The sequence below is a fragment of the Brassica napus genome, chromosome A9, assembly GCF_020379485.1.
Source record: "Brassica napus cultivar Da-Ae chromosome A9, Da-Ae, whole genome shotgun sequence".
NCBI classification, from domain to species: domain Eukaryota; kingdom Viridiplantae; phylum Streptophyta; class Magnoliopsida; order Brassicales; family Brassicaceae; genus Brassica; species Brassica napus.
In genome coordinates this window covers 10,885,780-11,000,015 of record NC_063442.1, presented here as the reverse complement: position 1 = coordinate 11,000,015, position 114,236 = coordinate 10,885,780, and the positions used below count along the sequence as shown (strand labels likewise).

General features: G+C 35.9%; 16 protein-coding genes, 2 long non-coding RNA genes and 4 other non-coding genes across 28 annotated transcripts; 8 read left to right on the top strand and 14 right to left on the bottom strand.

Annotated features, from left to right (window-relative positions):
• Window positions 1–1,409: 1,409 nt before the first annotated feature.
• LOC106418469 (serine/threonine-protein phosphatase PP2A-1 catalytic subunit) lies at window positions 1,410–3,646 on the bottom strand. Its single transcript, XM_013859190.3, has 6 exons — window positions 3,218–3,646; window positions 2,710–2,824; window positions 2,373–2,481; window positions 2,223–2,300; window positions 1,876–2,067; window positions 1,410–1,788 (listed from the first exon to the last, which is right to left on the bottom strand). The coding sequence occupies exons 1-6, from the start codon at window positions 3,468–3,470 to the stop codon at window positions 1,615–1,617; spliced, it is 921 nt and encodes a 306-aa protein (XP_013714644.1). The 5' UTR covers window positions 3,471–3,646; the 3' UTR covers window positions 1,410–1,614.
• Window positions 3,647–5,483: 1,837 nt separating this feature from the next.
• On the bottom strand, window positions 5,484–5,555 carry TRNAP-AGG. Its single transcript has one exon. It is a non-coding gene; the product is annotated as a tRNA-Pro (tRNA).
• Window positions 5,556–10,381: 4,826 nt separating this feature from the next.
• On the bottom strand, window positions 10,382–12,836 carry LOC106416781. Of its 3 annotated transcripts, XR_007316265.1 has the most exons (6): window positions 12,466–12,830; window positions 12,061–12,187; window positions 11,878–11,934; window positions 10,986–11,583; window positions 10,804–10,889; window positions 10,382–10,699 (listed from the first exon to the last, which is right to left on the bottom strand). It is a non-coding gene; the product is annotated as an uncharacterized LOC106416781 (long non-coding RNA). The 3 variants fall into 3 exon arrangements; XR_007316264.1 differs by having other exon boundaries at window positions 10,382–10,889; window positions 12,466–12,836; XR_007316266.1 differs by having other exon boundaries at window positions 10,382–10,889; window positions 10,986–11,331; window positions 12,466–12,828.
• Window positions 12,837–15,936: 3,100 nt separating this feature from the next.
• LOC106416790 (kunitz trypsin inhibitor 4-like) lies at window positions 15,937–16,783 on the bottom strand. The gene has a single exon (XM_013857689.3). It carries the CDS (start codon window positions 16,766–16,768, stop codon window positions 16,112–16,114), a length of 657 nt encoding a protein of 218 aa, XP_013713143.3. The 5' UTR covers window positions 16,769–16,783; the 3' UTR covers window positions 15,937–16,111.
• A 3,871-nt stretch (window positions 16,784–20,654) lies between these two features.
• On the top strand, window positions 20,655–26,969 carry LOC106418475 (paired amphipathic helix protein Sin3-like 5). Of its 2 annotated transcripts, none has more exons than XM_013859197.3 (20): window positions 20,655–20,972; window positions 21,252–21,333; window positions 21,484–21,642; window positions 21,736–21,901; window positions 21,977–22,075; window positions 22,153–22,311; window positions 22,523–22,604; window positions 22,829–23,004; window positions 23,098–23,252; window positions 23,327–23,454; window positions 23,522–23,776; window positions 23,911–24,353; window positions 24,715–25,233; window positions 25,308–25,402; window positions 25,487–25,625; window positions 25,709–25,861; window positions 25,938–26,098; window positions 26,172–26,283; window positions 26,385–26,582; window positions 26,679–26,969. In XM_013859197.3, the coding sequence occupies exons 2-19, from the start codon at window positions 21,266–21,268 to the stop codon at window positions 26,562–26,564; spliced, it is 3,249 nt and encodes a 1,082-aa protein (XP_013714651.2). In that variant the 5' UTR covers window positions 20,655–20,972; window positions 21,252–21,265; the 3' UTR covers window positions 26,565–26,582; window positions 26,679–26,969. The 2 variants fall into 2 exon arrangements, with proteins under 2 accessions (XP_013714651.2, XP_013714650.2); XM_013859196.3 differs by having other exon boundaries at window positions 20,658–20,972; window positions 22,523–22,619.
• A 57-nt stretch (window positions 26,970–27,026) lies between these two features.
• On the bottom strand, window positions 27,027–28,055 carry LOC106417716 (60S ribosomal protein L3-2). The gene is made up of 2 exons (XM_013858491.3): window positions 28,028–28,055; window positions 27,027–27,968 (listed from the first exon to the last, which is right to left on the bottom strand). Exons 1-2 carry the CDS (start codon window positions 28,053–28,055, stop codon window positions 27,169–27,171), a joined length of 828 nt encoding a protein of 275 aa, XP_013713945.2. The 3' UTR covers window positions 27,027–27,168.
• A 4,115-nt stretch (window positions 28,056–32,170) lies between these two features.
• On the bottom strand, window positions 32,171–33,457 carry LOC106417752 (two-component response regulator ARR3). Its single transcript, XM_013858508.3, has 5 exons — window positions 33,209–33,457; window positions 33,056–33,132; window positions 32,891–32,968; window positions 32,749–32,819; window positions 32,171–32,680 (listed from the first exon to the last, which is right to left on the bottom strand). Exons 1-5 carry the CDS (start codon window positions 33,381–33,383, stop codon window positions 32,401–32,403), a joined length of 681 nt encoding a protein of 226 aa, XP_013713962.1. The 5' UTR covers window positions 33,384–33,457; the 3' UTR covers window positions 32,171–32,400.
• A 1,200-nt stretch (window positions 33,458–34,657) lies between these two features.
• On the bottom strand, window positions 34,658–36,279 carry LOC106416396 (deoxymugineic acid synthase 1-D-like). Its single transcript, XM_013857272.3, has 4 exons — window positions 35,873–36,279; window positions 35,443–35,686; window positions 35,162–35,341; window positions 34,658–35,067 (listed from the first exon to the last, which is right to left on the bottom strand). The coding sequence occupies exons 1-4, from the start codon at window positions 36,190–36,192 to the stop codon at window positions 34,840–34,842; spliced, it is 972 nt and encodes a 323-aa protein (XP_013712726.1). The 5' UTR covers window positions 36,193–36,279; the 3' UTR covers window positions 34,658–34,839.
• Window positions 36,280–37,431: 1,152 nt separating this feature from the next.
• LOC106416425 (metalloendoproteinase 5-MMP-like) lies at window positions 37,432–38,956 on the top strand. Its single transcript, XM_013857300.3, has one exon. The coding sequence runs from the start codon at window positions 37,575–37,577 to the stop codon at window positions 38,757–38,759; it is 1,185 nt and encodes a 394-aa protein (XP_013712754.2). The 5' UTR covers window positions 37,432–37,574; the 3' UTR covers window positions 38,760–38,956.
• Window positions 38,957–39,538: 582 nt separating this feature from the next.
• On the bottom strand, window positions 39,539–41,454 carry LOC106417194 (F-box protein At1g49990-like). Its single transcript, XM_048739881.1, has one exon. The coding sequence runs from the start codon at window positions 41,230–41,232 to the stop codon at window positions 39,898–39,900; it is 1,335 nt and encodes a 444-aa protein (XP_048595838.1). The 5' UTR covers window positions 41,233–41,454; the 3' UTR covers window positions 39,539–39,897.
• A 4,388-nt stretch (window positions 41,455–45,842) lies between these two features.
• On the top strand, window positions 45,843–48,586 carry LOC106416637 (chaperone protein dnaJ 39-like). The gene is made up of 10 exons (XM_013857558.3): window positions 45,843–46,383; window positions 46,450–46,573; window positions 46,752–46,834; window positions 46,919–47,030; window positions 47,101–47,205; window positions 47,277–47,327; window positions 47,484–47,573; window positions 47,664–47,772; window positions 47,859–48,061; window positions 48,141–48,586. Exons 1-10 carry the CDS (start codon window positions 46,247–46,249, stop codon window positions 48,378–48,380), a joined length of 1,254 nt encoding a protein of 417 aa, XP_013713012.2. The 5' UTR covers window positions 45,843–46,246; the 3' UTR covers window positions 48,381–48,586.
• LOC106417196 (disease resistance protein RML1A-like) lies at window positions 48,311–51,625 on the bottom strand. The gene is made up of 3 exons (XM_013858038.3): window positions 50,726–51,625; window positions 50,208–50,504; window positions 48,311–49,564 (listed from the first exon to the last, which is right to left on the bottom strand). The coding sequence occupies exons 1-3, from the start codon at window positions 51,464–51,466 to the stop codon at window positions 48,425–48,427; spliced, it is 2,178 nt and encodes a 725-aa protein (XP_013713492.2). The 5' UTR covers window positions 51,467–51,625; the 3' UTR covers window positions 48,311–48,424.
• A 2,553-nt stretch (window positions 51,626–54,178) lies between these two features.
• Window positions 54,179–61,274, bottom strand: LOC106416638 (disease resistance protein RML1A). Of its 2 annotated transcripts, none has more exons than XM_048739880.1 (2): window positions 60,358–61,274; window positions 54,179–54,386 (listed from the first exon to the last, which is right to left on the bottom strand). In XM_048739880.1, the coding sequence occupies exons 1-2, from the start codon at window positions 60,816–60,818 to the stop codon at window positions 54,281–54,283; spliced, it is 567 nt and encodes a 188-aa protein (XP_048595837.1). In that variant the 5' UTR covers window positions 60,819–61,274; the 3' UTR covers window positions 54,179–54,280. The 2 variants fall into 2 exon arrangements, with proteins under 2 accessions (XP_048595837.1, XP_013713013.1); XM_013857559.3 differs by lacking the exon at window positions 54,179–54,386 and adding an exon at window positions 59,250–59,607 and having other exon boundaries at window positions 60,358–60,818.
• A 1,281-nt stretch (window positions 61,275–62,555) lies between these two features.
• On the top strand, window positions 62,556–66,325 carry LOC125577857. Of its 2 annotated transcripts, none has more exons than XR_007316263.1 (3): window positions 62,556–62,797; window positions 62,919–63,032; window positions 63,621–66,325. It is a non-coding gene; the product is annotated as an uncharacterized LOC125577857 (long non-coding RNA). The 2 variants fall into 2 exon arrangements; XR_007316262.1 differs by having other exon boundaries at window positions 62,564–62,797; window positions 62,916–63,032; window positions 63,621–64,393.
• On the top strand, window positions 62,565–62,780 carry LOC125578858. The gene has a single exon (XR_007316940.1). It is a non-coding gene; the product is annotated as a small nucleolar RNA U3 (small nucleolar RNA).
• LOC125578862 lies at window positions 64,435–64,651 on the top strand. The gene has a single exon (XR_007316944.1). It is a non-coding gene; the product is annotated as a small nucleolar RNA U3 (small nucleolar RNA).
• Window positions 66,101–66,317, top strand: LOC125578857. The gene has a single exon (XR_007316939.1). It is a non-coding gene; the product is annotated as a small nucleolar RNA U3 (small nucleolar RNA).
• Window positions 66,326–67,275: 950 nt separating the features above from the next.
• LOC106418706 (28 kDa ribonucleoprotein, chloroplastic) lies at window positions 67,276–73,150 on the bottom strand. 2 transcript variants are annotated; one of them, XM_048739878.1, is made up of 3 exons: window positions 72,603–73,150; window positions 72,164–72,494; window positions 67,276–67,374 (listed from the first exon to the last, which is right to left on the bottom strand). In XM_048739878.1, exons 1-2 carry the CDS (start codon window positions 73,035–73,037, stop codon window positions 72,165–72,167), a joined length of 765 nt encoding a protein of 254 aa, XP_048595835.1. In that variant the 5' UTR covers window positions 73,038–73,150; the 3' UTR covers window positions 67,276–67,374; window position 72,164. The 2 variants fall into 2 exon arrangements, with proteins under 2 accessions (XP_048595835.1, XP_013714914.1); XM_013859460.3 differs by lacking the exon at window positions 67,276–67,374 and having other exon boundaries at window positions 71,886–72,494.
• A 691-nt stretch (window positions 73,151–73,841) lies between these two features.
• LOC106417595 lies at window positions 73,842–75,087 on the bottom strand. Its single transcript, XM_013858376.3, has 3 exons — window positions 74,620–75,087; window positions 74,368–74,498; window positions 73,842–74,219 (listed from the first exon to the last, which is right to left on the bottom strand). The coding sequence occupies exons 1-3, from the start codon at window positions 74,909–74,911 to the stop codon at window positions 74,115–74,117; spliced, it is 528 nt and encodes a 175-aa protein (XP_013713830.2). The 5' UTR covers window positions 74,912–75,087; the 3' UTR covers window positions 73,842–74,114.
• A 5,215-nt stretch (window positions 75,088–80,302) lies between these two features.
• Window positions 80,303–81,904, top strand: LOC106417197. The gene has a single exon (XM_013858040.2). It carries the CDS (start codon window positions 80,303–80,305, stop codon window positions 81,902–81,904), a length of 1,602 nt encoding a protein of 533 aa, XP_013713494.2.
• A 522-nt stretch (window positions 81,905–82,426) lies between these two features.
• On the bottom strand, window positions 82,427–82,849 carry LOC106417198 (uncharacterized protein At4g04775-like). The gene is made up of 2 exons (XM_013858041.2): window positions 82,721–82,849; window positions 82,427–82,651 (listed from the first exon to the last, which is right to left on the bottom strand). Exons 1-2 carry the CDS (start codon window positions 82,847–82,849, stop codon window positions 82,427–82,429), a joined length of 354 nt encoding a protein of 117 aa, XP_013713495.2.
• A 20,164-nt stretch (window positions 82,850–103,013) lies between these two features.
• Window positions 103,014–107,747, bottom strand: LOC106418057 (WAT1-related protein At1g60050-like). The gene is made up of 7 exons (XM_013858738.3): window positions 105,558–107,747; window positions 105,410–105,472; window positions 105,107–105,223; window positions 104,740–104,998; window positions 104,372–104,530; window positions 104,142–104,293; window positions 103,014–103,807 (listed from the first exon to the last, which is right to left on the bottom strand). The coding sequence occupies exons 1-7, from the start codon at window positions 105,758–105,760 to the stop codon at window positions 103,639–103,641; spliced, it is 1,122 nt and encodes a 373-aa protein (XP_013714192.2). The 5' UTR covers window positions 105,761–107,747; the 3' UTR covers window positions 103,014–103,638.
• Between the last annotated feature and the right edge of the window lie 6,489 nt (window positions 107,748–114,236).

The window sequence follows — 114,236 nt, the reverse complement described above, 5'->3', positions numbered from 1 at the left end:
TAAAAAATACTCAAAAGACCTAAATTTTTACCCAAAATCTGACCTAAATAAAATTGTATCTGAATACCCAAAAAAATATTTTTAAAATTTGAATTTTTACTCGAAATCCAAAACTATAACCGGAAATTCAAACAAAAAACTCAAAAAATATATGTATACCAAAAACATATCCAAAATACACAAATATGTCTAACATACACAAACATTTTGGGTACTTTGGCTCCCAAACGGGTTTCAGGTAGGTCTCAGACGCGAACAGAGAACCACATTTCTAAAAATATGTATTTTTCTCTGGACACAATGTGAACCAGTATTTTCGAGTTAATTTTGGTTTGATTTTTTGGGGTTCATGTAAAATACCCATGCGTAAGAGAGAATTACGTAAGATTTATACATAATTCTAAATAAAATAATTCATGAATTATATATATATTTTTTAAAATAATTCTTTTATATAATTTGACTTTATAACATAATAATGTAAAACAATCACAAAATACTAATTAACATAAAAATTTGATATAACAAAAGAACCCGTGCTTTCAAGCGCGGGTCAAGATCTAGTTATTCTATTATAATAAACCCTCTGTTTCATTTTAATTCTTGTTTTAAATTTTAAATTTTTATTTCAATGTAGATGATATTTTCAAAATTTTATGCAAAACTTTGATGTTATTTGATGTTTTTGACCATTTATGTTATATAGTATGACTTTTTTATTGGTTGGATATGCTTTAATTAATATAATTTATGGAAAATAGAAAAATGTATAAGAATTCACATATTTTTAATAAGTGTGCAAAAATTTGAAATATCAACTAATTTAAAACAGATGGAGTATATATTACATTTTAGTTCTTTTTGTTGACCTCTTACAATTAAGACATCTCCAATCTATAAACATTATTTTGGTGTCAAAACCATATTACTTTGCTGTATTTTCAGCATTAAAACATATTCTTTTCCGACTACCACTCCAAATTATATTTTATATTACAAATTTTGTTATTATTTAATAGAGTATATTTAGAATTTATAAACATTGGAGATTTCCTTGGGAGTTTTTCATTTCTCGAGCTCGTAAAAGCAAATTTTAATCTTCTATCATGATTAGCGTCAGAATCCAAGTGAAAAAGTTGGGAACTATAGTAAAGGTAGACTGTTGGAGCCTCACAAATTCTTTGGTAACCTATGTTTGTGTTTCTAAAATCGAAATCCAAGTCTACCGGTCCAAGGGAGTTTAAGATTACAACCTGGTTGGCTGGCTCAATCCTCATCTACCAAAAATGCGTAATACAGCTACAAAGCTCAAACACTTCTTAGTTCATGGAGGGCTTTATGATCAAGTCTTTGGAACTATGACTCAACTCAACGACCTATGAATAATTATTGATCCAAAATGTCAACGATAATGGAAACGATCACTCATGTGCGATTCACTTGCAATTATGCAAAGTACATTTCGGCGTTTATCAAACATATCCCAACATCTGGGGCTAGAACATCCATCGCCAAACAAAATGAAACAAAGAGACACATCTACTACAATGATACAGCAACAAACAAACTTTGGAACTTAAAAAATAAAAATGAAAAATTGAAGTGGAAAGAAAATCACAAAAAATAATCAGGAGTCTTGCGAGTGGTATCAGGTTCGACCTGTCTCGGTGCTGGATCGAACTGAAGGAAGTTCTGCTCCATCTTCTCTCCAATCTCAAGTATTGCTGCCATGTTTCCACATCTGTAACAGTAGTTTGGTGCACTAAACACTGTAACCACGTTCTTCTCCTATCAATACACACACAAAGATTCAGTATATCTGCAAGTATAGATGTCAACCGATGTTAATGCACATAATACATAAACAGACAGTACCTGACACCAATTAAAGCCTTCCATTACAAGTTGATGCGCTCTTGATATCAAACTCAGTCCATTATTATGATTAAATTGAGTCGCAATGTCCTGTCCAAATGTGTAACCAGCACCACGGGGAGATATTCCCCAACCACAACGGTCGTCTGGATCAGACCAGAGTAAATCGCACATTGGTCCTTCGTGTGGAACCTACAGTCCAAGAGTGTATCACATATCAGATGATAAAAACCACTTCCTACTCTTTTCAGACGCCAAAACTATGTCTTAACGAAAAGAGGAGACGTTTTACTTATGGCCAGACCAAAACAAATGCCTTTTCAAAGAAAAATAGTAATCATAATTACCTCCTGTATGCGATCCAAGCTTCGGATATTGTCAAGGGTATCCAGAGAAGGTGAAAGCCCTCCATGTAAACAGAAAACCTGTAATTGAATACAGTTGTTAAAGATGAAATGCGGAAAGGACACATTGTAACTTATAAGAATAGCTCAAACCTGACTCTCAATAAGTGCTGTAAGAGGTAGGTAATCAAAGAGGTCCGTAAAATGCTTCCACACGTTTGCATTGCCGTATTTCCTCAAGCACTCGTCATAAAAACCATATCTGAGTACACAAAAGTAAAAAACAAAAAACAGACATGAATTGACGCCGGAAAATGAAATAAAAATGTTTGGTTCCTGTCCTGTTCTTTTCGATTCATTTTGTTCACTTTGCATCGTGTTCATAGCAATCTCAAGGGACCCTATCGCCTAGGGTCGGCTCACGCCTTTTAAAACTAAGCTCGGAAGGAAATAAAATACTAGTTTTTTATGTAGGAAATAAAATACTTACACTTGTGTAATTTGACGACTCTCATGATTACCGCGCAGGATCGTGAGTCTGTCTCTGTAACGCACCTTCAGTGCCACCAATAGGGAGACTGTTTCAACTGAGTAGTAGCCACGATCTGCAGAAACATAGCCGAGACGAATGATAAAACCAAAGACATTCAAACTTGAACCAGACAAAAGATTTGAAATTTAAGGAAAGTGTCTTCACGAAAATTAAACACCACAATGCTTAAAGCCTAATGATGGTTGTATAACAAAAGCTAATGATCACAACATCAACCTTAAACCAACAGATAACCAACCACATCAGACAGTGAAACAAAAGACACTGGTTAGCTTTTATGGGCAAATCACATGCCATGGACAAAGGGTCTTGTAATAAAAGTGGAACATCAATCAAAAGCTGTTTATTCCAGTAAATGTTAAGTCTCCTCAATTAGAAGCATAACACAAAACATAGATCTATGACGACTCATCAATCAATTGTCATGAATCAAGAACATACATACCTACGTAATCACCCATGAAGAGGTAATTAGTATCAGGCGGGTTACCACCGATACGGAAGAGCTCGATTAGGTCATAGAACTGGCCGTGTATATCGCCGCATACGGTAACCGGACACTTAACCGGTTGAACATTCCATTCCTCAACGAGAATGGCCTTGGCTTGATCGCATAGGATCTTCACGTCCCCTTCAGCCAACGGCTTACACTCCATCAGCTGCTCGATCTGACGGTCCAGATCCCCGTTTGACGCCATCTCCTCCCAAATCTTACGATTAGCTTCCGACGCTTGCGATTCGAACACGGCGGCGACGGCGGAGGAAGAGGATAAAAGTCGCCGATGGTTTTACGGGTTGATCATCACGCGCCGTCTCTCTCTCTGCGCAAATGAAGATATTTATTTGGCTTTAGTATTATTTTCAGACAAACTGTTTTTTTTTCTTTTTTGTACTTGTTAAAAAAAAGTATGTGACGTGGGATGGAACCGGGTCAAAAGGAACTGACACGTGGCGAATCCTTTCTCTTCTTTGGTTTTGAATCTTCTGATGAGAAAAGAAGTTCATTTGTTGGGTTTTGTAACAAGTACGATCTGCTCTAGATTTAGTGGCGCTTGGCTTTAGCCGTTACCAGTTGATTGACAGGTTTGGTCTGGTTATCGATTGAACCTAAATCCATAATACCAGTATGATTTCTAATCCTTAACCTGTTAACCAATTCTGATTATGAAATTTGGATTACTTGATGAGCAATGCGATTCTTGGTTTTGTTTGGCATCAGGGTAATACATGAAGTGTGGAATCTGATCTTCCTGCGTCGATAGTCTCCGAGTTGTTATGGTAATACTCTGTTTTATATCTCGTTTATTACAAATAAGTTTAGTTTTTCATTGTGTGGTTACACAAAGTCGATATGAATGTGGTTACAAAACTTCGAACTAAACACTGATACATCAGCTTAGAGTTAATGAATTTCAAGATAAACCAATGAGTCTTCTTCACAAGCTCAACTTTAAGTGTTGTCTCTTTCAGCTATGTTGCCATTTGTGGACCTGTGGTTGTGGTGCAAGAAAACAAATCAGTGGAGGATTACGCTAAGTGAAGTATCTAGACCACACACTCGTCTCTCCAGGGATACCCTCTCCATAAATTACTGAAAGAGAACTAATTTGAAATCCATAGAGAATTCAATTAAAGTAGTCTTTCGTTGTCCTTGAGCTTTTTGTTTGGTAAAATAAAAAATATTCAAAGATATAATAAACAACTTATTTGATTAATCTCAAACGTAAGACCAATAAATAAAATAATTTCCCAAACTCAATAGTACATACATGCCGTGGTTAAGAGAAGATAACAAAATTTTATCATGAATGTTAATTTATTTATTTAATCTATTTTTAAAGACATCATTGATGCCTATATCTCTCACAATGAAGAACATTCATTTTGTGATGCCTAGTAAGAAGGGCACAGGAGGATGTTGAGGAATGGCAGAGAAGGAGGGTGGAGGAAAAAACCGAGGCTGAGAGAAATGCGGATAAGAGACCCATGAATTCTACCCGAGCTCCACGGTGGGTTCATCCTCCTAAAGACTGGCTGAAATATAATACCGACGGTGCTTGGCATAAAGAGAGAGATAATAGCGGTTTAGGTTGGATTTGCAGAGATGAGAAGGGTAGTATGATATGGGCGGGGGCGAGAGCTGTGACAAAGGCGGCATCACCGATTCTTGCGGAAGCAGAAGCACTTAAGTGGAGCGCATAGACAATGGCGAGTTTTGGTTATAAAAATGTCATCTTTGAATCAGATTCTCTAGCTCTGGTTAAGATGATAAACGGGAGTGAAGCAGTATGGCCAGTCTTAAAGCCGATCATTGAGGTGATCCGCTTCTCTTTGTCACAGATTCAGAGCTGCAAAGTGCAGTACTATCCAAGAGGTGGGAATAAGGCAGCTGATAGAATAGCAAAGGAGTCTTTTACATTTGTGTAGTATTCCTAAGTTATATTCTGTAGTGCCATTGTGGCTAAGGTTTAAGGTTTGGAATGATAACAATGTGTATCAGAACTATGTTGGAGAATGAGAAGTATTTGATGAGCCAAAAAAAAAAATAGAACATTCATTTTGTATGCAGTTAAGGGATGATGTATCCAACAAAAGCAAGGATAGTTTACAGGAATATATATCAGGACTGGGTAAATTCTACCTTGGGCCACACAAGAATAATAGACGAAAACTGGCCCATTAAAAATTTAACATATAACTTAAAATAATATGGGGCGTTCCGAGAATTGAACTCGGGACCTCTCGCACCCTAAGCGAGAATCATACCACTAGACCAAACGCCCTATATTGATACAAATGTGAATATGTACGTATATATATATATTACGATACGAAAATAACACTAAAACTTGACTAGTCATCAATGAATTTCAAAGAAACCAAAAACAGTCGTCAAGGTTTTTCAATTTCAGATTTCAACCAAATGTCAGTTTACTCATCCCATGTGAGAACATTAAAAAAGTGCAAGAGAAACATATAAATTAGGCTAACATTGACCTTTGCATTTAAAATGTATGTTAACATTGTTGCTCACTGAATCCTTGCCTAAACAATTCAAAAACTCATTCAGTAAGACTGTATTGATTGATAGAGCATTAGCATTAGCATTATACTCTACATTATCCAATCAACAATTGTTAAAAAAATATTTACAGCAGCATTTACTAAATGCTAATGTTCTCCAAATGCTCTCTAGCCAATGCTCTCATATGAAGCTTTTAGAAGGGAATTTGCATTTATAATTTATAAAATTAAGGAAATATATAATTTATTTATTTATTTTATTTAATAATAGCATAAAATTATTTTTATATCCAGAAAATAAAATATTGATTTCTAAAATTAATTTACAATAAAAAATAGAATTTCACATTTAAAATATAATTTAATTTATATAATTTAATATATTTTAAATGTGAAAAATATTTTTAAAAATAGATATTTTAATTATAACATTTATTTTAAAATAATATTTTCGATATAAACATAAATTTTAAATTATTAACTAAAATAAATAAATTATATATCTTTTTACTTTTATATGTTAATATATTTATATATATATATATATTATAAATATCTTCATTGAAAATAAATATATTATATACTAATTTTTATAATAATTTTAAATAGCATACTCATACTGCTTTCTGGACAGTTGATAAATTTTGAAAAGTCTTCGATTCAATTTGGACACAAGATTGAGGAATCGGTCAGGCAGGTACTAAGAGATATTTTGGGAATTCAGAATTTGGGGGGAATGGGATCTTATCTAGGATTACCGGAAAATCTTGGGGGCGCCAAGATTCAAGTTTTTGGCTTTGTGCAGGATCGTCTAAACAGCAGGGTCAACGGTTGGACTTTTAAGTTTTTCACGAAAGGAGGAAAGGAAGTGATTATTAAATCAGTGATTACGGCATTGCCGAATCATACGATGTCGTGTTACCGTTTACCTAAGGCAATCACAAAAAAATTGACGAGTGCGGTAGCACAATTCTGGTGGAGTCCTGGGGGCAGTTCAAGAGGTATGCATTGGAAATCATGGGATACAGTATGCGTCAGTAAGGAAGACGGGGGTTTGGGTTTTAAGGATATAACTGACTTCAATACCGCAATGCTTGGTAAGCAGTTATGGAGGCTGATAGAAAAGCCAAACACTTTATTCTCTCGAGTTTTCAAGGGGAGGTATTTTCGGCATGCCTCACCTCTTGAACCGATCCGTTCATACTCTCCGTCATATGGCTGGAGGAGTATTGTATCTGCTAGATCTCTGGTAAGCAAAGGACTAATCAAACGGGTGGGAACATGATCTTCTATATCTGTATGGAACGATCCTTGGCTCCCAACCACTCGCCCGAGACCAGCCAATAAAAATCAACATCATTTGTATCCTGATCTCACAGTGGCTTCACTTATTGATCCCACTTCGCGACAATGGAATTCGCAGGTCCTACGGGATTTGGTAGACCCTCAGGATGTGAAAATTATAGAAAGTATACCACTGAGCAGAAATCAGATGATCGATAGAGAAGGATGGCATTTCACACACAATAGAACATTTACAGTCAAATCAGGATACCAGGTGGAGCGAATTTACCCGGACAGAGAACGACCACCATTATTGATGGGACCAACAGTTGACGTCCTGAAGGCTTTTTGTTGGAAAATCAGGTGTCCACCAAAAATAAAACATTTTCTTTGGCAATTGGTTTCAGGGTGTGTGGCAGTTAAGAAGAATCTGAAGGCGCGAGGATTGCAAGGTGAGATATGTTGTGCAAGATGTGGAGCGGAGGAGGAGTCGATTAATCACGTATTTTTTGAATGTCCCCCAACATGTCAGGTTTGGGCTCTTTCAAAGATTCCAACAAATCCAGCCGTCTTTCCAACGAATTCTCTTTTTACGAATATGGATCATCTTTTTTGGCGGGTTGTCCCGCAGATGGAGGATCATCAGTTCACTTGGATACTATGGTATATTTGAAAAGGAAGAAATAATAAGGTTTTTAGTAATTTGGATATGGATCCTAAGGATACTCTTAAGTTGGCAGAAACGGAATCGACACTCTGGGCAGAGGCATAACTTTTGAATGAACAGAAAACGGGAACACAGGTACATGTTACGTCTCTTCCGTCAATTCCCGGACGATGGTGTTTTACAGATGGATCGTGGAAAGAAGGTGATATTTTCTCTGGTCAGGGTTGATTTAGTACTTTAGAAGGCTTTGAGGGACTGATGGGAGCAAGGAACGTCCGGGCTACTCTAACCCCTTTGCATGCAGAGATGGAGGCGCTACTATGGGCTATGGAATGTATGCGTAATTTACGATAATTTCAGGTTACATTTGCAACGGATTGTTCTCAATTGGTGAAGATGGTTTCGGAACCAGAGAAATGGCCAGCTTTTGCAAGTTATATGGAAGATATTCAGAATCTGAAAGAGAGCTTCATACGATCAGAGATCATTCATGTGCTAAGAATGAAAAATACAAAGGCGGATAGCCTAGCACGCAGTGTCAGGATTCAGCCGTCTTTCGTCGTTCACATGGATCAACATCTCCCAACTTGGTTTACAGGATCAATATGAATCTGTAATGTTGTCGACAAAAAAAAAAGTTACTGCTAATGCTAATGCTTTACCAATAAAGGCCTAATACTATTAAGTCCATAGTTGTACCAATTCTAAGTCCTAATCTACCAAAAAATCATTATAAAATATCTAATATGCATAACATAATAATGATTTTCAAATTATTAAGATGTAACTTCCGTCAATAATACCAATTTATTAGTTACTAGGGTCTTTGCCCGGGCTACGCCCGGATAAATTTCTTCTTATAATTATTAATTAATTTTAGCTTGTTTATTTTTTATAAAAGCATGTATATATATTATTTCAAAATTGACTACCAAAAATATAAGTAATAATACGCAAATTAATTTATTATGTTGTCCAATGAATTTGAAATGAATAAACTCAGAGATTGATTGGTAATGGTGGTAAATGTTTTAGACATTCACTTTTTCTATAAATTTGTTTTTTTTTTTAAACAATCATAATTTAGCTTTTAAAATTAAAGATACAGTATAATTTTTTTTAAAATAATATATTAGTTTTCAAAATCAACTTTTCTAAAGATTTAATTCAGTGCTTTGAAAATAAATATATAACAAAACAATTAAAGCCGAAAAAAACAATTCACATATTATTTTCTAAAGTAAAACCAAAAACAAAATCCACAGAACAACCTCTCACTCTTTGTTGTTTATTTATTATTAAAATTAACAAAAAGTGATGAATAGTCAATATTTTTAAGTTTCAGCTAAAACCTTGGGAAATTGTCAAAAATACAATTTTCAAAGTACTACTTTTCATGTTTACACTAACCAATTTTACCCTCATATTTAATGAAAGATAAAAGACATTTATAACCTTTTGATTAACTTTGACAAAAAAAAAATATGATTAACTAATCTAAACTTAAAACATCAACTCTGAACCCTAAATCATCAACTCTAAACCTTAAACCATGAAACATCAACTCTAAACTCTAAACCCCGAAACATCAACTCTAAACCCTAAATCCTAAACCTTCAAATTTAAACCCTAAAACATCAACTCTAAACCCTAAAAGTAAACCCTAAACTCAAAATCTAAACTTAAAACATCAACTTTAAACCCTAAATCATCAACTTTAAACCCTAAACCATGAAACATCAACTATAAAACCTAAATCCCGAAACGTCAACTCTAAATCCTAAACTCTAAACCTTCAGATCTAAACCCTAAATCATCAACTCTAAACCCTAAATTTAAACCCTAAACCCTATATTTTACTGAAATTTGAACCCTAAACCCTAAACCCCTAAACCTTCAAATCTAAACCCTAGGGTTTAGGATTTAGGGTTTTGAGTTTAAGGTTTTGAGTTGAAGGTTTAGGGTTTAGAGTTGATGTTTTAGGGTTTAGGGTTAATTTTTTAGGGTTTAGAGTTTACTTTTTAGGGTAAAGTGTTGATAGTTTAAGGTTTAGTGTTGATGGTTTAGGGTTTAGAGTTGAAGTTTAAGGTTTAGGGTCTAGAGTTGATGTTTCGGGGTATAGGGTTTCAAGTTGATGTTTCAGGATTTATGGTTCATATTTAAAGAAAAAAGGATTGAGGATTGATGGTTTTGGGTTTAGCGTTTGTATTTTCAAAAAAAAAAAAGTTTATGATTAATGGTTTAGGGTTTAGAGTTGAGTTTTGAGTAATTAACCCCTTCAGACAAAAATATTTATATTGGGATATTTAGATAATGGTTAATTTTTTTAAAAAATAGTTTTTGTTGAATTTAAGTGATTGAAAATTAGTTTAAAGTTCTCAAACACTTATTTGTGTTTAATCTAAATATTTATTTATCTGATTATGATTTTTTTCTCGATGCCACACACCAGATTTTATATTATATATTATAAATACATAGTTTGATTGTTAATTTGTATTTTAATAAATTTCAAATTAATCTTTTCGTGACTTCTTAAAAAATATTCTCAACAAAATATTTTGCATAAGATATTGTGAACTTTTCTTATATATTACTTTAAAAACTTCTGTAATACTCATTTATTTCTGAAGCTTTTTGAAATTAAATTTTCACGGTTTTCTTATTAGCTATAAAACAATACTCACAACACAGTTAATTTCAATCTATATTTTTATATGATCTACTATACTAAAATTAAAAATTGCTACCAAGCATGGACAATGGCCAAACAGCCGTAAGAACACCATTTTAAACAACAATTCTTCATGCAGCAACATTAGCTCCTCCAGCTAAGAAGCTTAACTGTTAAAACTTCCCCTTCTTCCGAACATATAACACTTTTGATGTGCTGAGCACCAAAATTTTTGTGGATCACTATCTTTCATAGAAGAAGTTTGAAGCATATCTCCACTGTTCTTGTAAAATAATTTCCCGTCTTTCAGAAAAACCTCAGAAGCTTGCCTTTCCATATACACAAAGCATAATCATGTCAACAAAAAGAAATAGATACTAACCAGACCAAGGTACTTAATTAATGTTGAAGTTTCAACCGAGACACTTCTTCACAAGTTTTACTTCTTTCTCCTTGCCAATATCAAACCTGTAACATTTCAATCAAACACATCTAAGTTTATTTTTGATTGGCACAAACCTTTTGACATAAATGGGGGAAAAGGAGCCTGTGAGAAGTAATTACCAGTAGAAGGTCTCTACTCTGGAAGTGGAGCAACTTATAGTAAAAATGAAGGTTATGTCCATACCGATGTCAAAGGTCACAAACCTTTACCAACCTCATCTGCTCTTGTCCAAGCTCGAGATCCCACCTGGAATTCACGGTTTCATGTTTCTTGATATCAAAGAATGATATATAACTTATCTTTACCTCACCAAAGTCTAAGAGTTTCTGCCTGTGATTGAAACAAAGGGGATTTATCATACAACATAAGATCACGACAACACAATAACACCAGAAGTTTTGAGATCAAAACACTAACAGGTAACACCTTTGCTCCACGAGCACTGCACAGCCTGCGAGCTTTCACCTGGTACCAAATCTTTTGTAAAATTTATGTAACTTAAGAGCAGCTTCGTTTGGGGTTCCTCAGATCAAGAACTGAAATTTATCTAAAAATCCCAACAATGTGTAACTCAGAGCGAGATCATTCTCTCCGGTTGCATCCATTTGAAGGGAATGGATTTCTCAACAACCATTTTACCACAAAATCCCAAGATCGTGGGCTCTAGAGTTTTGTTGTTGAAACTGACAGATCTCTTAACCAGGAGTCTAGATCAGCCTCCATGTCATATTCAACATATCCCACAATACAATAGTGAGATTCTGACTTGAAGTGAAACATCAAGAATTTGTAATGTCTGACTCATACATGTTTGTATATATATACATAAACCCAAAAAAAACATGAAAATAAACTACAAACAGAGAAAGAAGCGCATTTCACACACAACGTCTGAACAATAGATTCAGCCAAAGAACAAAGATTGAAAAAAAAAAAATCAGAGCTTCTCAAATCTATAAAAACAGAGCAACTCACTGAGAAGATTTAGTCTTAGTCAAGATGAATAAGTACCTTGAATATACCACCAGAAATGTATTTACAACTGCATTTTCCCTTTTGTTGAGCAAGCTGCGAAAACAGAGAGAGAGAGAGAGTGATGAAAGATGGCAAAAAAGAGACTGGATAACACTATATATAATCAGAGAAAAGTTGAAAAACTTGAGTCAATGAAATAATTAATTTAGTTTTAGGGACCTCTATGTACGTAGCTCTGGTTTCCATGTGGGTAAATGGAATCTGTCAGACCCTTGTGGCTGCAGATGCATCTTTCCAATACAAATCTGGACAATTCTCTAAATAACATGCCACATCCATCACATAACTGAAAGGAAAAAATATTTTGAATGGACAATGAAATCATTAGGGTAGTAGTAGAAGCTAAGTTGCTGGAATTAATAAAAAAAAAAGAAGGAATCTGATGAAGTGCAGAGATGAATATATGAAAGGCATATGTGTTGGTTCATGCCAAACTCAAAATCAGCATCACCACACACAGCCAAATAAAATTAACATCACCATGCATCCGACACGAAACAAAATATGAACACTTTATGTTACAAATCACTCTTAGGGCCAACTTCTTTGAGGGATTAACCATACCTGCTAAGAAACGATTTCCGAAGACTGATCCAGAAGGAGTTTTCTCGACATTCTCGTACTTTGCTGAGATCGACTAAAGCAAGCCGCATTCAGTGGATCTTAATTTTTTTTTTTTATCAATCAGTGGATCTTAATTTCCGGCGGAGATTGATAAGGTTTTTTCATCGCTAGATATAGAGAGAGCAGAGAAAGAGGAGTCGAAGAGGATTCATGGGCGAAGTTAATGCAAAAAAATAGATAAACTGTTAAGAATGAGAAATCGGAAAGGTCATCAAAAAGAAAAACAATATCGTCTGTTGGTTAGACTGAAGAACGCTGACATGGCACAATACAATAGTGTGATTGGTCTGAATATTTTTGCATACGTGACACTCTCCCTATTAAGCTTATTTAACTTTTAGTATAGTATATATAGATACTAAATTTATCATTAATACTAGTTTTACTTAGTTGTCCTATTGAAGGAACTCCAATTGATTTTCTAATCTACTTGAAGTTTAATATGATTCAACCAATGCAATCTATTTGTTACTAGTTAAAGTCTTAACCGACCCAAAAACCATGCTAAAACACCCAATGTGTATAATCAAATACAATTAAATGAGATTTCCAATTCAATCCCAAGATTTTCAAATGCAAAACCCAATTTAGAGCATAAACTATTACGTTGAAGAACGTAATTAGGGTCATATGTACCAATTTCCCTAGACATATTTGTCACAATTGAACCAAGTTACCTTGACTAGTGGTTAAAAAGATTACAGCTAGAACTTTCGCCTTGGGTTCGAGTAGTATTGGCGACCTAGGAAGGCATTTCGCGTATTCGGATGCCACCCAAGGCCTCGTAAGATTAGTTTTTGGGCTTAAAATATTTTTGGGATCCCACGTATCAGAAAAATCAAAAGAAAAAAATATTTTTCACGCTGAAAACATCAAAAAGTTCTAGATGTAGATTAATGTTTTCTAATTCGGAAGATTTTATAATAAATTAAAGTATATTAGAAACAAATAAAGAGAATAAATTATAGGAGTGGACGCGGAACAAATATTCAATATTTTAAGGATATACGTGATCCGCTCTGCTATCACAAACAATTAGTTTACCAGTTCGATATGCTCTGCAACTTTACAAATATTTGATGTTCCGGATATCTAGAATAACTGGTGTTTCAATCAGACCGTAAGAATTAATTAAAAAATTATTGTAAAATAATAATATTTCATTACAAACTTTTTAAAAGTTATTTACTTGTAAATTTTAAAAAGAAAAAATCAATTTAGTGAACAAAAATAGTTTAAAACTTATATAGAGATATATACATAAATTTTATATACATTTATATATGCATATGTCGGATCGGATATTTGTTTTTTAAAATATTAGTATTTGTGATTTATTCTATTTTTATGAGTACTGAATTGTAGTATACTAGTATTTATTTTTTGTAGTATTTATTTTGATTTGTAAAGTTACATATATCAAAAAATTAGATAGAATTGAAATGAATAACATATCAAATCAAATTTTCAGATATTTTACCCACCCCTACAAGTTTAATTATTACTAGATTTCCACCCGCACAACCGTGCGGGTATATATTTTCACATTTATATATATATATACATATTTATTTTACATAATTATTATATATTTTTAATGTTATTCACATATTTAAATGTTAGTATAGTTATGCCAAATATAATAATTTTATAGTTTTCATGCTGTAAATTAAAATCATCACATATATATGTTACTTATTATATATTTGTCCTATTGAATTTGCGTTTGATTACTAAACTAAAATTTTTAATGCATGAAACAACATATATGAAAACAATTTTGTATTTAATTTATTATAATCATGATCCGTAATTCAAATCGCTAGATTTTTTTAGTAATTTATTAATGTTTATTAATTTTATATAATAAATTACTGTATATTAAAAAGTTTAAGATAAGTTAATTTTTTATACATGAATTATATAGTTTACTAATATTAACCCGTTCTACCAACATATTATATTTTTAGCATAAATATTTTACATTTATGAAAATAAAATATGTTAACTTATCAATTTAAAATAATTTTATCATATTTTGTTCAATATAACATTTTTATTTTAAAATGATAGATATTATTATAAAATTGATAAAATAGGATATAGTTTTATTCTCTTAGTAACATTTCATTACTAATTACAAAATTAGTTGAAAATATTTATATTCAATTTATGAATCTTATTATAATATTTTTCAAGAGATTTGTTAGAATTTTATATTTTTTTAAAAAAAATTAAAAGATATAAAAGATATTATGATTAAAGTAGTTAAAAACATTATATATATTAGCATTAGTGATATACATTTAATAGAAAATTTAAATGATGGTCCAAATAAAAATATCACTCATCAAAAAATCATGATTTTTACTTTATTAGAAAAAAATTTGAAAAATTAAAATAGAAATAAATATTTATTTCTAACAAAATCTTTAAAAATTATTAGTAAATATATTTTTGAAATTAATTAATTTAATTTTATTTAAATTTTCGTTTATAAACCAAAACTATATTCAATTTTAATTTCTAATTATATTTTATGGTAATTTAAATTAAAACTAACTAATTTTTGAAAGTAAATTTAAAAAGATTCTAAGAAGATTTTAAAAAGATTTTGTTAGAACATTTTAAATATATTCATTTGTATTTCAAATAAAAAGATAAAGATATTAAAAGATATAATAATGAACTTATGTAAAATATGATATTTTCTAGGAATAGTCCAAATTAAGAAATCACACATGAAAAGAAGTCATGACTTCTGTTTTAATATATTAGATTTTTGTTAGCATATTGACCTGCTAAATGTTCAAAAACACTTGTTATAAAGTCTTGAAGACGACCCCACGTGCCAAATATCGATATACATTTGTTACGTAATTACTACACAAGAGGGTAAACTGCCACTTAGAACAATGCCGTTTGAGATTGTTGGTCGCTTCTTTTGTTCGTCTGTAATTCTACACGTACATTATACATATGTCTTCTTCTTTTTGTCAGCGATTATACATATGTCTTACTTACCAAAAATCCAACATTCACCGGAACTACTTGCCAGAGGATTATCTTTGTGTTGCCACTTCTTTTTGTTTCTCTCTCGTTCTCTCCCTCTCTCTCTCTCTATATATATATATGAATATATACATATATATATATATATCATTAATTGACTGAACTTTGTAAAACATGAGTTCGTAGTATTTTTTTTGACATTTTGTTATAGTTTAACTTTCAGATGTTTTCAGCAATTGTACTCGATCACATATGTGTATATGTATGAACCAATTATCTGTAGAAGTATTGTGGTGCAGTGGTGTTAGATAATGCATTTTCTACATCTGGCCATTCTAAAAGAGAAAATGTTTCTATTTAATTTCCAAGTTATGTGAATCTTAAACTGGTGAGAGAGAATTAAAAGAAACAAAGGAAAGATGTTTTATTACATATATGATTGATTGATGAACAAAGAAAACAATGAACACAGATAGAGTTTTATTATTAAACGTAGGTTATAACTCTTCTCCTCTTAACTTTGTAGTCTTTAATTTCTTTCAGGGAATATATAGACATAGTCTTGGACGACTGTTCAAGTAGCTTTCACGAACACAACAGGGAATGGTTTGGAGCTTAAAACCAAACGCCTAACGCCATTTTTGTCCTTAACGATCCCGACATTGATGCAATCTTTACCCTTAGGACAATACACAATCTTGTAGCCTTTAAGAGAATCTCCAGTTTTCTTGATCTGGAAGGAAGTCATGGACCGATCTTCTTTAGTTTTTGGCTTAGGACCAGCCGCTATGAACCACGTCTTACGGTCCTTGTCGGAAGGGGCGACCCACCAGTAGTTTGACTGGGAACAGGTCGTAGCTTTAGCATCCATCATGATGTTGAGGTTCTCTGATTCGGGAACGAACCCAACTCTTGACATCCAGCTTGAGAATTTTACGGGAATGCCCATCTTAACCTCTAAAGTTTCATGACCGACATAGAGAGGACATTGTTTGTCACCACGGGGGACTAGAGTCAGGCCGCCACCTGCAGCGCCGAAGATGCGAGGGATAACGTAGTAACTACCGCTGAAGATGAAATGACCTTTGGAATCGAGAACTGGTCCGCCAGCGTTTGCAGTCGCGGCCAGAACAGCAGTTAAGGTAAGGAAGTAAAACATAGGATTCATGGTTTTGGGTTTATGTAGTTGGTTTGATTTGAATGTTACTGTATGAAGAAAATGTGAGTTCATGTGATCGGTATTTATAGAGGGAACATGCACACACCAGCTTTGTAGACGCTTAAGTACATTGAGATTTGAGTTGTATGCTCCACTTTCCTTCCACGCGTTTTATAACGTGTGTTATTTTTTTTGTATGAGGAGATATAATTTTGGACCGTTGGATAACGAATAAGATTATGTATGTTCACCATCCATAGCTCTCATTTTATAAGTTTATTTATTTATTTAAACGTTACAAAGGAAAAAAAAACTCCCCTTATCGGTTCAATTTGGATTGGTTCGAAATTGAGCTCCCTGTCAAAAGTTTGGTTAACCGTCGGTACTTTCCACACATGTATTCGATTCTTGTGATATCATGAACGCAAACTCTTTTAGAAGATAGCGATAACAACAATGTTAGTTTAAAGAGGAAAGATACCAAAGCATGTGTTCATAGTGTATACGTCATTTTAGCCTCGTGTTTTCGTAACTTTCTCCTCGTCTGATTAATTCTGTGAGCAAATTGTTCAAGTGTGAAGTTGTAAAAGCTTTAACCTCCACCTAAATACATAGCTTTATGATATAAAATTTCTTTATTACTCTCAGTAACAGATTATGCCTCTTTCTTATCATCCAAGTTACAGATAATCTTTGTTCGACCTATCTAAAGAATTGAATCGGTTAGGATTGAATAATATTAGTCATGTTTTCGTACTCTTTTCATTTTTTTTAACGCTCATTTATTACGATCTTACAATTATGATATAGAAAATATTACATAGACGATTCGACAACCGACAATACTACCTGCCTTATGAAGACCTACGCCTAACTGTATCACCTGAGCCGTCCTATGAAGATCCACGCCTGGCCAGATTTACGTGCACCATGTTGAAGATTCCTTGCAAGCTTTTCCTCTGTAGTCTGCATAATTGTTTAATAAACCGCTCTCTCCGGGACTTGAAACCTAGATTTCCTGTAATCTGAAATAAATTGCATAGTCTGGGATTCGAACCCCAGACCTGGGTGTAGAAGCCTTTAAACCTTAACCAATAGGCTACGGTGCTTCCACTTACTCTTTTCATTTTGTAAGAGAAAACTGACCAAATATATATTTTGAAGGTTTTATGGAAATAATATTTTATATTCATCAGTTGACTATTGCATGCTTTTATATAAGAGAACTAGGTAATTACCCGCGCCTTGCGCGGGATGTGATGATTAGTTTTGTTATTTTAAATAAAAACACATTAAATATGTTTAATTTGGATATTGGTTCGGTTTTAAATGATTTTTTGGTTTATTCTGTTAGAATGTTTGATTTTTTAGTTTTTCGGTAAAAACCAAAAATTATTATTATTTATTTATTTTTATGTTATAAATTTTAGATAATCGTCATGTCGAACCAATGGTTTTATATTATAGTTTGTAAACGGATAATAGTTCAAGAAAAAGAAAAAAAAATTATTAAGACTAATCATTTCACTACAATTTGGTCGGTAGTGAAAGAAGCAATAAGAAAAAAATATTTCAACTTCCAAAAAAAAAATAGATACTTCAGTAGTGGTAAATACTTATAAAGTGCGGTGCACATGTATGTGTATGTAAAAGTATATAAAAATAAATGACAAATATATAAATATATTGTTAATTAATATTAAATGACATTTTTGTTCTAAATAATACATGAAAGATAAAATTAAAATTAATTAAAAATTAAAAAGGCCTTGACATTAGTGAATTTTTTTCATATAAAAAATCAACTGTATCCGTAAATAGAGCTGGGCACATGTCGAATATCCGAGTATTTGGAGGCATTCATGTCTATTCAATCTTTAGCCACTTGGATAGTCGGTGACTATGATATCCGAAATGATTTAGAATTTTAAAGAATATCCGATTTGATCCGTAAATAAAAAATTTAAAATAATTGAAAAGTTTAATAATAATGTTTTATTACAAAAATAAAATATTATTTGCTTTTTAAATTTTAATACCTAATAAAATAAATTTAATTCATAAAAATATTGTAAAACTTATATAAATTATAATATATATAACATGTATATATATATAATTATGTACATATATGTGTATATATATGCATATAACAGATCGAATTTGATAATCACTCCTAAAAATATTGGTATTTGTGATTTGTTTTTTTTTAATTGTATTTTAGTAATTGATGTGCTTCGTAGAGTTACGGATATCCATATTTTTTGGTTCAATTCAAAACGGATAACGAATTGAATCAAAACTTATAAATATTTTGCCCAACTTTATCGGTAAACAATAAAAATAATATATATATATATAGTTTAGCTTTTGATTCGTTATTTGTTTTGATTCGAACCGAAAAATCCAAAGTTTTATAGGAACCATGCATATGAGTTTTATATTAAAAAAATACAAAGTATATAGTGTAAACACATTTATGAATATAGTGTGAACGCGTTAGCATATTTATTATCAAATCATTGTGAGGCTGCCACGTGTCTATTATAGTGTGAATGCATTTATTACAATGTTTCTCCTTTAATATATAAGGGATACTAGTTTCTACGGCGTTAATGGAATTTTTTTTAGATGTGGAGCCTTTCGGAATCAGTCACTATAAAAAGTTTACCCACAACAGTATTTTGGTTTTATTTCTCTTTCATTACTCTTTTCTCCCAAACAATTAGGAGTTTCACCTCTATCATCTTCAAGCTTCGATGACCGTCTCGTCCTCCCATCGGAGGCACCCTTGTGCTCCTTCACTTCTGATCTTCTTCGTTTGTCTCTGTCTCTTCTTATGGCATAAGGAGAGGTTCAGTTACATTAAGATCTGAAAACCTTGTTAGATCTTTCGGCTTCTTGGTGGTTTGAAGATGCGTGAGGACAACTACCTTCTTCTTCCGGGCTCGCCTCCGATCTCTTTGGTTCTCCGGTTATTTTTTGTGTTCGTGGCTGTCCTCTCCCAAGTGTGACATCGTAGGTAACCAAAGTAACCATATTACCCGATTCGGTTCAGGTATTTTGTATCCAAACTACCTAAATATACCAAAAAATAACCAAAAATACTCATTAGATATGGTTTTGTTTGAGTATTTCTATCCAAACTATCATATTTTATCAGAAAATACACAAAAAGTATTGAAAATAACTAATATATTTAATTTATAATTTTAATTTAAATTATTAAAATAATTATACATATAATTATAAATAATATTTGTAATGATATATTTCAGATATCTTCGGATACTCATTAGGTTCTCGGTTCGGATCGGGATGGGTACCGGTTCTTCGGATACATCAATTTAAGACCCATTCGGTTATTTACCCCGGGTCCGATCGGATTCGAAATCCTGATTTTCGGATCAGTTTCGGGTTGGTTCTTCGGTTCCGGATATTTTACCCAAACCCTAGCGGTTACTAATAAACTACTTCAGCACATAAGACATAACATAAAGCCAAGAAAACTAATCTCACACAACAAACATATGGAATGCCCTCAAGTTAAAGGTTTTCACAAAGCGAAGGATCAACCCTGTTTCTGGCTTGGAACACACATCAATTCCTTTGCAAATGGTTAAGAAGGAACCTCCACCATCTGATGGCTGTAACACGAATCCGTCTGCTGTACTCAAAGCTCAAGCTGTGAGAAGTTCGTCAAGCAACATTCACACAGCGTCTGTAACAAACAAATACAAAAACAGGTACGACAACGAATATATCTTGCTACCAACATAAACTTGGTACCACCCTCTTTTCGGTTATACCACCACCCTCAACTCACACAAACTCATCTCTTTTAAAACAACTAACAATCCGCGGAAAGCGCGGACACCCTGTATATAAAAAAACTCTATAATAAAAAGAGAAATTATCAAAATCCCATTCAAAACCATCTGTCTGGTTCCAAAGGTTATACGTAGATAAAAAAAAACTTTAAATACACATACACATACCACCACATACACACATACATCAAGTCATTAACATTCACAGGCGCTTCTCTTCCCTCTCTTGCTCGAGCTTTTTAGCCTTTGGTTTCTACGGGTAACCTCTTTCTCTTCCCCCGAAAACTATTTCTATCTTCTCAGAGACAAAGAGGGGAAAGAGATACAGAGATCCAAAGCAAAAGCAACCTTGTCCGTTTGCTTCCTCTTTCGTGTGAAAGATTCGTTATCCCTTTTCTCTTTCGGCAAACTCAGGGCGGCGATCCACTCTCCTCCGTCGCTTCTATGTAAGTCTTAAGGAACCTAGAAGTTGTCTCTGTCCCCTTTGAATAATGTGATCCGGTCTCCACACGGTTTCAAATATCCAAAAATCTCCTTCCCTTACTTTTCTTCTTCTTCTTCTTCTGTTTCTCGTCTTTGATTCTTGTTTGATAGATCTGGTCTCTGTCTGTTACAGTGAAGAGGGTTAGAGAATAATTTGAATTTGGTTTGCTTCTCCGACTTCGATTGGTTTCAGGGCACACAGTGAAGCGTGTTAAATCTTTGTTTTTTTTCTTTTGTGTTAGAAATCAAAAAAGAAATGAAGAGGGTTAGAGAAGAGGTCTACGTTGAACGAGGAGGACATGCTGTTTCGTCTCGAGGTGAAACGTAAGTTCTTTGTCCTGGTCTGAATCCTAATTTGCCTGATTTGTCTTTTTTTAATTCAAATTCTGCCTTTTTCCGTACAAAATTAATTTTGATTTTTCTTTATGTTAAATGCGGAAAAGAAACTAACTTTATTATGTTTGTGTGATGCAGAAATGGTAAGGCTCTAACGATTGGTGGAGGAGGAAACATGGGAGGGCTGACAACAGGTGATGCCTTGAGCTACCTCAAAGCTGTGAAAGATATGTTTCAAGACAAGAAAGACAAGTATGACACTTTCCTTGAAGTCATGAAGGACTTTAAAGCTCAGAGGTAATAAATATACCCTTCTTTGCTCTTCCATTTTTTTGGTCTGTCTTGTTTTGCTTAGTTTAGTTTCTTGGGTGTCTCGTGTTGGTTTGTTAGAGTTGACACAAGTGGTGTCATAGCGAGAGTAAGAGTGTTGTTCAAGGGCTATGATGACTTGCTTTTGGGGTTTAATACCTTCTTGCCCAAAGGGTACAAGATAACCCTTCCTGAGAAGAAGGCAGTTGATTTTGGAGAAGCTATTGAGTTTGTTAACAAGATCAAGGTATGTATATAATGTTGTAGAATTATATACCAATTTAGTTATAGATTTAAACCAGTTAAACGTTTATTTCTGCAGGCGCGGTTTGGAAGTGATGACCGTGCATATAAAAAGTTTCTAGACATCTTGAACATGTATAGAAAGGAAAGCAAGTCTATCTCTGATGTATATCAAGAGGTGTGTGTTTACAGTTGATGTGCATTTACTATTGATTTCCTCTACTTTTTTTTTTCTGATTGTTATCTGTTGTACAGGTTACTCTGTTGTTCCAGGACCATGAAGATCTGCTTGTGGAGTTCGCCCATTTCTTACCTGATAATTCAGGACCAGGTTCTGCTCATTACCCTCTGTCCGGAAGTAACGCAGTACCAGGTGCTCCAGTTCCTGCAATGCATCCAAGGAATTTTGAGAAGGTTTCTCGAAATTAAAATATTTTAATAATGATTTTAATTGTTTGTGGTAGAAAGCTTGCTTTGTGGCCATGCATGCTTAGGTTGGAAATTATTAACATTCTTTCCCTAGTTGTGGTTAGAGTGATCAATTAAGAGGATGAGCTAACTTATGTTAACCTTGATGGTTCAGAGTTTGAGTGTGATGTTTATACGGACTCTTTATCTGCCGCAGAGAATAAAAATACGGAATGAGTATACTGAACACTCTGATCAACGAGAAGATGGTGACGAGAACCTTGTGGCTTGCTCTGCTGGTAATTCTCTGGGAAGTGAGTATTTTGAATCACCTGTGTAGCATTTTTATTTATTAAGGCCTGGCTCAGCGCCTCTTGAGAGCAAAATTATAAATATATGTCTTCCACTTTTCAGTTATTTTTATATAAAAGGAAAAGTTATATATATCTGTGAGACATATCGTCATATTTTATGCTCTGGTCATGGTCAATCTTGTCTCTTATCAATCAAGGTCAATGGACAGGATACCTGAAGGTAGAGGACAAAGAGGGTATTCAAGATTATGAAAATGGCAGTAAAGACAATGGAAGTCACAAAATTCTACTATCTTCCAGCAACCATGTGGCCAAGGGTATTAATGAACTGGATCTTTCTGAGTGTGCTCAATGTTCTCCAAGTTATCGTCTCCTTCCAGATGATGTGAGCGCCTCTTAAACCTTTAAATAGTTTTGATCTATGAGACTTCATTTTAGTGTTCTTATGATCATTTGTTTTGGCTTTCTCCTTGTGTAGTATCTTATTCAGATCCCAAGCTACAGAAATACACTAGGTGAAAAGGTACTTAACGATCACTGGGTATCTGTCACATCGGGGAGTGAGGACTACTCATTCAAACACATGCGTAAAAACCAGTATGAAGAAAGCTTGTTTCGATGCGAGGATGACAGGTATGACATAAACTATATTTAGTAATCTTTCTAATTTCACCAAGTTGTCTGAAAATGTCTTGATCTTGTCTCAGGTTTGAGTTGGACATGTTATTAGAGTCTGTGAATGCAGCCATTACGCGTGTGGAAGCTCTTTTGGAGAAGATCAACAACAACACAATCTCTATAGAGACACCAATTTGTATCAAAGAACACTTATCAGGCAAGTAGTTGTTATGTTTATTATGTTCTGACTGGGGCTAATGCATTTATATATGATGATTTAACAGAGCTGAACCTAAGATGCATTGAGCGGTTGTACGGAGATTATGGGCTTGACGTCATGGATTTTCTGAAGAAGAATTCTCATATAGCCTTACCGGTGATACTAACTCGCTTGAAGCAGAAGCAAGAAGAATGGGCTAGGTGTCGCTCTGATTTCAGGAAAGTATGGGCTGAAGTATATGCTAAGAACCATCACAAGTCACTAGATCATCGAAGCTTCTATTTCAAGCAGCAGGACTCCAAGAATCTGAGCACAAAAGGTGTGTTTTCTTATAGTTTTATCACTCTAAATATAAGTTCATTTTGTTTATATAATACATACTTAAATTAGGTTGAAGAAGACAAAGAGAATGTCTTTGTATCACTTTTAATGTCTGCTGTGTCCTAAATGCAGGTTTAGTGGCGGAAATAAAAGATATCAGTGACAGAAAGCATATAGAAGATCCGCTTCATGCCATTGCTGTGGGAACTAAGCCCTCTTTCACCCCTGATGTGGAGTTCAGTTACACTGATACACAAGTTCATGCTGACCTTTATCAACTAATCAAGTATTATTGTGAAGAGATATGTGCTACGGAACAGTCGGATAAAGTAATGAAGCTGTGGGTAACCTTTTTGGAGCCCATGTTTGGCGTTCCTTCTAGGTCTCAAACTGATGAGACAGTGATAGATGTTGCAAAGTCCAAAGACAACCAAGAGCAGCGTGAGGCAGTGAAAGACAACACCCGTGACGGCTCTCCTGTCTCAAACCTTAAACCACTAACACCTCCAAAAACACCCAATAAAGAAAATCCAACAATAGGAAGCTCCTTTGCTGGTGCAGCTACGAATACTGAGGTAACTTGGTTGTCTCTTCTTTCTTTATCCTTTTTCTTCAACCAAAGCTGTATAGACATTTTCCACTAAATATAGTCTTAAGGCTTCGAATGTTTCAATCCTTAGTTAATAGTAACAAAAATTTCTACATATACCTATATATTTATATGTTTTTGTTACTACCGCACCGCAATTATTCTGGATGTTGCCATTCGGACCCTAAGTTCAGGAAAATTAATGATTGCTTTGCTTAAGTACCAATTATATGCATTAGCAAGACTTTAAAGAGTGACTAATCCAAAGCTTATTACATTAGGAGGCTTGAGAAAGATACTCTTATGTGTATATATATTCTTCTAACTTGTGTTTGTGGGTTCTACAGGATAGCCAGCCTAAGCTGGTGTCACCAAAGGATTTGGTAATAGAGGATTTAGAGAATCGTAGTAAGGTTAGTGTTGTATCAATGGGAGAGCCCCATAAGGTTGAGCGAGAAGAGGGTGAATTATCTCCCACCGAAAGTTTTGAGCATGACAACTCGGAGGTTTGTAGAGACAATGGCGTCGAGTCTGTGCAGAAACTGCCAGACAATGTAAGAAGTAATACATCCCCTGAAGATGATGGAAGTAAACCTACTCAAAAGTTATTAGAAGCGAATGAAAACGCCTCTAAAGTTCCGGCTTCAGGAAGCAAGTTTGGTGGCCAAGTTTCTTTAGATGAAGAGCATAAAAGAGCTATGAATTGTGACCAGCTTGATGAATCCTTCTCCACATTTTCAGAACGGTCTCTGCAACCTGTAAAGCCCCTTGCAAAGCATGTTCCTGTGGCACTACATGACTCCCCCAATGATTCTCGAGTTTTCTATGGGAATGATTCATTTTATGTTCTTTTTAGGCTTCATCAAGTAAGAGCAAGCTTCTCAAGTTCCTCAAAAAGTCAATTAAGTTCAAACCTTTAAATCTGTTTTTTTTTCTGTAGATGTTGTACGAGAGAATACTATCTGCAAAGATACATTCAGAGAGGAAATGGAAAGCTCCAGATCGAGATAACACATCTCCTGATTCTTATACCAGGTGGTTTATCTTCTAAGAAGTATTGGTGGTAGTTTTAAATTGAAACAATAGTTCATTTCCATACTGATGAATTTTGAAGCACAGGTTCATGGATGCCCTCTATAATTTACTTGACGGCTCGAGTGATAACACAAAGTTTGAAGATGAATGCCGAGCTATTATTGGAGCACAATCATATATTCTCTTCACATTAGACAAGCTAGTTCAGAAGTTTGTCAAGCATGTAAGCTTTCTTGACTCTACTTCTTTTCTCCATCCTTTGTTTTATTATGTACTGAACATTGAAGTGGTTTGGACATGCTTCAGCTTCATGCGGTTGCAGCTGACGAGACAGACACCAGGCTACTGCAACTACAAACATATGAGAGCTACAGAAAACCAGGAAGATTCTTTGAGATAGTGTACCATGAGAACGCCAGAGCCCTTCTCCATGATCAGAACATATACCGGATTGAATATGTATTGTTCTATCTTTGATATATTTGCAGAAACCCTTGTGTATATGGTTGTCTCACATACTAATGTATCCTTGCAGTCATCTGCACAGACCCGTCTGGCGATTCAACTTATGAACAGCGGGAATGACCAGCCTGAAGTTACAGCAGTAGCAGTGGAACCAGGTTTTGCTAATTATCTGCAGAATGAGTTTCTTTCGCTTGTACCTGATGAAGAAAAGCCTGGTCTGTTTCTTAAGAGGTGGGATTATTATAAGAGCTTTAACTCTTTTTTTCTTCAGTTGTGCAAGTGTATTAAACTTAACTCTCTTCAGGAATAAGGCGAAAATGAGCGGTCTAGATGAATCTTCAGGGATGTCGCGTGCAATGGAAGGATTGAAGATTATCAATGAGGTTGAATGTAAGATGGCTTGCAGTTCCTCCAAGGTAATTAATTTACATACTGCCTTCTGAATCTTTTGTATTGATCTTTTTTGTTTTTTCCTTTAATGTGAATATGATAAGGAGAGTTTCAAAATTGTTATTAGGTCAAGTATGAACCAAATACATCAGATCTTTTGTATAGAAGCAAGCAGAAGAAACCAAAACTGAGTCCAAATGGGCTTGACAATGATAAAACTACTCCTAGTAGCAGTGAAATCTCTAGAAAGAAGAGAAAATCACGTTTTCACACAAGTCTTAACCGTAGACTTGTTTCCTTGCGTTAAAAACGCGGCTCCAAGCACGTAAGTAACCCCTCTTCTTTCCTGAATCTTTGACCATTCATCAAACCTGGTGATCTATGTTGTAAATAGATTAGGGCTTGTATATTTATTATGCAGGTGTGAATGTTCTTGGCTGAGATATGCAAGCAAAGCATCAGTTAGTGGTAGAGACTAGAGACCAAACTGTCTTTTTGACAAGATTATTGACATAATTTTGGCTCATAGAGTGTTTGCATGACAGCATGAGAACCGTTTATTTTACTAAATTGCGTCTGGAGATGCCAGTTTTGGTGTATAGTGTAAGATTTATATATGTACCACCAGACAATGCTAGTGTCTGAGATTTTGAATTCATTCATTCAAACAAATGTTGGATCCCTTCTAATGTTATGTTTCTCTTTCATTAAATCTTCTCGTATTTTTCGTCATCTATTATTGTTTGTTGTCATTCATCGCAGTTCCAGCAGCAAATCCACTTTAAATTAAGAATGATCATTCAATTTGGATAACTAAAAGAATACTATCAGAAAATGGAATCGAGATTTAATATAAATGGACATTATTACTAAATGGATTTTTATGGGATTGGAAAAAAAAAAAAAAAAATCTAAGCCTTGATGACTCTACCATAGAACTTGGCCTTCTCTTCAGCAGTCTGGAAACGACCGTGTCCACCATTGGACGAGGTATCAATAAACTTAAGCTTAATCTCCTCCTCCAACGCAACCCTAGACGTCTGCTTCAACAACGTCTGTCTCAAAGTCACCACACGTTTCTTCGGCCCCACGCAACACCCCTTGATCAACAAATAATCATCCTTCACTATCCCATAGTGCGGGAATCTCTCCTTCTCCGTCCTGTCGAACTCGGTCATGGCAGTGTGAGTCTCTTCTCCAACTTTACCAAGCCTGTAAATCTTCTTGTTCATCTCGGTACGGTGGTGGTAGCCGTTCTGCCCGGCTCTAGCCACCGTGTAAGAGACTCTAGCAGGGTGCCAAGCTCCAATACAAGCTACCCTTGCGGAGACCACGATGATTTGAATCTCGTTCAGATGAGCCTTCTTCTGTCTGAGTCCTTTCATTTTCCTAATCTGAGTGTGGGTGAGGACTCTGATGACCGTGCAGAGCTTCATCATCTTCTCCAGATGAGTTTGAATGTCTTTTTTACCATCTTCGGTTTCGTGTTTCTTTGAGTATTTTGTGAAAGCCTTCTTCTTGGATTTGGCCCCGTTCTTGTAGAACCTCCTCCTTACTTCTTCGCTCAAGTACTGAGCCAAGACAGTCGTTAGAGAGCGGAGACCACGGGGTGTCTTCACGTAACCAACCACACCAACGACAAACCATATAACAAGCAATTTACAATAAATGAAAGCAGGAGTTGCAGAGAAACAAGAGACATAAGGATACTCTCAGGACTTGTCTTAAAATGAAAGGAAATGTTCCCTCGGATCAAAGGCATATGGCTACCATAGAGATAGCCAAATCTCCAGCTCATTCGTAAGTGTTCCTCACCAGAAAGCCATTTAAAAAAAAAAATGGTTTCCAGCAAAAGAGAGCAGATAAGAGATTCCAGCCTTGATTTTGAAATGGGTTCCCGAGGGTTTTCATTCCGATCATAACCACAAAGAACATGAGAATATACAGATGCCCGAGTCAGAACATAAACTAACTTTGTCATACAGAAAGTGAAGCTCTATGATCAACAAAGAAAATACTAGAGTGATCAATGAAAATAGCATGAAGTAGGATACAACCCACAATCTCCCTGAAACTAAAGATGATTAAGAATCCAGATCCAGGAAACTAAAAATCAAGAGAAAACCTCTTCTACCTTGGGATTTGTTGTAGAGGAGATTATGTCACAGACAACAGATTGTCTGGGTGATGATATTTGTATGGGCTTGGCCCGTTTTCGTTGTTTCTTTCTTACGTTTTTGGGTATCTTTAGATTTTTTTAACAAAATATCAAATTTGTAAGATTTTTCAAATTTAATAAGAAAAATACTATAAGTCTATAACTCTTAGCACAAATAAAAATATCAAATATCAAATTATTATTATGACTGATGACCTTAGAAAAAATGGCAAAGAGAACAATTTTTCTCTATAAGCTTTCATATCACAAAAATTGAAATTATGACAATTTCTCCACAAAATTTATGATCGTTGAAAATTCAAATGTCTGCAATAAATTCCCAATAAACATAAAAAATTCGTCGGAAATTTATTATATTTTTTTGGAAAATGTCAGCAGCTTTCATCTACATGTATCACCATCCTTCATTCGCGATAAAACACCAAAAAAATAAAAATTTCCACTCATTCTTTTTCGTTTGTGAATGGATAGAATACTATGGATCCGGTGACAAATTTATTTAAATAAAAATATGAAAATGGTATTAGTAAATTCATATTGGTGGCTCAACGAAAACAAAAAATTATACAAACTCGTAAGTTGAAATGTTCATACTCTTCTTGTAAGAATAACATGAATATTGAAAAAAAAACTGATGTTTGCTAGCCTTTATATATATATGCCTATATACCAATTACAAGATTTGGTATCTTTATGGAGAATTGATTATGGTAGCACTAGCGAATCTCAAACTGTGTATATGTTAGAAAAACCTAACAAGAATGTAAATTATGGTGTAGAACCTGTTCAAATGGTAATGATGCATATAAATAAAGTTTACTTTCAGTGATTAAGGAAGATGATAGACAGGAAGAACCCAACGTAGAAACAATGATTTTCTGTTAGATGCAGAAAAACAACTATTGTAGAGAGATAGTTATTCAGCTTTATCATATTCAAGTAGATTGATGGTTGTAGAGACGGATTATAATTTTGTTGAATAATGCATGGACACAATTGTTGATTTTATGAGAAGTAATCTATATGAAGATAATTTTCATCTGGTTCATACTGCAAAGTTCATAAACTTGTAGATGGTCTTAGTTTACCATATCATATGATAGAATGCATCAATAGTTATATGATTTATTGTAAATTTTGTCAGAAACCTTATTATCTGGAGACAAGCAAAAGAGTTCCAGTTCCATACAAACGAATGTGTTATTTTCTATTGACGGAAAATTTGAAAAGGCTATATCAATCAGAACTCACAATCGGATCAATGGGATGACATGCAAATCATTCAACAGATGTTAAGATTACACATCTTTCATAAATAAAGCCACACGGATCTCCTCTTCTGAATCATTCGAAGTAAGTAATATTTTGGTTTGCAGTAATCTCCTCTAAGAAATTCTGAAAATCAGAATTGGATGTAGACTTAAGTAAATCATTGAAGTACTTAACCGCCACTTCTTCCACCTCGAATTCTGAAGTAACCCAGTTATCTTCGGTTGTATAAACCGATTATTTTATTTTGGATGCGTCTTTGTTTTTTAAAATCTAGTAAAATTTTGTATTTTTCGGTCACCTTTGTATGCCATATATTTTTGCTTTTATGTTCTCAATAGAGTTCTTTATCCTGATAAGCTTCTTTTATTTATTTTTAGTAATCTCCATAACTTCCTCATGTATTTTTGAATCATCATTCTGAATTTCTTGTAGAGTTTTCTATAAATTGATTATTTTACCATAAAGCAGATTCGCTTTCCCATATGGCAGATTCACTTTCTTTCCCATAAAAATATCTATAATGTTTGAAGTATCTTCAGAAAACATCAAAATAAAATACAATGTGTGGCACAATTCTATTAGTATATTCATCAAATTCTACGCGTCGCAAATATAAAGTTCAAATATGAGCAAGATAAACATTTCTAAGAAGAGCTTAGTAAATGGGTCAACTATAATTCTGTGTATATAGTTAATGATTACCTCTTTCTTTACCACAATGTAGTCTCTCAAAAGTTTATATATTACTTTTGATGTGTTTTATCCTCCCATAATATTTTGGATCTTTCCCATAATATTTTGGATCTTTCATATAAGCAATACAAAGTTGTATGTCACGATGAAGGCCAAGGAACACGAAACCTCCATTATGGCTTGTAGACTATGTACGAATCTTCTCACGAACTCCAGCCTTCTGACTGTGTTGAACATGCAATAAAACTTAGCATCAACGGAAGAAACATCTGTACAAATTTTTCTTCTTTTGATATTCCAAATAATGTTACCATCATTCAGAAAAAAAATCATATTTTGAAGCTAATATACACATCCAGATCACCACACCGACTGTGTATCTCGCAAGTGTGAATTATTAGCTTTCGCATTATAAATATCACTTGCAAATACTTACATTTAAAAAATTGTAAGTCAATGTTTTATCGCATGTTCTACTTAGAAAATCAAATCAAAAGTTGTATATCTGCCGTACGTTAAGGGGACAAAACACAAATCAAATTGGAAGAAGATAAAGATTGAATAATTACAAGTTTAGTACGCCAAACGTGAGGGATATCTTTGGGTTGATTCTGTTGTCTACAATGATTATTCATCTTGATACATTGCATTTGCATCTTCCTTTTTAAAATTAATGCCTCTTCCGAAGTTCCAATGGGCAAATGTAAGGGTCTCGTTAATTAATTAACTACTAGTACTGTAACATCTTGTAGTATCCGATCTGATCCTTGATTCTAAAGTAAGTTCAATATACATTAATATACTTTCTCTCTATAAGTAGATTATTCTGGTCGTGGTGCCAATCAAGAAATAAGTACGTGTGATTAGGACATATAATATCTAACTAATTTATTATTGCAGGTTAGATATGTTCATATGAATCCCTATATGATAATCTTTAATTAGTTTTTTTTGGATCAAAATCTTTAATTAGTTTGCACTTCTTGTCTCATGATTTTTATAAGTGTTCATCTCTGTTGACAAATTTTAAATAATCTATAACCTAAAAATCTGGATTAATAACTAAATGATGTTCAATTTTCAGTTATAATTTGAACAGATAGTAAAGTTACATTTTCAATATATGAAAACAAGAAAATCTGATAGATGTTATTTTTAGGGAAAATTTCTTAAAAACTAGTACAAAATAGTTTTATCACAAAATAATACACAAATTAGAAAATAACCAAAATAGTCTTTGTTAAAGAATAAAAAACTAATATATCATTTGTGAATAATACATTTAATATAAATATTTTCAAATATTAAAACATTATATTTTTTTTAAAAATAAAAATTTATATCATAAGCCCTAAATCCTAATGCTAAACCCTAATCCTTAATCCCTAAACCTCATTTCATAAAACTTAAATGCTAATTCATAACCCTTCAATCATGTGAATATATGTGTCTTTCTATCTTTTTATTCTCTTTTTATATATTCTTTTTAACATTTGTATATTTTTTTTTCTTAAGTGTTATTTTTGGAACATATACAATTTTAGTTCTATTATAAAAGTATTTATATTCTTTTTTAGTATGCATAATAAAAGAATAACGGATTTGTATTTTAAGTGTAAAATGGTATTACTTTTTTTTAGTGTAAAATGGTATTACTTTATACTCCAGTTCGTACATCACTGGATCTACAATCGAATTAACAAATTATATAATCGCTGGCACCGTAACTAATGAATTAAAAACCAGCTCTGAATTAAAAAAAAAAAAACCAGCTCTGAAATCTTATTTGATAATTGAACTCTTATTTGATTAAAGAAACATACAGTATGTAGTTAAATACAAGAAAATCAAAAAGTTTTCGTACAAGAGTAAAGAGACCCCACATCGATCAATCAATATAAACGAGAGATCCATAAACTGACGGCGTGAAGTCAACGTGCAGTCAATAAACCCGTCAAAAGTAGAAAAGTTAACGGAGAAAGTCATCCCACGGATCTCTCTAATCTAATCCGGGACTCCTCATCTCCATCGGTCTTATCGGCGAATCCACCGGCGAAACCGAAGACTCCGGCGACAGAGACACGGATTCCACCGAGGTAATGGATGGCGGAGGAGGAGTAACCATAGCCAAAGAAGAGAAACGGCTGAGATCTTCAGGAACCTTGGGTTTGTTTCCGTCGGAGACTTTAACGTCTCTCGTCAAGTAAGTCCTCAGGCGTTTCACGTCGGCGAGTTTCACAGGCTTCAACAAGAAATCCTCCGCACCTTCTTCAAGGCATCTGCATTTTTTATTATTTTTGAATTTTAACTTTTCAAAACTTAAAAATATTCCCAAAAAAAGATTAACCTGTCGATTCGAGTGAGAACGTTCTCCGACGACATTATCACAACCGGAACTTCTCGGAAACTAGTCGACTCCTGTTTCAAAAAAAAAATCCACACTGTTCAGCTTAAGAAACTTATTTTCATGGCGGGAAAATATTCAAAACCTTAATCTTCTTGAGAAGCTCGTATCCCGTCATTCCAGGCATACAGTAATCAGTTATGATCAAATCCACCTTCAATCTCTGAAAGATTCAAAAATCAAAATCAAATTATGTAAAAATCTCAAAAAAGCTCTTATAAACTTAAAACTGATTCTTTTGAGAGATTACATCGAATTCTACGGAGGATTTATCATCGTCCAGCCCTAAGAACTCCAGAGCACGCCATCCGCTATCAACCGCCGTGACTGCATTTGAATCTCAGTAGATAAGTTTTTATTTATTTATTTTGAAATGAAGAAAAAAGAAGACAGACAAGCAAACCTTTGCAAGAAGTAATACGAAGCAATCTTTCTATGACGATACGATCGACGAGGCTGTCGTCAACGGCGAGAACGTGAACTTGGTCTGAATCCAGCGGCGGAGATTCGAGTTCTCCTATTCCTATTCCGATCATCTCTGACCTGCGTAGACAAGAAACGCCACCGTCTAGAGGCATAGCTCTGTGTCCGGCCGTGAGGAAAGAGAGAAGAGAGAAAGTGCCAACTCTGTTTTTGCTTTCTTCTCCTTCACTTCCTTTTATAATAAGCTTTCAAAATCAAATCTTTATTGCTGTCCTTTTCTTACTTAAAAAGAAATAAATAAAGACATTCCTCCGACTGAAAATAAACGCGATTTAGTAACTGTATGATGTAAAAAGACATGTGTGTTTTCTTTGATTCTTACATTTACTTACATTGTTGACAAAATAGACTAATCTTTATTCACTTGGGTATGTGACCATGTTCATATTCTTATATATGTTGATGATTTGGTGAGCACCATTATCAACTAGTTCAAAGCTTCTTCACACATGTTTCCGCATAAAAAATTTGGGTATTTTGAAATACTTTTGGCACTGAAATATAATAGAAGCACTGCGTTTATATTATCTTCGAGTGTGGTCTTAGTGGTGCATGATCGTTTGACACACCGATGGAACAAAACCATTGTGTTGCATCCGATTACGGCCCATTTTACATGCATCCGACGAAGTACGTACGTACATCTCATTGGTGGGCTGATAAGCTGTAAGTAGTACCAGCTGATGACGCGGAAGAAGATGGAAGGAAGCTAAAACTCTGAGGGACAGAGAGGCTTTGACAGTTACAATGAAGCTAGAGTATAGATAAAGAGAGAGTGAAGGATATACTTTATCGATGTATTAGCTCATAGTTCCAGTTGATACTCTGTATTGTGAGAGAGTGAGATCTTGAGGAGAGATTCACTAGAGATACAGTTGTATTGTGAGAGAGTGAGATCTTGAGGAGAGATTCACTAGAGATACAGTTGTATTGTGTGTGTGTTATGAGTTAATCGGAAGTTTATTCAACATGGGCTTATTTATCTTAGCCCACATTCGTCCCAAATTGAGTTACAATATTCTCACTCAGTTCATGCATGTATCTCATCAAATGCATGGGACGCTGTGTAGTATGTTACTTAAAAGGTTCTCTTGGAGAAGACATCCTACTCTCCTCTACCTTAGATCTTCGTTTGACAGCCTGTTGTGACTCTGATTAAGTTTTATGTCCATGTACTCCGATGCGCTCTCTGTAGCTATATTGTTCTTCACGGTAATTCACCAGTCTTATCCACATAGCACTATATAGATCCATGGCACTTGCGGTCATGAGCTTCTATGGATTAAAAATCCTCTTGAATTACTTGGGATTAATCATGATATGATACCCCAGCGAAGCTCGTTTGTGACAGCAAAACTGCGATACATAATAGTAACAAATCTGGTTTTTTTGAAGAGTCTGATATAATTAACCCTTGAGCCATGGGACTGTTTGGCCTTGTTTCGGTGAAAGTTATGATGACCATGAGAATGAAGTAAGGGAATGACAAGTAAATCGTTTACGATCATGATACAAAATGGGATCTACTGGGTCACTTCCCCACGAAGTGATTTAGATCTCACCATCCCACATTTCCTCTAGAGATTTAATGGGACCTTTCTTGGAGATATAAACCTCACCGCCGACGATTCTGCACTGAGCAATCTCTGTGGAGATTCTTTGCATCTCTTCCTCAGTTAAAGACCAATCGAATATCTTGAGATTCTCCTCTAATCTCTCTTTTGTAAAGCTCTTCACCACCATGCTCACTCCTTCCTGGTACGCCCATCTCATACTCACCTGCCAACAAATGATTCATCTTTTTAACCAAAATCTTGATTACAAATGATCACGCTCACATTGTTCAACAGATGAGATCTTTTGAGAATAGTACCTGTGCAACGGTTTTGCCCTTGGCGTCAGCAATTTCTTTAAGAACATCAGACTCCATGATTTTGGGAGTTCCCCAAAAGGCTCCTCTTGATCCCAACACAGAGTAAGCAGTCAAAACAATGCCCTTAGACTTACAAAGCTCCTTTAGTTTCTTCTGTTGCCAAACTGGACTTATCTCCACCTTTCTCACACATTAACAATATATCTCCAATTGTTTCAGCTAATCCTATCTATTCTAACAAAACCAAAGCTAATCTTGAGTATTGACAAGGTGGATTTTACTTGATTGACGCTAGGCGGGATTGTGGCGATAGAAAGGATGTGTTGAAGCTTCTTGCAGGAGAAGTTGCTCACTCCTATACACTTTGCAAGCCCGAGTCTCTTGCATTCCTCCATTTCAGACCAAACTGCTTCATAATCCATTGGTAGAAAATCATCTTCTTCAATGGGGAACTTGTACTTCCCCGGTTTCGAACTAACCGGCCAATGAATCAGGTAAAGATCAAGATAGTCCAACTTAAGGTTTCTGCAAAAAAAAACATACATTGTCAAGTAAAATAAGAGACAAAGCTTAAAGCCCAAGCGCTTGGTTCTTCATTACATGAACTTAATAACAAGACAAGAAAAGTCTCCGACAGTGAGAGATAATCAGTACTTCAAGTCCTCCAAATATCCATTTATAAATTTTTAAAAAGGAGAGTTAAAGCTTTACTTGAGACTACGCTGTATCGCCGGCACAACGAGGCCGCCGTGAGCATCGGCGCACCATAGCTTGGAAGTGACGAAGAGTTCGGATCGAGATCCGACCAAGCCGAGAGAAACCGCCTCAGCTAGAGCTTCGCCGAGAGGTTCCTCCGTCAGATACCTTGGAGACGTGTCGAAGTGACGATAGCCGAGCTTGATGGCGTCAAGGACCGTCTGTTTCAGCAGCAATGGTTCAGGCGGGGGAGATGCGGCGGTTCCGAAACCGATAACAGGCATCAGGTGGTGATCAGATCCGATAGCGAGGTTGGGGACTGTCATCGCAGACATTAGTTTAGAAAGTCAACGAAAGTTTGCTCTTACAGAATCGTTTCAGTGACTGATGCTCGTGTTAGAGCATTCATTGGTTAGAACGTCAAGAAAAGTTTAAAAAACAAATATTAATATTTAAAAATAATTTTATCATATAATAAAGTAAAGAATTTAAAATAAACAATGAAAAAAGAAGTGGCAAATTATTACGGGTACCTAAAGAAATTTTGATTGAGAATCACTTTTCATTCCCTTTTTATTTTTTTTATTTTTTATCTACTAGGTGTCTTCGTGCAGTAAAATATTTTTTAACAGATAAATATAAATTATATTTTAAATAAAATTTTATTAATATTGTAAATTTTCTTTTTTCGTATCAATATTTTAATATAAATTTGATTTAATTAAACATAAAAAATATATTTAAGAATATGCATGTATATATTTGAAATTATAATCTTAGATAGATTTTTCTATCTATTTATTTTAATTAAATATATTAAATAAATTTGTAAAAGTTGTATAATTACCAAAAATTAAAATTAAACAATATTTATAAAATTTGTAGATATATAAAAAATAATAATTTTACGATTAAATTTTTATAATTTTCTAAAAAAATTGTATATATTTTTGAAAATTTTAGTAATAAAATTGTATAATTTAAAAAAAAACTAATTAAATTATATTTCGAAATTTATAATGCCATATTTGAATATATTTATTTTAATAATGATTTATGAGTTATTCCCATATTCTAAAAAAAAATTCCAAAATATAAATTGACATTAAATGTAATATATGAGTTATTACCATATTTTAAAAAGCTTACCAAAAATATAAATTAACATTAAATGTAATTGTCCATGTCATATTAAGGTATAAGACATGTCATCAATTTTTTTAGTCATGTCATATTTGTTTTGTGAAATTGATTATAGAAAAGACATCTGGCAAAATCACTTTGCAAATATACTCTAGGGGATTTTAATTGTGAAAGATTCCATTAAATATTGCTAATGGAGGCACTTTTGATTCTTTTTCAGTTTAGAACGAAAATATATAATCGGACCTTAATTTGTTTTAAATTAATGCGACATTAGGTAGATGAGTGTATTAGGTATCACTATTTTATTTGAAAAAGTATTTAGTAGATGAACATAAAATAAAGATATTAAAAACTTTTTAGATTTTGGTCATTTTGGTTCTTAGAGTGATAGAATTTTTTTAGTGATATTTTAGGGTATTTCCCTTTTAATAAAACAAATAAATTATATATACACATATATATATCTAGTAACTGATTCATCTTTTTTTCAATTATCCCGCATTCAAATACTGATTAAGATATACCACTAATCTATAACCATTCGCCGACGAGTCTATATACATGTCGTAACATGCTTCGATTTTCAACAACTTGTCACGTGTACCAATTACAACACCGTGTGGAAAAATGGAGCAAGTGTAGCATTATAACACCCGACGTCGTTTCATCTTCATTTTTCCCATCCAAGAAAATGAGATTTCTGCAACTGCTAACGCTTCTGAGCCTCCTCGTCGTCATAGTGACTCCAATCTCAGCGACATTCTACACCAACATCTCTTCCATACCACCGTTACACCTCCTAAACGCCACTCGAAGCGCGTGGGAAACTTTCGAGAAACTAACCGGTTGCCACGTCGGAGACAAAGCCGACGGCCTCTCCAAACTCAAACAATACTTCAGTCGTTTCGGTTACATCCCCGCCGCCGTCGATAACTTCACCGACGACTTCGACGACGTCCTCCAATCAGCCATCACCACTTACCAGAAGAACTTCAACCTCAAAGTCACCGGCAAACTCGACGCGTCGACTCTAGGCCAGATCGTTAAACCGAGATGCGGCAACCCGGACATGATCGACGGCACTACGTCGGAGATGAACGCCGGTAAGAAGCTCCGTACGGTGGCGCGTTACTCGTTTTTCCCCGGGAAGCCGCAGTGGCCGAAACGGAATCGAGATCTGAGCTACGCGTTTTTTCCTCTCAACAATCTAACGGAAGAAGTGAAGCAAGTGTTCGCACGCGCCTTCACGCGCTGGGCGGACGTTACGCCGTTGAACTTCACGCGCTCTGAGTCCATCCTTAGGGCCGATATAGTGATCGGGTTTTTCGCCGGCGATCACGGGGACGGAGAGCCGTTCGATGGACCGATGGGGACGCTAGCGCACGCGTCGTCTCCGCCTACGGGGATGTTTCATCTCGACGGCGACGAGGATTGGCTGATCTCGGGAGAGGATGTGAGCCGTCAGATATTGCCGGTGACGTCGGTGGTGGATCTGGAGTCGGTCGCTGTACACGAGATCGGACATCTGCTTGGGTTAGGTCACTCGTCGGTGGAGGATGCGATTATGTATCCGGCGATTTCCGGTGGACATCGGAAGGTGGAGTTAGCGAAGGATGATATTGAGGGGATACAGCATCTGTATGGAGACGGTGGTTCTAACCGTCGAAGTGAAACCAGCGGTGGTGCTGAGTTCTGGAGAGGGTTGGTGTTTAGCCTATCTTCGATCGCCACGTGTATACTTTTGATTTGTTGCTAGCGTTTTTACAGTGATCTTTCGTGAGTTTCTCAAAGTGCAGAGACACACAAATATTTATGTTTAATCATGAATATCTTATTTAAGATTTTTTTGGAGAAATTTTCTTATAATTTGAAAAATATCTAAAAGGATAATTTACAACATTTGTATTTATTATATTTTCAAATCTTTGTTGATATATCATATTGTTCCTTTTATGTTTGGCAATAATTTCTATCCTCTTTAAAATCGAATATATTCGAACTTAATCCATTATAAATTTAGTCAAAAGAAAACTAGAATCGAATATATTCAAGCTTTGTTCATTATAATCTTTATAGACATATGTGTGACGCTTCTACCCAAATAATGCCACTCCCTAAATTTTATGAAGTTCACAAAAAATACTAGTACCGATTTTTATCTAATTGGGATATATGAAGTTTAAACAAAACCTGAATATACGCCTAAGTTAACTGTGTCGGGCCATGTTACTTTTCTTGTCAGTCAAGAAAATGTTCACATTGTACTGTTTGGTTTTTTCCATGTAACTAGAAATTTCCTTTGTTCTGAATATGTAAGTGTATATGTGTATGCATGCATATGGGTTGGTACGTTAATTTTGCTGCGGCTAAGATATGACAATAGTATAATGAAATGATTCATTAGTTAATCTTGTATTATATAGAGTGCATTATGTAATAGGATATATTTTGGGTTGCTCTTTACAGTTTGACATACTTTGCAAATGAGTACTTTGGGCTTGTCAATCGTGTTGGTCAAAAAGTTGAGACTGCACCAATTGCTTTTCTCGTAAGGTAGAGTTGGTTATGCTTTAGATTTTCTTGCATTTAGGAGTTGCCTTGTGTTCTGACATTTTTATGTAAAGGTCTGATCATCAATTCATCATATATTTCCTTCGCAATTCTTACAGCATTGCCAAGATTCTTACAGCATTAACAAGAATTTTAACGTACTAAAAAAAAAAGCTTGCGTTCTGAGATTTTTATGTAAAGGTCTGAACATATATTTCCCTTGAAATTCTTACAGAACTGCAAAGATATATGTGAAACAAAACAAAGTAATCAAAAAGCAATTAAAAAGAGATTGCACAACACATGTTATCATGCAAGTTGAACTTGGGAGAGCATATCTGATGCTAATAGAGAGTTAAACGAGTATGTGGGGGACGGGGTACCAAGTCCATCCACGGCGGAAGCACAAACTGGGATAAGATGACAACAGAAGTAGAAGTTTCATTGCGAAAACCGTCCATATACCTCTTGCAATCCAACTTGTTAAAGCGATAGCAACCTCCATTACTGCTACTACTCCAGTTCTCTGATTCTTGATGAAGAACAAACTCTAGAGTCTGCAAGTTACCCGTTACCACGCAATCATGTTCCCGACTCCATAGGTAGATGATATCACCATCAAACGGATTCATAGCCAACGGGAAACAGAAGACATCAAATCCAATAGACGCCAAGTTGATTTCTTCCCGCGACAGCTCCCACAACAGTTCACTACCCTCCGGGTTGTTGCTACTCAGCCTCCAAACCTTCAGTCTACGATACAATATCTCCACGTACATAACATCGCCTCTTGAAGTAGTCAAGCATCTCCTAACGTACTTGTTATCCGGGATAGGTAAAGGTACAACCTGACATTTATTATCATCACGATAGAAGTCAAAACCAACAAGGAATCCAAACTCCTTAGGAATAAAGTTTTCCATCAGATCCTCTTCATGAGAATCTTTTTCCCACAGGTAAAGCTTCCCGTCGATATTCACTGGAGGATTAGCACCATCGACAGGACAAAACGACAAAAGCCGTTTAAAACTCCACAACCCTGTCTCAGACGAATACACATACACTCTCCACACATTCCTTGTCTGATTACTACAAGTCCTAACGACTTTGAAGCTTGTAACCAGGCCGTTTTCGACACGTGTCACCAGACCAGTGGCGGCACATTTATTCGGAGGAGGAGGGATTTCAACCCACTGCTTCGAAACTGGATTACCCACGAATGATCTGCGGTTGTGATGGGTGAGGTAGACCTCGATCCAGATCAATCCGTTGGACGAAGCTACGTAATAATAGTTGTTAACAGTAGGGAGATTTGGGTACGGTTGGAAAGGCAGTACGTAGGAAGCTAGAGACTTGGGGAGATCCCATGTGTCCCCTCCGTGGAAGCCGATGGCTTCTGTGATAGGATGGTAAAGCTTGGTTAGGAACATGAGAGACCATGTTGATGAGTTTGGGTGAAGAGAGAAGTAGCGACGGATGAAATAAGGAGATTCGGTTTCGGAGTTCCATTTTTTGGAAACTGATTTGAATCTGGCGATGGCTTTCATGGGTAGTCTGGCGAGTATCTCCACCAGTATCACTTCTGGGAGTCTTTTTCTTCTCTTCTCCATTGAGATTTTGCTGAGTTTTGTGGAGGGGTTAGGGTTGTCTTCCGCACTCTCTGTGAGAGGCCTTTTCATTTTCAGTTTTGGGATTTGAATTTTGTCTATGAGCAAATAAAACGTTATTGATGGACACTCAATTGCAATTCAAAGGTCAAGAAAATCAATAGTTACTATGTGATGAAAATGTAGAAATGGAAGTGAATCATTTGCTATAAAAACAAACGGAAAGTAAATCATTTTTCCTTTATCCAAAACGATTTTATTAAAATCTGATTTATACGAACTTAATAGGTTTAAAGTGTCATAAATTGGTTTAAATCGATTTAAATTAGTATAAATCCATGAAATTAAAAAATAATTTGTTTAAATCTACAAATTTATCTAATTTATTTGTTTTATATAATACGATACTAGATCTTGACCCGCCCGGTCGGGCGGGTATTAATTTTTTCGTATATTTTTTTGATTGTTTGTATTATAAAAAAAAAAAACAGACGGCGTACATATAATTTAAGGTACGTATAGTATACATAGGAAACATAAAGTTGAATTTGGAATTATGATCAAATAAATAACTAATAGTTAGCATGATACAAACTATAAATAAAATATCCTTAAATTTTGAAAGATATAAAACATTCTATTTAATAGTTAGCATGGTGAGTATTTTCCTTTACCCACACCGGATACCTTAAAGTTTTCAATCACACGCCACTTTCCTATCATAAGGTCTCGCTGGATCAGAAACATGTGTGATCTGTTGCATGATGCATGGATTTTATGACCTTGTAAACAAACAAAAATCGATTAGAAACTTTAAGTATAACCAACATTTAAACAATGTAGGTAAAACTTACAGTCTTATCAGCCAAAACCATTTCGACTGTTTCATCAGCATAGGGAGGGGTTTGTTTTCTTGATTAAATCAGCTTCACCTGCACACACCATTTACTCAACCTTGGCTTCAAGTAGTTTAACAATGTAAAACTCTTGTTTGTTGACATTATAACCTCTAAGAAGCGAACTAAAAAAATTGTTTAGGAGCTATTGAGGTGATGTTGAATATATATATATGCAAGGTACAGTATATATATGTATATATAACGTGATTGTAAAACCCTAACGAAGAAAATATACCTAAACACTTTACACGATAAAATCCCTTGATTTGCAACAATTAAATTGTTACCAAAATATCTCCTACTATACGCAAATATAGTCAATTGTTTGCAGTTGAAATATTTACAAATAATTTAATTAATGTTGAACTCTTCCGCAAGTTAGCAAAGAAAAATTGATAGGGAAATTTTTTAATGATAATTTATTATTCACCAAAATGTAGAAGTTAACGAAATTATAGGATACAATTTCTATATTTTATAGGTAAATTAAATATTTGAGAGTGATTATAGGTTAGAACTTAATTTTTATCGGTAAAGATTTTTTTTTTCAACAAATGCAAAGATATTCTGTTTAGATTTTGAATTAATTGATTTGATTAGTTCAGAAAGATTAGATCATCGATTGGTATAGCTGATTTATATTTTATAAGTCATGTAAAATCTCTATTAAATAACTTCCTTTTATCTATTTTATTAATAATATGTATGCTGCTTTGACTAACGTGACTTCTTTTTATATGTATTATTAATTAGATTCATGTATGAAAGAATAATTGGATTAATGATTTTAGTTTTTTCAAAAAAAAAAACTAAAGTTATAATCCATCGCTATCTAAACAGGAATATCAAGTTCTACGTCAAGAAGAAAACTGCAGATTAAACTAAAGTTATAATCCATTGATTTACTTTTGAAGTAATTCGATTCATCTCATTGTAGGAGAAGAAGAAATTTTTTTTCGTTACAGTGGTAAGATATATTTATATTTGCCTGAGATTTTTCATGTAATTAAGTTAATTCACATATGTTTAACGTTTGAAGTTGTTTCCGTTTTTAATGCATAAATTAAAATGAGGAAATATGCATTAAATGATCGGAAAAGACAAGCTAATTTTAAGGAAAGAGTAATAATAGTTTCAGTGGCATTCAAAAGTAATTAACATTGAAAACTCAGGGTTAGTTTAATTTTGTACTCCTGTTTTAATAGATTAGATATGAATATATCTAATTTTTATAATTCAATATAATAATTTATAATTAAATACACAAACTAAAATATATTATATATAAATATATTTAAAATAAAACAATAACTCGTTAACATCGAGGCTTCACCGTGCTCCGAATACTCCTCATAAACGCTAGTCCTCTATAAAACACCTAATTAAGGCATAAAGATTTCTTGAACATTTTTCGAGTGGTTTCTTTTCAATTTAAATAGTCTCACTAAAAATCTACTGCACAAAAGTTATACCAAAAATTTGTTTAGAAAAAATGCAAAAAATCTTGTCCGTAATCGGAGGAAAGTCAAGAAACCCTAACTTTCCCTGAGGTTCTGGATCCTCTGGCGAGAGCCAACGACAAGTGACCAAATAAATGCGGAAAATATGAAAAGATAACAAAACGAATTTATAGAAAAAGTAGATCTTATTTCAAATCCGCGTAAGCGCATTGCGACCATTACAAGAGATTATCAAAGCTTCGGCCGCAAGAGTTGTCAGCGAATTACCTAGTTCTATCAACCAAAAAACCTTAAACCTTGTTGAGTCGCAACTTGATAACAGAAGATGAAAAAGATACGAAAAAGGTTTTGATTGATTTCGGACTAAACCTTATGAAAGGCTGCCTACATACCCCTTTCGAGGATTAAGCCGAACGTAGTTCGATTGAAAAAGTAGAACAAGAGATCGAACTGCCTGCACGAGTTTTTCTAGTAATCTAGTGCGAGTCATAGAAACAGAACATGTCGAGAATAAGCCCTAAAAGTTTCTAAGTGCAAAGAGTTCTAAGAGTAAAAAGAATTGTCCCCTTCGCATCTTCAACCTTGACGTCCTTATATAGTCCTCCTAGAGGCGGTTTGATCTTTCCCTTTATGCTCTCAATCGAGTTTATCTCTTCGCGGAAATATTTCATTTTTCTTCGATCTATGTGTTTATCTTCGGAAACTTCATATTTATCCTCCGAACTTGACATTTATCTTCTCCTGCGTAACAAAAGATAAACCGTCATAACGCTTGATTTCGTATAAAACGGCAACAATTAACTTAACACCTCGAATTGCCTACGCTATACGAGGAATTTGAATATCCTTCGGGGCGACGTCGTTTCGAAAGCGCTCTTTTTATAAAATCGTAAATGAGCTCTTAGCCGCGTTCTGGGCCCTTTCGAATCTGAGAGAGATTGTTCGAATTTGAATATCCTATGGCAATTCATTTCGACCAAATCAACTCCTAGATACCCGCAGTGCAACGGCCAAGCCGAAACCATTAACAAGACCATCCTCGATGGGCTTAAGAAACGGTTGGACGCCAAAAAGGGTAGATAGGCCGAAGAACTCGAAAGAGTTTTATGGTCACATCGCACTACTCCGAGACGCGCAACGGGAGAAACCCCATTCGCCCTCGTATACGGCAGCGGAATTCGAATTCCCGGAGTACGCAGAAGATTACTCCCAGAACGAGAAGATTCAAACAATCTAATGTTGCTGGACGAGCTAGATCTGATCAATGAACGTCGAGACCATGCCCTTATACGAATTCAAAACTATCCGCAAGCGGCTGCAAAGTACTACAACACTAACGTACGCAGCCGCATATTCAAGGAGGGCGACTTAGTCCTACAGATTATTTTCCAGAACACCATCGAGCGGAACGCAGGAAAACTCGGGACAAACTGAGAAGGACCTTAAAAAATCATAAAAGTAGTTCGACCAGGTACGTACGAAATCTCAAACATGCAGGACATCAAAATTTTGAGAACTTGGAACGCGATCTCAAGAAATACTACCACTAAGCAACGCTTCACACGGAACTACGAGATGGCTCCATGAAAAGGGTACGTAGACAATTCGTCACATGACGAGCTCAGCTATCCCCCTCATTAAAAAAGGGGGAGTGGGTACATATACGTATACTCATATATTTCTAAAAATTCAAAATAATCCGTTTCTAAACTCTGAATTTTTGAAACTTTTTAACACGGCGGAAAACCTCCCAAAATCTATCTATCGTCAGAACGCCCCATCACTTGAAAAACAACATAAAAAGCTCAACTTTCGGCATATCGAGACGTCGCTAGCGCTCAAAGGACTTCTTTTTCGTCAAAAAATTTTCCGAAAAGGAATACTTACTTTTCATGTGTCATTCGCGAAGAATCAAAAACGATAATATCTACCGATAAATTTGTTGCTGATCACAACAAACTCTCAACGTACTAAACAGACTAAGACATCTCATAGAGATAGCTCTTGTACACCCAACACAAAGATAATAGAGCTATATAAAAAATTCGAAATTTTTAGTCAGCACTTTCGGTAAACTTAAAAATTGTCCTCGAAGTGATGCCGGACGGAAGGCTTCGAACTATCCACGGGTCAGTTAATCGATTATATCCACAAAATTCGAACAATCTCTCTCAATACGAATCACAAAGATCTATAGCTCTTTTAGACACGAGATTGTCCATAGCAGTCTCTCCATTTCCATGTGTAACATTGATAGTTTTTTGGGGCAACCTCATAGTCCAAACCGTTCAACATATATATTCTCTGATTTATTTCATTCTTTTTATTGTTATGGTTGGTAACTAGTCGAAATTATATTTAGTGTTTTTAATGGGTTCCTGATCTGTTTAATTTGGGCCGTTTCTAATTACAAAATGTTGATGTGAAAATTTAAAACTAGACAAACAAAAGAATATGTGTCTGTTTGTCTCTTCTCCCTTGTCTCTGTGTTTCCAATTCATTCTACAGTTGAAGTGATTGTGGGGTTTTCCCCATGGAGCTTCCTCTCTCTCTGTCTCTCCTCATCCTCCTAGGGTTCCGGGGAGTACCACAATTCACGAGGCATGATCCATCATTTCCCCCACTTCTCCAAGCGAAGATCCCCACGTTTTGGGAATTTAAACGAACCATTCTCATCTCTTGTAGCCACAGAAAAATTCTAAACAACAGATCGGATTTGTTTGAACTATGCCTACTCATACGTCGTCGGAGAAGGAAGTCGCCGGGGAAGATGAGCTCAGGAGGAATCCGTATGAAGTCCTCGGCATCCCCAGCAACTCCACCGATCAAGAGATCAAAAGTGCCTATCGAAGAATGGCTCTCAGGTTCAACTTCTTGATTTTCTTGAAAAATTTACTGACTCTTAATGTACTGAGTTTGAGTTTATTCAGGTACCATCCGGATAAGAACCCAAACGACCCGGTTGCAGCGGATATGTTTAAGGAGGTTACGTTTGCCTATGATGTCTTGTCTGATCCAGAGAATCGGCGTCAGTATGATACAACTGCTTCTGAGGTTAGTTGAATATAGTACCATGTTGTGACACTATTGTGTGAAACATAGTTTAACTTTGTAGATTGCCAATAGTTGGAAAAAGCATTCCACAGTTTGCTGTTTCCAAATAACCTTAAACCACACCTAAGGCTGTAGTTTCTAGTTCTTTTTTTGTTCACCTGTGATGTTTTTTTTGTAGGCTGCTGGTCAAGAAAATGAAGACCTTGAGCTTGATCTTTCTAGCTTAGGAGCTGTTAATACTATGTTCGCCGCGCTTTTCAAGTGAGTTCCTAATGCAAAAATTGCACCCACTCTCTGTTTTCTCTTTCTTTCATTAACAAGTTGAATTTTTTTGTCCTAACACAGTAAGCTTGGTGTGCAAATCAAAACAACAGTCTCAGCAAATTTGTTGGAGGAGGCGTTGAATGGTACTGTTACTACTCTGCCTCTTGCGGTTGGACAAGTTGTCTCTAGGAAGGTAAGTTTTTAGTTTTTTATTTTATTTGAATAATGTTTCGCCTCTGACATATTTGCTTTTCTCTAAACAGGTTGAAAAGCAATCTGCGCACTTTTATTCTGTTACGTTAACAGAAGAAGAATCTCAGGCTGGATTGATATGTAAAGTCCACTCATCTGCTAAAAACAAATTCAAGGTAACTAACTCTCTTTGCCTTTCTTGATCAATAATCTTGTGGTTGTTTTTTCATATTCTTTTGCTTTCCAGTTGCTTTACTTTGATCAAGAAGAGAGTGGAGGACTGAGACTGGCACTACAGGTATGGAGTTTTATTGTCACATCTCTTAGTTGCATCACAAGAATGGTTCCATAAGAAAACTTACTAATTTTATTATTCTCATTTACCTATAACGTAAAAGATTATGAATCAAATTGAATCTTCTTGCCTCTTATGCTTTTGTTCTTTCTGCAATAGGAAGACAGCAGGAAAACAGGAAAGCTCTCAACTGCAGGATTGTATTTTTTCGGCTTCCCTGTTTACCGTTTCGATCCCAGGGTTAATTCAGTTAACTATCTTCTCTACACTCTTTTAAGTAAACACATTTACCTTCTTTCTCGACCGCCATGTACTCAGTTTTTGCTTTTCTGTTCACAGAGGGCTCTCTCAAGGGATCCAGAGACTGGATTTTTCAAAAGGCTAGACACTTTCCAGCCCCTCGAGATCACTGAACTGAAAGCTGGAACTCATGTGTTTGCTGTGTACGGTACGTTTGTTAACAGTTTTTAATAGGAATCATTAGTCCACTCTTTAGAGAATGACCTCACTTGGTGTCATATTTTACTACTATAGGTGACAATTTTTTCAAAAGCGTGAGCTACACGCTAGAAATATTCTCATCTGCTCCATTCGCTAACGAGAAAGAGACTCTCCGTTCAACAGAAGCGCAGATAGTCTCTAAAAGAACCGAGCTATTGAAGTTTGAATCTGAATATCACGACGTTTTTTCACAGTTCACAGATATGGCTAGTAAATGCGCAGGCGAAGTACAAGAAGTGAGATATATCACCCCTTCTCTTCTATTTTCTTGATTAATTTAAAGAACAAGTAGCTGAGATTTGTTGATTTTTGTAGATTGATGAGCTTCTCAAGAGGAGGAACGAGATATGCTCAGCTTACACAACTTTCCCACCCACAAAGCAAAGTTCAAGCAAGAGCTGGGGCAAGGGAAAGAGCAAGAAGAAGAAGAGCAGTCTTTTGATGGAAGCTAGAGAAGAAGGAGAGGTCACAGTTAGGGAAGAAAATGGAGTGAAGAAGAAGAAATGGTATAATATTCAGCTAAGACAAGACAAGAAAAAAACTAAAGAGACTTAAACTTAAGGCACATAAGCGTAATTCATCTCGTTGTACAATATGTTTCATCTCTTTGTACGCTTTGCTGGATTCAGATTCACATACTCCTCAGCTTCTTCTTCCTCCCAAGCTTTGCTGATGTTATATTTGTCCTGCTGGTTATTGCTGACATCTTCTTCCTCACTTTGGTTTCTTTCTGATTCATCCTTCCAAATTTGGACACCGCATTCAACAATCTCGAATCCACCGCTGAATTCAAACACAACCTCTCTGCCAGTAGCTTCTTGCAATAAGTATGAAGGAAATAGAAATAAATGTTTTCTTTGAATCCTAGGAATAGCATAAACACTGATCTCCTCAATGCCTTTGCTTATACGCCGACACGCTAGTTGTTCCGATTCTCTGGTTTGCTGGTTAGGAGAAATCACCACACAAACCTTGAAAATGGTGAGAGACATGTTACTCATGGGATGTATGGTCACACGATTTCCTTTGGCTCGGTGATCGAACTCTACAGGCACTTCTCCTCCAGGTAAACAAGCCCAGCCTTCAGCAAAATGTTTTGTTATAATTGCTGTCCGTGCTTCTCGGTCCAGTTTGAAGCAGTTCGTGTAATTGAGTTGCGTGTATGGAGTGTCATAAGGACAAGTAAGTCCCTCCTTGAGTTCACAATTTCCCCTAACTAGTGAACTTCTGCAGCTGTTTAGATAAAGTTCTACCCGCTGGAGACTTTTCTTGAAATATGGAATCCTCTGCTCACCAATGCAGCTTAGGTGTAGATGCCTTACACTTTGGGGAAGATGTGTTAAGGACTTTAGTTTTCCTTTGCTGGTTATGGTGAGAACATGAAGACGAGACCAAAGCCTGATAGACTCAGGCACTTGGTCTAGTTCCTCGACTGAGATAGAGAACTTTGAGACGTTCCTAGAGATGTCTGGAAAGTTTCTCAATCTTTGGCATGCAGTCATATCAACCGACTCAAGAGATGCCAAGTTCATGTGAGCTGGAATGACTTCTAGCTTTGTGCAGCCAAACATGCTCAACGCTTTTAGCTTGTGAAGATTTGAAAAAGAGGATGGAATCTCTACCAGACTCTCGCAGTCATTCAGATTTAGTCTCTCGAGATTTGTTGCATTTGAAAGATCTGGGAGTTCTTTTAAATGACACGACATTGCCAAATCCATCTTCTTGAGATTTGTGAGGGGCTGAAACCAAAATCAGACACCAAACAGTAAACAGAAGACCATCAGAACATGAATAGAAATTACACATGTTAAAATGGGCCTCAGCCTAACAAGGTTAATCCTAATCCTGCATCAAAATTTGTAACCATAACCTTGACTTTTGAGACATGGTTAAAATAGAGCTGAACATAATCAACACATAAGCTTTGTAGGGTTAAGTTTCTAGCTCATTAGTTTTGCTTCATATCATTTTTATACAATATATAAATATTAAAAATTAAAATTCATTCGATTATGTAAAACAGAGAGAGTTTTCACGTCAAAACAGCAAAAAATTAGTTTTCCGCCAAACCGTAAAATTATGTTTTTTTTTGCCAAACCACAAAATTGAGTTCTTTTGCCAAACCACAAAATTTAGTTTTTTGACCAAACCGCAAAAAAAGTATTCCCACCAAAACTACAAAACAGAATTTTTCTGCAAAAACGTAAAATATTGTTTTCCCGCCAAAACGAATTTTCCGTATTCTCTTGAGAATTGTAAGAAGCTGAAACCGAGTCCAAATACCAAATAGCAGAGAGAACACCATCAAAACATGAATAGAAAGTACACATTCATATATATATATATATATGTGTGTGTGTATATGTTCAAACTAAATCAAACCTGAGATCCTTCCCAGAGCTTCTCGAGCTGGCTATCGCGCATATGGAGTTCGACAAGATTTTCGAGATGAAATTTCATAGGGAGACTCTTTCTTGGGTACACCTCCCAATGTAGTAACTTAAGACGAGGTGGAAACTCCAAGTCCTGAGGTATGCACACTATGTCTTTTTCACAGTGTTTTCTTTTGTGGACTGTCAGGAACTGAAGGTTACTCATTCTTTTTAAAGCTCCCTTGCTTACAAACACTTCGCCTATTTCTGATGTATCGAAATATATGCCACACACTGTTCTAGTCCCCTAAACAATTCCCAAAATAGTAGAATTTGTTAGCACAATAGGTAAGATGTTATCTTCAATAAATGAGTTATCTAAACTTTAAAAGCCACAGTCATTGCTAGACATATTTTATAAACCATATTTCAACGTAGAAAATATTATTAAGATATTTATCTTCACCAAAATTTAAGTAATTAAGTTAAACTAACAAATACGTGAAAAGAAAGTGAAAAAGAACTTACTGTCTCATATTCAAGAATATCACAAATCTCATGAGGATCAATTAAAATGCGGCGTTTCCAAGGTTCTTGTCTTTGAATGACTTGTCTAGCCATTTGTTGTAGTAAGTTGTGCATCACTATTTCTCCATTGGTAGATATGTCTATGAGAGATCTATTGACTAGGTTTCTCAACCCATGTTCAACATTCAAATTACAGTCATGGAGCATGGATTTTACGTAATCTTGGTCTTTGTTGTTGAAAAATATAGCAATGTGAAGAAACAGAGCTTGATCTTTCTCATGTAAAGTCTCATATCCGACTCTTAATACTCTCTCAAGATCTTCATCAAGACTAGTTTCTAGCCTATGGATAATAACTTCCCATTCATCCCCACTTTTCCCACCTAAAGATGAGCCCACAACACGTAGACCTAACGGAAGATTACCGCAAAGCTCTGTTACTCTTATTGCCAGCTTTTCAAAACCATATTTTGGAGAGTTTCTTCTAAAAGCATATCTACAGAAGATCTCAAGAGCTTCTCCATTAGATGGAAAACCCACATGGTATGTATTGGTAATGCCATATCTTTCCAAAAGCTCTTGATCTTTCGTAGTCACAATAATCCTACTTCCGGAACCAAAATGATATATATCTTTAGCTAGAGCATCTAGCTGATCAAGACTATCTACATCATCAAGAACGATAAGAACCTTTTGGTTGCATAACCTTTCACTTATCACATCTAAGTGACATACATTCATATTGGTTTGGTTCAATATGTTAAGTAAATAATATAGACTTCAAGGATCTCTTTGTAATTACTTAGTAGTCTTATAAACCCTACATGTATTTATGTATAAATACCTTCTACATACTTAATAAGAATTCATTCAGCGTATTCTATATGGTATCAGAGCTTGAATAACCTAAAGCCGCCATACTCTTTTTCAAAATTTTTACGTCTTCTTCTCCAACATGTCAGGCGCTACAAACTCACCCCACTCCACCATTGAAACGATCGCGATCTCTGCGACAACCTCCATCCTGAATATCAACATGAGTAATGTCACCAAACTCACCAGTTCCAATTTCCTGATGTGGAGTAGACAAGTCCACGCCTTGCTTGATGGATACGACCTTGCCGGTTACATTGATGGGTCTGTTGTTGTGCCGTCTGCAACCCTCACTACCGATGAAGGTGTCACTCCCAATCCTGCCTTCAACATTTGGAAACGCCAAGATCGGTTGGTTTACAGTGCCTTACTTGGAGCGATTACCACCACAATCCAACCTATACTCTCTACTGCAGCTACGGCGTCCGAGATCTGGACCACACTGACGATGACCTACGCCAAGCCAAGCCGTGCTCATGTTAAGCAAATCCGTCAACAGATCCAGGGTTGGAAGAAAGGAACAAAGTCAATCAATGAATACTTTCAGGGCCTGACAACTCGTTTTGATGAACTTGCCTTGCTTGGCAAGGCACTTGACCATGAGGATCAGATTGAGTATATCCTTGATGGCCTCCCCGAAGAGTACAAGACCATGGCAGATCAAATTGATGGTCGTGATACGCCTCCTTCTCTTCCAGAGATTCATGAGAAACTCCTTAACCAAGAAGCCAAACTTCAAACTCTCAGCACTCAGCCGAGCTCTGCTCCTATCACGGCTAACTACACCAACTCCAGAGGCTCCTCTAGCAACAACCGCTATCCGAACACTCGCCGTGGTGGCTACAGCAACAACCGCGGAGCTCCAACATGGCAACAACAACAGCTCACCTCATCCACCCAGCAAAACAGCTCCCGTGGGTATCAAGGAAAATGCCAGATATGCAGTGTCTTTGGTCACAGTGCTCGTCGCTGTCCTCAACTCCATGGCAACACCTCTGCGACATCAAACCAACAGAACTCGATGCTGAACTCTTCTCTCTACCAGCCTCGGGCCAATGCTGCGCATGCTACGCAGTTCAATCCGAATGCTTGGCTGCTTGATAGCGGTGCTACGCACCATCTTACTGCCGATTTAAATAATCTGGCCCTGCATCAACCGTTTACTGGAGGTGATGAAGTTGCAATAGCTGATGGCTCAGGTTTATCTATTACTCATATTGGTTCTGCCTCTCTTCCAACTGCTACTAAACGCCTTGCTTTGAAAGATATTCTCTGTGTTCCAAGTGTTAACAAGAACTTGATTTCTGTATATCGTCTTTGCAATGCTAATCAAGTCTCTGTGGAATTCTTTCCTGCTTCTTTTCAGGTGAAGGATCTCAGCACGGGGATCCAGTTGCTTCAAGGGCACGCGAGGGGTGATTTGTATGAGTGGCCGGTGTCGATACCTAAACCTGCAGCTTCCTATGTTTCCTACCCTGACACCAAAGCCACCCTTAACCAATGGCATCAAAGACTTGGCCACCCATCTTTATCTATTCTAAAAGCTGTTGTTTCTCATTTTTCTTTACCTTGTTCCACAAACTCTTCTAAGCTTTTGCCTTGCAATGATTGTTTACTTAATAAAACTCAAAAACTCCCTTTTCACCAAAGTACAATCATCTCTTCTCATCCTCTCGAGTACATATTTACAGATGTGTGGCAATCTCCTATTTTATCTACTCAAAACTATCGATATTATCTTGTCCTAGTTGACCACTTCACTAGGTACACATGGCTCTTTCCCCTTACCAAAAAGTCTGAAGTAAAAGCCATCTTTGAGACCTTTAAACCCTTAGCCGAAACCAAGTTCAAACACAAAATCTGCAACCTCTACTCTGATAATGGTGGGGAGTTCATAGCTCTTCGTCATTACCTTGCCTCTCATGGTATCTCTCATCTTACAACCCCACCCCATACTCCTGAACACAATGGTCTTTCTGAACGGAAGCACCGTCACATAGTTGAGACCGGATTGTCTCTTCTCTCCTTGGCGCATATGCCACTTCAGTACTGGCCTCACTACAAGAAAACACAAGTTTTACGAGGGCAGTTTTCCTCGTGATTTCGTCGTAAAAGCAGTGTTACGAGGAATTAGCGAGGAAACCCGTTTCGTCGTTATACGTTTGTCGTAACGCATATATCCTCGCTAATTCGTCGTAACGTAGCGAGGAAATAATTTCGTCGTAAAAGCGAAGAAGAATATTTCGTCGTAAAGACCACGTAAAGCTTCCACGTAAGGACGTCGCTAAATTTCCTCGTAAATACCTCGAAAGCCATTCCTCGTTAAAGCCACGTAAATAACTCGAAAGTAAATACTCGTAAAGTAAACGTAAATATCTTGATAGCTTTTCTCGTAAAGACCACGTGAATTTTCCACGTCATTTCCTTGTAAACATTTTCTCGTAAAAACCTCGTTAAGCTTCCACGTAAAGAAGTCGCAAAATAGCTACGAAATTACTTCGTTTCGTTATTTTACAGAAATAAAAAAAATTATAATTAAAAAAATTATTTAAATTATTAATAAAATTAAAATTCTAAAAAAATCAAAACCAAAATATTTTATATATAAATAAGTTTTGAATTCATAATACAAGAACCGAAATTAAAAAGAACTAAGGGTCGTTAATCGCCCGGTAGAATTCATCACTCCTCGCCGTTACATCCGCCTCGGCATGTGAGTCGTCGGTTGGTGACTACCTGGCTCACCGAACATCTCTCTGTAATGGGCAGTAAGTCTACCTTTTCGAACCTGAGAAAAAAATTTAATTTTTTAAATTTCCGTCAACAGTATATTTTCCAACATTATCCACCTAATCAACACTAAATAACATAAGATCCGTAAAATTATCTAAATTCCCTATACTAACCACCTAATCTACCTAAACTAACCAAATTAGAGAGGAATTAGAGAGGCTTACCATTGCAACGAAACAGGGAGGAAGTGGAGAGGAAGTGGAGAGGAAGTAGAGAGGAAAGAAAGAGTGAGCGCTCGGGGTGTATATATAAGATTACATTCTGTCGCAAATTCCTCGTAATTTTACGACGAATTACAGAGGCCCGTGTTTTTTTTTACGACGAAACAGCGAGAGATTACAAAGGCCCGCGTTTTATTATACGAGGAAGTTACGAGGAATTACAAAGGCCCGTGTTTTTTAGGTACGAGGACGTTACGACGATTTTGCTTACGTGGAATTACCGAGGAAAGCTTCCCTATAAATATACCCGTAACTCTCCTTCTCAACCCACACCCAAACTCCCAAATCACACCCTATCTCACTTCATACTCTCAAATCCAATCCTAATCAAATTATAAAAATTTGAAAAAAAAGGAAGAGAAGAAGATATTGGAATTTATGTTGGTGAGACTTAAGTAATATAATTGCTGGAAGTCTTGCCACATGTAAATCCAGTATATTTCTTCTTTTTCTTTTTTTTTCTAGTTTTTACGGTACGAGGTGTTTACGACGATTTTGGTTACGAGGTGTTTATGACGATTCCGTCCTACGTGGAATTAAAGTGGGCCGCGTTCATCATTTACTTTACGTGGTATTTACGACGAATCTCTCCTACGTGGTATTTACGACGAATCTGTCCTACGTGGTATTTACGACGAATCTGTCCTACGTGGTATTTACGACGAATTTGTCCTACGTGGTATTTACGACGAATCTGTCCTACGTGGTATTTACGAGGAATTCGTCGTAAGTTCGACGTTAACATACGAGGAATTAACGAGTAGTCCATTTAAATCCCTAAAACCCGAAACCCAAAACCCCAAACCCCATATTCCTTATCTTCTACTTTATATATTCCAAACCATATCTTTATTTTCATGAGACGACCACAATTCCTTATTTTCATTCACTCAAAGAGTCTTACGTGGAATTAGCGTGCCCCGCTTTCTTTATTTTTTTAATTTCGTCGTAAACTCCTCGTGGCCTTACGACAACCTTACGACGATTTTGGCTTGCGTGGAATTAGCGTGCCCTGCTTTCTTTATTTTTTTAATTTCGTCGTAAACTCCTCGTGGCCTTACGACAACCTTACGACGATTTTGGCTTACGAGGAATTAACGAGTATTACGTATAAATCCCTAAAATCCGAAACTCCAAACCCCATCTTCCTTATCTTCTACTTCATATATTCCAAACCCCAAACCCATCTACCCTTGAACCTCAATCTATTCTTTCACCTCAAACCCTATTTATAAAATATTCCAAACCCCAAACCACAAGTCCTTATTCATAATTAAAATAAACTTTCACATTACCTTATTCATAAATCAAACTCCCACATTATCTTATTCACAAAACAAACTACATAAAATCAAATACATCAATCGGATACATCAACATTCTCGTCATCACTAGAAACATCATTATTTTCATTAAACTCGTCTTCAACAGCTTCGTCTGTGGCATCGTCGGTAAGATCTTCGTACTCGTGATTACGCGGATCAATGAGAAGGATGTCATCAATTTCTTGTTCAGGTTCCTCGACTTCATTTATCTGTTCTTCTTGCAATGGTGGTTCTTCTCCACTGATAATTCGTCTTCGAGGTGTAACTTTGATCACAGCTAACCAATTTATACCCGAATCTCTCATTCGAGGGTATGGAAGGAAGCTAACTTGGTCTGCTTGTGAAGCTAAGATGAAAGGCTCGAATTTGTTGTACCTTCGTCCACCGTTGACATCAACTACACCGAATTTGTTAGACCGAACACCTCTGTTGACGACGGAATCGAACCATTCACATTTGAAGAGGACGCATTTCAGCTTCAATATCCCTGGAAATTCGACTTCAATAATCTCCGTCAAGATCCCGTAGAAATCTATTTCCCCTTTCACACATATTCCATAGTTACTAGTCGTCCGCTGTCTACCATACTCATATGTGTGAAAAGTATAGCCTCGTGTGAAATTACGACGAAAATTAATTGGATGGCCAAAAAAAACGTGAGCTACCTACCAAGTTGGTGGATTCAAAATTTCCTCGTTAAGTACACGTAAAGTATTTCGTCGTAAAGAACTCGCGAAGTTTACGTGGTATTTACAAGGAAATAATGTTTCCTCGTAAAAGCCACGTCAATTTACATCGTCTTTACGACGAAATTGTTTTGTCGTTACCTTACGACGAAATAACGATGCTTCTCTTTTTCCACGTACTTTCCTCGTAAAATCAACGTACTTTTACGAGGATTATTTTTCCTCGTTAATTATCCTCGTTAAACTTACGTTTTCTTGTAGTGCCTTTTGCTTTTGCCACAGCCATATACCTCATAAACCGCTTACCTACACCAATCCTATCCAACTCTACACCTTTCCAGAAACTCTTTAACCTATCACCAAATTACCATAAACTTCGAACCTTTGGATGCCTTTGTTTCCCTTGGCTTCGTCCCTATGCTCCTAACAAACTTGAGCAACGATCCTTACCCTGTGTCTTTATTGGCTATTCCATGTCCCAAAGTGCTTATCTGTGTCTTCATCCCTCCTCAGGCCGTGTCTATACGTCTCGTCATGTACGATTCAATGAAACAGAATATCCCTTTCCTACCTTAACCACTCCTGCAGCTACTGAAACTCACGACCCTCCTACCTCTCCATCACCGCCTGTTACTGTTGTACCCTGCACGCCACCACTCATGCAATCTCCTTCTGTGTCCGCGAACACTGGATCACCGAGCAGTGATTCATCACCACCGCAAGCGCCACATCAGAACACGTTGACTCCTACGGCCTCGTCCTCCTCGTCTTCTGATCAGGCGTCTGCATCTTCGTCTCCACCGGTGTCTTCTGCACCACCTCCAGCTCCTGAACCTGCAGCTCCTGAACCTGTCCCGCAGCCACAGCCTGCTGAGCCTCGTCATTCAATGACAACACGTTCTCGGAACAATATTGTGAAACCAGTTACTCGGTACAATCTTTCTGCTACTCTCCAAGCTGATCCTCATTGGATTCCCTCAACATGGCAGCAAGCCATAAAACATAATCATTGGCGCGATGCTATGTACAAGGAATTCAATTCTACTACCGAGAACTCTACTTGGGATTTGGTCACTGCTACTGAGACAATGAACGTAGTCGGATGCCGTTGGGTCTTTACCATAAAATATAACTCTGATGGAACTATCGATCGCTACAAAGCTCGTATTGTTGCCAAAGGATATCATCAGCAACAAGGTATTGATTATGAGGACACCTTCAGCCCTGTTATAAAATCAACTACGATCAGAATTGTTCTTGGTTTGGCGGTTAACAATGACTGGCCTGTTAGACAAATAGATGTCAACACTGCTTTTCTTCAGGGCCATCTGAGTGAAGAAGTCTTCATGTTACAGCCGCCGGGGTTCACAGATAAGGATCGCCCCCACCATGTATGTCGACTTAAGAAGGCCCTCTATGGTTTAAAACAGGCACCAAGGGCCTGGTACTCTGAACTCAAAACATTTCTCCTGCAATCTGGTTTTCAGAACTCTTTGGCGGACACGTCACTGTTTATTTATAAGCAGCAATCCAAATTTGTCTATGTTTTGGTATATGTTGATGACATCTTAGTCACTGGCAGTGATGCAGGTCTGGTACAACAAGTCATCTCTTCTCTGGCTGCTCGCTTTTCTATCAAAGACATGGGCAACTTGAGTTACTTTCTGGGCATTGAAGCTGTTCGTACATCACAAGGTCTACACTTAAAGCAAAGAAAGTATATTACTGATCTTCTACAAAAATCGGATATGCTACATGCCAAGCCTGTTTCAACTCCGCTTCCTACTCATCCCAAGCTCACATTAACCTCTGGTTCTCCTCTCTCTGATCCGCATCCCTATCGCAAGATCGTCGGCAGCCTTCAATACCTTGCTCTCACACGTCCTGATGTGTCCTACGCTGTCAACAAACTCTCGCAATATATGCACCGTCCTACCACGGATCACTGGCAAGCAGTCAAACGAGTGCTTCGCTATCTCTCTGGAACTCTGAATCATGGCATCATGCTACAAAAACAGCGATCTCCTACGCTTCATGCCTTTTCCGATGCAGACTGGGCTGGAGATTCTGATGATTATGTGTCGACAAATGCCTATATCATCTTCATGGGTTCTCAACCTGTCTCCTGGACAACTAAGAAGCAAAAAGGAGTTGCTCGCTCCTCCACAGAAGCAGAGTATCGTGCCGTGGCGAACACTGCTTCCGAACTCCGCTGGGTAGTCTCTCTTCTTCTCGAGTTAGGTGTGCTGATTACTACAACTCCCACAGTGTACTGTGACAACATTGGTGCTACATACCTATGCGCAAACCCGGTCTTTCACTCGCGGATGAAACATATAGCCTTGGATTATCACTTTGTTCGAGGTCAGATACAAAACCGTCTTCTCCGTGTTGCACACGTCTCTACGCATGATCAGCTTGCCGATGGCCTCACTAAACCACTCGCCACGACTTCCTTTCAGTCTTCACGGTCCAAGATTGGTGTCACTCCAGCTCCACCATCTTGAGGGGGAATGTTAAGTAAATAATATAGACTTCAAGGATCTCTTTGTAATTACTTAGTAGTCTTATAAACCCTACATGTATTTATGTATAAATACCTTCTACATACTTAATAAGAATTCATTCAGCGTATTCTATACAATATGTGCAAAAGAAGTTGTTCTTGTAAACGCAGCTTTGAACCATGGTCACCACAACCAATATTCCTATAACTTCCTCCAACATTTTCCATGAAATATCTAAGCGGAAAATCAGGAGAGAGTTGGTTGTATAAAGCTCTTGCAATGGTAGTTTTACCAATACCCGCAGGACCAGAGATTCCTAAGGTCATAGGTTCATCATTTTCTAAAATTAACAAAGATTGAATCTTCCCCAAATGACCTTCAAGTCCTACCATCCCATCAAAATCCCTAGATAGTGTAGCATTTAGATTGTCTGAAACATTTAAGGCAATCTTCTCAATCATTTTTCCTTCATTGTTCCTAAAGAAAAAAAAAACAAATTTGAAGAAAGTAAGGTATGAAAACACATATGAGTTTCTCAAATATAATGTTTCATTTTATTCATTTATTTTTAAAGCCATCAAATGATAACAATTGAACAAGTTAGAATTTTAATCTCTTACAAATGTTTAAGAGTGAAAGATTTTTCTTACATTCTCTCATATATTTTATTATTTTTATTTATATAGGAAATATTGACTCCTGACAAAATGATGAGAATAACTCCAATAGGGACTCTCACTATGAAATTCTTAAAATACACATATGTATATAAGTTTTTTTCCTAAACTTATAAGTTTAATATTTAATTATAAGTATTTCCAAGTTACAGAAAATCCAACCCGAAGGAAGATATTTGGATCAGATTTCCCATAATTTTGAGATATTCATAACTAAATACTAAAATATATACATACATTTATGTATTTTAAAAACTTCCTGGTGAGAACTCTACATTGAGATTGCTCTCATATGAGCGAATCATCTTTTTAAATCACTGTAGTGAATCAATTGAGTGAATAACTCACCCATTTGTAATCTAGCAACATAAAATGGCTGGATAATTTTATATTTGCAAATTTTTAATTTAGTTTGAAGCGAAATCCTACGTGAAAAAAAATTAGTTTACCATTCCAGAAATATATTGATAAGTAAAAGGTGGTCCCTAAGTAAAATACTAATTAGAAATTTAGAACTTTAATAAATCAAGGGTAGAAAACAAGAACAAACCAGTTCACAGAATGTTCTCCGGCTATATTGGCGACATGGGTCAAAGCGTGAATCCATTTATGCACCTGGGTCTCTGTTTTCCCTTCGCAAGTTTCCTTGAAAGTCTTACCAAACTCTCCCATCTGTTTCCTCACATCACATGGATCCACTTTGTAGAAAACCGTCATCACTATTTGTCCCACAGATTCTTGACACTTCAAAATCTCCACCAGCTCATTCAAACACCAACTTGAAGAACCATAGTTCTCCGAGAGCACCACGATTGAGATTCTTGACCCTCTTATCGCCCGTATGAGTTCAGTACCGATCAGTTTGCTTCTCTCAATCCCTTCATCGTTGAACGCTATGATCCCGTTGTGTTGAAACTGCTTTTTTAAATGACTCATAAATGTTACACGAACATCTGGTCCGTGGAAGCTCGGGAAGACGTTGTATCTCCAGCTCCGAGAAGAAGACGCCATAAGAAATCAAAAGGGTAACTAAGACTTTGATGACAACATAATCAAATAGTTCAAGCTGCTATATGAGTTATGGACAAGTCAGTATATTAGCAGAGCAAACGCGTAATGAAAGGAGAACTTTCTCTTCTCTTTTTTTTGTCAACAAGGAGAACTTTCTCTTGTTTGAAAAAGGTCGGTCATTGTTAGGGATGAATGGTCTTAGTAGTATTGACTGAGTCCAGTTCAAACAACATAAGAAAACTTTGATAACAACTCTAGGTAAGTGGAACCTTTTCCATATAAAAGGGGTTCTGCTTAAAAAAAAAAGATTATCTTCACTTTTTTCATTTGTAAGTTAATACACGCATATCAATGGCCACTGGGTCAAAATCACGTTAAGGAATTCAAAAATCTGACTTTATTTTTCACTACAACCCACATGAATTGTGATTTGTACAATCATTTTTCCAGCGGTGACTACACTTCCAAATTCTTCCGTTTGACTAGCTGTGATCCAAACATTTATTATTTTCCGTGTCTTGACTCTTTCTTTCTACTTGCCGACACACATATATGTGTTTTTAATCTAGTTCCCAAAGACATCTCCACATTAAAAAAAGCTTCGTCTACTGAACTTGATGTAAAAAAAGCAAGCACTACTTGTAGTAGTACCATATGTTTCCTGGTTTTTCGAAGCTGTGATAGGACATGTAATTGTTTCTTTTGTATTCTTATAATTGGTCAAGTTCACTAAAGTGATCTGGTTACTCTAACAGTCTAACTACATGGAGTGATTAATTGAGCGATTGTTTTTAATGGTTTCTATTTAAACAATAGCTGACGGACTTCGGGATCTCATCTCCTCCACATAAAATTACTATGTCGTGTAGAACATTCTTATACAGTATAAGTTAGGGCATTGAGCTAGGTAACGTATTGAACGTGTAAAGCTGCTTATAACGTCCCACATCGATAAATATAGGAATGAGTTATGTGTTTATATACAGTAGCGTCGAAAGGTTTGCCTTGGAACTTTTTATATTTTTGCAACTGTTTCATACCTCAATTGTAACCATCCGATTTCCACATTGATACTTTTATGGGTTCCGTTAAGGAGATGGAGAAACTTAAAAACCAGCATTTGATGATTGTCGTTATTGTTTTGAAATGTGTATCCTCTGTTTAACTTCAAACTCCTCATTCAGACTGTTTATTGGATTGTTAGTTTCCGTGAACTTGTTATGTGGTCTGAGAACTTACATAACCTCTCTAGGCTTACATAACCTCTCTAGGTTTCTAGAGGGTATGAGCCAAAAACTTCCAATATGAATTTTTGTTGTGATATGGAATTCTTGTCCGAGAGATGAGGCAATAAAGGATTGGTTTGGTGCTTATGTGTCTTGCAAATCATTGAGCTCTTCAGTTGAAAAGATCCTGAGACTCAGTTTTCTAGATTAGACGGTGACCAGAAGGTTTTTTTGGAACTCGTTAACAACAACGGGTTCATTCACAAGAACGGTTTCAAGATGGTCTAGTAGATCCTTGGCTTGACAAGAACGGTTGCTACACCAAAGCACTTTTTTCACTGCCTAGTACAATTTGGTATTAGTTTATTGAAGGAAGATAAACGACGGCGTATCTGGAATTAGCTCATTTACTGGAGAAACGATGGCGTATCAGGTATATGAAGCTGTTTATTTCTTCCCACATCGCTAACTAACAGAGAAGTTCTCATGTTTATATAACGAAGCTAAGAAGGCATAGGACACGACCTTACTTGAACAGGATCTGTTCTATAGGCTCGTACCTCTGTATCCTTGATTTCTAAGGAGACAGGCCCCTAAACCTGGTTGATGAATCATAGCCGTGCGATCTGAGTGTGATTAACGGTTACGATTCTCCTCGGAGTCTCTGCACTGTAGAGGATCGCTATCCGGTTAGGTTTGACCTCTCCGGGGTGGTCGCACGGTTGTCTGACAGGCCCTTCTTTTTTTTGGCCGGTAAGGACCTGCTTGAGTTATATTGCTTTTGTTTTCTTTGGGTCACCCAGAGAAAAGGACAAGCCATGAAGTTAACTGTTTTGCTCTCTTTTTTTTTTTGTCATTGTGGACATTCTAGCAGGTGTACACTCTTAATCATATATTTCACTAACACCACCACAAACAAGACCGTGAAGACCACAAGCCGCAGGAGCATCTTTGAAATGGGCATATGATCATGTGGGCAAGTGGACAGGTACTAATTAGTTATCATTACTAAAACTTGAAGTATAAAAATTAGTTGATCTTCGAGTTAATTTGTTCAGTTGAAACATATTCTAATGTACCATTCTCAAACCTATTCCACAACTGTTGTTGTATCATATGATTCACATCTGCATTACTACCCTGGATCCATGTTTACTAGAATTAGTAAGTGTTGTTGAACTCTTTAAGACATGCGTGGTCTAGATCATTACTTTCTGCCTGCCGTTTTGGTTCTCAACTTATTATTTTTTCTTAGTAGAATTATGAGCAGAACTTAGGTGAACTCTGGGATGTGATGATTCAAAACACAAGTTGGGCAGACCCTTTTCTGAGATATGTAAGAGAGATGTTGTAAGAGACACATGTCACTAGCTGAAAACTAATTGACATTATAACAAATTATGAACTGGAAGGATTGGATTGGTAGTTGTACTGATTAATTACTACCAAACCTTAAACCGTAAACAACATATTGATCGTTTTTTTAGTTCAGTTGAAACATAATCTCTAATGTACAAAGCTCACAATGATTCCAAAATGCTGTTGTATGATATCAGTATTTCTTCCCTTGAGGCAGGTTTACTCGAATGGCGGACTCTCCAGCTCAAGCCCATCAGTGATTCAAGCGCTGTTTCCATTTCAGATTTGGAGGAGTAACACACAAAGCCATAACCCTTTGATTTCCCGGTGTCTCCGTCATACTGTATGAGTCATACTCATACACAACTGTAGCACCAACCAAATCGAATCCACACTCTCGAAACGCTCCACTCTGAAGTGACTGTCCACGACATGTTACTCTCACGTACAGTTCCATCAAGATTCTCGATAATGTATGGACTGCAACAACCAACTCATCTCCAACAATGGGCCAAGATGCGTTTTAGAATTCCACTGTATAACCATATGGACCAGAGGAATTCTCACTTGGCATGGAAAAATGAACTTTCGTTATCTCCTTCGTGGTTATATCATTTATCAGGTGTGCTTTATCCAAATCAGGACATCTATTTGATAAGAAATCCTGGAGCTCACCCACCTCTGACACCAGAGTAGGTTGATGGCTTATGCTGAAGAAATTCTCTAAAGTGTCTCTCAGCTCCGATTTTATTTCTTCAGATGATGTTACCACTTCTCCATTAGCACATTGCATCATGAAGTGACACAGAGAAGAAACTTGTCAGTCTCTTCACCTGCCTACTGCATTTGGTAGCTTATTGAGGTCAGTGACAAAAAAAAAAAATCATTGAGGGGAACAAACGACGGCGTATTAGGTAGTATAGGGGAGAAACGATATCGTATTAAGCATGTGATATTGTTTTATATATCCCACATCGGTCCTGTACAGTTGCTTTATGTTGTTTATATACACGTAGAAAGCATCAGGGGTCACGACCTTACTTGAACAGGATCTGTTCTATAGGCTCGTACCTCTGTATCCTTGATTTCTAAGGAGACAGGTCCCTAAACCTGGTTGATGAATCATGGCCGTGCGACTTGAGTGTGATTAACGGTTGTGATTCTCCTCGGAGGCTCTGCACTGTAGAGGATCGCTATCTGGTTAGATCTTGATCTTTCCGGAGTGGTTGCACGGTTGTCTGACAGGCTTTACTTTTTTCAGTTGAAACACATATTATAATGTCACATGCTCAAAACGATCCCACAATTGTTTCTTTTTCATCTGTATTTCTGCCCTGGATCCATGGTTATTAGAATGTTGTAGATATATGGCATTTGAGCTCTGTGTCTTCTGAAGCTCAAACTCATTCACAAGAGTGATCTAGACAGTAATATCAGCCTTGATAGATAAATAGATAATGCATCAAGCAATAGCTTTCTTGGGTCTCTTAATAACTCAAAATTTCATGTCTAAAAAAGTTTATTGTGTATTCCAGCCATTTTGAGGTTGTGTACGGATTAATACCACACCTCCAAGAGAACTCTATCACTTCTAAAAAGTTCCAAGTTCACTTTTTTGGGTCAGCAATTCATTCCACCAAAATGAGCATGTTCCATGCCATCAATAACCACTACTGGATTATGTGTGCTATTATTAGCATCCTGGAGGCAAGGTCGAGAACAAGTTTTATACAAATAATGACCCATAATATACCCTATCCATAAAATATCCTGAGAGAAATATAAAAGACCAGACAATAAGGATAGCTGTAACCATAGAGAATACTAATGCAAGTAAGCAGCAAAACAAAAGCATAACTACAAACTTTGCTAGAGGATTGCATTAGATTCTAGAGGCGGATAAAACATAGAAAATAAACTGTAGAGACTGAAGCAGATTCTTGTAAACAATAATCTGGCTATATTCCTTTTTTTTTTGGTTATTCTGGTATAGCCATAACTCCCAAGACTGAAGCAGCCAGACATTATATGGTATGACCGTTTGGTACTGATATCCAGGGAAAACACAAAGGATCACAATTGTTTGGGTGCAAAGTACTTGACGTGAATGTTCAAGAGAAAGATATGTTATCTCATAGCTGAGTCTGTCATGTTAGCTTGGCAATGACAATACAAATCTGTGATGACCTCTATTAACAACAACCAGTTCATTCAGAAGAACGGTTTCTAGATGGTCCAGTAGTATCTTTACCTTGACAAGAACCAAAGTCTTGGGTCTGCTTCTTGAGAAATTATCCGACAGCCCAAGAGCTTTCCGCATTTATTATTACGCAGAAGTGGAATCAATCGATTGAGAGCGAACGAGACTACGAACTTCTGGGGCAAGAGCTTCGCCGCTGTGGAGACAGAGCATGAAGTGCCGTCACAAACTTATCTACCGGAAACTTATCATGAAACGCAATCACGGGCTCAGAAAAGATTATTCAAAGAAGAAACAGCTGTTTCAGTCTCTTCATCTGCTTACTGTATTTGGTATTAGTTTTTTTCTGAGGGGAGAAACGACCACGTAATGGAAATAGGTCATTGTGGGGAGAAAACGACGACGTATTTAGCGTGTGGTGTTGTTATTACATCCCACATCGTTAACAAACAGAGATGTCAAGCTGTTTATAAAGAGCAGAGTCGAAGGTATTGGTCACGACCTTACTTGAACAGGATCTGTTCTATAGGCTCGTACCTCTGTATCCTTGATTTCTAAGGAGACAGGCCCTCAAACCTGGTTGATGAATCATGGCCGTGCGATCTGAGTGTGATTAACGGCTACGATTCTCCTAGGAGACTCTGCGCTGTAGAGGATCGCTATCCGGTTTGGCCTTGACCTGTCCGGGGTGGTCGCACGGTTGTCTGACAGGCCTTCCTTTTTTTTTTTTTCTTCTTTTGCCTCTGATGTTTTGGTAATTAGTAGTACTTCACCATAATCGGGACGACCCTTCCCATAAGCTCCACTCGAAAAGAAGAAAGTGAAGATCCTTGAAGCTGTCTTCCTCGTCTACAGATTTCTTTATTGTGGTTACTTGAATCGACTAACGGGTTTTGTTAGGGTGGTGGAGAGATTTAAGAACTAGTGTATGTATCCTGCTGCTAACTTCAGACTCAGTCAGAGTATCTTGGCTTAGAGTGATGTAGTGTTAGCCTATGTATCCTGCTTACTTGAATTATGTGGTTCGGCTCAATGGAAAACATTGAGCTGTAGCTCTTATGTTGAGAAGATAATGACTTATGAGCTGTTTGGTTCGGACCTAAAGAATCCAAAATGTGTCTTGCTTATAAAAACTTATTTGATTCTGAGAGAGTATAAGGAGTTGTTTGGTTTCGGAAAGCTTAGTTATGGTTGCCAGTTCCCACTGTGAAAGTTACACGTTTTTACTTTCAAGGCATAAGCCTCAATAGAGTCACCTGCGTGAGTTCTGCTGGTTTTGTTATCAGAGAAAGTCTCTCGGTGATATTCTTTGGGTACTCATTGAAAGAAAAAAGGATTAAAGCTTTGGTTCATTCTACATTTCTGATGTTGTAATTTCTGGCAAAGTCACTTAACCGTTCTGCTTGTTGCCATTGTGATAACACTCTTAAATCATATTTTTCATCAACACAATCAGAATCCAAAAAACGGTGGAGATTGCTTTTCAAGATGATGTACTTGTGTTTGTTTGTAGATAGAGAGACATTGCTAAGAGACACATTATCACTGCAAACTAAAAGCAAATTGATATAGTGGCACAATCTGGTAGGACCGCAACAGTCCTCAAATGGACACAGGTTCATATAGACAAAGCCTGGACGGATTTGGATTTGTGCTGATTAGTTACTACCAAAACCTTAAACCATACAAAATATATTTGATCTTTAGAGTTATTTTAGTTCAATTGAAACATAATCTCTAACGATGAAATCTCAAAATGTTATTGTATGACTATTGAAACTATGTAAATGTAATCTCTTTGTGTATAAGAATGATGTATAAGAATAACTCTCTTATATAAATCTCTCAAGGGAAAACTCACTCAAAACCTTGAATCTCAAACTCATACAAAATCCTATCATCACTCGATGGATCCTTATAACAAGCTAAACATAGATCCTAACCGAATACAAAGATACGATATGCTTATAGATAACTCCCAACACATCTATATCCTTATCTCCTCAACAACCGGATTAGGATTGTCTTTAGCTTGCTTCTCACGTCATCACTCTTGTCTCAATAACTTCAAGCTTACTCCAACATTCTCCTCCTTAAGCTTGAAGTTAACTTGTGCTGCATCTTGGACACCAATAAGCTCTCTCATCTCATTGAACTTAATCCTTCCAAGTCCTTTCGTCAAAATGTCTGCCTTCTGTTTGCTTCCTGAAACATGTTCGACCTCCACCTGTCCATTCTCCACACACTCTCTTATGAAATGGTACCTTCTATGAATGTGTTTAGACCGACCATGAAAGACAGGGTTCTTGGTCAGTGAGATTGCAGACTTGTTGTCCACTCGAATGGTCACTCGTTCACACTTGCCTCCGGTGATCTCACTTAAGAGCTCTTGAAGCCATATCGCCTGCTTTGCTGCCTCAGTCGCCGCCATAAACTCAGCCTCACAGGAAGATAATGCAACAGTTTCTTGCTTCTGAGAACACCAAGTGATAGGACTCTCATTCAGATAGAATATGTGTCCCGTAATACTCTTTCCATCATCAACATCCACGTTAAGAGAGCTATCACTGTATCCTAACAGTCTCACAGTGTTTGCACGCTTGTAGGTAAGACCATAGGAGAGAGACCCGCGTAAATACCTCAGCACCTGCTTCAGAGCCGCATCGTGTGATTCCTTGGGGTCGAGCATGTATCGGCTAAGAACTCCAATGCTGTACGATAAGTCAGGACGCGTGTGGATCAAGTACCGTAAGCACCCAATACTCCTCCTGTATTTCTTCTCATCAACACTACGCTCCTCTACTGCTTTTGACAATCTCAAGTTCATATCCATCGGCACAGAAACAGAGTTGCAAGCATCCATACCCGTCTCGACAAGAATTCTTGATGCATACCTTTCCTGTCTCAACGTGATGCCACCTGCGTGTTGTAGTACTTCAATCCCCAAGTAGTATGTGAGTCTACCCAAATCACTCATTTCGAACTTTGCAGCCATCTCCTCCTTGAACTCATTTATCATCCTCAAATCTGAACCCGTCACAAGTAAGTCGTCTACGTAAACAGCAACGACAAGAATATCATCGTTCTTCTTCCTCTGGTATAGTGAGGGTTCCTTGGAACAGCGTGTGAACATCAGCTCTCTCAGTATCTTGTTCAGCTTATAGTTCCAGGCTCTAGGAGCTTGCTTTAGACCGTAGAGTGCCTTAGAGAGCTTATAGACCTTTTCCTCACTTCCTTTGACTTCGAAACCCTCTGGTTGCTTCACATAAACCTCCTCCTTAAGATCACCATGGAGAAATGCGGTTTTCACATCAAGGTGATGTACTTCCCAGCCATGAGAAGCTGCCAAAGCAATGATGAGACGGATTGTTTCAAGTCTTGCAACAGGTGCGAAGACTTCGTCGTAATCTATCCCATGTCTCTGCACATACCCCTTTGCTACAAGTCTTGCCTTGTACTTGTTCACACTTCCATCTGGATTACGCTTTATTTTGAACACCCATTTTAGTCCAATGGCTTTAGCTCCCGCAGGGAGATCAACAAGAGTCCATGTGTGATTCTTCTCGATAGAAGCTATCTCATCTTCACAAGCTATCACCCACACTGTCATACTTTTAGCTTCTGAAAAATCCCATGGCTCTTCATCTATTGTCATCAGAAGCCACTCACATTCTGTTTCAGCCAAGAGGATATAATCAGACAGGTACTCCGGCACTGTCTTGTTTCTTGTTGATCGTCTGAGCTGTGGTTCCTCCTGCAGCTCATCTTTATCATCAGAAATCTCCACAACATCCTTCTCAATCTTTTCATCGCTCTTGTCTACTTCCTCCTCGTCGTTCTCTGTAGTGACAGCATTACCATCTTCCTTAGACTCCACGTTATACTCGACTTCTCCAAGTCCTCTGTTTCCAAACTTTCCAAGATTAATGCTGAACGAGCCTACATTGCTCTCGCAGCTGTTCCACTTCCAGCCTTCTTCTTCCATAAACACCACATCTCGACTGACGGTGATTCTTTTGCTCGACGGGTCAAACAAACGGTAGGCTTTAGTACCAGGTTCGGTTCCGAGATGCACCAAGGCTCGTGACCTATCATCCAACTTCTTCTTGTGTGGATCTTCTACTCTCGCGTACCCAACGCAACCAAAGACCTTTATGTGTGAGATATTTGGTTTACTTCCTCGAAACATCTCGTATGGAGTTTTACACAACAGAGTTCTTGTCGCAGAGCGATTGATGAGATAAGTAGCATGTCTCACAGCTTCTCCCCACATGTAATTAGGAACTCTCATGTGTTTCAAGATACTCCTTGTCATCTCCAGTATCGTCCTGTTACGCCTCTCAACGACTCCATTTTGTTGGGGAGTGTACGGTGCTGTCAAATGTCTCTGAATCCCACTTTCTTCACAGAAGCCGTTGAACTCATGCGACGTAAACTCTCCTCCTCTATCCGTTCGGAAAGTTTTGATTGAGATGCCTGTTTCTTGTTCTATTGATGCTTTGAACTTCTTGAACCTTCCAAAAGCTTCACCTTTTTCCTTCAAAAACATTGTCCACATGTAGCGAGAGTGATCATCAATTATCACAAATACGTATCTGTTTTGACCGATCGTTGGAGGGTTGATTGGACCGCAAAGATCTCCGTGGAGTAGCTCAAGTCTCTGTGTAGCTCGAAACTTTGTTGATTGGGGAAAGGTTTTCTTGTTTGCTTGCCAAGTAAACAGGAAACACACGTACTCTTTGTGATTGATATCTTCGGTATTCCTGAGACAAGTTCCTTATCAACCATCACCTTTATGTTGTCGAAGTTGATATGGCCCAGCCTTGCGTGCCACTTGGTTGATTCATTTGACGTTATCACTTGCAAGCATTTAGTGTTCTCAGCCTCCAGAATGACCTTGTACAGTCGGTTCCGTCCTCTGCTACTCTCAATCAGTAGCCTCCCATCACGGTCATACACGTAAAGAAGATTCTTCTTCATGCTGATCTCACAACCCGCTTCTGTAGCTTGACCCAAGCTTATTATGTTGCTCCTGAGAGCCGGTATGAAATAAACATTTGAAATAGTCTTCTTCATGCCATTTCCCAAGATAAAGCTAATGGATCCCTTTCCCTTTATGTCAATACGCGAGTCATCACCAAACTTGACCTTGCCAGTAATTGTCTCGTCGAGTGAGGTGAAGTAAGAGTGATCTCCCGTCATGTGGTTGCTTGCACCGTTGTCTAGATACCAAACATTACTCGTGTCTACGGTCGACTCAAAGGTGTTTGGTTTTACCTTTTCTTCATTGAGAAGCACCACTTCGTTCAACATTAACTCATCAGCCTCATGTGTGTCTTCTTCTTTGGTCTCTTGAGCCTCCTGCAGTTTCAGTAAACGATCAGGACAGTCCGTAGCATAATGTCCCAATTTGTTACATCGATAGCATGTAATCCTCGATGCATCTCTCGTCTCCTTCGCATAATTGTATCGGCCTCGGCCTCTTCCTCTACCATAGGTTCTTCCTCCACGACCACGGCCTCTGTATTCACTGTTAGAACCACGGGCCTGTTGCTCTGAGCTAGCATACATTAGTTTGCTCTGTTCATCAGACGTCTCTTCTTCCTCGCTGATACGTTCTTCGTAGGCCTTTAACCGTCCGATAATGTCCTCAAAGCTCGTGGTCTTGAGGTCCAGTACTTGCTCCAATGCAGCCACAATGTGTATGTACTTTCTGCGAGGAAGACTTTTAAGAAACTTCTTAACAAGCTTCGGTTCTTCTATTTCTTCTCCAAGCGCAGAAGATTTTGAAGAGATCTCAGAGATTCTCCCCGTAAACTCATCAATAGTCTCATTGTCTTTCATCTTTAGACGGTCAAACTCTGCCATGAGTGTCTGTAAGCGAGCTTCCTTCACCCTATCAGCCCCCATGTGTCTTGTTCTAATTGCCTCCCAGATTTTCTTTGCTGTGTCCAGCTCCCCGACTTGCAGGACAAGAGTTTCAGGTATTGACTGAATCAGCAACGCCATGGCCATGTTGTTCTTATCATCATCTCCCCCTTCAGACTCAATAATTTCCCACACCTTGTGCACCTTCAGTAGAATCTTCATTTTAATCGCCCATACAGTGTAGTTTGTAGTAGTCAGGATGGGACATTTGATCGATGATGATCCTGTCTCTTTCTTCACCGTAGCAACCGTAAGGTCTCCCGTAGGACCTATAAGGTCTCCCATAGTTTCAACGTTTATGCTCTGATACCAATTATTGAAACTATGTAAATGTAATCTCTTTGTGTATAAGAATGATGTATAAGAATAACTCTCTTATATAAATCTCTCAAGGGAAAACTCACTCAAAACCTTGAATCTCAAACTCATACAAAATCCTATCATCACTCGATGGATCCTTATAACAAGCTAAACATAGATCCTAACCGAATACAAAGATACGATATGCTTATAGATAACTCCCAACACATCTATATCCTTATCTCCTCAACAACCGGATTAGGATTGTCTTTAGCTTGCTTCTCACGTCATCACTCTTGTCTCAGTAACTTCAAGCTTACTCCAACATTGACATCAGTACTTCTTCCCCTGAGCCAAGTTTACTCGAATCGCCCGACCCTCCAGCTCAAGCCCATCCAGCGATTCAAGCGCGGTTTCCATTTCAGCTTTGGAAGAGTAACACACAAAGCCATAACCTCTTGACTTCCCAGTGTCTCCGTCATACACAACTCTAGCACCAACCACTTCTCCACACTCTCGAAACGCTCCAGCTAACGACTCCGAAGTGACGGTCCACGACAAGTTACCAACAAACAGCTTATACTCTGTTTCTGGATACAGAGGTTCTTTGTTTGGTTTCGGTTTGTCTGCAAAGTTCACCTTCAACGTCCTACCAAGATACTCCTGAAGAATAATAAACAATGGAAACGTTTACTTTTATATTTGTAACGCTTCACACTTTTTTTTTAATATTTGTAACGCGTCACGCTTTTTTTTTGAACTCTCACTTACAGTTCCATCGAGATTCTCGATGATGACGTTGCAGTCTTCGACGTTGCTCATCGTCACGAAGGCGAACCCACGGCTCTGTCCTGTGTCTCTGTTGTAAAGAACCTCGACAAGCTCAGGGTTGGCGAAGTCTTGGATGATCTGAGCGAGAGTTGCACTGTCTACATTGTAAGGCAGGTTCCCAAAGTAGAGCTTAGTGTTGATGGGCGCAGGAGGACTGTCGTCATCAGCAGTTGTGTAGTCCTGTTTGACGGCGATGGTCTCCGGGAGGGCTCTGAATCGCCGAGAACTGTTGGCACGTGAGGAGATCAAGAGAGGTTTTGGAGGCGACAAGTTGAATTTAAGAAGTGTTTGGTTAGATGATTTGTTGTGGCGAAGGAGGAGGCTTGGTTGATCGTAGAGTTTGAAGCAGGGAAGTGTTAGTGTTGAAGCTGCCATTTCTCTCTCTCAACACAGAGACAAAGAGAGAGAGACAGAGAGATTGGCTTAAGACAGAGATGATTCTACCCACAAAAGAGATTTTGGATAAGGCCAAAAAAAGTGATTGGCCTATCATAACAAATGGTTATCAACTACTTGGTTATAGGGGTTATTCCGGTTTATTCTGCGTTGTTCGATTTAGAAGAATTTTCCGGTTATGTTTAGAATTTTTCTAGGTTCGTAGTCATATTTGGTTTTATCTGTTTGTTTGGTGTAATTTTTGGTCCTATGTTTTCTTTTTATTAGATTTTGTTTCCAATGAAATTTGTTTTTTGCCAGCTTTATTTTGAAAAATCTATCTCTAATTTTCGATAAAAATTATAGAAAACAAAAATATATGTTTTATAATTGGGTTTTCTCTGCTTCATCTATCTATACTATTATTTGCGAAGTAAATTTTAGCAACAAAGCTCTCACGTTAAAAGTTAGAGCGGTTAATATATATACTATCCTTAATGAATTTATCTATAATTAACGTGAGAGCTTTGTTGCTAAAATTTACTTCGCAAATAATAGTATAGATATAATTACAAAATAATCCAACTAATTTTGTTTATTTAATTTTTTAAAATAGGTTTTCCATAAGTGCTTGGAAGGATGTGTTTACCTACCAATGATCATTCCGACTCAATGCATTTCTTACAACCATTTATACCTCACAAACATCCAAATCAAAAGTTCTTGGACTCATTTAACAAATGTCTTTGAATTTTATCCTCTTGCTACTGTTTTATTTCAAGAACTTGTCTAAACATTAAGGAATAACGTACAACAAAACATTTGTTTTATACTTCCTTATTTTCGATCGATTTCTTAATCTGGAGAACTTATATACATTGACAAGACAAAAACGGACTCGGTTCTTAATCTCTAAGGAGTGGTTTGATCTTAATATATGTAATAACCAGAAAGGAACCTAAAAGAGAAGAGATTATTCAGGAAAGTTTATATCTCTTTCTTTTCAGATTTTGTATCTTCGGATGATCCACACAGAGACTCTGTTTCTTGTCCCTAAAGCAAAAACTAAAACAAACATCAGCTTGTAGCTTCAGATATGCTCTGCAATGATGGTCTCCATGTTTTCGATTTCGACGATCCTGAGCTCGTTAACACTGCACGTTGCTTCTCATCATTCGTTTCCTATTAAAAAAAAAACACACTCATTAATGGATATATAATTACTTTCGAATAAAGCTTAATCCTTAAGCTAAACACATTTATTTATTTTTTTTTGAAAAAAGGCTTTCTGGCTAAACACATTTATTACACTCGAGTAAAGATTCCATACCATATTCTGATTCTTGTCGGATTCTACAGCAACCTTCTTCTCTAGAGATGTCGGATTCTTCTCTTCAGTCGTTTCCCTCTGATGCTTCTTTGTCTTCGCGTACTTCTTTGCTCTTAAAACTTTCATAACCTCTGAAAATAGTTTTTTTTTTTTTTTTGATCAAACCTCTGAAAATAGTTTTAAAAAAGACATTTGAAAGCACAAAAAAGCTAAAAAGAGATTTAAAACTTAAATTAAAACATAAACTCAAACCTTGTGAAGTGATGAGACGGTAAGCATGACCAAGTACAAGACTCTCCGTTGGTCGAAGAAGTTTCACACGCGTGAACTTCACGACCCTTCTCTCACTCTTATCATCTTCCACCGTCTTGGTCGTCGTCTCCGGAACATTCGTCTCCGGTAATGGAATAATAAGAGAAACATAGTGACCAGGATACATACGCATGATCTCAGCGACGGGTACAGGACCGTAATATCTATCGAGTTTCCCGTCGGGATGCTGTACAACCAACGCCGCCGCATCAACCGCCTGACAATTTCCCATATCTTCCTCCAAAAAAAATTGTTATGATTGAGAGAACAAAAGAAAACAGAGTAGAGAATGAGAGAGAGAGAGAGAGAGTCCGTGAAGGAAAAGAGTCTTTTTCGGGACAGCGTGAAGGGTTAGGTCCACCACAAACAGTTCAGCTTTGCTTATATAACATGTGAAACCCAAAATCAAGATCACTAAAATCATCAATGATGCTGTTATTATTTATTAATTTTATGGTGTTGTGATTATTTTATTGGACAGTCATTAATAGAGAATAATACTATTAATTAATAATGGTTTGTAACAACATTGTTGCAGATTTGACTGTTGTTGCCGGGGCCATCTCCGTCGTTTATTTCTTTAGTTTGGAGTTTAAATGTAATGGAATAGAGTCATGTATAGGATTGTCGGAAATTAAATAGTTGATTACAACGGGTGGGTGCCGGCACCGGAGATCAGGGACCGATGATTTTGACATTTTTGTTTGTGTTTCTACTGTTTTAGAATAATTTTGTTTAATTAATTAGTTTGCATTTAATTTTCTTTCTCTTTTTAAAGGCTTTTTAAATCATGTGATTTATTTGACGAAAATGATCCTGTGATTTATTTAAGAGTTCTGCAATAAACCAATTAACATTCGGCAGTTAATTAGCAAATGTTATGGTGTTTGACCTGTTTGGGGACTTTTTTTGTTTGAGGACTTGAATTATTCTACTATCATTTATATATTAAATCACAAGTCACTTGGCTAATAAAAACTTTGACACATGGAATAACTTAAAAAAAATACTAATAAATCAAAACCAATCGATTGAAAAAAAAAATTGCATCCCCTATTTTTTCTGCAATTTTAACTATCAACTCCTAAATTTTCTAAAAATTTTCATCCCACATTTCATTACATAATCCAACTGTTTTCTTCTCTATATATCCATGGTTTCACATATCGTGGCTCTGAAACTTTTTAAAATGATCACAATAGTAAAAAACTTCTCAAACTTCGATTGTTATTCCTTTTTGTCTATTTCTCAAACTTTTATTGTTCTTCTCAAACGCTACCGTATTTGCCATATATAGTATGAGCCAAAACAGTATAGATAATTCAGATTGAAAATGGTATTTGAGTATACTTCTGTTTCAGAGCTTCTAAAAGAATGGGAAATACAAAATTATCAACAACAAAAGTAAAGTACTTCTCTACTTTTTTTTAAATTCAAACTGATTTTAATATCGGTTTTATAACTTCTGTTTAAGAAAATTATTTTATCTATTTACTACAAATGGTGAAAATGTTAACGCCTTAAATTAGGAGTTCACCCATGAATTTGTAGAAATACTTTAAAATGACAAAAACCAGTATTTTTAGAGTATTATCCTAACTCATTTAAAATACTGCAAATAGAATTTGCATTCCCAAATTCATTTTTCTCTTCAAAGCTTCAGGTAAATGTTTGCTACTTTAATAAATAGAAATAGAAAAATGAAAGAAAAAAAAGTCTAGCCATTATAATTTTTTTTTTGTCAAACGTCTAGCCATTATAAATATACATGGATTTTTGGAGCTTGGAGGATGATGAACATGTTTGAGAAAAAAACGTGAACAAAAATCTTAAATATGTTTATTGTAGCATTTAAATATGGATATTCATTTTCATAATTGATTTTTCTATTGTGCCTCATTCTTTATATTAGGTCTCAGAATATCAAAAAAAAAAAAATTTATATTTTCAATGACATTTTATCATAATCTATCATAACTTTATTTTTGTACTTAAAATAAAAATGTATAACTTAATGGAAGATTTATTTACAAGAAAAATACAAAGAAAATTAATGAATCAAATATAGTAGTTTTAACTATATTTTTCATCTGTTGTATATATATCAAATTTAAACATAAAATACCTTCAACATATATCTATTTTAAAACAACATGATAAATACTAATTTACCGTTTACAACCTCTTTATTTGAATGAAATTATTTATATGCAATTTTTATCCATATTTATAGAATATTTAATTGATATAATAATTTTAATTTGATTGATAATTCTGAAACTGTAGTTTTATCATCAAATAATTTAAATACTGTCATTTTGATTTGTGCATAGCACGATGGTAAAACTAGTACACATAATAAAATACTAGGTGTTTTCCTGCACTGTTTGCAATAATATAATTTTTAATATAAATTTTAATTTTGGTTATTTTATATTATACTTAAGAATCTATATGTATATATTTAAAATTATAATTTTAAATAAATTATTATTTATATCTTTTAGATAAAATATATTAATAAACTTGTACAAATTAATAAAAATGATATAAAATTTATATAATTATCAATAAGTAAAATTAAACAGTAATTTTTAGTTTTCTAGATATATTAAAGAAACTAATGATATTATGATTAAAAATTTATAATTTCTTAAAAAATCATAAAAAAATGAAATTTTTTTAGCAATAAAATTGTATAGTTATAAAAACAGAATATAATATTCCAAACTTTTTAAAATATTACTATATTTTTATTATTATATTATTTAATGTTCATATTTGAATAGATTTAATTTAAGGATAATATATAATTTTTTACCATATTTTGGAAGTTTACCAAAAATATAAATAAACATTATATATAATTGTACATGTCACATTTAACCATAAGCTATATCATCAATTCTACTATATCATGTCATATATATTGAAGTGATTGTAAAGATAACATGTGTTAAAATTATTTGTAAAACTGTATAGTGGACTTCCAATGTCAAATTTTATAACATTTACTCGCTTGTAAAGATCTTTTGACCTACTATTATTTTCAAAGTCTAGCACACTTGCCAGTGAAGTTATAAGTTCTTAACAGTTGATACCAAGTATGATATATGTCAAACTGAATCTAGTTCTTCGTCAAGCCCACCGAAGCTTAAATTTATTCGACGCATTTTCAAATTCAGCCGAATATAACATTTAATGCGCGTTGAACTTGGACCATAGACAAAAAGGTATGGTATATAGATCTAGACTAAAACAAGAAATTATACATAGCTGAAGTGTGAAGATAACCTAACTAATAGATCCATCCAAAGAATCAATTTTGGTACCATTCATGACGAGTAAAAAACAAAATTATTAATACTCTTTAGAACTTGGAGTCAATTTTTTTGGTTAAAGGGTTTATAACCTTTTTTTCTTTTTGAACAAGGGTTTAGAACTTGGAGACAAGATCGATTTATTAGAGATTTGTTCGTCAACATATTTTAAAAGAATTAAATGAACAAAATAGAGATATGGAGTGGGTGGACAAGGGACACTGCAACTTCTTATCTCCCCTTCCTCACTGAATACTATATATCCTGGGATTATGGCGTGTTCCTGACGAATGTCCCCATTCTATCATCATAGTAGACCTGAGAATTTGATTCCATTGTCTGGAGGATTGGTGCCGTCAGAACCCCATTAAACGAATACATATCAAAATATTTAAAATGTAGGTGGATACAAATCCCAAATCCACAAAAAACCTCAAATCTGATTTACTTGTTTAACATGTAAAAAAAACGTTATTTATAGGTAAACATAGTGACATTTAAAAAAAAAAATTAATAAAAGACTGGTCTTATCAATTTATTTTGTTAATTAAATAATTAGTGTTTTTTTTTAAGTTGCCTTGTTATTATTTTTACATGTAATACCAGTCATTTTTATGTAAGAACAAATATTCAGATTGAAGTTTTTTTGTGAGATAAAAATTATTTTGATGTTTCAAAATATTTGTTAAATAACTTTAAAATTCTTAAGTTATTTAATGATATTTAATGATATTTAATGAGATTTAATGAGATTTTCCATTTATTTTATATCATATATTTTCAAAATTCTTAAGTTTTGTTCCATCCTTATCTTTTTTTCGGCGAAAGATCTAAGGTAAGGTCCGAATGTTACAAGCAACCACACCGCAGTTTTTTTTTTGAAACACTTTTTCTTTTGAAATGCATTGCAGTTAATAATAATAAAATATCTACATATATTTATGTATATATATGCTTTTGTTATTATTAGTAGCGCTACACAATTGTTCTGTATGTTTGCCATTCTAACCAATGTGTTAGACCACTTCAGTGATGAGTACATATCGAAGATATACGCTAGACTTAGGGTTCAATCATAAGGCTATTTGAAAGTGAGACTTGATGAAATGATTTGATGTATTTTTATTACATAAGCGTTTAAATTTGTATAAGAATTTTAAGAGATTTTGTTTAACGATGGATAATTATGATATTACAAACTATGAAAAAGAGTATAAGATGTTTTGATATCTGACAATTTTACTTGTCTTTTGAGGATTCACATTTTAACTGCATCATTTGAGCCGTTCTATGAAATTTACGCTTGACTGTTCTCTTTGCAATACTACATATTTCTTGTAAGTCTTTTTTTATTAACTTGCATAATTTTATTTTTAGGACGAAACTTCATAGAGTAGAATTATAATGAACTTTTAGTTAAACCACTGAATTAAAAGAGTTCCACAAATATTAAGATATTTATGTACTTAATTATTCAATCTCTGCTGACACGAAATTTTATAATATATATACTCCTTACATTCCACAAAGATAAGTTTTTGGGAAATTTGCCAATATGGAACTAAATCTCTAAAGTATTGTCCCCTTAGAACTAAATTAACTTTTCACAAATTTGGACAGTGACTACCCTTTCTGTATATAAAAATTCATAAGATTTTTTTTACAAAGGAAAAAAATATGGAAAAATAGTTAACTTAATGTAGATAAGCATGTGCATGTGAGAAAAATATTTTTGACATCAAAAGATGTTTACATAATAATTTGAAAAATTGGCTAAATGTGCTAGTTAACCATATCTACCATCTACGGCGGTTTAGAATACGTAATCTGAAAGAAACACAATGTTCTAAGGCATGTAGGCTGCATATTATAACGGAAACGTATATAACTAGTAAGGCAGAATATGAAGTTCACGATTTCCTCTATGCTCTATATTTCTGGTAGATTTAAAACACTAAACAATGTCATCTCATCAACCGCGCTAGAAAATAAAATCTAAATACTTCCTTATTATAAACCACGCAAGAAAATACAATCTACAACATGTCTTTATATCTACTATAGTAGTATATAACATCCTATTTATTATTCTATTTTCTAAATTGGTAGAATGCAAGTTCTATAACGGTTAGTAAACAAAATCCGGAAATCTTGGTAAAAACGGTTATGAAATATTCACTAAATCTTTTAAATATTTTGTTTTCCTTTTTTAATTGTTTTTTTTCCTAAATTGTGGTCTTCTTCATCGTTGTCTCACGATTTCTTTTTTTTTTCTTCTTCTCTAACTTTTTCCTATCTAAACTATGGATTCACAAGAAGAGGTTGAATGGTGTGACAAAGAGAAGACCAATGGAAATGATGTGCGATTTTCTTTGGTGGATTTTGTGAAGGAGGGTCAACATTTTATTTCGAAAACGCTTTTGAAGGCAGCATTCGAAATATGTACAATGAAACATAATTTCGACTATAAGCTTGTCAAGTCAGATAAAAAAATGTGGTACATTCGTTGCGCAGATGATGATTGCAGCTGGCGTGTTCGTGCAGAGGGGTTACCTGGTTCATCTTATTTTATCATCAAAAAGTATGTACTTCATCATTCATGTGCTGCATCCAAAAGGAAGGGTTCTGTTCGGACAGCTTCAGCAAAAACAATTGGTACTCTGGTTATGCATATGTATGAAAATGCTAAAGAAGGGCCGAGATCTAATGATATAGTCCAGTATATGCGTCCAGAACATGGACTTAAGATATCCTATTCTTTGGCATGGGATGCACGTGAGTATGCAATCAACAAAGTGAAAGGCCTTCCAGAGGAAGGCTATGAAAAAATTCCCAAATACTTGCACATGATGAGGGAAGCTAATCCAGGGTCACACACGTCGTATGAAAGGGATTCTGAAGGGCGATTCAGATTCCTCTTCATCTCCTTTGGTCAGCGTCTTCGCGGTTTCTATGTTGCAATTCGGAAAGTTATTGTTGTGGATGGGACGTTCTTGAAGAGCAAATACAAAAGGGTATTACTGGTTGCTACTGCATTAGATGGAAACTCTAATTTATATCCTATTGCATTTGGAGTTGTCGACTCAGAGAATGACCTTGCGTGGAACTGGTTTATGAGACAACTTAATGCGGTCATTGCTGACGAGCATAGTTTAGCTTTTGTGTCTGATAGGAATTCCTCGATTGCTAAAGCTATTGCTAACGTGTACCCGCAAGCTCATCACGGAATTTGCATTCACCACTTGCTGAATAATGTCGTAACATATTTTAGTGGGAAAGGTGTGGCTGGTTTGGTTGCAAAGGCTTCTAAAGCTTATCGAGCTGCTGATTTTCGTAAGCTGTTCACTGCTATTTACTCTATTAGTCCTGAAATTGGAAATTATCTAATAGAAGCCGATGTGAGGAAGTGGGCTCGTTGTCAATTCCCGGGTTACAGGTATGATATCAACACTACTAACCCTGCGGAGTCGATAAATTCTGCTTTGCGTACGCCTAGAGAGTTTCCAGTAATACCTCTAATGGACAACATTAGGGAAATGATGACTCGATGGTTTTTCCAACGTAGAACTTTAAGTTCTAAGCACTCGAAGCCACTGACCATTGCTGTGGAGGAGAAGATAGACAGAAGGATTGAGAAGGGTAAAAAGTTTAAGGTCTTCCCGATTAACGATGACAGGTTTTTGGTTCAAGGTGACACTTTTGACTGCATGGTTGATTTGGTCAGACGCACGTGTTCTTGTGGGAAGTTTGATCTGATGAAAATCCCATGCAGGCACGCCATAAAAGCAGGCTTCAGTGTTGGAATACAAGCACACACACTCACAGACGAGATATACACTACTGCGTCATGGCGCACGGCTTATGAAGAAAGCATAAATCCTATTGGTGTCCCTGAAGATGCTTGAACTGTTCCATCTCATGTGGAGCAGACGAAAGTCCTTCCTCCAGAGTCTAGACGAGCTGCAGGTAGAAGAAAGAAACGCAGATACGAGACAGCCGAAGATAAGATCCGTTCGTCACAAGGAAATCAAGGCTCTAAAGGTCGCAAATGTAGCCGATGTGGGATTCGAGGGCACGATAGGAGAACATGTGATCGAGCAATATAGGATACTCAGTTCGTTTCATGCAAGCTTTCTTTATGTTGATTTATGCAAGTTATGTTTCAGACTTTATGGAAGTTCTGTTTACGCAAGCTTTATTCATCTTGATTTATGCAAGTTATGTTTCAAAGACTATCAAAGTTATGTTTCAGCTTTGTTCATCTTGATTTATGCAAGTTATGTTTCACGCTTTTTTGGATACTATGTTTCAGAGACTATGAAATTTATGTTTGTTTGATAACGTTGTTCATAACACGACAATAAAACTGGAAATCAGATTGGTTCAATATTTGAAAATGTAACTTGAATCAGAGAACCATTACAATATCAATCACATTTGGACCAGAGACATAACAAACTGAAAAGGGTTCCTACGCAACCTACATCAAGCGAATGCTTATGGTTCATAACTTCTTCCTGCACTGTCTTCTTCATGGAAATTCTCAGATCTTCAATTTCCTCAGCAACTCTCGCCTGATGGTCAGACATCCTTTCAATCTCATCAAGCAGAGCCTCGTCCACCCACTTAAAAAGATGATTTTCTTTTTTTCTCTGTTTCAAAACACAAAACAAATCAATTGACATATAGAAGAAGATGAAGTAATGAATTATCAGATTTACCTGTAAACCAATCTCACATCTGAAGAATCGTCTGTATGGGTTCTCTTCCGTTTTTGAAACATAAGTGACAATCTTCTTTCCACACCAGCATCTGGAAGGGATCGCTCCATGGTATTTCGTGTTCGTCATTCTCTTTTGAGGAGAGATTTTTTAAGAACAAGTAGGAGAAAAAAAACACCGCAAGATGTAGTGTTTGTGGCCGCTTTATGATCTTATATAAGCAATATAATTAGGGTTTACAATGTTTCTAATCGGATCGGCACATATGGTAACTTGTATGTGTTTTCATTATAAAGATTTGTTTTGATTATTATGAATTTTTCAGATTACTAATGATTGTGTTGATAAATTTTGGCACCAAATAGATTGTGGTATTTTAGTGTCATTTAGGGTATAGGGTTTGAAATCGTTTGTCTTCTTTAGTGTCATTTAAGGTATAAGGTTTAATATAGTTTGTCCTACTTTAATGCCATTTAGGGTATAGATAGGTTTAGATTTCGGTTATGTTTTGATAAGAATTAGGACATCGCATAACAATCATTTAGGGTATAGATAGGGTTTCATATTGTCACCTAAAAAGTAAAGAGAAAGCAACTTCAAGAGTCAAATAAAACAGTGAAATAAGGTAGTAACTAAAGGAGTAAAATGGTAACTAAAAGAGTCAAATAAAATCACCAAATAACAATATACTTCCTACACAAGTCATAACAGAAAGAATTTTATTCAAGTTCCACTAGAGCACTTGAAATTGTCTTCGGGAGAGTGAATTTTGCCATCCTTTCAATAAGGAGAGGATCAATAGCAGCTTCCCATAGGTCATAAGCAATCTTCTGCCGCGGTTCACGAATGTTGTTGTCATTCACCAGGGAAAAGTCCAAGCCTAGAAGATGGCATTCAATGTGCTTCAAGGCATATACTCCATAGTAACTGCTACTTTTGTTCAATAAGAAGGGCATTGAGACGTAGGAGACGGTATACTGCTTGACTTGATACTGTCGACTCTTAGAAGACTGAATGGCTTTGACAATTCTAGGGATGAGAACTGCAAATGGCTCCACTGCACCGGGGTGTCTCAGTCCCTCACAGTCAAAGACCTCTATCGACCGAGTAACAAAGTTGACGCACATAGAGATCCAGTGCTTACCAACATTTAGGGGGACATACATGCGGTTAACATCAAGATCCCACATTAGTCTTGTTCGTCCGTGTGCTGGAAGTTCGCCAATGCCGTACTGTTGTAGCAGTCCGCCCACTTTGAATTTGTTCTTGTCCTTCTTATACTCGTTGTAAGAGTTCGTAATTTGATTACTGAACAAGCATGTCATGAAGGCTACTTTATTTGGAAACCATCGCCGCAAGGAAGTCCTCTCAGTGAATAACCACATCATACCATCAATTTCCTGCATAATTTGATAAAAGACTGTAAGTTTGTGTACACAAAATAAAAAGGAACAAGGTAATAACTGACCTTATTCAGGAGCCACTCTGAAGGTCCGACGACACGAGATACTAACTCATTTGTGAGCATAGATGGTCCAATTTTTAGTTCTCTGCATTACAAAATTCAGTATCAAAATGGTAGAATTGTTAAAAAAATTTAAAAATATCAACTTACTTGAAAGTTTTGGTCCAGTCAACAAGTTTGCCCCATAATGCCTCAGGGACAAACACTAGTGAGTAATCAGGATCATGTATCCGGTCCTCAAGTGAGTCCACGTCTTTCAGAGTAGGTGGTCTCCAATCCGCAGGCTTAAACGAAGACAGTGGAGTGGCAAAGTCAGCTGGTTCATCACCATCCAGATGTTGTGAAGGATCAAAACCTTTAACATGAGATGCTTGAGAAAGGTTTCCCATGGCTTCTTGTAAAGAGTCTTGGGTCCCCTTATCTACACATTTCGCTGATTTGGTCAAATTCTTCAAAAAATCCATCATTTCATTTTCATCAGTTTGAACATCCTGTTAATAAAAACAAGCATAACATTAATACTAAAAAGACAGTCCATAGCAAAATATAGAAAAGTACATTACAAAATAGTCAATCCCACAGGTCATCATCATTAGTTCATACAAGCCGATATATTACATATTAAAATACAAGGACATTACATCAAAAGAGTCGACATAGCAAAATACACAAAGCTTCATTTTTTGGTTACCTCTCTTACTGGCCGAGGGCTACGACGAACCGGAGGAGGATCCACATTTGCAGATGCCTTGCCTTTTCCTTTTGCTGCGGGAGGACCCGTACTATGAGATGATGGTCCTTGGTCTTTTCCAATTGTTGCTGAAGGAGAGAGAATCTCAGATGTGTTGCCTTTTCCCACTGTTTCCGATAGACCCTTAAGCTGAGACACTTGTTCCTTGAGTTGAGCCACCTCATTGGCAACGTTGTCAAAACGCTCATGTATGTCCTTCTGCACCACTTCCTTAAAAGAGTTGAAAGAAGCGGTGAACAAACCTTCAATGAAGGTCTTCATTTCACTAGAGACCCCACTGTTGTGTTCAGCCGCACGTTGACAAAGCAGTTGTTTCTTTCGAGACTCGGCACCAGGATCAATTAGCTTGCGCTTGCCTCTTTTCGCAGTAACAGCCGGTTCCCCTGCAACTACAGTCGGTTCCTCTGCAACAGCTGACGGTTCTTCTGCAACATCAGCCGGTTCATCTTGTTCTGAATCAGAAAGGTCCATATGTGCAGGCAAAGACTCAACTTCCCAATCGAAATGCGTCCAGTCAGAAGAGGCCCGAAGACAGGGTCTTTCAAAACTTCCTCATACTCATCTTTCAGAGCCACCTTTACCGCCTTCCAGTTAATGAAGTCTACATCGGGTTCCTCTTTGTATTTCAATCCAGTCACAGCATAAAATTCTTGCATAGAAAATCTAAGAGGCCTTTTCGCAAAAATAAACCACAGCTCGTGAAGCTTGGAAACCCTGAGCTGCTTGCACATGAAGCTGTGAATAATCTTCCCTGAGTAGATGAGGTTGTTCTCTATGATCGCCAGAAGAGGCCCGAAGACAGGGTCTTTCAAAACTTCCTCATACTCATCTTTCAGAGCCACCTTTACCGCCTTCAGAAGCGTCCTTCTACATGTGTTGTTATTCTTATCCATCTGCGTCTCAGCACCTTCTTGAAGAATGCGTTTAGGAAACTGGTGAGTCATTCCTAAAAAACATGAATTCCATAAGTTAACAGCGAACCAAATATAACCATCTCACATTTAACTAGTTTTTTACAATTCAAAACTACTTAGAAACACAAATTGAAACAAAATATAATCAACTAGAAAATGTGTTTTCCTCTAAAATAAAACAGAGTCAAAGCTACGCACCAAATGAATAACAAAAGACTACACACTATCGACAAATTCAATTCAAATAACAAACTCGATCCCAAAACAAGTATGTAAAATCGATGTCTAAAGCATGTCAAAGTCATTAGCTTTTTCAAGTCTATTATGAATTCTAAACCTTAATAAAGCCGATACCAAACAAACTAGAACTCAAAATCACCTCAACAACAAGTCAATCTCACACCCCACTCAACCACATTCCGCATCTGAAAACCATAAACTTGTTTCGATTTGTGTTTTAAACTAACTCTCTATCTAGTACAATTTGTAGTACATGCAAATAAACATAAAGAACAAACAAAAAAAAAGCAAAATCGTAAAGGGGATTTCAAAGCCTAACCTTCAAATTGTCAGAACCGAGATGAAGGAAGAGCAAAAGAAAACAACTAATCGTCCTTAATCGGGGAGGAGAAGCTACTCCCGAGCTTGAGCAGCTTCGATCGTCTGCGGCGGCGGAGATAAGAACGACAATCTAACCGGTGGCACTAACAGAGGAAATATGCAAGAAGGAGGAGGGAGAAGCGATGTGACTCCTCGTTGAAGCTCTCCGACGAACCAAGAATCTCAGAGGCGGAAGGTGTCGCCGGCGAGAAAGAAATCGTCTCTCGATTGGGAAAGAGAGTCGGAGAGAACGGGACCGAGAGTTGGGAAAAAATAACCCTATTTTTATTTAATTAAGTATTTCCTTTTTAATTCATATAGTTTTTAAAATTTTATTAACTATTTTATAAAGAAAAGGACAAAATAGTAGATTCACACAGTATTAGTTCTAAGGGGACAAGAATTAATTCTATACGGACAAGGTTAGAGAATTTAGTTCTAAGGAGACAATACTTTAGAGATTTAGTTCCATATTGGCAAATTTCCCGTTGTTTTTTAGTATTTTCACACATATTAAAAAAACACATTAAACTACCATAATAAATATATCGTTTTCTGTAATTTTCAATTCTCAATAATTTTTAACCAATAGTAATTCAATAAAGTCAATTAATTTTCTTGAAATTTACAATTTTTCATAGAAAACACAAAAAATACATCTTTTTGAAACAAACTTTTTTTCTAAAAAGACTATCATTAAAGAACGGAGGGAGTATAGTTTATGGTACTTTTTAACTGAGGTTATCAATTAATACTTACAAGACGCCTAGGGGTGTCAAAATTGGTCAACCCACCCCATAACCCAAATGGGTTTACTGTTAATGGGTCATGGGTCAACCCAACCTATTTATTAAATATGTTGGGTTGACCCATGACCCATTAAATTAAATAGGTTAGATGGGTTAATGGTTGACCCATCAACCCAACATCTTTATAATGAATTATTTTTAAGTTAAGACTAAGTTGATCGAAATGAGAAAATGTTTTTTGTGGTTTTGGCGGAAAAACGCATTTTTGCCGGAAAATGAGTTTTTGCAGTTTCGGCGGGAAAACGCGTTTTGTGGTTTTTGTGGAAAACAAGTTTTTGCTATTTAGGCAGGAAACCACGTTTTTGCGGGAAAATGACTTCTTGCAGTTTTGGCGGGAAAGCGCGTTTTGTGGTTTTAGTAGAAAATGTGTTTTTGCGGTTTTGGCGGAAAAACACGTTTTTGGGTTTTGGCGGGGAAAACGAGTTTTACAGTTTTGGCGGGAAAATGAGTTTTGGAGTTTTGGCGGAAAAACACATTTTTGCGGATTTTTGCGGAAAAATGAGTTTTTTGTAGTTTTGGCGGAAAAACGCTTTTTGTGCTTTTGGCGGAAAAATGTGCTTTTGCGGGAAAATGAGTTTTTCCAATTTTGGCGGGAAAGCGCATTAAGTGGTTTTGGCGGAAAAACGTATTTTGCGGTTTTGGTGGAAAAACTCGTTTTGTAGTTTTGGCGGGAAAACAAGTTTTAGCGTAAAACGCGTTTTTGCAGATTTGGCGGAAAAACGTGTTTTGTGGTTTTGGCGGGAAAACGCGTTTTTGCGGTTTTGGTGGGAAATGCATTTTTGTGAGAACTGATTTTTGCAGTTTTGGCGGGAAATTGCGTTTTGCGGTTTTGCGGAAAAATGTGTTTTTGCGGTTTTGGCGGGAAAACGCGTTTTTGCGGTTATGGTGAGAAAAAGTGTTTTTGCGGGAAAACTGATTTTTGCAGTTTTGGCGGGAAAATGCATTTTTGCGGTTTTGGCGGGAAAACGCGGTTTTGCGGTTTTGGCGAGAAAACGCGTTTTTACGGGAAAACTGGTTTTTCAGTTTTGGCGAGAAATTGCGTTTTTGCGGTTTTGGCGGAAAAAATGTGTTTTTGCAGTTTTGGCGGGAAACGTGGTTTTGCGGAAAAATGAGTTTTTGTAGTTTTGGCGGAAAAATGTGTTTTATGGTTTTGGCGGGAAAATGCGTTTTTGTGGTTTAGGCGGGAAAACGCGTTTTTGCGGTTTTGGTAGAAAAACGTATTTTCGCGGTTTTAGTAGAAAAACTTATTTTTTGCGGTTTTGGCGAAAAACTCATTTTACCACCGAATAAATGATTGAACTTTAGAAAAACTCATGATTTACCAATTCTATCAAACCTTAGAATTTGGTGGTTTACTTATGCTTTTCTTAATTGAAAACAAAATGAATCATAGTTGACTCAACCCAATAAACCCATTAATTTGTTAACCCATTAAACTGTTAAACAATTAAACTGTTAACCCATGAACTCATTGGATCAAAAATAAACAGTTCATTTGGGTTAATGGGTGAACTTGGGTTGGGTTAACCAATGAGTAATGACGTATTTTGACACCCCTAAAGACGCCTAATAATAGTTTTAGAATCACATTATCCATTTATCCGAAAGCAAATGATATATGTATTCAGTGGAGTACTAATAACAAGAGTTGTAATAAGTTAAGAAGATGTTGTCTTCTTACTTATTCCTTGACACTTAGGTTGAGAATGGCGACATGTGATTCGCGGTTTTCATTGCGGAATTTACAAAACCGCATTTTATTTACCATTCACAATTCTTGTTAAGAAAGTGCGGTTTTCAAGAAAAAAAATACGAAAACCGCAAAACCGCTAGGCATCTGATAGCTTTATTTAAAAAACGCACTCCAACAGTATAAAAAGTTATATTTTAATTTTTTTTTGGTAGATAAAAGTTATATTTTAATAGAAACAATGTTTACGTTCACACTACTTTAATTTCCTTTTCTTCATAACTCATTTTAAACAATAAATCTTTTTCTTTATTTCAGAAAATAAAAATAGAGAATTTAATTAATTATACAAATAAATCTATCCAAATAGCATTAATTTATTTATTTTCATATATTTTTTACATGTTTTTGTTTTAATCAACTATTTATTTTGTATTGCAAAATATTTTCACCAATATTAAAGGTGACTGGTTGGACTGTAACTGTAAAAATTTAATGTAAATTTTAGGCTGGAATTTTTTTTGTTTTAGCTGTAAGTAATGTAGCTGTAAAATTGATTGCTACAATAATATATTTTCTACAATAAAAAAATAGAGTTTTAGAAAATAAAACTTTTACAGCCATTTTATTATTTTTTGTAGTAGTTTTAAAAAAAACAAGATAAAACATGAATAGTGATTTAAAGGCTATAGATTAATATTAAAACTAAAGTTAGCTCTTATAGTCCAACCAATCACCCCTATTATTTTTAGATTCTGACAATCATATAGAGTTTTATCAAAATAATTTTATAGTTATACATATATATATAGATAGTATTTAATTTAAAATTATATTACCGGTTCGTCAGGTTCGACCATTGAATGTCGTATCAATGTTTGGTCGAGTTTTCAAAACATTAATTTTAATCATTGTCTTGGAAAACTGAATAGGACCGACCAGTTGAACCCTGATTCATTAATTTATAAGATTACATGTTGTGTTAAAAACCTTTTGAATTATACTAGAAAAAATAATTATTTTAGTTGGTATTTTTATTTCAAATAATTTTAGTAGTTAAATTTATATTAACAAAATATATATATATATATTAGAATTTTTATTGCAAATTAATTTAAAATATTATTAAAAATATTATGACATTATCATTTAAAAAATAATTTTTATCGTGTCAGTATATTTATTTTACATTATTTCTATCAAAACCGCACAATTTTTTATCAAAACTGCACTATTTTTTTAATGAAATCCACAATTATCCCGCAAAACGCATGAACCGCAGTTGGACCGTACCGCACTTCAATTCCGTCCCTCTTATATTACGAAAACTGCAGTTAATATTCGGACCCTTAATTTAGCAAGAATACAAAGACGGGAGGGTGAACGAAAAAAAATGTAAAAACGTTGTTAATCGATAATAATAATAATAATAATAATAATAATAATAATAATAATAATAATGTAAGGACAAAATTTATGGAGTGAAGTATAATTTCACTTTCTTTTACAAAAAAGGAGGGTATAATTTCACTTGATCTAAAAAAGAATCTCAAATAAATAAATATTTAGTTGCTAAGTGAACAGGTGGGAAGAAAAAGTTAAAAGGAGAAGTTGAACCTATTACCTCTTTTACGTAGACGTAATCTTTAGCTGAGAAAAGTATGAATCGCTTGAATTGAAAAAATGTTTTACTCTTTTTTATTAATTTTGAGGTATTCTGGATATGTGGAAAATTTTAAATTTACTTTTAAGGAAAAGTGCACCTTACAAATTGACAGACTATTATTATATCTTTAAATTTGTATATGAGACATAAAACATAATTGATTTATCGGCTTTTCATTCCTGCTCATTAGCTAGTAATTAAATATAAGAAGTGTCCAAGTTGAAGTCCGATTAATTCTGTTTCTGTGGACTGGCCTACCGATGATAAGCAAACATGGTTACTTTAGAGATCCACGCTGTCTAAGTCTAACCACATGTAGAACTAGTAATTTACAACTGAAAATATGATCCATAGTATAGACCAACAATACAGATTAATTCCTTTATGGTTTAAAAGTAAACGAAGAGTTAATTCCGTTATAAATGGTTGGTTAATGAATTTTATTAGAATTTTGGTTGAAGATTAAAATCTATCGGAGATTTTAACAGACAATTTGTAAAGTGTGTGAATTATCCCTCAAAAATGATTCCTAGGTAATTTTGTGAGTTGTTTATAGTGATATTATGAAATACACACTTAAAAAAAAAAACTAAGCAAGTGAAAATCCGAAATGTTTCCGTTATATATAAGAGCATAGAGCAATTTCAATATGTGTAACATACTAAGAAATTAAAATTAGAAACTTAATAAGATAATAAATTAAAATTAATATATTTTAAAATGATGTTAGAATAACAAAGAATGTATAGTAAAGAATGACTCATGAATAGTGATTAGGTTTGTCCTTCAAATCATAATAAAAATTGGAACAACAAAAATTTAAATTAAACTTAAAAATTTTCACCAAAAGAAAAAATTAAAATTAAAAAGGGTGCTCCTTCGGAACAAGAAAAGCGTCCCTTTCAAGAGAAGAGAGAAGAGAGAGCGTGTGTGTAGGAAACCCCGGCGTCCGGTGGCGCGTCCGAGCGCGTGCCGGCGCCGGAGGTTCCCGTTTGGTTTATTCAGTCCAGTCCTCTGACTGTGTGCTCCGATCTGTGGTCTCGCTCCGATATACTAGCGGATCTGGGCTAGGGTTTTGCTCCGGGAAAGGCCGCTCGTGGGGGGTTTTTGAACGGCGGTAACTCATCTCCCTCTGGCTTCGCGGTGAGGAGGTAGGACGATGGTTCGACGTGACAGCCAGCTTTCGAGTTCAGTATCTGCTCCGGGATATGGAGGCTTTTATAGCTCTGTAGTCGCCGACTAAGGTTCCGGGAAGGTGGAGGCTTTCTCAGCTTCGCGTCGCCGGCAAAGATCCCGGGAAGGTGGAGGCTTCTAAAGCTCCAATGGTCTCCGGTTTGGTCCCCGAGGGGTGAAGGTTTTCCTCTCCTTGCCTCTTCGGTTTTGTTTTTTCTAGATCTGTTTTAGGGTTGTGTCATTATATTTGTTCTTCTTATTGCGGTGTCGAGTTGGATTCGGTGGCTTGAGCTCTCGTCGTAGAGCGAGAGAAGCTCTCCGATGAAAGTTGTTTTATGGTCTGCGCGATGCTTTTGCTCTGTGTATGCTCGAATGGTGGTGGATGAGATCTTGCTCTTGCGATTGACTCTCTCTGATAAAGAAGACACGAGCTGATGCGGTTGCGGTGAAGATGGATGTAGCTCATGGGCTCCGGTGTGTTCCGGATGCGATGAAGGATGATGGTTCAGGGGTGATTCCGGTGAAACGCCGTTGAGGTCGCCGGTGGTTGTGAAGGTGAAGAGATGGAGTGACGCGTGTCTTCCGGGTTTGTGATTTAGACACGTGGGCACGATGGTATCGATGGTGTCGACGTTTGGGGCGGTAGTTCCGGTCTTTAGAAGTTTGGGCCTAGCCCATTTCCTTTCCGCTTTTGTGCCCGTCGTTTTTGGGCTTTTGTTTTGTAATTCAGAATGTTTTACTGGGCTTGGCCTTTTAATAAAACTAATTGGGAAAAAAAAAAAAAGGGTGCTCCTTCTGAGATACATACATCCCTACGACCCTACCTAATATCTCATTCATTAATTTTCTTCAATTTTTTTTCGTAAAAAAGATTAATAACTAAAGTTAAAATTCAGATTTGCCTATATACGGAGACCTAATCACGTTTACGCTTGTACGGCGACGAACACGCAAGCAATCAAGATTTTGGATCGCAAAATATGTCTTTTTGTTCTTCATCCACCCAACATCGTAAATTATAATAATCTCTTACTTTCGTTAAACACAAACAAAACCAGCTACTTTCCAGAGCATCTTGGACTTGTAGGTGAAAAATATTTGGATAATTAAATATATAGGAGTACTTAACAAAAGAACAAATTGAAATTCCGAGGATTTAGCTAATATTTACAAATTAATTTGTTGACATGTGTGTACAAATGATCTGATACAACGGCCATAGAGTGTGTGTGCGCCATGTGAAGGTGTTGGGAGGGTTTTAATTTGTTTCTCAACTTAATAAATGTCTTTGACGATTGTAACTTCATATTCAAGTTTGTTCACTACATCGATTTAATTGAACATCGCAATCCACAACCGAGTTAAGTTTAAAAATAGATTCTACTTTCATTGTCACATTAGTTGACTGAGTAAAAAAATCCAACAATTTATTTAGTGTTGATTTAGCTTCACTGAACTTTTGATCATGTATAATTTGATGACATGATACAATGTGTATTATTGTATATATAATTATCAATCCTAACAGACATGCACTCCAACATGTTGTATTATTGTTTGTTTGTTTGTTTTTAATAACTTTTTGTATTGTTGTGTGTATAAATAAATACATATTTTATATAAGAGTAAAGTAGAAGTGGTTTCAAATAATTATGCTGTAAACTCTGATTACAAAGGTAGCTACGCAGAGACTAAACTAGGGTAGTCGTTGAATTCGACCCGGAATGTCCTCATCACGAATTTTATTATTCCACTATCAATCACTATATATTTAATTTGTTTTAGTAGTATATTTTATTGTATCTATATAATTAACTTTTGTGGGGTTTGAATACAAAGCTGAGTAAGAATAATCATTCGACAAGTAAAGTTCAGGTGAGGTGTAATCATCTTTCTTTGTTTTCCGAACCGTAGATGTTTTTATCTATGCATGCCCCAATGATATTGTTTCGTTATGTCTACTCTGCTTTATGCTCAAGTTGTTAGCAAACGTCAGGAATGGGGACAAAATACTCTTTCTGCCAAATATTCCCAATTTTATGATTTACAATGAAGATATTGATGTTCTTTATTTTTTGAGAAAATGAAGATATTGATGCTGTTTTACACATACTGCGCCAGTATACGTTTGTGAAGATTTTCTATAATTGTCTTAACAGAATAACTGGATTATAAAAAGAAATTGATGCGTGGAAAAAGGTACGTTAAAAACTTTTTTTTTCACGGTGTACATTCATCCACGTGGGTTTTATCCACAGTCGAAAGTTTATAAAATTTTACCGCCTTGGCTGTTGTGTTCACCGGGAATGTCTGATCGGGAAGTATAGCTCAAGATCAATAAGGGTGGACCTAGGTCAAGGTTGCTTTCCGTCTCGGTTTGCAGATCATGGAGACTTGCAAAAGGTCCTTGATAATAGACCTTGCAAAGTGGATGGTCATTCTCTTGCAATGGGAGTCTACAATAGAGACCTTTTTTCTCAAATCCCCTTTTGAATTCAAGTTCAAGGGGTCCTGGTCTACCTCTGATCTGGAGTTAAGCTAAGAAGTATTGGTGAAGATCTTGGAACATTTGAGGCGTGGGAAATCATGGCTTCAAAAGTTCGCTTGAGAGTTTGATGTGACATCAACGTTGGTGTATGAAAACTTAGAAAAGCACTGCTCCCATTCTAATGCTGGACCAAAGAGTCGCTACCTTCCCCTTTATAGAGCACAAAAGATGCCCCTAGAAAATTATTTTTGATGGGTCTGAAAGTGTTCAAGAGGCTCAAGAAAAACGGCTGGTACCAGAAACTCTAACAGTCAGATTCTCTCACGAAGAGAGCTAGATAAAGGTTGTATGGGGAGTAGGTGTGGTCCTATAAGGAAACATGATGATCGTGTGGATGCTAGGCTTGATGGAAGATGGGAATCTCAACCTTATTGACATACTAGAGGTGATGCGTATCATTGTTCGGTCTCAAGGTGTTATGACCATATAGTGTTGACTGGAAAATCATCTGAATACCATAATCACTCCTCTAGATGGGTTGAAACTGAGAGAAGAGCCGCTCATTTGGTGGATCCAGTTAGCAAAGACATAGTTGAGAGAAGGGACAAAAGCCTTGCCCAAAAGGATATTTACTCGGAGAAACTGCGACATAAATTATGGAGCCTAAAAGGCTGGTTTCATAATTCTCAGTATCAAGAATTTTATCCCACATCCAAGAAGAGAACTTAAAAGAAGCTTTGATTAAGATAAGGAAGAGCTTAGGTAAGTTGTGATATAGTATGTGAGATGTGCTGATCTAACGGAGAGCGTTGCGGGAAGAGAAAAAGTAAGATTTGCTGAAGAAAATGGAGAAATGGAAGAGACTGCATGCAAAGGCGACTGCTGCGGAATTTGAAGGACAAAGCAGCAGACATCTTACTATGGTCCATTCTCGTGAGCAGTACAGATTATGTGTATAAAAGCTCAGGACTTGTGGAAAATGTTGTTATGGCATCAATAAGTGAATGGGGTATATATAGTCCCTGGTAAGAAATGTCTGGATATATACCTCTAGCAAAGAAGAAATCACCTACGCCTCATGTTGGACTTCAAGGATCAAGTTCAAAGAAAAGAAAGATTGCACAAGTTCATGGATTTCCTAAAAGAAAAGTGACTTCTGTCACCATCCCTTGCAGTAAGGAGAATGTTAAAGCCTCAAGAGGTGGACAGAGTATTGATAAGAGAATGTATATGATTCTATTAACGTTCCGCCCAACCTCCCTCTCTTGATCTCTACACTTCAGAGAATCAAGCCAATATCCAAGACCTCACGTCTAAGGATCCGTTTACAATATACTCAAAAGCTCCTTACAAACTAATACAAACTTCTATTTATACTTCTCGTTCTCCTAACGTCCGTAACTGACTTGTAACAAACTTCTCAACTTGAGCCTTCTCCCTCCACGTCATCATTAATGATGCCCTCCTCTCCTCTCTTCTTCCTTCTGTAATACACTCTCCAGGGCCTATCATTACCCCCCCCCCAATAAGACTGAGCTTGTCCTCAAGCTCAAACGCAGGAAAATCTCGTTTCACATCACGTACACGCATCCAAGAAGTCTCATGTTCTGGTAAGCCTTTCCACTGCACCGAAACTTCCAAATGTCCTTCAGGATCATAGCGATAACTAGCCAATGCTTCCGGTTGTAAAATGAACTCATCCTTATCTGAAAATGTTGCTGGCAAGCTCGTGACAGTATGATTCTTTCCTAGCACTGGTTTCAACTGTGATACATGAAACACCGGATGAATTTTACAGTCAGGAGGTAGTTGTAGACGGTAAGCCACAGTTCCAATCCTTTCTAACACTGTAAAAGGTCCATAATACTTGGCTGAAAGTTTCGGACAGAAAGTTCTGGACAAGGTTTTCTGACGGTAAGGCCGGAGTTTAAGAAACACCGAAGAACCCACAGCAAATTGAAGATCACGCCTATGTTTATCCGCACTGTCTTTCATAGCAGCCTGTGTTTTCAACAAGAACTCCTTAGCCTGACTCAACATCTCATCCCTTTCCTTCAACATCTTCTCCAACTCAAAATTAGTAGTGGAACCGTCTTCATAATGAAGTAATGATGGCGGGTCCTTACCATAAACCAGTTTGAAAGGAGACGTGTGAATAGATGTGTGGTACGAGGTGTTGTACCAATATTCACACCATGACAGATACTTATGCCACTGCTTCGGATTAGCAGACGTGAAACACCGCAAGTAAGCCTCGAGACAACGATTCACCACCTCGGTTTGGCCATCACTTTGAGGGTGATAGGCTGTGCTAAACTTGAGCGATGTTCCAGCTAAACGAAAGCATTCCTTCCAAAATTTACTCAAAAAAACTCTGTCACGATCCGAGATAATAGAAGCTGGATAACCATGTAACCGCACTATTTCACGGATAAACGTCTCAGCAACTGAAGTAGCTGTGTAAGGATGCTTTAATCCTATGAAGTGAGCGTATTTACTTAAACGATCCACCACCACCATGATCACCGTAAATCCCTCTGATTTTGGTAAACTGTCAATGAAGTCCATAGATATTTCAGACCAGATCACTGTGGGAATGGGTATTGGTTGTAACAGACCACCAGGGTTCAATGTAGAGTATTTGTGGGTCTGGCATATAGTGCACTCCGACACATAGTGTTGAACATCGTCTTTTAACTTAGACCAATGGAACAACCGTTGTATCCTTTTGATTGTTTTCAACACACCAGAATGCCCGCCAAAGACTCCATCATGATACTCCTGGAGTATAATGCCAATATACTTTGATGTCTTAGGTAAAACCAATCTGCCTTTGTAAAATAATCTCCCCTTAATGACCGTCAAGTGTTTCTTCGCACTCTTTCCTTGAATGAACTCTCGAATCTCATGTTTAAGTCCCGGATCTGAATCTATTTCTTCAAAGATATCCTGCATTTGCAGATTTGATGATACTGTTAACGCACAAAACAATCTTTCTGTATCAAACTTGTTCTCAGGCGAAATTCGAGACAACCCGTCTGCCGCTCTGTTTTCAGAACCCGTCTTATAGATGATTTCAAAATCAAATCCCAGTAACTTGGTAAGCCATTTTTGATAATCCATAGAGACGTCACGCTGCTCAAGCAAGAATTTCAAGCTCTTCTGGTCGGTATAAACCACAAAATGCCGCCCCATCAAGTAATGTTTCCATCGCTGAACTGCCAACACAATAGCCATGAGTTCCCTTTCGTATATAGGTTTCATCTGTTCCCTGTGTGTTAACGCTTTACTGAAGTAACATATAGGACGATGATTCTGCATAAGCACAGCTCCCAGCCCGAACCCAGATGCATCAGCCTCAATCACAAATAACTCTTTAAAATCCGGTAAACTCAAAACAGGCGCGGTCGACATCGCTTGTTTCAATTGATCAAATGCCAGTTGAGCTTTTCCCGACCATTCGAAACCCTCCTTCTTCAGTAGATCTGTTAAAGGTCTTGCTATTACTCCATAGCTCAGCACAAATCGTCTATAGTACCATGTAAGTCCCAAAAACCCTCTGAGATCTTTGACCGTACGCGGTATAGGCCATGACTTCATTGCTTCTGTCTTTGCAGGATCTGTGGATACTCCTTCATGAGAAATGATGTGGCCAAGGTATTCAACATGGTCCTGAGCAAAGAGGCATTTCTTATGATTAGCTAACAATCCGTGATGCTTCAGTGTCTCCAATACAATCCTCAACTGCTCATGATGTTCTTCCATTGACTTGCTATAAACTAGTATATCATCAAAAAATACCAAAACGAACTTCCTCAAGAACGGCTTGAATATAGCATTCATCAGAGACTGGAATGTTGCTGGAGCATTGCTGAGGCCAAAAGGCATGACCACAAATTCGTAGTGTCCTTCATGAGTTCTGAAAGCAGTTTTCTCAATATCAACTTCACTCATTCGGATTTGATGGTAGCCTGATCGTAGATCAAGCTTGGAAAACACTAAGGACCCATGTAATTCATCCAAAAGTTGATCGATAACCGGTATCGGAAACTTATCCGGAATCGTGATCTTGTTTAATCCTCTGTAATCAACACAAAATCTCCACCCACCGTCTTTTTTCTTGACCAACAATACGGGACTAGCATAAGGACTCCTGCTTGGCCTTATAACACCAGACTCTAACATTTGTTTTACCATACTTTCAATGACTTCCATGTGAGCATGTGGGTAACGGTAAGGTCTGACTCGCACTGCTCCCGCTCCTTCTACTAACCGAATACTGTGTTCATAACCTCGCTCCGGAGGTAACTGTGTCGGTTCTTGAAACACTGATTCATATTGTCTTAGTAAGATAGCAATCTGCTCTGGTACTTTGGACCCCAAAAACACCCTTTCTGAACTCTCATCATTAGCACTCTGCAACTCAATGCCTGTAGTAATAGACTGTAGTGCTGATCCATAAGGTTGGAAAATTTGTTCCCCAAAAAGTGTTGCCCTGCCTTTCTGAGTCTCAAAAGCAAGCTCTTGCGTTTCCCAATTCACCTCGCATTTGCCCAGCGTACGCAGCCACTGAACTCCCAAAACCACATCCACACTGCCTGGATCTAACACGATGAAGTCTGTTCTGATCACCACTGACTGCAACTGTAACGTGACTCCTCTGCATAGACCTGATCCATTTACTGTAATTCCTGTACCTACCAACACCTTAAACGATGCTGATTCATCTTGTTGTAACTGAGCTTTAGCCATGATTGCCGGAGATAAGAAGTTGTGTGTCGCTCCGCTATCAATCAAAACAACTACCTTTGTACTGCCAATACAACCTGTCATCTTCATTGTAGTAGGAGAAGTCCATCCCATAAATGAGTATAGTGAAAGTTCCATAACCTCCGTAGTAGTACCCTGTATCTCGTCACAAGAATCATGAAATACTTCGTCAACTAACTCCAGCTCATTTCCTTGTGCTACCACCATTACTTGCAGATGTCGGTTCTTGCAATTGTTCGCATGAGCTTTATTCCACTTCTCGTTACAAGAGAAACAAATGCCGTTCTTCTTCTTATGTTCATATTCTGCATCAGAAAGCCTTACTCGAACTTGATTCTTTTGTGGCATGGACTGAGCTGTAGATTGTACTCCGGTATCTTGCTGTTTGTTGTTGTTGTTTCCTGTCTGAGCTGCTGGAGTCGCCGACGACCTGAATGAAGATCCTGTTGTCTGTTTCGCAGATCGGTTTTCTTGGCCTTTTGCAGTCGAGAATAGACGACAAAATTCACTATCTTCCATCTTAATCACTGTTTCGATGTGATCAGATAGTGTAAGTGGCTCCTTCAGCTTAATAACTTCCTTCATTTCTCGTTTAAGGCCATTGAAAAATATATCGATCTTATGTGCCTCTGCGAGCTTGACCTGAGAAGCCAACTCTTGAAACTCTCGAACGTATTCTGCTATTGACCCCGTTTGCTGTATACTAAACAGTCGTTTTCCTGGAGTTTTCTCAAAAGACTCAGCAAATCTGCCCAACAATCTCCTCTTGAAATCAAACCAATCCACAAAGTCCCCATACTCAATCTCGTAGTTAAACCAACACAAAGCATCTTCTTCTAAACTGAGTGAAGCTAACTCTAGCTGATACTCAGGTGTTGCTTGAGTAACGCGAAAGTACCTCTCTGCTTGTGCGATCCATCCGAACGGATTGACACCAGCAAATATCGGCATCTCAACCTTCTTATACAAGCCTTTACGATTATCATTTCTATGCTCATTATGCCGATAACCTAGCTCACATTCTCTCCGTGATTGTTCGAAGGTTTGTGGCTGTACCTGATTCAGATTGGCGCCGCTTGATTCAGGTTGTGTAGATCGCTGATTTTGTTGCTGGAGCGAAGTGATGAACGAAGTTAGCGTTGATTCCAAACTCGCGAATCTCGCATCCATCTTCGTCTCCGTCGACTGATTATTGATCTCTGTTGTCGCGACGAATCTGTTGAATCGCTCATCCAAGCTATCGAATCGCCGTCGCAACTCATCGACGGTGGAATCCAGAGCTCCGATTCGTTGCACCGATTCCTCCAGAGTCGCCGATCGCGTCATTCTCGTCTCGTTCGCGTGGTTCGGGACGCTCACCGCACCAATTGATAAGAGAATGTGTATGATTCTATTAACGTTCCGCCCAACCTCCCTCTCTTGATCTCTACACTTCAGAGAATCAAGCCAATATCCAAGACCTCACGTCTAAGGATCCGTTTACAATATACTCAAAAGCTCCTTACAAACTAATACAAACTTCTATTTATACTTCTCGTTCTCCTAACGTCCGTAACTGACTTGTAACAAACTTCTCAACTTGAGCCTTCTCCCTCCACGTCATCATTAATGATGCCCTCCTCTCCTCTCTTCTTCCTTCTGTAATACACTCTCCAGGGCCTATCAAGTATCCCATGTAACGTGGAGAAAGTTCTGCTGGTGGACAGCATACGTGTCAAATTATTCCAGCAACAGTGAAGAAAACAGTGGATTTTTGGAATCCACCAAGTTTAGTTCCTTAAAAATTACGAATTAGAATTGTTAAGATTTGGAGAATCTCTTGACAGTTCAAAGATGGAGGGAGATATAGGGGGTGATTGGTAGTTGCTGTAGGTGCTGTCCACAGCCCTATTTATTTCCACAGCACCAAATTCAGAGCAATCAAGCTTTAAAATTTTTTTTGAAACCACAGCTCTTAAAATATCCTACAGCTGTACAAGTGCTCTGCAGAGCCAAATATCCAAAGCAATTTTTTAGTGCTTCAATAAAATTCTACAGCAATAAAATCTAAAGCCACAGCAAAAAGTCTACAGATTTTTTTCTACAGCAAAATATTTAAAGCTACAGCCATTACCAATCGGACCCATATAGACATATTTCTCCTGACATAATATTCCTCTCAGAGATAAAAAGTCCCGACAACTTTGTTCTCCGGCAAGCTCAGTCGGAGATGTATGCCAACTACTGTTTAGAAGCTCCTACGGGTCATGGGAATGGATGGCTTGCATTGTTTTGAAAAAAAAATGAATTAGAGAGTGAAGTTGTTTCTCGTATAAAAACCTTTATTGACATATGTATGTTGTATGAAACAATTTTTTTTCTGGCAACCTTTGTCTATGGAGACACATATAAGTTAATACACAAACATATTTGGCAGGCATTGCTGAACCGACATAATTCTCAAAATATACCTTTTTTGAAGGCAATCTCTGTGACCTGCCACACTCAAGAGGCTTTTTCTCTTGGAAGAGAATTAGGGCTGAGCAAGTGGTCTTGTTTAGGCTAGAAATAATTGTTGCTAATGGGTTGTGGTTTGAAACATTTCACTCGTGCATAAGTGAGTATCTAAAGAGGGATCATATCAAAATCATGTGATCTTGTGCTTTAATACCACCAGAAGTTAAAATAAGGGATTTTCCGTTTTGATAGAAGACTGAATGATGTCCGTGGAGTTAAATAGTTTATTAAAACGGTCCAGACAGAATCGAGCACCTACCGGGCATGAAACAGCCTATGAACTAGATTCATGATTTATCAATCTTAATCTAGCATAAAACACACCAATTAAGTAAGAATCTATCTTATTAAAACTCAAGTACAAAATGAGATTGTTTGGCAATATGAATAGTAGTTAAAAAAAATAGTATTGTTTGGAAACATGGATAGTAGTAAGTTAGAAAAATAAATAATGGGCTTATGCTAATAAAAAAAATTAAAAGTCCATTACATTATATTAAAAAGTAATGAGTCTATTTTACTTGATATATATATTCAAATCAAAATAATAATTTAAACTTGATTTATATCAAAAATTCATTCAAAAATATACATATATTCAAAATTTGATTTTTACTAACATATTTTCCAATAACTATTATAAAAATATTTTCAATATATATAATAAAAATACAATACAAAGCTCAATTTCAAACAACAACTTAAATTATGGTTTTTTTATTTCATATTAAATTTTAAAATATAATATATGTGATTATTTATATGATTGTACGTATAAAATATTATTAATTATAAGAAAACTTATTTGATGGTACGTATAAAATACGATTAATTATATGTTCACACATATTTTGTAACCTATGATAACACATATATGGATATATATATATATATATAATAGTGATTATGGGTGGGCGTTCGGGTTCGTTTTCGGTTCTTTTTGGGATTTTGTGTTGAGTTCAGATCTTTGAGGATTTGGTTCTGATTTGGATAACCAATTTAAATAGGTTTGGTTTAAATATTTGGATAGAGAATTAATAATTATTTGAGTATTTTTGGAGTTTTGAGTATTTTTTAACTATTTAAGATATTTACGTTTAATTATTTGTATATATTTTCAAGCATTTATGCGAACTTAAAAGTATCATATATATTCTGGATGTTTTTTATATATATTAAATATAAAAATAATTAATATATATAAGTATATAAATATATGTTGGATACCCAAAATAATTCGGTTCGGATCGGATTAGGTTTCAATTCTTCAAATACAAAATTTTTGAATAATTCAGATATTTAATCAATTCTGGTTCGGATTTAGTACTACTTATTCGGATTAGGATCAGTTCGATTCTTCGAATTCGAGTTTTTTGCCCAACCCTAAATAGTAACATAAAAAGTAAATAATATCATATTTTAAAAAAAAATACACCCGCACGGGCGTGCGGGTCAAAATCTAGTTATATATTAAGCACTAATCATCTTAAATCTTTACTAAATCAGCCTAATTTACCTTACCCATGAATCTAACAAGCGATTACTTGCTAATCACCGTATAAATCATTAAACACATGTTAAGTTTAGAATAAACACTGTAGATTGAAAGATAATCACAATAAACACAAGAATCTATGAAGAAAATGCTTACAAATTATAAAATTATAAAGTTTACAAAGTGTTCTTAAAAAAAAAGGAGATGAATTAGGTTTTTGGCCTCAAGGAAAGTAAATGATTTATTTTCTTTTGTAACCAGGATAGATCATGAACCAATTTTCGGAGTAGACTATTGTGAGACCCAAATTGATGTACCTTTAAGTGGTTTCAGCTTACTGACATATATTCACTAGTCCTCCACACTCGAGGTTGCCACCAAAAAAAAAAAAAATCAAAAGTATAACTCATAATCCCCTTAAAATATATAGACTTCTTGATACATTCCTTGCAAATAAAGAAAGAACTACAACAAGAGTTCAATATATAATAATATATATCTGTTCTTTCACGGTATGCTTTTTTTTTTGTTTATTCTTTCGATTTACTTCATATTTAATATACACACACATTATAACTAATCTGCAAACAATCCTTTTGGATTAAACTTGATCGACATCATCATTTCCGAGCAAAAGTGGCGTTATCTGATCATCTGAATCCAACTGATGATTAGCTTTTTCCTCCACCATATCCTTCTGAACATCTCTTTGAACTTGACTCCACATTATCAATAGATATCCGGTTCCTGCTATTGCCGCTCCTAACACACTGTTCACAAGAAGTTCAACATAATAAACAGAAAATCAACAATTAATAGGAAAACCAAATAAAATTCAACTGTTTTACTTATTTTAAATATAAACAATCAAATTATAACCTGAAAATCAAAACTAAACCAAAACTTCAAAAATATTAAGCTAAAATCTGGATTAGAACCACAATGTTTGATTCATTTTGAAGCATTTCTATATGATACTTCTAAAACAAAATATCCAAACCGAATACTATATTGAAAAGACAAAGTTGAAATTAAAATAGGAACCGTTATCAATAATGTAATGGGGACTCTCTTTGTAATAATTTATATAATTTTGTAACTTACCTTCCATAGTGAAGACTATTGACAAAGAAGCTTGTGCCGAAAATTGAAGCCCAAAGGATCCCAAATGGCTTAAATAATGGCACATAATAAGGCCCTTTCATTTTTGAACACTTCACTTGAACACTTGTTCTTATTATGCTCCCAAATATACCCTATATATAAAAATATATATTAACTTTAGAGAATCCCAAATCAAGGAGTACATATGATATAAGATCATTTATATGTACCGTGGCAATAATAAGATAGAAATCCATGTTAAGTTCGAGTTTCCATGCACTTAAGTCTGGTTCCATGAACGCTGAGAAGATTGCACATTGTAGTGTCCCAGCTAAGCTATAGGCAGACACTACTTTCATCACTTGAGGATATTTCTGGACGGTGTCCAACTGATATACCAAAAACCAACAAAAGATATACAAATTAGAAACTTGTATAGATATACAAAAGAATATACAAATTATAAACTTATATAGTTAGCAGAAAAAAATTAGAAACTTATATGGACCACATAAGAACTGATCGTATCATACGCACATGTATATTCAAATACAATGAATAAGATTCTTTTAAAATTTTGAGACGTTAATTAAGTTACCTGTATGATATTCCAGATGGAGATAGAGAGTGTGGCACATGCTAGAAAGAGTGAGCCAAGAGCCCAATTGTCAGAGTTCTTGAAGAAAGTCAAGTAGTGTGAGATTGTAGTGAGGAAATTGGAGTTTGGACAAGAAGAAGGAGAAGGTCTAATAAAAGGGCCTAAGTAAATAACTTCTACAAAGGCTCCTGTGAAGCATATCAACGTGCCTATCACTCTTCCTCTTGTTCTCTTACATTCCCACCCTAACCCTCCTTCCCTGATTATTTTATATTCCAGATATATTAAAATCAAAGAAAATTGTTTATTATAATTTAGTTTTAAGAGTAATAAAAAGTTGAATTCGAGGTGAAAGATATCAGTTTACCCAAGAGCAATAGAGAGCAAAAAGGAGAAAGCAGGTGATTGCAAGCCCATAGCACATACCACAATTGGAGAGCTATAACTTAGCCCCAAAAATGCCAAGTTTTGGTACAGAAACACCCTGTTCAAGAAAATAATTAATTAAAACGTCTAAACTCTATTATAATTATTGCATTACAAAAAAAACTAAGATGGTCTCAATTTATTTCCTTTTTGTTCAGTATATGTGAGAAATAAGAACAGAGACATATAACATTTAACTGCATGTATAATATACATAGAACTAGTAATAGAGATTTAAACTAACCCTGTAAACCCGAGTAGGAAGATTCGAACAACGGAAGGCTTCGTGAGGAACGGTTCGTCGTCCCTATAGACGAAATAGACATAAATATCATCATAAAACATCTCAAATTAAGAAAGACGCACACATGTAGATTATGCACGTTTATTACCTTTCATCTCTATGGAAGAAGAACGAGTAAGGGAGGAGAAGGAGAGAGCCAAGAGCATTGGTATAGACGATGAACACAAAAGGGCTCATGCCACCGGTTAATGCTGTCTTAGCCAAGATGGTGAGTGCAATGGTACATGCCTCCATCAACGCCATAGCTATAAATGGAACTATGTTTTCCCATCTTGCCTCCATTAATCCCATATTTTGTGTTTGCAGCTTATTGATATATATCGATAATGCACGTATGAGGACCGGCAAAAGGTATATCCGAAATATGTATAGGCCAATAAAAGTCGTTTTTTGTCTCTCTCTTTCTCGGGGAAGATGAGAGACTAAGTCGACATACAACTGTGTTAGGGTTATGTTGTAATGCAATACTTTTGTGGCTTCATTTTATATTTATATATGTTTGTTTGCATATGAGTGGAAGGCCAAATGAAAAAGAGGGTTTATGTAGACGTGGAGAGAGGGAGTCATTGATTAACCTTTCGGGAGGAGATAAAGCTAATAGTTCATGCGCCTCAGCTCTTACGCTTATAATATATGAATAATTTTGTTGGACGGCATAAGAACATGACCTTCTGTTTAAATTATATTTGCGAAAAGATAAATCACATACAAGTTCTCTGGAAATTAGTCTGGTTTTTGGTCTTACATATTCTGGTTATAAAAGCTTATAAACCACATTCTACGCAAACTAATGAGCTTTATATATACTAACTAATAGGGTTTTCATATTAATATTATTAAAAACATATTGATGAGAGCCACCGTAGAAGTCTATCGCTTTTACATGCCGAATGTGAAGCGTTGATTTAAGCAATGAAGTGTATGAAAACTCTACAGTTTTCAGAGTGGTGTTTGCAACAGACTGTTCTCAACTGGTGAAGATGGTGTCTACACCAACAGAATGGCCGACTTTCACTACATATATGGAGTAGTTTTTCCCATGTAAGCGTTTTTTCCCAAATTTTACAATCCCACACATTCTAAGGACAAAAAACACAATGGCTAACTAGTTAGCATGTGCTTCTAGAAGTCTGTCATCGGCTATGATTAATGTTGACTCAGTTCCGCTGTCATAGCTAGCGGACTCGGAATCTTCTTAGGCTAGAGTAGCCTTTTGTTGAAAAAAACATATGGTAAAGTCTAGTTATATATACAAAACGTTATTAAATAAATTATCGTAAGCATTTTTCTAAACAAACAAAACCTTGGAGTTGTTGATGTATCGATTTTTTTTAATTAGTGGACAAAATACTAATGCAAATATTTATGTTTAAAACAAATAATTTTTGTTTTGTCTGATTTTTTTTATAAGCCATATCGACTAATTTGGTCGAACTCAAGAACAACGCACTTAGTACTAAATAGTGGACTAGCCCGGAAACGTATACACTGCCTGATCCGAGTTTAGCCTGAATTATTTGTTAGAATACCATTTTTTGGAAAAAAAATCTGGGACCTCAATTAAAAGAGTTGAATTACGAATTTATGCAAGATCAACCTTAATCTACAGTTTAAAAAAATCAAGCTGTAATTTTATATGAAAGGTTCTTTTTAAAGTCATTACTAAATTATGTAAATCTTTTTTATTAAATAGGTAATTGGGGTTGTTTATCATAATTGAAGAAAACAAAATATCTACAATGGGAACATATTACAGATTTATTGAAGCAAATCACTGATACTATATAATAGATCGAATTATTAATTACGTGAGGCAGAGGTTGAAGAGTGAAGTTCGGAAATAAAACAATACGAAAGCCCTAATCTCAATATTGGTCTTTCAAACCATTGTTTTATAACAATAAAAAGTCTAGATAAAATAATGTTAAGACTTTGATTTTTTCTTGATCGATAAGAGTCGCATTTCTTTTGACGTAGCAGTTGGGAGAATGAAACGTCACCTTGTTATTAATGTTGGGATTAATGGTGACGACATTTGAAACATTCCCACGATGGTGAGGCCGAAGAAGAAAAAGGAAAATATATTATCTAGTAATCTGTAACAGTCTTCACAATTTGTTTTAAACAGGCTAAGAATAAAAATATAGGTACGGATTATGATGTGGATTATGATGTGGAATAAAAATAATTATTGCACATTTTATGATTTCGTTAGGACTTTTTTTGATGAAATTTCTAATTTATTGATAAAGATTGGATTGTCATTTACAAGATGATAAAGTATAGACTAAGGGCCTGACTGGTTCAAACGCAGCGGTTGCGGTTGCGGTTGCGGGAGTTTGTGGATGCGGGCGGTTGCGGTTTCTAGCGGTTTTAAGAGATTTGTACGACTGGTACTGCGGTTAAAAATTGGTGCGTTTGCGGGTGACTTATGACTGGTTAACTACCAAATGCGGTAACAGTCAAATAATAAATTAACAATATTTACATTTAATATAATTATAAAAATATCAAAAATCATAAAATTATAATAAATATAAAATTTATATTTAGAAAGTTATAATTTTAATTTTTGAAAATTTATTGAAATTGTTTTTATTATAAAATTTTATAATATTAATTAAAATAAAATAGATATATTTTAATATTTTCATAATTTCAATTTTAAATTTTTTATTAAATATTTTTTCTTTGTATATATATTGTTTTAAAAAAAAAGAAAAAAATTTTACCCTCCCGCAACCGCCCGCAACCGCAAACGCTAGCTGGAGCCAGCTTTTGAATTTATGAGATTCGGAGCGGTTTGAAGCGGTTTAAGGCGATTTGAGTGATTGTTGCAAACCGCCGACAACCGCTACCGACCGCAAAAGCTGCGTTTGCGGGTGGTAGCGGGAAAACCAATCGCCACCTAAATATAAAAGAATACTCCGTATTAAGAACGAGTTGCAAAAACCGACTCCAAACCAATGCCTATCGATCTTCAAACATTAGTGGTCAAGTCGAATTTTCTTTAGGATTTATTTCATTACACAGCCATAGGAATATTAGGCGGTAGCTATGTTTTGCGCACCCTTTGTGAAAATTCTTAACTGAGTGTTAATGGTATTTTAAATTTAAGAAAGCTATCGGTTAAATTATTCATGAGATGCTAAGAAAAAAAAATTAGATTCATGAATTAGATTAGCTATACACAAATAATTACTTGGTTTTATAATGTGTTTTGCTTTCCATTTTCTGTTAGATGGCATTTTCAATCTTTGCGCCATAATTACGCATACAAATTTCGAATTCGAGTGCACAATTCAAACTAGGCCTGAGTATTTTATCCGGATTAAAAAAACCCAACAAGAACCGATTAAAAACCTGATTTAGATTGGGTACGAGTAATGCCATTTTACTCCATTAGATTTTATTGTGGAGGATATGCGAGTTTTGGATCCGACCCAAACCGAACCCAAAATTCGATAGAATACTCAAAATGCCCATTTTTTTATTAGGTATATATGGGTGTTTTGGTATCTTTTTGGTAGTACATACATTTTTAAAAATTTTGTGTTCGAGTTTTCATGTATGGTTTTGAGTTTTGGGTAAAATTTTAGATTTTCAAAAATATAATTTGGGTAATCGGATTTAATCATGGGTAGTTTCCAGGTCTTTGGGTCAGACTTTTGGTAAGATTTTGGATATTGTTAGGGTATTTGAATATTGTTTGGGTATTTTAGGGGTTTTCGGGTATTTTCAGATTTAGGGTATTTTGGGTTTTCGAGCCCTAAATACCCAAAACTTTTAAGAACAAAAAAATAACGTGTATTATTGGTTTCTAGTCAACTGGATTCGAACCGATCCGGACCCGAAATGATCCGAACCGATCCCAAACCGATAAGTTCTAATTATTCTATTGAATCCTAATATCTAAGATACAAAAAATCTGGACCCGGGATCCAAACCCGAACCGAGGATCCGAATGTCCATACCTAATTCAAGCTTTAAATAACATAAAATAAAAATACGATAGTTATACAAAAATCTAACAAAAGAAGAATAGTCGTTAAACTCTTGGTTACTAAAAACATAGGAACTTGAAAATCATAAATTTGATTTTAGTTCAGAGAGATTTATTTTATTAAAAAAAGTTAAATAATATAGTTGGAATTCGGAGAAATGAGCCCACATTCTGATTATTAACAATGAATAAATAATTTTCTCACTTTTCCAGAGAGGATAAGTTGTTTTAGTATCCAACATAATATAACAACATATTATTTTAAATAGTTTTTAAAACTATAAATCTGTATTAATAATGTTATTTTGACTATTTAGTAAATAGAAAACATTTTAACAAAATGAAATTATCTTTCCGATTTTATTTTCTGAAAACTTGGACAATGGGAAAAAAACGCTAACCAATTATTATAAATATATAGTTGCTGTCTCTGACAAAATCCACTCCAAATATAATATTTTTCCTTTTCAGCTCTTCCTCACCTATCATATACAAATCTGTATATTTTTTTGATTCGGGGACTTTTGTTTTTTTTTTCTTTAAGAAAAAAAAACAGAATATCATCGATATATATTATGGATACATAAAATTTTGTGTTAATATATTAATCAAGGATCTTTAAAAAAATTGTAACCTTAATTTTGTATTAATTACAAAATGACCTTGTTTTTTAACGCTCATTTATTATGATTTTACAATTATGATAAAGATTACATAGACGATTCGACAACCGACAATATTACCTGCCTTACGAAGATCTATGACTAACTGCATCATCAGAGCTGTCCTATGAAGATCTATGCATGATTAGATTTACTTGCACTACGGAAGATCCATTGTAAACTTTTCTTTTGTAGTCAGTATAATTGTTTAATAAATTGTTTTCTCCGGAATTGAAATTTGGACCTCCTACAATGTTTAATCTGCAAGAAATTTAATAGTCTCGGATTCGAACCCAGATCTGGATGTAGAAGCTTTTAAATCTTAACCACTAGAATACATTGTTTATGTGTCAATTTTTTAGCCCTTTAATCGTTGATTTGACATCATTACAAAAGAGTTTTGGCAAACCTTAGTGAAATATTATCTATCTCTAGGATATTAATACATAAAGACCAAATTATTTACAACCCAATATAACATTTCTTCATACAAAAAACACCAACAATCCTCATGATTATAAAGTAATGATATTATAATAACGCAAATATGTAATATAGATTTCGTAGGTAATGTTTTGATCAAAACTAAATGCATACATTGAAAACTAAGAAATGATATTGGCTCTATCGATTACTATTCAACGGTTCTTCAGCATAATACATAGCAAATTGTCTTTGTATTATGAGTAAGGTTCTTCAGCTGTCAAACGTTTGTTCCAAAATCTGAACTTTGTTCCAAAATCTGAACTTACACCGTAGATAAATAAAGAAAAAATCACAAGAGAATTAAACAAATCATAGAACGGCAATACACGATGCATGTTTTCTCAAAAAATATTTGAAAACCATTTAAGTGGAAAACATAACTAATATACAGTTTGTCATGTTGGTTAAAAGTCATTTTAATTTCAATTGAATCGAACCATACTTAGTCAAATATTTTAGGTCTTTTAATGTTAAAATGAAAAAAACAAATCTTTTATTACCGCAATACACACATACAGAATTATGAGAGTTTAGGTAAGTATAATTTATGCAAGTTCCTCTGGTCAATCACTCAGAACCGACCCGAAACTATGAGAGTTCCTCTGGTCAATTACTCAGAACGCTTTACCATTAGGAGCAAATCTGCAACGTAGAGGTATTCAATCAGAAGCTTTTTGCAAGAGATGTCAAGCTGTAGAAACTGCAATGCATACTTTTTTTCGTCTGCCCTTATGCGCGAAAGGTTTGAGAGCTAATCCCAACACACAGAGTGGTTCACATAGCCACATACAAGAATTTCAAGGATGCAATCAAGGAGTTTAGGAAAGTTTTCTGTTTGCCTCCATCAGGAAGATCAGGAAACATCCTTGCTTGGGTTTGTTGGGCCCCTTGGACAGCACGCAATACGCTAATCTTTGAAGACCGAAGCTTCACACCATAGGAAGCAGCTGCGAAAGCATTAAGGTTAGTTCAAGAATGGACTTTCGCGCAAGGTTTGAAGACTCAGACGACGGATCAAGTAAAGATCTTACCCAAGGCGCCTCAACTCCGACCAGACCAGACCGCTAGAATGACATGCAAAACAGATGCTTCTTGGAATAAGCTATTGAAGAAAGCATGACTCGCCTGGATCTTCACGGATTCCACCGGATCGTACAAGCACAGAGGAGCGTTGACTCAAGATTATGTCACCAGCCCATTGATCGCGGAAGCCCTAGCTCTCTGATCGGGAATCATCACTGCAGTAGCTATGTGGATCTCAGACCTCCAAATGTTATCTGACAGCTCAACGCTCGTTAGAGCAATCAACAACGACATGCAGAGCTCAGAGATCTATCGTAGTGTTAAAGATATCCAACAAATCTCTTATGCCTTCATAGATATCACCTTTTCTTATGTTTCTCGTTCGCTTAACGGTGAAGCTGATGCCTTAGCAAAAGCCACCTTGAGCAATTCATCTATAGTGGACCCATCCGTAGGCTAAACACTTGGACCTGAGGCCATCTTCTTGCTTTAATGAATTATTGGTGCACAAAAAAGGTAAGTATAATTTATGTGTTCTGCTGTTACAAAAATAAATAAACACACAAAGCATAATCACCAAACGATTATATCTACAAGATATTATGCTTGCTACACAATACTTGGGCCTAAGGCTAAACACTTGGGCCTGAGACCATCTCCTTGCTTTAATGAATTATTGGTGCACAAAAAAAAAGTAAGTATAATTTATGTGTTCTGCTGTTACAAAAATAAATAAACACACAAAGCATAATCACCAAACGATTATATCTACAAGATATTATGCTTGCTACACAATACTTCAGTAGGTAAATATGGTAATTTATATTGAAGACTACAAAATATTTTGGCACCAAGCAATGAATTGCCTAATTCTTTTTCGTACTTAAGAAAGATGTTAATAATTGGCTTTCGTAGTAGTTAATGCTAATGAATGTATCATGTTAACCTAACTATTAATCCTATATAAACTATGTTCTAGAAAATTAAGTTGTATTTTATTTTCAAGGTTGATACTTTTTATTAAATCAAAACCGAGTATGAGTATTTGTCCTTTTTTAATCTTTTGGAATAGTTATTTTGGTAGTTTTTTTAATACTTATAATTTATTCAATTTTTATTTTAATAGTTTAATCAAATATAAAAACCATCATATTTAAAAATCAGAGTACTGTTTAATAAATTCAAATTTTAATCATGAAAAATTAAATTGAAAAAATGGTGTAAAAGGCAAAAATAATTTAAGTTCTTTGGTGTAAAATCAAATAAACCAAAAATCGACAGTAGAAAAACCGAACCAAAGCAAAGTAGATATGATTTTAATATGGTGTCTAACTTTTATAAACCGAAATACAAAAAACTGAACCGAAAACGGACCTAAATTCGTATTGAACAGTCTTACTTTGGATATGTAATTTTTACACCCATCTCACCGCGCGCATCTTACCCCACGTAAAACTTGGGTATCAACCTAGTTCTATAATATAATTTTTTGGATACAAGGGTCATGATTGAAAAGTTAACTTTAAAAGCTTTGAAATCTTGAAAAACATAAAATAAAAGTCCTTAAATCATTTTTCCTAATAAGAATTTATTGATTTAAAAGTTATAAAAACTTTAAAAAATCTTGTAAAAGATATGTACCAATTTTTCTTTGTTTCTAAATCAGTAATCTAATAGGTAAAAAAACTTCAGACATTTAGGTTTGAAACTTTTTAGTAATTTTGAAGTCAATTTGATAATCAACAGTCTTCTCCGAGTTACAGAACATGTTTGAAGAAGTAACGTTTTTTAATATATCTCTCTTAATATTTTAACTATATTCCATCTGTTAATTATCATTTTAGTTTGTATACAAAAATTAAGAAACTATTTAATTTTGTATATTTGTGTACAAAAAAATTATTATTTATACACTTAATCATATTTCAATCGATAAAAAGTAAATTAGAAAATATAAAAAGTTATACAATATATAAAGTTAATAAATTTACATTTTAATATATAACGACACTTAATATAAAATGAAAAAGTACATATTAGGAATTTTTGCATCTAAGAAGAAACCCAAGAAATTATTTAAAATTGATTTATGCTAATAATACATTTTTTACTTATGTGTATGATAATTACAGATGATGAAATAAGAATGTTCCCCAATTACTATAAAATAATTATATAAATAAACTAATATTTTCTTCAACTTAAATATTATTACATAAATAATTTGGTCCCTACATGTGGCATGCCGCATGAATCATCATCTAATTCTTTAACATATATAAGAGATCCTAAGGACAAGGACAACTATTAAATGGCTCCATAATTGGTAAGAGCATGAATGACTCCTAAAGGAATTTTTCTCTGTATATTATATCAGATATATTTTTGTTGTTTAAATTTATGTATTACTTGAGTAATTTAAGAAGTCCACTGGATTAGTCAGACTTTATCTTAATAGTTTTTATAAGGTTTTTCATATAACATATATTAAGCACTCGTCACAACGTGATGATCGAATCTTAATATTTTACTAGAAATTGACCCGCGCGGATACTAGTTATTACATTTTATACATTAATATTTTTTATACTGC

What these genes read in the sequence shown, in the direction of transcription:
- LOC106416637 (XM_013857558.3), top strand. Translation starts at nt 46,247, where the DNA reads ATGCCTACTCATACGTCGTCGGAGAAGGAAGTCGCCGGGGAAGATGAG. An exon ending in ATGATACAACTGCTTCTGAG is followed by an intron (nt 46,574 to 46,751) that starts GTTAGTTGAATA and finishes TTTTTTTTGTAG; the next exon opens with GCTGCTGGTCAAGAAAATGA. An exon ending in GCGCAGGCGAAGTACAAGAA is followed by an intron (nt 48,062 to 48,140) that starts GTGAGATATATC and finishes TGATTTTTGTAG; the next exon opens with ATTGATGAGCTTCTCAAGAG.
- LOC106416638 (XM_013857559.3), bottom strand. Translation starts at nt 60,818, where the DNA reads ATGGCGTCTTCTTCTCGGAGCTGGAGATACAACGTCTTCCCGAGCTTC. An exon ending in GGAGAACATTCTGTGAACTG is followed by an intron (nt 59,608 to 60,357) that starts GTTTGTTCTTGT and finishes TTTTTTCTTTAG; the next exon opens with GAACAATGAAGGAAAAATGA.
- LOC106417197 (XM_013858040.2), top strand. Translation starts at nt 80,303, where the DNA reads ATGGATTCACAAGAAGAGGTTGAATGGTGTGACAAAGAGAAGACCAAT.
- LOC106417716 (XM_013858491.3), bottom strand. Translation starts at nt 28,055, where the DNA reads ATGAGCTGGAGATTTGGCTATCTCTATG. An exon ending in GAGATTTGGCTATCTCTATG is followed by an intron (nt 27,969 to 28,027) that starts GTAGCCATATGC and finishes ACAAGTCCTGAG; the next exon opens with AGTATCCTTATGTCTCTTGT.
- LOC106418469 (XM_013859190.3), bottom strand. Translation starts at nt 3,470, where the DNA reads ATGGCGTCAAACGGGGATCTGGACCGTCAGATCGAGCAGCTGATGGAG. An exon ending in CAGCACTTATTGAGAGTCAG is followed by an intron (nt 2,301 to 2,372) that starts GTTTGAGCTATT and finishes ATTCAATTACAG; the next exon opens with GTTTTCTGTTTACATGGAGG. An exon ending in GCTTGGATCGCATACAGGAG is followed by an intron (nt 2,068 to 2,222) that starts GTAATTATGATT and finishes CTTGGACTGTAG; the next exon opens with GTTCCACACGAAGGACCAAT.
- LOC106418475 (XM_013859196.3), top strand. Translation starts at nt 21,266, where the DNA reads ATGAAGAGGGTTAGAGAAGAGGTCTACGTTGAACGAGGAGGACATGCT. An exon ending in ATCCAAGGAATTTTGAGAAG is followed by an intron (nt 22,312 to 22,522) that starts GTTTCTCGAAAT and finishes TATCTGCCGCAG; the next exon opens with AGAATAAAAATACGGAATGA. An exon ending in ATCGTCTCCTTCCAGATGAT is followed by an intron (nt 23,005 to 23,097) that starts GTGAGCGCCTCT and finishes CTCCTTGTGTAG; the next exon opens with TATCTTATTCAGATCCCAAG.
- LOC106417752 (XM_013858508.3), bottom strand. Translation starts at nt 33,383, where the DNA reads ATGCCTCTAGACGGTGGCGTTTCTTGTCTACGCAGGTCAGAGATGATC. An exon ending in TCGTATTACTTCTTGCAAAG is followed by an intron (nt 33,133 to 33,208) that starts GTTTGCTTGTCT and finishes ATTCAAATGCAG; the next exon opens with TCACGGCGGTTGATAGCGGA. An exon ending in GTTCTCACTCGAATCGACAG is followed by an intron (nt 32,681 to 32,748) that starts GTTAATCTTTTT and finishes TAAAAAATGCAG; the next exon opens with ATGCCTTGAAGAAGGTGCGG.
- LOC106418706 (XM_048739878.1), bottom strand. Translation starts at nt 73,037, where the DNA reads ATGGCAGCTTCAACACTAACACTTCCCTGCTTCAAACTCTACGATCAA. An exon ending in TCGAGAATCTCGATGGAACT is followed by an intron (nt 72,495 to 72,602) that starts GTAAGTGAGAGT and finishes ATTATTCTTCAG; the next exon opens with GAGTATCTTGGTAGGACGTT.
- LOC106417595 (XM_013858376.3), bottom strand. Translation starts at nt 74,911, where the DNA reads ATGGGAAATTGTCAGGCGGTTGATGCGGCGGCGTTGGTTGTACAGCAT. An exon ending in CCGTCTCATCACTTCACAAG is followed by an intron (nt 74,499 to 74,619) that starts GTTTGAGTTTAT and finishes AACTATTTTCAG; the next exon opens with AGGTTATGAAAGTTTTAAGA. An exon ending in CCGACAAGAATCAGAATATG is followed by an intron (nt 74,220 to 74,367) that starts GTATGGAATCTT and finishes TTTTTTTAATAG; the next exon opens with GAAACGAATGATGAGAAGCA.
- LOC106417196 (XM_013858038.3), bottom strand. Translation starts at nt 51,466, where the DNA reads ATGAATGTATGTCACTTAGATGTGATAAGTGAAAGGTTATGCAACCAA. An exon ending in ATATTCTTGAATATGAGACA is followed by an intron (nt 50,505 to 50,725) that starts GTAAGTTCTTTT and finishes GGAATTGTTTAG; the next exon opens with GGGACTAGAACAGTGTGTGG. An exon ending in AGCTCTGGGAAGGATCTCAG is followed by an intron (nt 49,565 to 50,207) that starts GTTTGATTTAGT and finishes TTTTGGTTTCAG; the next exon opens with CCCCTCACAAATCTCAAGAA.
- LOC106417194 (XM_048739881.1), bottom strand. Translation starts at nt 41,232, where the DNA reads ATGAAAAGGCCTCTCACAGAGAGTGCGGAAGACAACCCTAACCCCTCC.
- LOC106418057 (XM_013858738.3), bottom strand. Translation starts at nt 105,760, where the DNA reads ATGGGATTAATGGAGGCAAGATGGGAAAACATAGTTCCATTTATAGCT. An exon ending in TCTATCTTATTATTGCCACG is followed by an intron (nt 104,294 to 104,371) that starts GTACATATAAAT and finishes TTTTATATATAG; the next exon opens with GGTATATTTGGGAGCATAAT. An exon ending in AATAGTCTTCACTATGGAAG is followed by an intron (nt 103,808 to 104,141) that starts GTAAGTTACAAA and finishes TCTTGTGAACAG; the next exon opens with TGTGTTAGGAGCGGCAATAG.
- LOC106416425 (XM_013857300.3), top strand. Translation starts at nt 37,575, where the DNA reads ATGCTTCGATTTTCAACAACTTGTCACGTGTACCAATTACAACACCGT.
- LOC106416396 (XM_013857272.3), bottom strand. Translation starts at nt 36,192, where the DNA reads ATGTCTGCGATGACAGTCCCCAACCTCGCTATCGGATCTGATCACCAC. An exon ending in GCGATACAGCGTAGTCTCAA is followed by an intron (nt 35,687 to 35,872) that starts GTAAAGCTTTAA and finishes TTTTTTTTGCAG; the next exon opens with AAACCTTAAGTTGGACTATC. An exon ending in TCCCGCCTAGCGTCAATCAA is followed by an intron (nt 35,342 to 35,442) that starts GTAAAATCCACC and finishes TGTGTGAGAAAG; the next exon opens with GTGGAGATAAGTCCAGTTTG.
- LOC106417198 (XM_013858041.2), bottom strand. Translation starts at nt 82,849, where the DNA reads ATGACGAACACGAAATACCATGGAGCGATCCCTTCCAGATGCTGGTGT. An exon ending in GATGTGAGATTGGTTTACAG is followed by an intron (nt 82,652 to 82,720) that starts GTAAATCTGATA and finishes GTTTTGAAACAG; the next exon opens with AGAAAAAAAGAAAATCATCT.
- LOC106416790 (XM_013857689.3), bottom strand. Translation starts at nt 16,768, where the DNA reads ATGAACTCACATTTTCTTCATACAGTAACATTCAAATCAAACCAACTA.